This window comes from Neoarius graeffei, chromosome 8, assembly GCF_027579695.1.
Source record: "Neoarius graeffei isolate fNeoGra1 chromosome 8, fNeoGra1.pri, whole genome shotgun sequence".
Lineage (NCBI taxonomy): Eukaryota > Metazoa > Chordata > Actinopteri > Siluriformes > Ariidae > Neoarius > Neoarius graeffei.
Genome location: NC_083576.1, coordinates 67080825 through 67183870, shown reverse-complemented (window position 1 = coordinate 67183870; position 103046 = coordinate 67080825). Strand labels below are relative to the sequence as shown.

At 41.5% G+C, this 103046-nt stretch overlaps 2 protein-coding genes across 8 annotated transcripts; both read right to left on the bottom strand.

Moving 5' to 3' along the window:
* Positions 1–4524: 4524 nt before the first annotated feature.
* fam13b (family with sequence similarity 13 member B) lies at positions 4525–83557 on the bottom strand. 7 transcript variants are annotated; one of them, XM_060928049.1, is made up of 24 exons: positions 83322–83557; positions 73499–73661; positions 72891–73071; positions 70170–70382; positions 67930–68107; positions 67624–67765; positions 53850–53965; positions 37376–37417; positions 35398–35517; positions 35141–35252; positions 34461–34570; positions 30702–30756; positions 30489–30603; positions 29824–29889; positions 25990–26200; positions 25751–25889; positions 24359–24440; positions 23930–24076; positions 22996–23222; positions 21143–21226; positions 20926–21021; positions 20128–20405; positions 12249–12350; positions 4525–6909 (listed from the first exon to the last, which is right to left on the bottom strand). In XM_060928049.1, the coding sequence occupies exons 3-24, from the start codon at positions 73039–73041 to the stop codon at positions 6786–6788; spliced, it is 2910 nt and encodes a 969-aa protein (XP_060784032.1). In that variant the 5' UTR covers positions 73042–73071; positions 73499–73661; positions 83322–83557; the 3' UTR covers positions 4525–6785. The 7 variants fall into 7 exon arrangements, with proteins under 7 accessions (XP_060784032.1, XP_060784033.1, XP_060784035.1 ...); XM_060928050.1 differs by having other exon boundaries at positions 23930–24073; XM_060928052.1 differs by lacking the exon at positions 20926–21021.
* An 11664-nt stretch (positions 83558–95221) lies between these two features.
* On the bottom strand, positions 95222–101897 carry cxcl14 (chemokine (C-X-C motif) ligand 14). The gene is made up of 4 exons (XM_060926999.1): positions 101662–101897; positions 99841–99946; positions 97855–97968; positions 95222–96601 (listed from the first exon to the last, which is right to left on the bottom strand). The coding sequence occupies exons 1-4, from the start codon at positions 101723–101725 to the stop codon at positions 96586–96588; spliced, it is 300 nt and encodes a 99-aa protein (XP_060782982.1). The 5' UTR covers positions 101726–101897; the 3' UTR covers positions 95222–96585.
* Between the last annotated feature and the right edge of the window lie 1149 nt (positions 101898–103046).

The following is a 103046-nucleotide window of genomic DNA, read 5'->3' as shown; positions in this document are numbered from 1 at the left end:
GTGTGTAATCTGATCTTTGGTCATGTTTCCACAACTGGCTTTACTATCTTTCTAAAACGGTGTGTCATTACATGAACATGCTCCTTTCCCAAAGAATCACTTAATCAATTAACAAAGTGAAATATACAACCCCGATTCCAAAAAAGTCGGGACAAAGTACAAATTGTAAATAAAAACGGAATGCAATAATTTACAAATCTCAAAAACTGATATTGTATTCACAATAGAACATAGACAACATATCAAATGTCGAAAGTGAGACATTTTGAAATTTCATGCCAAATATTGGCTCATTTGAAATTTCATGACAGCAACACATCTCAAAAAAGTTGGGACAGGGGCAATAAGAGGCTGGAAAAGTTAAAGGTACAAAAAAGGAACAGCTGGAGGACCAAACTGCAACTCATTAGGTCAATTGGCAATAGGTCATTAACATGACTGGGTATAAAAAGAGCATCTTGGAGTGGCAGCGGCTCTCAGAAGTAAAGATGGGAAGAGGATCACCAATCCCCCTAATTCTGTGCCGACAAATAGTGGAGCAATATCAGAAAGGAGTTCGACAGTGTAAAATTGCAAAGAGTTTGAACATACCATCATCTACAGTGCATAATATCATCAAAAGATTCAGAGAATCTGGAAGAATCTCTGTGCGTAAGGGTCAAGGCCGGAAAACCATACCGGGTGCCCGTGATCTTCGGGCCCTTAGATGACACTGCATCACATACAGGCATGCTTCTGCATTGGAAATCACAAAATGGGCTCAGGAATATTTCCAGAGAACATTATCTGTGAACACAATTCACCGTGCCATCCGCCGTTGCCAGCTAAAACTCTATAGTTCAAAGAAGAAGCCGTATCTAAACATGATCCAGAAGCGCAGACGTCTTCTCTGGGCCAAGGCTCATTTAAAATGGACTGTGGCAAAGTGGAAAACTGTTCTGTGGTCAGACGAATCAAAATTTGAAGTTCTTTATGGAAATCAGGGACGCTGTGTCATTCGGACTAAAGAGGAGAAGGACGACCCGAGTTGTTATCAGCGCTCAGTTCAGAAGCCTGCATCTCTGATGGTATGGGGTTGCATTAGTGCGTGTGGCATGGGCAGCTTACACATCTGGAAAGACACCATCAATGCTGAAAGGTATATCCAGGTTCTAGAGCAACATATGCTCCCATCCAGACGACGTCTCTTTCAGGGAAGACCTTGCATTTTCCAACATGACAATGCCAAACCACATACTGCATCAATTACAGCATCATGGCTGCGTAGAAGAAGGGTCCGGGTACTGAACTGGCCAGCCTGCAGTCCAGATCTTTCACCCATAGAAAACATTTGGTGCATCATAAAACGGAAGATACGACAAAAAAGACCTAAGACAGTTGAGCAACTAGAATCCTACGTTAGACAAGAATGGGTTAACATTCCTATCCCTAAACTTGAGCAACTTGTCTCCTCAGTTTCTAGACGTTTACAGACTGTTGTAAAGAGAAAAGGGGATGTCTTACAGTGGTAAACATGGCCTTGTCCCAACTTTTTTGAGATGTGGTGTTGTCATGAAATTTAAAATCACCTAATTTTTCTCTTTAAATGATACATTTTCTCAGTTTAAACATTTGATATGTCATCTATGTTCTATTCTGAATAAAATATGGAATTTTGAAACTTCCACATCATTGCATTCCATTTTTATTTACAATTTGTACTTTGTCCCAACTTTTTTGGAATTGAGGTTGTACAGTACCAGTCAAAAGTATGTGGACACATGCTCGCTCGCTCGCTCACTGTTGTTCTGTATTTTGACCATTTCCAATGTTGTAGAACAATACTGAAGACATCAAAACTATGAAATAACAAATGGAGCATGTATGGAATTATGTGGTAAACAAAAAACTTTTCATATTTTAGATTTTCAAAGTAGTCACCATTTACTTTGATGCTTTGCACACTATTGGCATTATCGAAACCAGCTTCATGAGGTCGTCACCTGGAATGCTTTTTAGGCTACGTCCACACGACAACGGCAACGAGATTTTTTTTTTTTTTTAAATATCGCGTCCACATGGGCAACGGATCAGTAAAATATCAGGTCCATATGGCAATGCAACGCTTGCTGAAAACGATGCAATACACATGCCACACCTCTACGTGCGCTGTAAGACGGTCCCATCAGAGACACCAGAACAATTGAAGTAGACGCATGCACATAACTGCGCATGCGCACAGTGACTATCCCTGTCACTGTCACACGCACACACTTTCTCACTCCCTATCCTATGGATATAGTCCCTTTAAATCACGTGCTCGGTTTTTGAATGGAGACGCGGAAAGAGGAATGAACGGGGGTAGATGGAAGCCGGTACGCCAACATTCTGATATCCTCCAGAATTCTTTAATGGTCCGGAATAAATTGAATGCTACACGTTGATGGATTACTTTGTTCTGCTACGCCCTTTTTGAGGAATGTATTGTCGGACTTAAACCAACATCTGAAGAGGTGAGATCGCTCCTTTTTTTTTTTTCCCTATTTTTGCTGGCGGGATTGACTCTGCCCTAAGGGCTATTCTCTCACTTTGCACCATTACACAATAAATATTCACAGTGAAAATATTTTGTAAGCACGTTTCATGAACCAAGTTATAGGATTTGTTGACAACTCGCATCGAGTTCGTTACACTTCTACCCGGCGTGAAGCACGTGGTTGTGATGTCATCGTAAACAAATCCGTTTTACTCATCCAGACGACTTCACAACGGCGCCGTTGCCAGATTTTTTCACTCTGGAACCCGTTCTCAAAAGATTTCGTTGTGGGGCACCCAAAACGCCGGTGCCGTGTGGACGCCAGGCCGAAACGATAAACAGTTTTATCAGATTCACCTGAATCCGTTGCCGTGTGGACAGGGCCTTATTAGTTAACACGTGTGCCTCATGAAAAGTTAATTAGTGGACTTTCTTGCCTTCTTAATGCGTTTATCAGACAGTAAATAATAATACAGTAAACAGCCCTATTCCACAACTGTAGTAATCTATGTTATGTCAAGAAGCGCTCAACTAAGTAAAGAGAAACGACATCCATCATTACTTTAAGACATGAACTGACTTTTAATTCATAAAAATTCATAAAAGAACAACCATTGAATTAGAAGGCAAACTTTTGACTGGTACTGTGCACATATATATAATCTCAAATAATAGGTGGCATGACAGCTGTGGCCACTGGAGGACTGCAGTCATTTCATCAGCAACACGGAGGCTTCAGTGAATTAAGAAAAAAGAAAAGCAATATTACCAGGTCTGCTCGTTTTTTTGGTGTGTTTGTTTTTCCCATTTTGAACTGCTGCTGCAGATTTTTTTTTTTTTCTTTTCTGTTTTGGGTTCGACGTTTTCCATACATTAGATTAATTATCTATTTATTCCACAACACTGTTGATTTTTTGAGTCTGACTGACTGAGGTGCCGACTGCAAAGCAAATCATAGGTTTATATTAATGCACACGTTTTAATAAATCATTTCTATACCACAGTCAATTCAATTACCACGATGACTTTTATGGTGGAGGCTCCACAAAACCAAATGTGTATTTAGCAGTTTAGGAAAGAGTCTACAGTGGAACAGTCTGTAACAGGCAACACTGAAGTTTTCAGATGGAGGATTTATTTTTTATTTTATTATTAACTTGAAAAAGGACAAAAGAGAGGCGGTTAATAGCCGTTATCACATAAATGATGTATGTAACAGGATCTAACTTGTTCTGCAGGAATTCCCTGACATGAAATGGATAAAGTGTTCTTTAATATTTTTTAGCAATTTGGAATGGTATAAAAGGACTGGTAACACCATCACACCACCTGGTCATTGATTTTTCCAATAACAGCAGGTTTTATTTCTTGTGTAATAGAACGATATTAAAAATTCACATTCAAGTGACTCTAAAATCTGAACAATACACATTGCCATGGAAACAACCCACCCATTATAAACATTTTGGCCTTAACCAGCATGTGAGATTTGCTTTTGTGTGCACTTTTTTTTTTTTAAACCAACATGAGCCTTGTACATTACTGCATCAGTGAACCATCACAGCTGTTCTGTTTACAGTACTGTATATGCAATAATAAATAGATTATAGGACTTTGGTTGGATAAAAAATAAACTCTTTAGGTAAATGGTGTGTTCGTTATGCTGCTTGGTTAAAAATGAACTGTGTTGCTTTCTAATCTTTACATTTACCAGTGATGTATGGAATTTACAAGAGGCATATATTGGGTTTTGTTGTTTTTGACCTGGTAACTAAGGACTGTCAGTTGACTTTACCAAGTCATTGTTAATTACAATTTAAAAGTTTGTCAAAAAAACAAATCTGTTGTGCCAAAATCTATTCATTACGCAAGCATGCCAAGTAAGGATGTGAAAATCTGGAAGGGGGGAAGAAAAAAAAAAAAAGTCTGTGAAACATTTGTACATGGTTCAGTTTGTGATGAAAGGCATCTCTCGCTGCTGATGCCTTTTTCATTGAAAGAATTGAAAATGTTTTCACTACAATTTTATTAAATATACACATTTAGTACAATAAACTTATTATGGAACACTTTTGCAAAATTAATTGCTAGGGCTGAATTGCTCCACTATATTACAGAGGTGAAGAGTTAGTGGTTTGCAGCAGAAGACTAACCAACCCCACACACACACACTCCAAAGAAGCAGAGAGAAAGAGCTTCGATATACCTTTTCACCGGCTTGTGTGTTGCTACATTTTTACTTACTTATACAAACCTTATTCCTGGAAGACTGGCAGAGATGATTAAAAAAAAAAATCTCTTACAAGCACTATAGATCTTAAAAAAAAAAAAAGCAACTTGGAAAAGCAAGTCCCCTTTTTAGGCATGAAATGTCTCACGAGCCGTTTATTCGAACTGCACACACTTGATACAGACGTCCTCTCACTCCACTGATAAAAGACCTCGATCGATGCCTCATTATTGCTTCTTTTTCATGGCACAAAAATAGAAATACAAACATTTGCCATGCAAACTCACTACTGACACTTTTGTTAAAATACAAAACAAGCAGACATTTAATCAATCCATAGAACTGCACTGTAAAGATGGATTGTTGAAAGTGAAAGTTAAAAAAAAGTACAAAATAATGCTCATTTAAAAAAAAAAAAAAAAAAAGAGAGATAATCTGCATGTAACCATTGCAAAGTGACCAAGGGGTTTAACATGCATAAAAAAGTAACAGATACAATTCGTGTTTAAATGTACAAGCAGATCTGAACAAATAGTGGGCTGCATTCTCCGAATGCTGTGCAAATAACATTCGCTAGCTCCTACACCCTTCCGAAAAACATCCCATTTTTACTGACTTTCACCAACCTGGAGTGACTCGGGGAGAAAAAGCCGAGTGCGTCAACTGACCCCTGTTTATCATCTAGTGCTTCTTTAGAGCGAGTTCGCTCCCTACAACTGTACACACTAAAACATCATCATGCCTCCCTTTGACTTGGACTCGTTGCCATTACAAGTGTCCATTGTTCCTGCACTTAATGCCCAGAGCTGAATGAAAACACATCAGCAGTGCCTTCCACTTTCGAGCTGCTTGATCAAGCATGGAAAGCAAAATATCAATGAGTTTAAATGATATACAAGTGATGTCATGGTTTCCGGTCACGGAGCTACAGTGTCCTCGAGGAGGAACAGCGAACATCATCAAGTCCATCATGATGAGGAAGTGAATCCAACAGAAAGTTAAAGCAAGTGTCCATGACAATATGTCTTTCTTCGAGCAAATAAAGCTGAAGGAATGTAGGTTTTAAAATGAGTGGTGATTAGTTCCACTTCCTGTTAAAGCTCCATGAGGTTCATCAGGATTTCAGTAAAGCTGCACTGCCTGAGAGGACACGCGCCACTGCTTCATGGCATGACCTTCCACCAGCCAGGCTGATTAACTAACCGTGGGTTTAACAATAACATCCTGAGCGTGCGGCGTGAGTGAGCACAAAATGACCTCTTGACCGCGGAACTAATCTTTCCCAACATCAGCTTAGATATTTAGCACGCTCACCGAATCCACCGTTATTCAGACACGAATCCAAGAGAAATTTGAGTGAAGAAATGCTATAAATAAATACACATCTGGTTACATTGTCCTCAAACACGGAGCCAAACGAGAAGGAATACTATACAATAGTCGAGCTTAAATTCAATGTCAAATTCTCTGGTCAGTCTGATTAACTCTCCGCTCACTGAGAAGTCATGTATGTTTTTAGAAACAAAAGCAAAAAAAGGAGCACCAACATGTTCTCGTTTAGAGAGTAGCAAAGAAAAGAACACACTAAACATTCAGAGGATAATATCAGTCACTTCTTTTCGATGAAAATGTGGACATAAGCATTGTGCATACACGGAGTATGATTTTTACACAGAATTCTGTCCAGAACACACACACACACACACACACACACCAATAGTGTATCATGTCCCCAGGGTTTGGTGACAAAATGACAAAAAGTCTGAGAAAGATGCTGACTGTGGATGTGGTTGGAAGTTCTGTTCTTGCTGTCCCCACACACACTTCTGATGAATCGGCTCAACGGCCGAGCGGGTCCCTCTTCATGCTGAGGATTTCTCACTATGATCAAACAAAATCAAGCAGGCAAAACTAAATATTTAAAAAAAAAAAAAAAATAGAATGAAATGTCCTCCTGTTGAATCGTTGAACGTGAAAGCAGTTGGTTGCTAGGTGATGGGATGTAGACGTGATGTCGTTGCTGATCCTGCGTGCTGGACTCTAGATGGACTTGGAGGAGTCCTGCTTGCTGATGAGGACCTCGAGCAGGCGCAGTTTGGCTTTGATGCGTTTATATTCCTTGTACTCGTCCAACATGGGCACACGGTCCTCCTTCTGTACATTCCTATTGGAAGAGCAGAAGGGAGGGGGGGAAAAAAAAAGAGCGGAAGAAAGGAAGGGAAGGGGGAGATAAACAGTGACTACTTTGAAAAATCTAAAATATATATATTATTAACACTTTTTGTATGTCACATAGTTCAGTGTGTGTTCCATATGTAGTTTCAGGAGTTTTGGTGTCTTCAGTATTGTTGAAAAGGATAATACAGAACAAAATCAGCTGTGAGCTACTGCTCGCTCACGTATCCCCCCGCTCTCGCTTCTATCAGAATACAAGCAATGGAGCACTTGCATGTGACGTCACAGCCGATCCAGATTGTGACAGACGCCATCTTGTCGGTCAAACGCCATATTTCCGCCTTCTACTTCTACCTTTTCTTCTGGAAAACCCTACTATATACAATTCTACTACAACGGCTGCGGCTACAAGCTCTCCCTACCTGTGCACGTTTATGTTTTTTGTGTGTATTTTTGCGTGTTGTTCGTCTGTACCGGACTTCAATATCCACTACAACTGTATGGACTTACTGGACATTGGTTTCCAGCAGAAAATGACGGTTTGTAGCGATTTCCATCGCATGCACAACATTCCGGACGAGATCACGGAGACCCCGCTGGTCTCGCTGATTGTTATCGGAAGCAAAGCGAAGGAGGCGGCGTCGGGAGCGGAAGCAAAAGCGAGGCTGCAGAGCCGGCCTGTTGACTAAGCTCAGAAAACAGCTACTCAAATCTCCACTGCCAAGCCTCTACCTCTCCAACGCCAGATCCATGGTAAACAAGACGGACAATTTGGAATTACAGCTGGAATTACCTTATTCTATTCTATAATCGGCTGGTCAGTGCTATACTACTTAAGTGACTTACCCGTCCAATGAGGATTATTTTCTTGTTTACAAGATGCCACATCTGAGTCGCTGACAAATCCTGAATTTCTGTAAAGATAACTGTCCAGAGATTTATAAGCACGCAGTGCTTCACCACTGAACAGCGAGGCAAAGTTAATGAGGTAATTATACACATCTGGGTATTCCGCTGGCAGTTCAACATCCACTGACACGGTCGTGAAAACTACGTCCGGTAAGCCATAAGGGTCAATAATCTGTAGATCGTTTATTTTAGACATATAGCTAGTTATCTGTTCATTAGAAAAATGAGCCGTGTAGTCTGTCAGTTGAAATTGATCCATTCTGTACACGAGTGCAGCAGTATTCAGCTGTGTTTTTTACCGACAAGATGGCGGCTGTGTACTTTCCGGTCACGTGACTGCAAGATCTCTATAGAAGGAACAGGACACTTGGGCGCTGTTTACACATACCCAGGTATTTTTAAAAACACATTTTCTAAACTCCGTTTTCCAAAATAACTTCGTGCACACAGCTGCGTTTTTTTTAAATATTACGTTTATATTGATCAGCATAAATACGCTGTCAAGAGCTGTTAAACTACGCCAGAGTGCGCAGGCAACTTTTTTGACGACATTGACAGAAGCGCGCATGTGAGTACACTCACCCTGTATGTACGGACGTACCAACTCTGCGAGTGACAGGAGTGAGGATCGCGACATTCTGAAATTTTCCTGCCATTCCTCTGGGACGACAACGCCATTCTCGAAATTCTCCCACCAGATAGCAGTCCGTCCAGGTCGAACCCAAAATCGCCGCCGCTGGCGGCGGTATGATCGGGCTCTTTTGGTCACCAGAAGCTCCGCAATTGCTGCCCTCCGAGCCCTAATGCGTCTCTGCTGGTCAATGAGCTTTATTCTCAAAAGCAAACAGGCGAATATAGCTCTTAATAACAGAAATGCTGCTACTCTGAGTGTTTCCATGCTTGTCATCTGTACAATGGTTGCTCTTTTGTGGCGTGAAGATTGCCTAAAACTCAGTTTTGGTCTCTTTACACACAAATGCAAAACAGAGTTTTCAAAAAATCTCCACTTTTGCCTGGGTTTTTAGAAAGAATTGTTTTCAGAGGAAAAAACTCCGTTTGTGTATAAACGAAAGGCACAAACGAAGGCAAAGATCTGCGTTTTTAAAAATACCCGGGTACGTGTAAACGGCGCCTTATTATGAATGTTGACTTCAACAAATAATGAACCCTGAAAGACGCAAGTAAAGAGCAGTGTCTCTCCCAGGGATTTCACATAGCATCCTGGTTAACTGTCATTTTGAAATCGCATCAAAATCCACCCTGTGTGTTTTGTAAATACATTCAGTCGATAAACAAGAAGTCGATGTGCGACAGACCTGAAAATGGTATACACGGTACAGAACCCCAAGCTGAAGCTCGGTACCAAATATCAAGCGGTTGTGATTTGTAGTTGCTGAGAAGAGTGTTACGAAAATTTTCTAAATCCACCCTATATGTTTCGTCAATACATTCAGTCGGTAAACAGGAAGTTGATGTGCGACAGACCTGAAAACTGTATACATGGTATAGAACCCCAAGCTGAAGTTTGGTACCAAGTGGCTATGATTTGTGGTTGCTGAGCAAAAGGGTGTTTAGGATGGACGGCGATACTGACGGACAGACAGAGGTAAACCACTATACCCTCCCCCACCCCCAATTCAGAGCGGGGGGTATAAAAACCTTATGAAAGAGTAGGGTGTATAAACTTTCGACTGGTACGGCGTATATACACCATCACTGATGCTGTATAAATTGCTTAAGGATTTAATTTGCACTTAAAAAAATTAAAAAAACCCTACCTCTTCCCCTGGTTCACTGCACATCTTGTATTTACTGTCTATGCAATAGTGTCTTTGTTTTGTTACAGTGGTGCTTGAAAGTTTGCGAACCCTTTAGAATTTTCTATATTTAGATTAGATTAGATAGAACTTTATCGATCCCTTTGGGAGGGTTCCCTCAGGGAAATTAACATTCCATTATCATCATCATTACAGGATAAACAGAGAATAGAAATAGAGAAAAAACTTCTAGATAAGTTAAATTAAATTAGGTATTTGCATATACAAATATAAAAAAGAATAAAGGTATGGGGAGGGGGGGGAGAGGGCCAACGGAAGAGGTATTGCACATTGTCCAGTATTGTTTATTGTCAGGCTAGGCTACTGCTCCTTCCCGTCCTCTGTCCTCCTGTTCCCCCCCAGAGAAGAGGAGTTGTACAGTCTGATGGCGTGAGGGACAAAGGAGTTTTTAAGTCTGTTCGTCCTGCACTTGGGAAGGAGCATTCTGTCACTGAACAGGCTCCTCTGGCTGCTGATGACGGTGTGCAGAGGGTGACTGGCATCGTCCATAATGTTCAGTATTTTGTCTATAGTCCTCTTCTCTGCCACCGTCACCACAGACTCCAGCTTCACGCCGACCACAGAGCCAGCCTGCCTGATCAGTTTGTCCAGCCTGGATGCGTCCTTCTTGGATGTGCCGCCCCCCCAGCACACCACGGTGTAAAACATATTTCTGCATAAATATGACCTAAAACATCATGAGATTTTCACAGAAGTCCTAAAAGTAGATAAAGAGAACCCAGTTAAACAAATGAGACAAAAATATTAAACTTGCTCATTTATTTATTGAGGAAAATGATCCAGTATTACACATCTGTGAGTGGCAAAAGTATGTGAACCTCTAGGATTAGCAGTTAATTTGAAGGTGAAATTAGAGTCAGGTGTTTTCAATCAGTGGGATGACAATCAGGTGTGAGCGGGCACCCTGTTTTATTTAAAGAACAGGGATCTATCAAAGTCTGATCTTCACAACACATGTTTGTGGAAGTGTATCATGGCACGAACAAAGGAGATTTCTGAGGACCCCAGAAAAAGCGTTGTTGATGCTCATGAGGCTGGAAAAGGTTACAAAACCATCTCTAAAGAGTTTGGACTCCACCAATCCACAGTCAGACAGATTGTGTACAAATGGAGGAAATTCAAGACCATTGTTACCCTCCCCAGGAGTGGTCGACCAACAAAGATCACTCCAAGAGCAAGGCGTGTAATAGTCGGCGAGGTCACAAAGGACCCCAGGGTAACTTCTAAGCAACTGAAGGCCTCTCTCACATTGGCTAATGTTAATGCACATGAGTCCACCATCAGGAGAACATTGAACAACAATGGTGTGCATGGCAGGGTTGCAAGAAGAAAGCCACAGCTCTCCAAAAAGAACATTGCTGCTCGTCTCCAGTTTGCTAAAGATCACGTGGACAAGCCAGAAGGCTATTGGAAAAATGTTTTGTGGACGGATGAGACCAAAATAGAACTTTTCGGTTGAAATGAGAAGCGTTAGGTTTGGAGAAAGGAAAACAGTGCATTCCAGCATAAGAACCTCATCCCATCTGTGAAACATGGTGGTGGTAGTATCATGGTTTGGGCCTGTTTTGCTGCATCTGGGCCAGGACAGCTTGCCATCATTGACGGAACAATGAATTCTGAATTATACCAGCGAATTCTAAAGGAAAATGTCAGGACATCTGTCCATGAACTGAATCTCAAGAGAAGGTGGGTCATGCAGCAAGACAACGACCCTAAGCACACAAGTCGTTCTACCAAAGAATGGTTAAAGAAGAATAAAGTTAATGTTTTGGAATGGCCAAGTCAAAGTCCTGACCTTAATCCAATGGAAATGTTGTGGAAGGACCTGAAGCGAGCAGTTCATGTGAGGAAACCCACCAACATCCCAGAGTTGAAGCTGTTCTGTACGGAGGAACGGGCTAAAATTCCTCCAAGCCGGTGTGCAGGACTGATCAACAGTTACTGCAAACGTTTAGTTGCAGTTATTGCTGCACAAGGGGGTCTCACCAGATACTGAAAACAAAGGTTCACATACTTTTGCCACTCACAGATATGTAATATTGGATCATTTTCCTCAATAAATAAATGACCAACTATAATATTTTTGTTTCATTTGTTTAACTGGGTTCTCTTTATCTACTTTTAGGACTTGTGTGAAAATCTGATGTTTTAGGTCATATTTATGCAGAAATATAGAAAATTCTAAAGGGTTCACAAACTTTCAAGCACCACTGTGTATTGTACAGCCTTTGTGTTGGCATAATTAAAATTTTTTTTTAAAGAATCAGCAACCTAGTCAGTCCAGCACCGTGTGGTTTATTTCATTCTGAGAGAATCAATTCATCCTGAAGAAACAGTGCAGCAGTACACTTTCCCAGAGCTGCATTAAGATCCAGTCTCTCCATCTCTTATTAATCTACTCCAGACACTGACCTGCACTGGAGTGCAGATCTGATTATGCTTCTCTGTGTTCATGAGCATTTTTGTGCGTGTGCATTTGTCTACAAGTTTGTTCGTGTGCAATGCTGCATCATGGCCCCTCCGTGCAGAAGCTCTGAGCAGCAGTTTAACTCGGCCCATGAAGTAAGCGTCTGCATCTTACCTTCCGTTCTGCTTGTAGAACTCCTCCTCAAACTCGCGAATGGTCTTCCTCAGCTTCTTTTTCTCTGCTCTGGCTTTCCACAGCTGCTCCAGGAGCTCAGGCCTGTAGGATGTAGGAGGAGTTTATCGTACTCATTACACAACACTTTATTTCTGGTTTAACTTGTTTGATTGGACAGGTGGCTGTTCCAAGAGTGCTGATATTTAGTAGATCAGCACTGGTACGTTTCACTGTTCGTATCACTCCGATAGTCTGTTTGTGTACATAAAATTCCAGTTCTAGTTTATTATACTTGAACAGTTACGACAGGTTGTCAGTCAGTCAGTCCGTATGTTGCAGGGTAACATGCTATGCTGCCCAGCTGTGGCTTCTTTGGGAACAGTTTTCATTGAATGAGTAAAAAACTATTTGGCCAAATCATGTCTAAAATGTCATTTAATAGAGAATTATTTCAGTTTATAAAGCAAATGTCACACTGGAGTAGTTGAGTCACTAAATCTCGAGTCCAGTCTCGAGTCCCCAGGGTTCAAGTCTAAGTCACTAAAGAAAATTTCGAGTTGAGTCCACTACTGATCTGTAGTTGAGTCCGACGCAAATGGCATAGCTGTCGCACACTCACTCTCAAAAAACACTTTGGAAGCTTTGAGTAGTGTGAAGATGCAGGTCCCATACATATTAGTTCTTCTACATATGGAACACATAACTGCATTTTTCCCCACTGCACGAGAAGTCTGTATAAGCAAAGTAGACGATCCTAGGGACGTTCTCTCCAGGCATTTTATGGCCCTTTTCCACTACCCTTTTTCAGCTCACTTCAGCCCGACACGGCTCGCGTTTCGACTACCAAAAACCAGCACGACTCAGCTCGCTTCAGCCCTGCTTAGCCCCTAAAACTCGCACTGTTTTGGAGTGGGGCTGAAGCGAGCCAAAGCGAGCCGAGTGAGGCTGGGGGCGTGAGCAGACACTCCCCTGTGCACTGATTGGTGAGGAGGAGTGTCCTCACATGCCCACACACGCCCCGCGAGCGCGCTGGGATCTGTAAACACCGTAAACCCGGAAGGAGAAGAATTACGAATTACGAGAATTTCTGAAGCCTTATGCGCCTCGCCTCATCTATACGCTCTTGCCAGTATCTGTCCGCGTTGTCGGTGACAACAAGCCACAGCACCAAGACCAGCAACACTAACGACTCCATGTCCTCCATGTTTATTGTTTACTATCCGGGTCGTGAGACTACCGCTTAAAAGATCACTGATGTCACTGTTTGCGCTGCTTAACGACATCACCTGACGTCCACCCACTTTCGCTAACTCCACCCAATGTGTCCACCCACTTCCAGCCAGCACGGTTGTAGTCGAAATGCAACTCCAACAGCCCCGCTCAGCCCGACTCAGCACGGCACGGCTCAGCCCAACTCAGCCGCGTTTGTAGTGGAAAAGCGGCATTAGTGCCATTAACGTTAGTTTATTCCTGAACATGACGTATGAACAGGTGACTGTTCATTCTCTTACACAAAATTAGTATAAAAATGAATGTAGATATAAATATCTTATGCCAAATTATTAGGGCATGTTACCAAAAAAAAAAAAAAAAGAGTCCTCGTCTCCAATTTACGAGTCCGAATGCAGTTAACGCACGAGTCCAAATCATCAGTGCTCAAGTCCAAGTCAAATCACGAGTCCTTAAAATTAGGGCACGAGTTGGACTCGAGTACTACAAGCCTGAGTATCACATGACCTGAAGCCTCATATACTAACAGACAAATAACCAGTGTTGGGCATGTTACTTTCAAAAAGTAATTATAGTTACAGTTACTTTTCCCAAAAAGTAACTGAGTTAGTAACGGAGTTACTTTGTCATAAAAGTAACTAATTACCAGGGAAAGTAATTATTCCGTTACATTTTGTTCCCCCCCCCCCCCAAAAAAAAAATCAAATTCAATTAGTGTAATCATAATAAAAGTGAATGTTAAATGTGTTTAATGACTGAAATTGACACTTAACAGAACCAATTAGTAATGTTATCTACACTATATTAATATTTTTGTGGGACAATGTGAGATAAGACATCTATCAAATGTAATATATTTTTGTAGTTATTAAAATTGTTACTAATTACTGGCCACTGACGAGGACAAACGCTTTGTTCCTCGACATAATGTGCATTGCACGTAGACATTTTTGCCTTTTATTTCAAGTAATGAAAAGTAATGGCTGTATTTCCAATGTGAAAGCGCAGTGCTGGGCCATCGCTGTGTCTTCTCATTGAAAGTGTGCGCAGCAGTGCAGTAGGCCTATGTATGTTGTCCAAATCTACTCTGATTGGCTTACTATGCCGTTGTCTCGCGTCTCCCCGCCCCACACTAAAGCAGAGTAAAGAAAGGCTGAACGAGCAGCGTGCCAGATGAAAACAGCTTTAATAAAGTAACGCATAGTATTTTATTGTAAGTAACGGGAACGGCGTTATAACGGTGTAAAAAGTAATTAGTTAGATTACTCGTTACTAAAAAAAGTAACGCTGTTAGTAATGCCGTTTATTTCTAACGCCGTTATTCCCATCACTGCAAATAACAGGCATGATTATATTTAAAAAGCACTCTTGCTCATGTTTAAAATGTCCACTGGCAATATATGGTACCCCCCCCATTACCATCACTGCTGCTTATAAAACATTTTTATTTATTTACCATTAAATAATTATTGTTTAATCAAACATGCTCTCCTTTCAGTCAGCACAAGCCCACATGAATACAAGTCTGAAAAAGCATGCAACTATTTTTACATATTTAAAATTACATATACATTTTAAATGAATTCTTAGGGTGATATTACACAATGTGTTATAAAGAAGTTTACAATATACACCAGGTACTTATTGGAGTCATGCTTTCTATATATAGTAAATAAGCAGCATTGAAGTGTTTTTTTTTTTTTTTAAATGCACCAGAAGCATGAGCAACAGAGTTTAACATACTGCTCATTTTCTTCAAAAAAAAGGATTGCTGCCATATCCAGTTTGAGTCTTTGAGGTTAAAGCAGATACGCAGAACCATGGCCTCACTTTTTGGTTATAAATGCCTTGAGACCTCAAGAATGGCACAGGAATAGTTTTAAGCGTTAACAATAAATCTAATATAGTAATTTTTACAATTCAAGTGATTCATATAGGCAGCGGTCTGAGTGAATGACCTTGACATCACTGCAGGAAGTCTATCGGTCTCATCGCCATTTCCGCTATACTAAAACACAGAGCTGACTGCAACTCCGATCCTCCATTTTGAGCTAATTTATCGCCATGCCACGTAGATGTGTTGCTGGCGGGTGCAGCAACACAACAGAAGGTGGATTTATGTTGCATTCATGGCCCAAGAATGTTCAAACTGCAAAGATTTGGACGCATTTTGCGAGAAGTTCACAGGCACATTGGGCATCTACGAAGTGGTCTCTCCTCTGCTCTGGACGTTTTACTGAAGACCAGGGCTCGACATTAACGCTTGTCCAGGACAAGTGATACTTAATGTCAGACAAGTTCATCGTCTCAGTTACTTGTCCAATCAGACAAGTGCCAAAATACGCCAATATTCGGGTTACATATCAAATTTATCAGTTTATTCACATGATTTCCGAAGCATCTCACTCGACATATTGTTTTGGTGAATCGCCGGATGTTTCTATTCGGAAAGAGTGATGTGTGCATGCGCAATATTCAGACCCTCCAGGATTTCGCGATGTTGCGATTTGCAACATCAGAGCAAATTCAACCAATCCCCGCGAATTCAGGGCGGTGTTGCAATTATATCCAATCACCGCAACTTTCCCGCAAATTTGACCAATCGTTGGCGTCGTCTTGAGGTGACGTCGACAAACTACCTTCCGCCTTACTTCCGTGTATACGTTCAAGAGAAGCAGCATGTGCGAGTCAGTATTTATATAGGCTTAAATTCTGTTACTGAAAGTGTGTTATGTTTACAGTGAAGGACTGTGTGCACTTTACATTATTTTTTACTTAATACAAGAAATTAATGGATGCCAACATTTTTGCCAAGATGGTATTTTATTTTCCATTGTTTAGGCAGCTTCAGCATCATACTGTGAGATTCTGTTCAAATTGTTTTTTTTTTCTTCTATGAAGCCTGAGCCATTTATTTTATTAGTTTATAATTATTGTTTAATTTAGTCTTCAGGAGAGACTGCCTGCACACAGTACTAGTATTAATAGTTTTTTTTTTCTTACATGAAAGCTGAGGCATTTATATTATATTTTAAGGTAACTTCATGTTGTGCTATGAGGTTCTATGCACTTTAACTTTTGAACCAACAGGTGCATTTGGATAAGTAAAGCCTATTTTTCTGCATTTTTGTAGTCCTGGTAATCTTTTATATTGGTTGTTTATAGGACCATTTCTCAGTGTCTTTGTTTTTTTAATCAATAGTTTTTCAGTAATAACTTAATATTTAACATATCACTCAATTTTAATCACAAAAAAAGAAAATCGCAACAATTTCTCGCAACTTTCCCTTCGTCCCGCAATGCAATCGCAACAAAAACCTAAAAACACTGCAAATTTCATCGCAATTTTTTGGAAAACCCCCCGCAACATCAGACATTTTAGCCCGCAACAATCACAAAAAAGGCCCGCAAAATCCTGGGGGGACTGAATATTCCACTTGTGAAACCATCCAATACCGCTTCTTGTATTTGAGCTGAAAAGTAAACGGTCGTTTATGATTGGTTTTAATTGTGTCATACATGTGGATTTGTTGACATTTCTGTTGGCGGGATCATTATTCAACTGTATATTTACGTTGAGTATGTGGTAATTTCCAAATCTTTGAATTGTTGTTGGTGGTGTTCATTATAAAAATTTAGACATTTAGAAAATGTCCCTCCTGAAGTTTGGCTTCACAAAGAAGTCTAGTGAATCCGAGGCATCTGGTGCTGAAAAGAAGAGGAAACAATCACAGCAGAACTATGAAAGCAAGAGAGCGCGGAAATTTCTCAATTCTTGGAAGGATGAATTTGAATGGGTCCAAGACACCAGAGATGGAATGCAATGTTCTCTGTGCATATCGCATCCTACTTATGCTGATGTCTCGAGCAGCATGTTTAAAAGGTACAGCTTCATATAGGCGAGACATTCTAGTGTCTTATGGCAAGAGTACAAGCCACAAGCGGTGCGATGCAAATGCAACAAATGCAATAAAGATTATTGGGTTACAAATAGTTTGTGTCAGCCCTGTGATGACCCGGCGACTTGTCCAGGGTGTACCCCGCCTTTCGCCCGTAGTCAGCTGGGATAGGCTCCAGCTTGCCTGCGACCCTGTAGAAGGATAAAGCGGCTAGAGATAATGAGATGAGATGAAATAGTTTGTTTTTTTTCTCAACTATTTCTTCGGACAAGTCAACTTCACATTCGGACGAGTAAATTTCCTTTCAACTTGCCCGACAGGACAAGTGGTTTCAAAAGTTAATGTAGAGCCCTGCTGAAGACTCGTCTGTTGAGGCGCGTTGGCTATAAGCCCGTATTGAAAGAGGGTGCAGTACCAACAATTAAAGGAAAACTACAAGAAAAGGAAAGCGAGTTCAGTTGCACCAGTTCTCCCTGAGCATGAGCCGAGGGTTGTTGCTAAAACCCGGGATGGAACGGGACGTCACATATCGCTCGGGCAGTGACCTCCCCACGGTTGTTGCTAAAACCGGTGATGTCCCATCCCGTCCCGGGTTTTAGTAATTGCCTGAGCTGAGCAGTAATGGCGGAGTACTCAGTATGGAGAAAATGGAGAATGAGTGGACCAGCCGTCTGATTTCTCCGCTGGATATGCTTGCCTCAGCAGCAATATCTCACCCTTAAGTGGAAGAAGCGAATGAATGGAGAACTGAACGAACAACTGAAAGTCAGATTGTTTCAAAACAATCGACCACAAGATCGGCCTTCAAGAAGCGAGAACACAGACGGGTAAGATGCGACTCTCATTTTGATACAAGACAACAAAACACACCACCACTCTTTGTTTACCTGAATTTAGATGAATACATGTAACTTGTATTGTGTATTTAAGTTACCGGTATAAGATTATTTAATTTGTTTCAGAATGAGATTGTCTCAGTTCATCTGATTATTTAATTAGCCTTTTACGTTTTATCAGTGAAAATGCATGCATGTTGCATAAGTTATAACACCTACCCCGTTTTAATGAGAGTCAACCCACAATCAATGAAGTCAAATCAGTCTTAGTTGAGCAAGTCGGTAACGGTATTTCTTACTTTCACCATAAATTTTATTTATATGACTTTGGTCTATAGCTGTCAAAGGCCTCGGCCTTAAAACCGGTTCCCGCTGTGACGTCACGCACTCAGGGCTGGCTGGCTCAGCGGGGCAGCTCAAACGCCAACTTTGCAGTCGATTTTAACTCTCAAAAATATATTTTTATTCCCATTTATGCAGCATACAAGAGTCAAGGATAGAGATACTATCCACTCAGAAATGTATTTAAAAATAAAGGCTCTGCGTATCTCCTTCAATGACTCTCAGACACTACAGGCACTTTATAGGCTGTATCATGATTCGCATGTGAGAGGGTCGTCTCAAACGGAGAATTACATCACGAGCTACGCGTGTACACAGACACACAAAGCTGAAGCTAAGCAGTTTAAAAACTACAACTGATAGGTTGCATTGCATTAAAAATAGTGCAGGGATGAGAGTTTTCTGCTTTTCGGCGGATTTCCGCTTTTTCTGAGCGAAAATCGATATTATGCCAAATCCGTTGAGATTTTTTTTTTCATTGAGGGGGGTTGGGGTATGTTCCTTCGTGATACTCAAGCGTACGACGATGTTACATGTTTACATTTTCGCCATCTCTAGTCTCGCGGTAGAATACGTGTTATCTACAATGTAATTGGCCAAAACATCGCTGGCCAATCATAACAGTTCTTACAAGAGTGTGAGAGAGAACAAAAGCCAGTCATAACAGTTCTTACAAAAGTACCTGCATCTGTTCTATTTTATCGAAACTTGCACATGTTCATCGTCGCTGCGCTTCAAAAATACGTTTCTCTTTCGTATCGGCTTTTTTACTCAAAATGCCGAATACAATTGACAAGCGAGACGAAGCAAAGGTACGTGAAATCGATGCTGGTATAAAAAACAGACAGAGGACTGACAAGCTTTTGTCTTTGGCCAAAAGGCTGAAGAAGTCAAAATGATTAAATGAAAATGAGAAGTGACTGTGAACTATAAATAATTGTATAAAGTGTACATAGACATTATCCCATAAACTTAGCATTCGTTTGATTTAATACATTGAACATGTATATGATGGTCAGTAAATCTGAATTAATGCTGACAGTTTTGAAAACTTAAATATTTCAAAAGACTTTGAAATCATATGCAACTAATGAGGACATAGGGTGACTGACCTTTTCTCCCTAAGAAATTTTATTTAATATATGAACATTGATAATTAATAAAACTTACGTTTAATGTGAATTTAGTTTGTCATTTTTGTTGATCATAAATTATAACCATACCCTTGAATGTAGAATGTGATTTTATTTTGAATTCAAACAATACTCCTATTGATTTGAAACATATTTTCATGTAAATATATAAAAAAGACAACAGATTTTTTTATCTACTACAGCTCAGATTGCAGGAAAAGTGGTTTGTAAGGCCTTATTTTTCAAAATTTTCCTGGGGGGGTATCCCTCCCAGACCCCGGCTTCGGGCGCCATCTTGTTTTCTGCTTTTTTGGTGACCACCCACTCTCATCCCTGATAGTGGTAAAGGTCAGAATGGTTAAAGCTGGAGCTTACATGTAGAGTACTGACCATGGTGTTATTGAGTAGAAAGCAGGTCAATGCAAGTAATCACACTTACATAGAGGACGCATTAGAGCTGGACAGACGCAGGTCAAGGGTCAACTTCCCCGAGCTTTCGCCCATCTTCGGCCTCAGGATGCTGTCGGGCAGAGGCTGCTGGGAGGCGGGTTGGGCTGCCGGGTCCAAAGCGATGATGACATCAGACTCCTCAGTCTGTATTTCTCCACTTTCCTCTTCCTCCTCTTCCTCCTCTTTGATCTCATCACAGAAGTGAGCAGTCTCACCCTCGATGATGGGCTGCAGGGTCTGATTGCGTCTCTTGCTGGAAGGTGAGGCCTGAAGGAAGGAAAATAGGCAAGGGGAAAGGATAAAGAGGACAGGAACATAAAGGAAAAGGGAGGAGAAAAAAAAGAAAGACGGGGAAGGAGTAGTGGTGGGTAATTGTGGTTTCAAGTTAGCTTACATAAGATTCAAATTGCACGAGTCTACTACAAGTCTACTACAAGTCGCCCGATGGAGTTTTTCCTTGCCACCGTCGCGCTCATTGGGGATAGATTAGCGATAAAATTAGCTCATATTTTAAGTCATTCAAATTCTGTAAAGCTGCTTTGCGACAATGTTAAGCGCTGTACAAATAAACTTGACTACTGTACTAAAGCAAAACTTGCACACACCTGAATTTCTATTTTTTGTCTCTCTTGTAAATTAATTTGAACTTTCACTTATTCACTGAGAACTATTTTAATGCACATATACCTGTAAATACTGTAAATCTAAATTCTAAACAATGTCACACTGTACACAAAACTCCCAGTGATTTTAATGTACGTGTTTATTCAAATAAATAAGGCCTTACAATAATGGGCGTGATGCTGACACGGGTGAGCATCTGTTTTACCAGCCGGTATCGGTCGTATAACGGTTTGGCAATCAAGCGTTCTTCACGTGTGACCTGGAATACATACACAAATCAGCACTGGCCTGGAGCGCGCACACACTACTCAAACACTATTTGCAAGTTTTATATCTGTCCATCCTGGTATGTGTACAAGTGTGATACAGTTGACACTTACAGGACGACCATGCAGTCCTTCATAATACAGTAAGTTCTTTTGCAGCACCGTCTTCTCACAAGTGAGCTGCTCCTTGGTCATTTTCTGTCCAGAGGAACAAATATCCATTAACTTTACATATTATATACCCTTTATCCTGCTATGCTCATGTCAGATTTCTTAATTAATATCCATTTTGCACAAAAGCTTTCTAAAAGATATTGTGACTATAGCTTTCAGAGTCACTGCAACATAAACCATCCAAGTGTGGAAAAGGTTGGTGCTGCTGTCTGCAGCTAGCAGAGGATCATCAATATTCCACGAATGACATCATGCTAAATCAGGCTTGTAGTACTAGAGTCCAGGACTCGAGTCCAACTTGTGCCCTAATTTTAAAGACTCGTGACTCGACTTGGACTTGAGCACTGATGACTTGGAGTTGTGCATAAACTGCATTCGGACTCGTAAATTGGAGATGAGGACTCGGTGGTTTTTTCTTTATTTTTTGTAACATGCCATAATAATTTGCCCCAAGATATTTATATCTACATTAATTTTTGTATTAATTTTGTGCAACCGTGTCACACCTGCGCGCCTTAGCGCATGCATCAGGTAAACGACTCGCACCTGCACAGGATTAAGGCGCGATCAGTGCGCCTATATAAAAACTGTGAAAACACACTTACTTTGCGAAGTATTGAGTTGCGTTGCTGACACATTACCAAGCCTTAATTCCTTATTTCTTACTTAATATCCATTTTGCACAAAAACTTTCTAAAAGATATTGTGACTATAGCTTTCAGAGTCACTGCAACATAAACCATCCAAGTGTGGAAAAGGTTGGTGCTGCTGTCTGCAGCTAGCAGAGGATCATCAATATTCCATGAATGACATCATGCTAAATCAGGCTTGTAGTACTAGAGTCCAGGACTTGAGTCCAACTTGTGCCCTAATTTTAAGGACTCGTGACTTGACTTGGACTTGAGCACTGATGACTTGGAGTTGTGCATTAACTGCATTCAGACTCGTAAATTGGAGACGAGGACTCATGGTTTTCTCTTTTTTTGTAACATGCCATTATAATTTGCTATAAGATATTTATATCTACATTAATTTTTGTATTAATTTTGTGCAACAGTGTCACACCTGCGCGCCTTAGCACATGCATCAGGTAAACGACTCGCACCTGCACAGGATTAAGGCGCAATCAGCGCGCCTATATAAAAACTGTGAAAACACACTTACTTTGCGAAGTATTGAGTTGCGTTGCTGACACATTACCAAGCCTTATTTCCTTGTTTGCTTTCCTGATCCCTGATTTCCTGTTTCTCGTCTTTGATTCTGCCGAGTCTACAATAGCCTGTTTGTGCCTCGCTCGACCTCTTGCCGGTTTCATCGTTTTACGATTTTGCCTGCCGTTCTGGATTGTTTACCTGTCTTCACTTGTATTAATAAACACACCTTCTGCACTTACACCCGTCTCCCAACCATCTCTGACAGAATACTTCGCATATTCCCTGACAAAGAGAAGCACATTCACCTGTTTAGGAACAAACTAATGTTAATGGTGCTAAAACAGCCACCGTCAAATGGTGCGGTTGGAGTCTTGTTCTCGGACTCGACTTGGATCAATAGTGGACTCGACTCAATTTTTTTTTTAAAAAATGACTTGGACTCGAACACTGGTGACTCGAGACTGGACTCAGACTCCAGGTTTAGTGACTCAATTACAACACTGTGCTAAATTAACCTCATGAGCTTTTATAAGCTCTTAGCCATACTGGTTAAAGTACAGCTAAAACTGGTAGAGGACAGAGCTGAAAGCTACTACTGGAATCAAAACATATGAGAGGAATCGCTACAGCTATACTGACTCTGATGTCCTCGGGCCAGCCGTCCTCCTCTCTCTTGGTTCTTAGATGTTGCTCAATGAGCTGAAGCGTCTCTTCGTGGGTGGGCCGGTACTCCAGTCCCTCACCCTCTCTCTCAGCAAGGCTCTCAGCAGTCGGTTGTTCCAACGTGGAACCGAAGCTCTTAGGCAGTGTGTTGCTGCGTGGGCGTGTCTGTGGGGTCAGCTCGCTCTCTGCCTTGTGTTTGGCATCTGCGCAAACACATACACACACAGACCGAAAGAGAAAGAGATGTTAGGGATATTATTAGAAAGCGTGTAGGCTGCCACAAAAAGCAAGCAATAGTATGTGTTCACAAAAAAAAAAAAAAAGTCAACTTAAGATCACCTCAGATAGATTTGATGTTCAAAGTTTGCTTCTTCTGCTTGCACTGAAGCTAATATGCTAAAAACACCGAACCTTTTTTTCATAAATACATGAAATGTAATCTAGAATGTATATTTGCACAAAGCTGAACACCAAACATGTCTTGAATGATCAACTATTTGGGGAAAAGGGGGGAAAAAAAGTGCAAATTTACTTTAACATTTAAGTCAGCATTTAATGCAACTTTTCAGTTTGTCTACACAATGAGGAATACTACATTAAACCCAGCATGTACTTTAGGCAGATATATAAAACAAAAGGTACAGAGGGAACAGGCTGCTTATAGAATATCACAGAGGTGCAGAGACCAATACAACCACCCCCTCCCTTTAAAAAGGACACAACGAAAACACAAAAACCATAAGACAAAAAGAACTCTACACTGGACTAAAAACTTGACATATGGCTGAGAGTCCACCCATGGGGGAATGGTTCTACAAGGCCGCAGTCAGACAAAACCAAGGAAAGAGGACAGGAGAAAGGACCACAAAATAGCTCTTATGTCTACTTACTGCTGCTTGAGAGTACTTACATAAGTGGGGTGTCTGTCTAGAGACAGTGAGGGGGCGTGACTGTGTAAAATAGGGTGTGTTCAGAGCGGAGGAGTAGTGGCGTCTGTGCAAGTGAAGCACTGCCTGGTGCCTCAGGGAAGCTTTGGGTAAGAGGTGCTGTCGTCCTGCTGATCAGGTCATCCAGGGGAGTTTAGTTAAAGAGAGAGAAAAACTTATTCGGCAGTGCACCTCTGAGGGGGCGTCACATGGTAATGGAGAATGAAAAGGGTGGCGGCCAATCAGAATCGACCAACATGTGAGAGTGGGTGGGGGGTACCATGTGACATGGAGCAGTGATGGGGAGACCTCTCGGTTTTGAGGGTCACACTGTCCATTAGTAAGCTAATGTTAATCACTGAGGACCAACTCAAGACCCAGGCACCCCCGCTGGTCACTCACTCAGGGCTTACCTTTAAGCTGTTTACGGATTTTGGTGAGGTCGGTCATCCACTTCAAGACTTTGGGATTAGCTGCCTTGTCAGCATGAGATGGCTGAAAATGAAAGACGTGCGTTTTAAACAATCTTTGGGCTAGCAACACTAAAAGAATACTGTGTATGATACAACTGCGACGTTTTTCCTTTATAAAAGAAAACCTGCTGACTTAAAACTCAACTGTAATGGATGTCTAGGAGCAACTGTTGGGGCAATCAACAAACATTGATGTGAAAAACCATTTTTGTAGAATGCTTTATGTAGGTGTTGACAAATCTGTATCACTCATTTTTAAATGTTATTTTTTTGACCAATAAAAAAAAAAAAAGTACACGTTTGTGTTACCAAAATAAACACCAAAGTGTCTCAGTTCCATCGGATTGTGCAGCTAAGCACAAGTAATCAGAAATTTTCAATTTATATTTTATAGCCACATTTTAAAGGAACAGTCCACCGTACTTCCATAATGAAATATGCTCTTATCTGAATTGAGACAAGCTGATCCGTACCTCTCCGAGCTTTGCGCGACCTCCCAGTCAGTCAGACGCAGTCAGACGCGCTGTCACTCCTGTTAGCAATGTAGCTAGGCTCAGCATGGCCAATGGTATTTTTTGGGGTTGTAGTTAGACGCGACCAAACTCTTCCACGTTTTTCCTGTTTACATAGGTTTATATGACCAGTGACATGAAACAAGTTCAGTTACACAAATTGAAACGTAGCGATTTTCTATGCTATGGAAAGTGCGCACTATAATGACAGGCGTACTAACACCTTCTGCGCGCTTCGGCAGCGCATTGATACGGAGCTCAGATATCAATGTGCTGCCGAAGCGCGCAGAAGGTGTTAGTACGCCTGTCATTATAGTGCGGACTTTCCATAGCATAGAAAATCACCACGTTTCAATTTGTGTAACTGAACTTGTTTCACATCACTGGTCATATAAACCTATGTAAACAGGAAAAACGCGGAAGAGTTTGGTCGCGTCTAACTACAGCCCCAAAAAATACCATTGGCCATGCTGAGCCTAGCTACATTGCTAACAGGAGTGACAGCGCGTCTGACTGCGTCTGACTGACTGGGAGGTCACGCAAAGCTCGGAGAGGTACGGAGCAGCTCGTCTCAATTCAGATAAGAGCATATTTCATTATGGAAATACGGTGGACTGTTCCTTTAAAGCTTTAATTTAACAACTGCTTTAATTTTTCCACTGTAAGTGAACACTGTTTCCTATTCCTATACTAGTACAGAAAGACTCATTATGCAGAAAGACGATATTATTTGTCCATGGTTATCTCAAACAACATATACGCCTAAACAGTTAAAAGGATTAAAAGGGAAATTGACAGTATTATAGGAAGCAATGCCAACCATGTAGTTCTTGTCTTTTTCAAACTGCTCTTCAAAATGCTTGATCTTTTTCTTGAGGTTCTGGAGTTTTTTAGTAAGCTGCTGACAGACACCGTCACCCTTTGAACTCTCCTTGGAGCTGAAGGAGGCCCGGCGAGGCCTAGAAAAGAACGGTGGAAAAGACAGATAAGCCACATTGCAACAACTCTAAACTCATGTCTTGTATCAAAATAATGAGGGTTGTCCATGAATCCCTTCACCTTCCACAGGACAGTGCTTTAGTTGAAGATGTGGCATCAGAATCCTGCTGCAGGAAGCGCTGACTGTGACCGAAATCCAGGAAGTGACGTGCCAGTAATGGCTGCGCATCTTCCCCGAGAGGCAGCGGCAACATGCGGCCTGCCAGCGGGGACAACTGCGCTTCTCCAGACTCACTCTCCTCCTGCCATGACATGAACACTGGAACGGGATCTACAACACACATGCACACATTCAGGGTCACTTAAAATAAATAGCGATTCTCAGAAGAATCACAAGAGACAAAGTTTGGCGTTGAGGACCAGCACCCAGAACCCTGAGTCAGGTGAGGTTTTAGGGATCTGCTGCAGCATTTAGTAAGGTATAGGGACCAGGGGATTTAGCTGGATAACAGACGACCCACTGACCGTACTGCGCACTGGATACCCAATGATGGGGAAAGAAACAGTCAGGGGCAGGATGGGGATTCCAGCACAGACTCACACAATCGGGGCATTTTCACACTCGGCCCAGGATTGACCGTGGACTCATTTGGGGGGGGGGAAAGAGCTTCATCGTTGCAGGTTTGTTTCTCACACACAAACCTCTTTCAAAAAAGCGCATATTGAATCGACTGTGTAAGCTCACATCACACCTGAGGTCCATGACACCTTTGCAGCATGCAAGAAAATGGGTACATTCCTTTATTGTCATCATTAAAGCTTAATGCTATACGTTTGCTCATTACTTGTCAAGCGATAATGGTAAAGACTTTCAGTGAAAGCTGTTCACTTAGTAACTCAACATTTCTATGCATAGCTGCCAACATTCCGAAATTGTAAATAGTAATACAAGGTTGGGTACTGAGTCTTGTTGGGGGGTCGGGGCCCCCCTGCCGCCAAAGCTTTCTAGCAAAACTACCCTGAAAAATCACACTAAAACAAAATAGTTTGACAAAACTTATTCTACAAACTAAACTATCATCTTACATTAATTTGCAAAGTTCTTTTCAACAATGCATGGAAATAGTCAGTGAATCAGGCAAAAACTTCAAACAATGCAATTGGCACATATAACTTTTGACAAAGTACACATTAGAGAAATAGACTAGAGCTTACTCAGTCAACAATTGATGTTATTGCACCACATAAATGTCTCACCGACATGGAGCACAAAACGCGTAGTGATCGCCCTTACTTGACTTCGAAATGAAGGGAAACTCCTCTCGGTACGAGTCCTTGAAACGCTGGCCCTTCCCCTTAGGTGGGGTTTACATTAGACCATATCAGCGGATCATCAGATTAACGTTTTTAAAACGATTAGTGTGCACACAGCAACACCAATACACGATTTGCGTGCACACAGCAACACCAATACACGGATACGCTCGGCTCCGCAGGCATCCTGCGCTCCAAATCACTCCGCCCTGAACAGCTCACAGAGCGCGCGAGTGTAGTGCACAAGCAGTGATTCGGGACTGAGCCGCTGTGTGTGTGATCTCAGCGCATATCACTTACCACTTGCAAGTGGAAGGATGGCAAGCCTAAAGACCATCATAACTACACAATGGGCAGTATTTGCATCAGTATTTGCAGTATTTTCATACTTTTATACTCTTTAATGAAAGGTGATACAAGGCGGAAGTCCGCGCCGTTTTTCAGCAGTCGCGTCACATGACCAACGCCAGCGAATCAGGAAGGTGGATGTCACAGTGACGTTGTCCAATGACGATGCCAGCTAGAGCTCAGCACAGCGTATCCGCGTATTCTGAATGTTTACACAGCACCGGAGCGGACACGATCTGGATTGAATACGTGGACCCTGGAGGATTCCCGTTTCCTGGCGTTTCCAGGCGGTTTAATGTAAACGGACAGTGCATCCGCGAAGAAAACGAGACAGATACGGTCTAATGTAAACTTGGCCTTAGCCATGCTTTCTTTAGAGATTAGTACTACGCTACATCTTCATAACAAAAGCTTGAAACGCCATGCTTTGTTCAGAAACTTCGTGAACAAAGGCCAGACGATAGCGTGCCATGGATGATCTAATAGCATCATTGATTGGCTGAGAGAACAAGCAATAGCCAATGAAATTTGGCATAGTATCTGCCGCTTGGAACGAAGCAGTGTTTTATCAAATACGAATCCCACCGGTGATAGACTTTGAAAATGACCCATGAAAATTGGCAAAATCGTATTTTATTGTAGTAAATTCGTATTTTCGTAATCAAAACGACAAATCATAATAAATACGATTTATTCGTAGTAGTTGGCAGCTATGTCTATAAGTTGTCGTCACTCGAGTTTTAAATGCTCCTATCCAGCTGCAGCACTTTTTTTTTTTTTAAGTTGGGAGAAAAGGTTACAAAGCTTAGGATTTCTGTCACTTCTTTGCCACAGTGAAATTTAAAACGGTGAAATAAGATGACAAGCGGAAGTAATACGACCATCACGTTATTCAACGCTTGCCCTCAGTAGAGGATCACATTTCACACATGGTGCAGACCACACACACACACACACAAGTTCATTACCCCAGACTATTGATTTTAAGTGGAGACTGTTATTTGAACCATGCTTAGGCACAAAAACGTTCACACTTCTCCAAAGCCTCTGTATCACAAGTCTGGAACTAGATAGAACTCGACACCAACGGTGTCGATGGGGATGCCTCCGCCTGGTAGACTACACGCCTTATTAAGTTGTGATTTGGGGATGGACATTTGACCTCACAGTAATCTTGACCTGCAACCTTTTAACCTCAAGATCTAAATCAGTTCATGTTTGTCCCAAAGTGCGCAAATGGTGAAAGTTTGACGAAATTCCTTTCATTTGCCTTGGAGATAGATATTGTGTTCACAAGGTTTTCGGACAGACATTTGACCTCACAGTGACCTTGACCTTAGACCTCTTGATCTCAAAATCTAATCATTTCCATCCTTGTCCCAAAGTGCACAAATGGTGAAAGTTTGGTGAAATTCCTTTCATTAGTCTTTGAGACATGGTGTTCACAAAGTTTGGGGATGGACAGTCGACCTCACAGTAATCTTGACCTGTGACCTTTTAACCTCAAAATCTAATCAGTTCATGTTTGTCCCCAAATGGTGAAAGTTTGACGAAATTCCTTTCATTTGCCTTGGAGATACTGTGTTCACAAGGTTTTCGGACAGACATTCGACCTCACAATGACCTTAACCTTAGACCTTTTAACCTCAAAATCTAATCAGTTCATGTTTGTCCCAAAGCGCACAAATGGTGAAAGTTTGGCGAAATTCCTTTCACTAGCCTTTGAGATATCGTATTCACAAGGTTTCGGGACGGACGGACGGACAACCCGAAAACATAATGCCTCCTGGTGGAGGCATAAAAAGAAAAAGAAGTGTGAAAATGCCCTTTAATTACACTCAAACACAAAGTCAGCAAAAGGAAAATTGTGAGGAAACTCAGTGCTACTAAATCAGTTGCAACACAGGGCTTCAACCACTGCTGTGTAGCACCGGGTGCAGCAAAGCATGCCAACACGATCACACTGGCGGGCAGGGTCTAGAAAGGGATTCCATCCCCTACAGCCAAAGAGGCCAGAGTGTCTATGAAGCAAAAGAATGTACTGGAGCGCAGCCCACTGCTATGGAAACTTAGCCATTCCACTCAACATTTTCCATGTCCGAGACAGGTGATTCATTAGGGGAAAGCTGTTGCGTTTGCAGAGTCTAGAATAAGGCCAGCGGGAGACAGCCATACTAACTGGGTGTGAGGGGGAGTGGAGGGACACAAGTTAGTCAAGATCTCAAAGGGGTGATTAGCAGAGACGCTCGTTATACAGGGTAACACAACAATGGCTATCAAGCTAATACTTACCATGCCCTTCTTTCTGCAGGTGCATACATGTGAAGTCTATGAGGGGGAAAGTGTAGGGGCATGAGGCTGACCAGACATGGGTGAAGGACAGAGGAGACAGACGGACAGAAAAGAAGAGACACAGACAGATAGCAAAGAAGATGGTGGTGAGCTTTATGTTTTGCCATCCATCACCACTGGACCATACAATGATAAGGAGGTGAAAATGAGTTATGACTAGTTAGCTTTCAAGTTTCAGTAGGCGTACACTGCCCCTGAGCCAGGCTAATACTGTAAAGAAAAAAAACCCAATGCAGGGACATGTTTGTAAGGGCAGTTAATAATTGACTCTTTAGAAGTGGGTTTCTCCTATTAACCTTTCATTAACAGTTGATTTATTAAACCTATATACCTGCTTTTACTTCATTTATCAAGGACATAAGGGGTCACCACCTTATATGCCCGTCAGACGAGCAAGCACAGAACAAGCTGATATAATTGCATGATCACATGTAAACCGAAACACGCTTTAAAGCATGTCTCTCTGTGCTGGGCATGAATTTGCAGAAGTGCAGTGCTTGCGTCAAACCCTGTTTTCCATACAAGAATTTATCATCAGTCAAAGTGATCAGGTGATGCAAAGTAGGACATTAGAAAGTACTCATGAACAACGCAAGCGGATTTACCTTCCCGCTCTCCATCATGGACGACGGAGTTGGACTGAAGTTGATGGGCCACCAGGTTGGGCTGCTCTCTGCTTTCTGTGTTGGCGTTCAGATCACACACATCTGCAGCAGACTCCTACAAATAAATAAATAAGTAAAGGAGAGCTGCATCAGGTTAACTTTTGGGCCAGGCATCAGCATTGGCGTAAACATACTCTCTGGCAGTATACTCACACAGGTGGCAACATCAATCCGCTCCATATGATCGCAATCTGGGTACATTTGTTGCCTATATAAAGAAAGAAAACGTGATTGGAAAAACAGTTCAGTTGCTGTTAATCTACATTCTGTATTGTAGTCAGAGTGAAGCCTCTAAATATGCTCACAGAGGGGTCTATTAAATAGCTGAAATATAAACAAAGCTACAGGAGATTCTCACAGTACACAATCCCAGTTATTATTATACATACGGGCCACTTTTTCCATGGAATAAAAACATGCATTCTATTCCCTTCTTGTGGGTTTATTGATGGCATGCAATATTAAATCATATCGCTTATCCTACATGTATTACGCCGCTCTCTCCAAGGGCACATGAGCGTGCAATATTGCACGTTGTCAAGACAACATGACGGCACACAGAGCTCATGCGAAGATCTAGTGACAAAACTTTCGTGCTGTGCATGCGCAGAATCATTTCTTTGTTGGTCGGGAAAGAGAGAAGATGAGGCTAATCCAGTGCTAAATTTAAGCACTAAATTAAAAAAAACCCCTGAAAACTGCAACTGAAGATGCGCTGAACACCCGAAAGGCTGGAAAAGAGATAAGTCGGAGATGTAAAACTTCTGCGCTAGCGAGTGACTGACCGTTTGTAAAGAAACATGGCCTCCAGGTTTGCTTCGTTAAAAGGGTAAGATTTTGAGAGAATTTTGGCTGCTGGGTCACTCTGTTGCGTGTAGCTGTCGAAGTTGATTTTAAAAGTAAGTAAATTACACAGGGAAAATAATTATATTTGGCTTGACTGTGCTAGCACTAGACCGCCAAGAATGTAACTGGACTGCCACGCTAACAGCACAGAGTCATGGGTAAGCTCGCACTGGCCTTAGAGAACGCTTATAAGAAGAGTGTTTGTATTAGGCATGTTAACCGATGACCGTTTGACCGAATCAACATCAACCGGTTAATTTTTTTTTGGTTGTCGGTTAAAAAAAAAAAAATCAATCGTTTTAAAGCTGCCGATTTTGGAGCGGAGAACCTGGAATTCTGTGTTGTAAACGCTTGGGGCATGCCATGCGGTGTAAGGACGACAGCTGACAAATCAGAAACACCCATTCAGTCATGTCCCGCCCTCCCACCCCAGTTGAAGACAGCTGCTACTCGGTGAAAGAAAAGTGTAGACACAGGCTTTTTAGCTTACAAATTACTACTGTTTTTTTTTTAAATTATTATTAGAAGGCACATCGAGTTTAGTCCTGCCTTAGCCAGTGCATTCTGAAAGTATGTTTCGGTCTGTAGCCAACAATGCATGTTATTGCAGATCATATCTCTCCACACAAACTAAAGGCGCAGATGCCGACTTTTGGAGGGAAGGGGAGAGGATGAAATGACGGCGGTGTCTGGAGGGGGAGTGACAAACGCAGCTTTTATGTCTGTGAGCCAAGTCGGTGACGGCTTCAGAGCAACTTCAATACCATGCAGTAATGGCGTGTTGATATAGCTAATTAATTAGATTACCTGGCGTTATAACAGCCTTTATTTTAACGCCGTTATTCCCATCACTGAATGTTATGTACTTCTTCTAGCACTTGACTATTTTCAATGCCATCATGGCCAACTGAAACTGTCTCTAAGCTGGAGCCATTTGTCCTCCGCTCCAATACAAACCCCTCGACATCAGTGCCGTGTTTGACTAAATGTTTCGCGCTGTAGAAAAGGTAATGTGAGTGGAGGGCAGCGACTGGGACTGAACGTGCGGATGCTCGCGGTTAGATTTAGAATAGATTCTAATAATTCCAATTCTAGAATTTTAAACAGGGATGCAAACGGTGCGCCTTTTGGCGGATGCCGCCTTTTTCACGGCTGAATCGCGCAGATCCGATTTTTTTTTAGGGGGGGCGTTGGAGTGTCTGAATAATTTCATCAGAGTAAATTCTGTATTAAAATTACTAAATAAGCAAATGCCGTTACAGTCCATGAAACATAGGAAGTATAAGAAGAAAACAGTAAATCAGAAAGCTGCGCACATTTGCGCAGCTTCCGCGAAAACGTGCGCAACTTTCTGATTTACTGTTTTCTTCTCATACTTCCTATGTTTCATGGACTGTAACGGCATTTGCTTATTTAGTAATTTTAATACAGAATTTACTCTGATGAAATTATTCAGACACTCCAACGCCCCCCCTCCCCCCCCAAAAATCGGATCTGTACGATTCAGCCGTGAAAAAGGCGGCATCCGCCAAAAGGTGAGCCGTTTGCATCCCTGTTTAAACTCATAGGTTAACCAGGGATGAGAGTGGGTGGTCATCAAAAAAGCAGAAAACAAGATGCCCCCCCGGAAAATTTTGAAAAATAAGGCCTTACAAACCACTTGTCCTGCAATCTGAGCTGTAGTAGATAAAAAAATATATATATCTGTTGTCTTTATATATTTATATGAAAATATGTTTCAAATCAATAGGAGTATTGTTTGAATTCAAGATAAAATCACATTCTACATTCAAGGGTATGGTTATAATTCATGATCAACAAAAACGACAAACTAAATTCACATTAAACTTAAGTTTTATTAATTATCAAAATGTTCATATATTAAATAAAATTTTAGGGTGACTGACCTTTTCTCCCTATGTCCTCATTAGTTGCATATGATTTCAAGAAGTCTTTTGAAATATTTAAGTTTTCAAAACTGTCAGCATTAATTCAGATTTACTGACTACATCATATACATGTTCAATGTACTAAATCAAACGAATGCTAAGTTTATGGGATAATGTCTATGTACACTTTATACAATTATTTATAGTTCACAGTCACTTCTCATTTTCATTTGATCATTTCGACTTCTTCAGCTTTTTGGCCAAAGACAAAAGCTTGTCAGTCCTCTCTCTGTTTTTTATACCAGCATTGATTTCACGTACCTTTGCTTCGTCTCGCTTGTCAATTGTATTCGGCATTTTGAGTAAAAAAGCCGATACGAAAGAGAAACATATTTTTGAAGAGCAGCGACGATGAACATGTGCAAGTTTCGATAAAATAGAACAGATGCGGGTACTTTTGTAAGAACTGTTATGATTGGCTTTTGTTCTCTCCCACACTCTTGTAAGAACTGTTATGATTGGCTATCATGCTCTCGCCAGCGATGTTTTGGCCAATTACATTGTAGATAACACGTATTCTACCGCGAGACTTAGCAAGACTAAAGATGGCGAAAATGTAAACATGTAACATCATCGTAGGAATGAATTACGCTTGAGTATCACGAAGGAACATACCACAACCCCCCTCAATAAATGGAAAAAAAAAATCTCAACGAATTTGGCATAATATAAAAAAGGTTGATTTTTACTCAGAAAAAGCGGAAATCCGCCGAAAAGTGGAAAACACTCATCCCTGGTTAACCGACTTTAACCGGCTAATGAGGCTCGGTGGTCGGTCAAGATTTTTTTTTTTTTAGTTTTCACCATCCCTAGTTTGTCTAATAATAATAATAATAATAATAGCTTTGAGTGGTATATCGGATATATTCCATTCAGCTAGCATGATACTGAACTCGTCTACGACTCATTCAATATCATGCTAGCTGAATGGAATATATCTGATATACCACTCAAAGCCAGCCAAATATTATTTAAATAAAGTGTATAATTCCGCATCAAATATACCAACACTGCATATTTTCTTTTAAAATTAAAGACTGTGCCCAAGTTACACCAGACTTTCTCAAAAGTCGCCAAATCTAAATCTGCGTTCCCTCTCCAACAGTTCAAAACTAACCTTGGAGTTGTCTTAATATTGTTCTCGGCATCTACGAGGGCCTCTGTGTCGAGGTCCATTCTCAGATTTTCATCTGGCACAAGGCCACTCGGCTGGGAACCTTGAAATACCTGGGGGCAAAAGAAATAGGATTCTGTTTTATGTATAAACACAACACATTACTGTGTAGTTTTCTGCAAGCTAAAGCAGGAACAGTACTGAAGTGCTTGGGTGACTATGTGAACAAAAAGTCTTGAAACCTATCAAGGTTAACTAGTGATAAGAAAAATACATGGTGTTATTTCTCTGTATACGTGTACGCCTGTGGTGCCAGAAGAAGGCCTCTGATTTGAGGTTGGCAAAGCAGACAAAAAAAAAAGGCAGTAGTGCTCATTGTGGCCTGCTAGGAACAGTATCTACTTGTTTATTCAAAAAAAAAAAAACAGCACGTTCTCTGTACTGGAGGTCAGAATGTGGAACACCACCACTGTTGTGTACTGAAACAAGTCTAAAACTTCCTGAAAACTGAAAGCACAACTTGTACTTGTGAGATCCTGTGAAAATGCAACAATGCTTTATATCTAGAGCTCTTCTTAAACAGATCTGAGTGCCCAACTATTATTTTGCTGTGAGAAAAAGCCGTGGCTTGGTGGAAGAGCAAAGACAAGGACGGACACACACACACACACAGGCTGACAAACCTCTTCATCTTCTCCACACTGGTCGGGACCTACAGGAGAAGGCGAGCCAGCATTAGTCTTCTCTTCTCCTCTGTGCTCTTCGGCACCTGCAGTCTTCTCACTTGTGCAGTCCCTGTGGAGGTCAACACGTCAGAGCCAAACACACATCAGAAACCTGATACTAGCACAGCTTCCTGCCCATATAGCTCCAAATACACTCTTACATAGAAAAAGGGTTTGCTAGAGTGTGCTATAATCGTGTGGCTGTATACACTCACCCCAGGCCAGCTTGGCAGGATGAGCCTTGGCTCTCATAGTTGCTGAGATCTTGATCAATGGAACTCTGCAGATCCATAAAGTGCTGCTCCACGGCAGCTCGGATGGTTCTCTGGAGGATACTGCAGACACACGAACACAAATTACTTAAGATGACTTGAATGTATAATACAGTGCTGCTAAATGCTCAATTCTGATTGGTCAGAAGGTTGATTAATTTTCTAGAACAGCACAGCACTAAAAGAGTACCAGCTAACAGGGTCTTATATGTGGATGCTCCACATAAACACATTATTAAAAAAAAATGTAATTATTGATATGATGCGTTTTCTCTGAGAAGACCTTTATTTAGCATTTTCAGAAGGAGTCTCCAGGGTCAGTACTTTGTAACCGTCAGAGGTAATATAATGTTTTCAGATTAAAAAAAAAAAAAAAGTCTTTGGGTCAGACAGCTTTGCATTCCCCCCCCCCAACAGACAGAAAGGTGCAACAGGACCTAACTTGTTTTACCAACGTTCCACAACAAAAACAAACTATAAGCGAATATAAAGTAAGACGTATTGTTTGCTAATTAAAAACTGTAAATCTTGGACAGATTTCTGTGGTACAAAAGACAAAACAAAAACATTTTAGGACATGCGTGTTTGTTTTCTTGAAAGAAATAAAGTATAAACCACAATAAATCGCAGAAAGAAAGTAATGACATATTAATTTAACCCTACTGACCTAACGCTGCTAACTCAAGGAAATTGTGTTTCAGTAGATTCATGGAACTGAACGCGGAACATGACCACGATTATAATATCTTTCGTCCAATGACGTGGAACAAAAAAATTTGCCATAACCTGTAAAGAGCACAGTTTTACATTTAGGCCAGTACATTCAGTTCCTGAGCGGTCTGATATTATGTGACCCATTTAGAGCTCGAACGTGGAGCGTAACAAGGTTAGAGACAATTCTCTCACTGGGAGGAAGCAGCCTTGTGAGCACTGCCTTGAGTTCTTAATAATAACCCACCATCTTAAGCACCTCAATCCACTGAGGTCTGTGGTTGAGGGTATTTTGGGCTTGAATACACTTTGACAAAATTTACAGCCAAGTGTTTGAAGGCCACACTGCCATGTAGGGCAACGGCTTGCACAGCTGTGGAACGAAGTTTGTACTGGGATGCCGAATGCTCACGGCTCCTATTTGTACAACTGGGCCACGTGCAGCTGCTGGGTCACTCTGCCACTCTGTGTGCCAAACACCACACAGCATAAATCCTAACTCGTCTGTCTGTGGAGACTTGGTTTATCGTCTGTGCTGGTGTAGCAATCGCTAAAGACATGGCCAATGAAACATTTGTGCAGGATTATATAGAACAACAGCTAATAGATCAATGCATGACAACAGAGTTTAGTGGAATCAATAATGGGCCCCGGACTATGAAGCACGTTTCCTATTAGTGCATGCTCTTTACATTATCCTATTTTGCTACTATGCACCCACAGCACAAAGTTAGCCAACAACTAAAATGCCTGGACAAACGGGGGGGGAAACACACCACCTGCTAGTCTGTGCTCGTTAACCTCACAATTTATACTCCTGCAATGGGGACACAAGTTGTTTTCTGACTTCTGATGAGCATAAATTTGGAAACGCAGAGCTTTTAGTTTCCAATGCTGATCCTACAGACTCTCTGTTCTCCCTCCTGGAGCCTGTCTGCAAGCCTGAGCCTTAACTGGGTTACGGTCTATAATCTGATTTGTTCAGCATCATCTTGCTCTTTGTCCACCTTGCAGGAATGCTCATGGCATCACTACTACAGTACATTTGGTCACGTTTACGCTCTAATGCAAAGAATATAAAAATCAAGTGTACATGGATAAAACCTGTGGTTAAAAAAAAAAAGCATGTTGAATGCTTTTTGCCTCATGTTATTGTGAAATTAAATGTACAAACACGTTTGCATGAGTGACGGAAAAGACAGGCACTTACTCTGCAGATCTTGGAAGAATGCTGATGGAAGAGATGTGCGAACTGGAAAAGAAGAAAAGAAAGATAACTTTAGGACACTGTAATGGCCTTTGACCTTATGTCGCATTACATCTTAACTAAGTATTACATAATAATCGGGCAAGATGGAACTAATAATATTGAAGTAATGAAAGCAGAGGCGTTGACTGGTAGATATTTTACATTTCTCTTCAGCTCTGTTGAGTAACATCACGGTACCCAGATTTAGTGTTACCCAAGGTTATCAAAATTAGCTAAGTGCTGAACTGATAGCATGCTTGATAATTAAGAGAGAACTATTCTGTATCTACTGCTCCATTTAATCAATCACTGATCACGCCATCAGTGACCGAGTCTTGAGAAAAATGTTTACAAATCACAGAAATTATTTAACAAATAGAGGCATAACCATTCGGTGATGTGAAGAAATATTAAATAAATACTTCTGACATTCCGCATTTTTAAAATAGCCTTGGATGTGTATAAAACGCAGGAGACTGCAGGCTTTTACATGTGGGACACGGGTCCATGAAAATGCTAGCCTGCCCATACATTATATAACTCTAAATGTATAGAATGCCATAAATTTGATGTGCATCTCTCTGGATGTAAAGCTAAGCCATATCAATGTCAATCTGTTTTATGCTTACATTTAACAAACAGTGCAGTAATGTTTCTTGAATGTATTTGGTATGAATTTTATTCATTAAAAACAGACACATGCCACAATGTTAAATCAACCATAACCCTGAAACACAGTGCACCAGACCCATCTGCAGACAGCCTGAAGCCCTTTCCACTGCCACCAGGGGCAGGATATGCAGTATATTTTGTCCTTCCTTGGAAGTGACAGGTTTATAGAGAGCAGAACAGGAAGACACTGTCTGACAGGAAGTGTGGGGGTGGGGGTTATTCAGCAGTATGCTCCGTCCTATAAACAAACTTTGGCATGGAGGGAATGCTGCTTACATGACATGCTGAGCTCTAGCTTTTGCTTAAATGTCAAATTAACAGCCCGAGTAGAAATAAACATGACACTGACACAACAGGTGCTTTAAGAACTTTGATATTGTAGGCTGTCGTGTCTCTTTACCTAACTGAGCGGTTCTTGACATGATAAGGATTATGAAAGTTGTCAAATAGAGCTATTGACAGCATTTTTATTATTTGATCTCAAATGCAATAAAAAGGTACAGCACGGTGGTGTAGTGGTTAGCACTGTCGCCTCACAGCAAGAAGGTCCAGGGTTTGAGCCCAGCGGCTGGCGAGGGCCTTTCTGTGTGGAGTTTGCATGTTCTTGCCGTGTCTGCGTGGGTTTCCTCCGGGTGCTCCGGTTTCCCCCACAGTCCAAAGACATGCAGGTTAGGTTAACTGGTGACTCTAAATTGACCGCAAGTGTGAATGCGAGTGTGAATGGTTGTCTGTGTCTATGTGTCAGCCCTGTGATGACCTGGCGACTTGTCCAGGGTGTACCCCGCCTCTCGCCCATAGTCAGCTGGGACAGACTCCAGCTTGCCTGCGATCCTGTAGAACTGGATGGATGGATGGATGGATGGATGGATGGATGGATGGATGGATGGATGGATGGATGGATGGATGGATGGATGGATGGATGGATGGATGGATGGATGGATGGATGGATGGATGGATGGATGGATGGATGGATGGATGGATGGATGGATGGATGGATGGATGGATGGATGGATGGATGGATTAAAAAGGCAAGTAATTCCACTAATTAACTTTTGATGAGACAAACCTGTTGAATGAAAAAGCATTCGAGGTGATTACCTCATAAAGCTGGTACAGATAATGCCAATAGTGTGCAAAGCGTTATCAAGGTAAATGCTGGCTACTTTGAAGAATCTAAAATATAAAACTTGGACACTTTTTGTCCATCACATAATTCCATAGTTTTGATGTCTTCAGTATTGTTCTACAATGTCAAAATACAGAAAAACCTACAAACGAGTAGGGGTGTACAAACTTTTGACTGGTACTGTATGTACACAGCAGAAATGTACAGCCCAAGTCAGCTAGCTATTCAGGCACTGTGGTGCAGTCTGGATCAATCAACAATGAACTGTGCTGCTAGGCAAACAAACACTCTCACAGATCTGTGCTGTGCTCATATTCCTAACCACAGACCAGAGAACGTGCTCTGCCTCTCTCTCTTAGAAGGAAGTGAAAGTGTGCATGATCACTAATTTTAGCATATTGAGAAAAACCACACACACACACACACACACACACACACACCATGAAACGAAAAACAGTTTTAACAAAAATCAAGTATAGTGAGACAGATCTCTTAGAACACGAGCACTGTTTGACAATTAAGTGTTTATTTTTCACAGATTAATACAATTTTACACAGCTACTCAACATCAATACTATATTGTGTATATATATATATATATATATATATATATATATATATATATATATATATATATAAATAAAAGGGCTGTAACGATACACCCAACTCACGATTCGATTCGTATCGCGATTTTTGACCCACGATTCGATACGCCCACGATTTTTTTTTAAATGTTTTTTTAAAGTAGTAAATTTGACTTAACATTTACTTACTTACATTAACTATTTAATAACAAATAATTCAGACCACTGCAGAGAATGAGTAATATGTATGCAAAAATGAACAAATGTATATCCAAAGATTGTTTTATTTCTCAAAATAATACTGTTGAGCCGGAAGCTGTTTTTTTCGGTTCTGAAAAAGTCATTTTTCCAACTCGTGTAAATCCGTTAAGATTTTTTTTGGGGGGGTGGCTCTCTCACTGTCTCACTCTCATAGGGCCAACGATTTTCTGTGATCGCGGAAAACAGATGGAAATTACGGAATTTTTATATGAAACATTGCTCGCGTGTCAAAATGTAACTGCCGCAGAAGGCTTCCACCCAAGCAGACATGCCTTCAGTGTTGCCAGATACTGCTAACGTTTTCCACCCCAAAATATGTTCAAAACCAGCCAAAAAGCACCTAAACCTGCCCAATCTGGCAACACTGCATGCCTTTCCGGTCAAGTGATTGTGATTGGCTTGTGGCACACCTAGCCAGCCAATGAGCTGCTTGTTTACAGATTCGCTCCCCGCGTCGCAACCAGAATGGCGACCGCTTAAAAGAAATGAATGCTCTGCCAGTGGCGAGTGTGGACGTTGCGTGACTCGCAGAAGATTGTCGCAGGTCGGCGAAAAAACGACTTACTAATAGATATTAAAAAATAAAAGTAATTTAAGTAAGTTTAAAATGTAATTTAAATAAAAAGTAAAGTATTCATAAATTGAAGTTTGGAAGCGCCTCTGTTTTTGGGCTGAGGAGAAGTTTGAAAAAGTGTACCGTGATTCTGCCTTCTTGTATCGCGATACGGATCGTGGCTCTGCGTATCGCGATTTCGATACGCATATCGTTACAGCCCTAATATATTATATATATATATATATATATATATATATATATATATATATATATATATATATATATATTTATTTATTTATTTTTTTTTTTATTATTTACATAAATGGTACATTTCTCTATAGAAAAGGAACTCCATGTTCTTCCTCTTCTACTTTCACCCAGGACAAAAAGTTACACAGCAACTGTATTCCAAAGCCAAACAGGAAAAGCAAACAATAACTTTAGAAATAAAATCCTTTAATACGAGTAATGGTGTGGGCAAAGCTCAAACAAAATAACCCTGAATCACTAAGTGACACGTCACCAAAACTGAAATACATCTGACAAGCACATATCCTGCTCAAACGTCACGCTTTACCTTATAGTAAAATGTTAGCATGTTGTCTCAGCCATTTATAGCAGAGACAAAATTTGCGGTAAAGGAAGAACTAAAAGAGGATCAGGACAATACCCTTCCTCTGACTTGGCATTTTAGCCTGCTGACGGCTCACGTGTACACACTGCTAACCAAGTGCGTGTAAGCATAAAGCTGTCGAATGCAGAAGCTGGTTATGGTTCAGCAGTTTCAAAATTCTACCAGGAACTAGCAATGCTTTTTTTTTTAAATCAAGAAAAAAAAAGGGGGGGGGGAGGCGGTCAGTCATTCACCACAATACTGACAGATATCCATCCTCAGCTTCTCACTCACTGCACAGAATTACATTATCCTAAGTAACTCTGCTGATATACATACAGGGAGAAAAAGAAAAGAAAAAATAAAATCAGGTTTAGTATAGCTAATGGTAAAGTAGCTCTTAATTTGATCTAAAATGTCACACGAAACCCTCTCCAGAACAGAAATAAATATCGGTAGCCCTAGCCTCGAGGTCCAGAGGGACAAACGCACTATAAACCGCATTACTCTAGAGAACAGGGCTCTGAATTAGCAGCTCACTTTCCATTTCCACAACCTTTCAAAAGTAATTCAGTCCCCATTATGAAAGACAGTATGGCCCTAGAGATTTCTGAGCGCTCCCTCTCTCTCTCTCACCTGTGTAGAAGGACTTCGCAAGCCATTTTCGGCAGCCTGGTTTGCGTGAGGGAGCCGTTTTTGCCGCGTATCCGGTTGGGGTACTTGGTTATCCGGACTGGGCGCTTTGAGGAGCTAAAGTCTGGATGAGCAGGTCAAAGAGCAGGCACAGGCTACTGGTGCTCATCATGCGGCCTCAGGTCTGTGCTGTGCGCGCAGGGCTCGGCACTCTGCTGGAAAGTGCTGCAGTAAACAAGCTGGACCCTCGCTCAAATACAGGGCTGTGACGCAGTGTAACCAGCAGCTCTCTCAACCAATAAAAAAAAAACCTACAGAGGAGGGTCTTATCCTCGGTCTGTCTCACACACCAAACACTAATACCACCGATATCAAACAGACAGGCAGACACACAGCCCAGCACCTGTCGCACTCATCTTATATAACTTTCTCATCAGCTGTGGCTTTCCTTGTCAACATGATGCAGTCATCCTTAATCCCTTCCTGGACTGTGCTTGTATAGCTGTGAGAGAACCAGACAGCACCCACTGTCTCATAGCAAGAAAGTTCTGGGTTTGAACCCAGCAGCTGACAGGGGCCTTTCTGTGTGGAGATTGCATGTTCTCCTAGTGCGTGTGGGTTTCTCCCCACAGTTCAAAGACATGCGGTTAGGTTAACATAGGGCAACCATGGCCTGAGGTTGGGCTGAAGTGCCCTTGAGCAAGGCACCTAACCCCCAAGCATGTGTGTGTTCACTGCTTCAGATGGGTTAAAGGAACAGTCCACCGTACTTCCATAATGAAATATGTTCTTCTCTGAATTGAGACGAGCTGATCCGTACCTCTCCGAGCTTTGTGCGACCTCCCAGTCAGTCAGACGCGCTGTCACTCCTGTTAGCAATGTAGCTAGGCTCAGCATGGCCAATGGTATTTTTTGGGGCTGTAGTTAGATGCGACCAAACTCTTCCACGTTTTTCCTGTTTACATAGGTTTATATGACCAATGACATGAAACAAAGTTCAGTTACACAAATTGAAACGTGGCGATTTTCTATGCTATGGAAAGTCCGCACTATAATGACAGGCGTACTAACACCTTCTGCGCGCTTCGACAGCGCATTGATACCTTCACTCCTGTTTTCCCCCTCTCCCCCGACTTCCGTCAATACACAGCCAATGTGACTGGAAACATCAGTGCTGTGGTCAGGGGGGCGGGGGAGAGGGGGAAAACAGGAGTGAAGGTATCAATGCGCTGCCGAAGCGCGCAGAAGGTGTTAGTACGCCTGTCATTATAGTGTGGACTTTCCATAGCATAGAAAATCGCCACGTTTCAATTTGTGTAACTGAACTTGTTTCATATCACTGGTCATATAAACCTATGTAAACAGGAAAAACGTGGAAGAGTTTGGTCACATCTAACTACAGCCCCAAAAAATACCATTGGCCATGCTGAGCCTAGCTACATTGCTAACAGGAGTAACAGCGCGTCTGACTGACTGGGAGGTCGCACAAAGCTCGGAGAGGTACGGAGCAGCTCGTCTCAATTCAGAGAAGAACATATTTCATTATGGAAGTACGGTGGACTGTTCCTTTAAATGCAGAAGTTAAATTTCACTATGTACTTAAGTCTGTGCTTAAGTATACATGTGACAAAGGCTTCTTGATCTGCTCTTCCAAGATAAAAACTCACAGATTCACCCACAGACAAGACCATCCATTACTTTAAGACCAGACATATCTTTCTTCATTCAGACTTTTCTAAACCTCAGCCAAACCACAGTTCCATTTGACCCGACACAAGTCCTGAGAACGGACAATTGTATCAGGGAAGTGCCTGCATGTACAAACAATTCTGCCTGAACCTGCACCAACCCATTTACCTTTGCAACAGTAGCATTGCTGAGATCAACACAATAATACAGGAAGGGTAAAATAAACAGATAAGGAAGCAGTTTGAGATTACCACTCGTCAAGCACCACATACTCTAATAGCACAAGCTGTGTTTTAAAAGTTCACACAGTATGTCTGACAGTCTGGGAAAACCTTTCAGGTGGCACTGTGGCTGTGGGAGGATTCTGTCACTCACACAAACTAAGAGGTCACTGTGTACCCAGGCATCTGCTGAAACGACTCCGAGATAAAAGATCATGTTTTGGTGATACATGCATCATGTTCCTGGTTTATAATATAATTGGACATCTCAGCTTTAAGAAGCAATAAATATTTCACCAAATTAATGTGGAAATGCTTTTTAAACTTGCCTAAACCATCTTCCTACAAAGACCACGTTGGGATAAGGAGCCAGTTTAACAAATATGGCGATGCTTCAAAGATGTCTACGAGTAGCCAAGTGTGATTTCCTCACATAGTGAATGTCATGCTTTCAAGTTGATGAACAGTTACTGTACATGCCGTAGCAAAATGGATACAAGCCAGATCAATTTGATTTGTATTCAGTTACCACTGTCAAAATGTCAGCAAGGCATTCAAAGTCTCTGGTGTTTTCACAACTACGCACAGTAAGGTTTTTTTTTAAAAAAAAAAAAAGAAAATTTGACCATGTGAAGGGATTTCACAGGCTGCCACTCATACACTATTTGCTTGCTGAACACCCCATTCGCTGTTATTATAACCTTGATTCTTCTGGGAAGGCTTTCCACTAGATTTTGGAGCATGGCTGTGGAGATTTGTTCATTCAGCTATAAGAGCATTAGCGAGGTCAGGCACTGATGTCAGGTCAGGCAAGAAGGCACGGAGTGCAGTCAGCTTTCTAATTAAATAAATTAAGGTGCTCAGTGTGGTTGAAGTTAGGGATCTGTGGTCAGTCAAGTTCTTCCACACCAACCTTAGCAAACCATGTCTTCACAGACCTTGCTTTGTGCACAGAGGCATTTTGATGCGAGAATAGGTTTGGACCTCCTGGTTCCACAGAAAGGCAACTGTAATGCTACGGCATATTAAGATCTCGTCTCATTATCTCTAGCCGCTTTATCCTGTTCTACAGGGTCGCAGGCAAACTGGAGCCTATCCCAGCTGACTACGGGCGAAAGGCGGGGTACACCCTGGACAAGTCGCCAGGTCATCACAGGGCTGACACATACAACCATTCACACTCACTTTAGAGTCACCAGTTAACCTAACCTGCATGTCTTTGGACTGTGGGGGAAACCGGAGCACCCGGAGGAAACCCACACGGACACGGGGAGAACATGCAAACTCCGCACAGAAAGGCCCTCGCCGGCCACGGGGCTCGAACCCGGACCTTCTTGCTGTGAGGCGACAGCGCTAACCACTACACCACCGTGCCGCCCTGCATATTAAGATATTCTAGACAATTCTGTGCTTCCAACTATGTGGCAACAGTTTGGGGAAGAGCCACATTTGGGTGTGATGGACAGGTGTCCAAAAACTTTTATATAGTGTAGATTATTTAACTGTGCCATGCAGCCTGACCATCAAAATTACACACAAAGATGCAGACATGTATGCACTTGACTGTTTTATGGATGTCGGCAGAGGTCAGAGATATAAATGAGCCAACAGAGCATTTGCTTTTGATTCCCTGACAAGTGATCTGGTGGCCAAACGGCAAGCAGTTAGGTACGTGTGCCAAAGAAGAGGGGAGCAGGAAGGAGCTCGGGTGACACTTCTGAGAATCTGAAGTTCAACCGACATGCTTGTCTGACTTTTTTTTTTTTTTTGTATGTACAGTGGTGCTTGAAAGTTTGTGAACCCTTTAGAATTTTCTACATTTCTGCATAAAGAAGCCTAAAAGATCAGATTTTCACAAAAGTTCTAAAAGTAAATAAAGAGAACCCAGTTAAACAAATGAGACAAAAATATTATACTTGGTCATTTATTTATTGAGGAAAATTATCCAATATTACATATCTGTGAGTGGCAAAAGTATGTGAACCTCTAGCCTGGCTAACACGACTTCAAAGCTCTCCGAGCATTTGGTCTGGCCAAGCTATTAAGCCAAACCGTTTCCCAGAGCCCGTGGTTGACCCGCCTCCCTGAAATGCCTCAGTTTGCTACTGGTCGAAGCCAGAAAAGGCTGTGACGAAGCTTAAACCAAATCACATCACTCTTTCCTCTGACGTATGTGACGCGACGGAAACTGCTTGAGTAACTGGTAGATTAAACTCTTACCGAAGCCGGTCGGGAGCAAGGCGAAAACATCCTTCCTTTCAATAAATACCTCCAGGGCTGCTCTTTGCTCCGTTTTCAATGAGAACTTTCTGTTGAATGCTTTCAATACAGCATCTACCGCTGTAAACAAACTATGGCTTCCGGTCGCAGTTCTACTACGTCAGTGCCTTGAACACGCCTCTACCTAGGGCCGTTGGAGATGCTCAAAGTTGATTGGTTCCCGATTTTTCGGGAGCTTGGAAATGCTGTAGATAGCCTGCCTGGCCAGACTAAGCTCGGAACAGGCCCTCGTGTTGCGTCACGCTTAGGATGGGTGGGCCCAGGCTAGTGAACCTCTAGGATTAGCAGTTAATTTAAAGGTGAAATTAGAGTCAGGTGTTTTCAGTCAATGGGATGGCAATCAGGTGTGAGTGGGCACCCTGTTTTATTTAAAGAACAGGGATCTATCAAAGTCTGATCTTCACAACACATTTGTGGAAGTGTATCGTGGCACGAACAAAGGAGATTTCTGAGGACCTCAGAAAAAGCGTTGTTGATGCTCATCAGGCTGGAAAAGGTTACAAAACCATCTCTAAAGAGTTTGGACTCCACCAATCCACAGTCAGACAGATTGTGTACAAATGGAGGAAATTCAAGACCATTGTTACCCTCCCCAGGAATGGTCGACCAACAAAGATCACTCCAAGAGCAAGGCGTGTAATAGTCAGCGAGGTCACAAAGGACCCCAGGGTAACTTCTAAGCAACTGAAGGCCTCTCTCACATTGGCTAATGTTAATGTTCATGAGTCCACCATCAGGAGAACACTGAACAACAATGGTGTGCATGGCAGGGTTGCAAGGAGAAAGCCACTGCTCTCCAAAAAGAACATTGCTGCTCATCTGCAGTTTGCTAAAGATCACATGGACAAGCCAGAAGGCTAGTGGAAAAATGTTTTGTGGACAGATGAGACCAAAATAGGACATTTTGGTTTAAATGAGAAGTGTTATGTTTGGAGAAAGAAAAACACTGCATTCCAGCACAAGAACCTTATTCCATCTGTGAAACATGGTGGTGGGAGTAGTATCATGGTTTGGGCTTGTTTTGCTGCATCTGGGCCAGGACAGCTTGCTATCATTGACAGAACAATGAATTCCGAATTATACCAGCAAATTCTAAAGGAAAATGTCAGGACATCTGTCCATGAACTGAATCTCAAGAGAAGGTGGGTCATGCAGCAAGACGTCGTCCCTAAGCACACACGTCGTTCTACCAAGAATGGTTAAAGAAGAATAAAGTTAATGTTTTGGAATGGCCAAGTCAAAGTCTTGACCTTAATCCAATGGAAATGTTATGGAAGGACCTGAAGTGAGCAGTTCATGTGAGGAAACCCACCAACATCCCAGAGTTGAAGCTGTTCTGTATGGAGGAATGGGCTAAAATTCCTCCAAGCCGGTGTGCAGGACTGATCAACAGTTACCGGAAACGTTTAGTTGCAGTTATTGCTTCACAAGGGGGTCACACCAGATACTGAAAGCAAAGGTTCACATACTTTTGCCACTCACAGATATGTAATATTGGATCATTTTCCTCAATAAATAAATGACCAAGTATAATATTTGTCTCATTTGTTTAACTGGGTTCTCTTTATCTACTTTTAGGACTTGTGTGAAATCTGATGATGTTTTAGGTCATCTTTATGCAGAAATATAGAAAATTCTAAAGGGTTCACAAACTTTCAAGCACCACTGTATTGTGGCTCCTTCTGTTCTCCAGCCTAGAGATGAAACTCTCCACATGAGAAAAGTTAAAAGCACAGTGCCAACAATGATTCCTTTCTGTAATCATGAAGGTAAAAACCCAAGGAACTGTAGTGTTGTTGGAGTGTGTAATGAGGGTGAAGTGAGGGTGACTTCACCTCACACTGACTGCAACCTCAAAACTTGCTGCATCACAGACACGAGTGCCTGGCCACTGGCAACACAGTAGCTCAAGAACACCAAAAGTATATCATCTATTTATTTCAGGGGCAGATGAAAAATACTTTCCATAGCTGGTGCAATGGATATATGGTGGGGTTTAAATTTAGCTTTGAAGTGTGTCGGCCTGTCAGGTTCAAACTAGGAGAGCTGCAGGACTGTAACACAAACATCTCGGACTGTCCTGCCACTTATTTGCCCTGGTATGACAGTAACTCAAAGTTGTATTTACTGCTTCATGAGCCTTTCTAGAGGCCCCTAGTAATGCAAATAAACCAGAGTACTTTGGTTTCATGCAAGCCTCTGCCAAACAAGGTCTGTTGAGTCTTCGAAATAATACGGGGGGGACACACGAAAAAAAAACCCTAACAAACAAAACGTATGCCATACACATGCCTGTAATATGCTGGAGATGTCTGGAAACTTTGGCCCGGCCTTAAAAGGATACATTCGGAAAGAAATTCTGTGAGAATCAATCAATCGATTGGTCGGTCGGTCACCATGAATAAACAGCTTAAAGAATTTACTTAAGAATGCATTGTTAGTCTTGACACCAATGCACGACCTGGATATCAAATGTTTTTGAACATTTTCCATACATCATTTACCAGTTACACAATTACACAACCAGATTCAGATGGAATGGAAACTCATCTGGCGCTTCACAAGTGCCAATTTTCAGAAATTGTACAATTCTTACTAGTGTTATTAAGCATATTCATGACAAATCTGATTATATTTCATGTCAACCACAAAATTCGATAAATGGCTAAACTCGGAGAGCTGAACATGACAAAATGAAGAAGAAGCTGTGAAAGAGTGCCTCAGAAGAGCAGAGTGCACTAGGATCTTAAGGTATTGCACCTCAGCTACCACAGGTACACACCCAGTCTGTTTAAAGGGTGCCATTTATTTATTTACGGATTTGTTTTGGCTTGCTTTTTTCAAGTCATGAACTATTTAAAAAAAAAAAAAAAAAAAAAAGGAACGTCATACAATTTTAAAATTCAATTTGTGTATGCACTTGAAATAAATAAGCGGGGGCGTCGTGGCTCAGGTGGATAAGGCGCCATACCATAAATCCGGGGACCCGGGTTCGATTCTGGCCCGAGGTCATTTCCCGATCCCTCCCTGTCTCTCTCTCACGCTCATTTCCTGTCTCTATACTGTCCTATCCAATGGATCACTTGCATGTGACGTCACAGCCGATCCAGATTGTGACAGACGCCATCTTGTCGGTCAAACGCCATATTTCCGCCTTCTACTTCTACCTTTTCTTCTGGAAAACCCTACTATATACAATTCTACTACAACGGCTGCGGCTACAAGCTCTCCCTACCTGTGCACGTTTTTTGTGTTTATTTTTGCGTGTTGTTCGTCTGTATCGGACTTCAATATCCACTACAACCGTATGGACTTACTGGACATTGGTTTCCAGCAGAAAATGACGGTTTGTAGCGATTTCCATCGCATGCACAACATTCCAGACGAGATAGCGAGACCAGCGGGGTCTCCGTGGATTGTTATCGGAAGCAAAGCGAAGGAGGCGGCGTCGGGAGAGGAAGCAAAAGCGAGGCTGCAGGCAGAGCCGGCCTGTTGACTAAGCTCAGAAAACAGCTACTCAAATCTCCACTGCTAAGCCTCTACCTCTCCAACGCCAGATCCATGGTAAACAAGACGGACGATTTGGAATTACAGCTGGAATTACCTTATTCCATTCTATAATCGGCTGGTCAGTGCTATACTCAATACTTAAGTGACTTACCCATCCAATGAGGATTATTTTCTTGTTTACAAGATGCCGCGGCTGACAAATCCTGAATTTCTGTAAGGATAACTGTCCAGAGATTTATAAGCACGCAGTGCTTCACCACTGAACAGCGAGGGAAAGTTGATGAGGTAATTATACACGTCTGGGTATTCCGCTGGCAGTTCAATATCCACTGACAGGGTCGTGAAAACTCCGTCCAGTAAGCCATAAGGGTCACTAATCTGTAGATCATTTATTTTAGACATATATCTAGTTATCTGTTCATTAGAAAAATGAGCCGTGTAGTCTGTCGGTTGAAATTGATCCATTCTGTACACGAGTGCAGCAGTATTCAGCTGTGTTTTTTACCGACAAGATGGCGGCTGTGTACTTTCCGGTCACGTGACTGCAAGATCTCTATAATAAAGGTGAAAAAAAGCCCCCCAAAAATCTAAAGAAATAAATAAGCAACTTCATCTTGCCAGCATAATTTGTATATATTTAAAAAAAAAAGGTCACAGTAACTCAAGCCTTAAAATCAAGGTTCACATTAGTGAACTTAACCTTATACTTAAATTTACGCAAAATCAGGACCTCCTGTAGGATACAAACTTTCTCAGAACTAACTGGCTTTCTTTGTGGAGGAAACTTGTTTGTACCCACCTTGATAAATGAGGCCCAATGTCTGAAGTAGTGCTTAATTACTGAGATATAAAAATATTTTGAAGCAGACTGGATCTTTTCAAGGACAAAAAATAAAAATCCAAGTGGTTATGCCAGTCTTTGTTCAGATAAGGGTTTAACGTACTTAAATCACATTAACAATATCCAACTGCTCTGGGAAGTAGTTGGAAGTTTTGTTTAGTGTCAATAAGCATTTGTTAATATTTACACAACACAGTTACTGGGATGTAAATACACTGCACCATCAACTACTATAATGGTAAATGGTACGTTTTCGTATTATAGCATGTAATGAAACTGAAAAGCAAAATACCTTATGTCTCACTGATGTTTCTACCACATGCTGATGCACAAACCACATTTTTAGTCAGAAATGAAACAACATGCTTGACGTTATTTCTGACCTATCCATGAAAATGACAATGCTCTGAAATACTCATTGCATTGCACTGCTCAAAATGACAATCAGTAATCCATCACTTTATGTCTTGCACCAGGTGATGGAAATACACCATGTGTTTATCATTTAAACTGCTCGCAGAAAGAGTACTAGGGCACAAACACTCAAATATACCGTCTGTGACTGACGTCCACTCTACAAAGCATTTTGAAAGCGTGAAGCATGTCTATAAAAACAGACATGCGTTTAAAATGCATGTCAACGTGGGCTATACTTTTTCCCTATTCAAGGGGCCCCTCATGCACCTGCCTTTAATGATTTAACAGCATCCCCCCCCCCCCCCCCCCACCACCACCAGGGCAGACACTGAGGACACGGCTACTCTAAAGCCTAGACTGCTCACCTTGTGTCGAAGCTGGAACAGATGGGGAGGATCAGAGCTCAGACTGGAGGCAATAGATCTGTTCTGGTTTTGATTTCCAGGTTCTATTCTCTTCTTCAAAAAAAGATCGTACCCTTTTCACCATCAGGAATTGTAGGAGCTTTGATGGGAGAAACGACGACCTCGCAAGCAGCAAAGCCGGAGCTCAAGTGTGGAAGCACAATAGTGCTTACACAGTTTTATAGTCTTACGTGACAAAATAAACAGAGATAGATATGTGCCATTTAAGTTTGACTGGCTGGGTTGCACATTAACAGCACGTTACGCGTGTACTTGTTTCAAAATATGCTTTACACACGACTTCTGCAAAACACAAATTCCACCAAACCGGAATAACATTCAAATTCATCTCACTAAAAAGAAACTGCAGGCTGGGTGGTGGAAAAGGTAATGCGACAAAATGTTTTCCACAATCAAATCTGAGGGTCCAAATCTGTACCACGATAGTGCTTTTCCACTAGATAGTGTGACTCAGCAAATTACCCACGATCATCCACAACTACGCCTTACTCAGAGACTCAGATTGTTGGCGCACCCGCGTCTAAGACGCACTATTTCGAATAATGAACGCATTGTCGAGAGGGGCAGGGGCCAATATGGACGCGAGCATTTTATACCCTATTTGGAACGTTTCGTGGCGTATTACTTGACTTCATGGTCTCAATATCGAAAATCTTGCACAAATATGCAACTTCCAACATAATTATCTGGATATTCAACAGATTTCAGCATCGGATGAATTTGTTTTGACCGCCGCCATACTGAATATACGTCGGACCCGTTCGTGTATTTACGCCGCCCCGTTTGTAGCGTCCCAAGCGAGTAAAACCTGATCCAAGTCTTTCGCTAGGTGGTGTCTTACGGTCTATGTATGAATGTTTGAAAGAGACAAGAAAACATGGATAAGAAAAAAAAACATCTATTTTGTCATTCTTCGGCAGAGAGTACATTCACCTGAAAAAAATGATACCCCTGATACCCAAAGTAGTCAGTCATACTAGATTTACAACAACAACTACTACTACCACCACCACTACCACTGGTGACTACTACTACTACCACCATCTGATTCTCTGAAATTAGAAGTAGAGATGATTAGAGACAAGCAGAATTAGACCGTCACAGCATGCAAAAAACAAACCCATTCTTGTGCTATAATTTACAAGGAGGAGATAATATAGATGTGATATATAGTGGCCTGTGGTTGAATTCCAAAACATTGCCACTGATTAAACAATATCAATATATTTGGTTGAAGCATTGACTTTTGTCATCTACATTGCTTCATATCGCTTCTAATACCAAAAAAAAAAAACAGCCCCTGGGCTGCCCCAGCTGTTCATTGGGCTCGCTTCACTCACTAGGTTCGCTTCAACTGAAGGATAATCACTGGGCCCCCCATTGTAGAAATGGGCCCCTGTTTTTTCCCCAGGAGAGGCCCTGTGGGCCCCTTGACCTGCAAAACAATCTGAGTCTCTGTTACTCAAGTACCCCTGCTGAATTCAGTCATAGTTCTTGCCCAGGCACCAGCCGATGTGGAGCTCAAAGTAGTGTAGCGCGAATCCCAAATGGCTTTCCATTTAATGTCCTACGTAAAGTATAGCACAATACTCCATGGCCTAACTAGAGCACTCATGCACGAAGTAGAATGACACTGTACTGCACAGATCCTTGTGTTTTTTTTTTTTTTACCCTCTGCATTTTTACCAAATATTTACACTGAAGATTACAGCATTCTTTCACTTTGACAATTTGAGCGTGCGGACATCCATTAAGTGAACGTTTCATTTCAATTTTTTTTTTAATTTCAGGAGAAACTCCTACTTTCATAGGTGATGTTCCATACCATATAGTATGGTTGTATGTATTCATACCTACTTCATAGTGAAATACAAATGTGTTAAGTAGCCATCTGTGATGCCTGTAGTGTCATTTTATTGCTTGCCAATGCAGGAAACAACCTTGCAAACTAGAGCAAAACGTTAACAAACAAGCTTGTCAGGCCGGAGAACTGGACTCGATTTCTAATTTCCATGGTAAAAGTGCTGCTTAAAGCGCTTTTGTGCCAGTATGAAAAAAACATCTGACCAGAACAGCAGACTACTCTGCTTTTTAACTGACCTCTGCCCCAAACACTCCCCCCACCTCCGATTTGATATGATGTTACATTATCATATACAATGCATTTTTTCCATGTCAGCAGAAAAATTCAGGCAGCCTTTTTTTTTTTTTAAAAAGCACTAAAACATGAACACGGCTTTGCAGATTGTTTATCTGGATAAGCTACATTCGTGATTTACATTCGTAAAATTAGGCTTTAGGCCAGAGTGATAGGAATAGAATGATGCATTCATTCCTATCATTACTCCCATTTGACCCAAAACACTTTTAGTTACTCCATGTAAATCCGTAATTGCTTTCAAGGTCAGATATAAAAAGGACGAGACAGACAGACAGGACAGTCGCACAGGAAAGTCAGGCTCATTAAATGAACTTCAAATAACTTTCAAATAATTATTAAAAAAAAAAAAAGAAAAAAAAAAACCCACCACCATCTTCTCAAAATATTTTCAAAAAGCTCGAAATAAACCGAAAAGGGCTGAAATGCTCAAAATGAGATGCCCCTACCTAGAAGAAGGAGGGACACCGGGTTGTGTGGGGGAGAGAGAAGAAGGACCGTCCTCGCCATCCTGCAGGAGCTCCTCACATGCTTCTATCTTCTCGTCTTCCAGGAGCTCAGTGATCTAAAATATGAAGTGAACATTTCAGAACCATGGCCCAGCAGCTGTCATCTTACAAACAGGTCAGGAAGGGATCAGTGTCTTACACCCACAACAAAAAGTCTCCAAAAAGGCTTTCAACATCAATATTTCAACCTTCATTTTATCATGCGTTTTTGTGTTGCAGTACATTCCGATCTCTGTCAGAAGCAGCTGACATAATTACTGCCGAGGAAACAGACTGTTCTTTGCTTATTTAGTTATTACTTAATTATTCATCAAAGGCGAAGTGAATATCAGTGAATAATAACGGAGACGAAGTCGATGTTATTATTCACCAATATTCACTGAGCCTCAGGTGGATAATTATTTGCATATAAATACACAGGTGATTATTTAAAAAAAAAATCGTATTAAAAAATTATTTATTTCAAACTTCAAAAGCAGCATGCAAATGTAACGCATGAAGATTTGCGTCACTTACTGATGCCGACTCACATAAAATACTTTGTTTTGAAATAGGTAAAATAAATCAAAATCCCACCTTAACTCTGAATAGTTTCAGACCAAACTTCATAGTGCTTTTAGGAACAGCATTTTCTTCTTCCTCACTTACGGTGGCAAAGTGCTTGGCCGCCATTTTGTTGAGTCGCTCGAGGTGATTCGCGAAAAATATTCCAAATCTCTCGACCAATCAGCATGCGTGATTTTCTATAAAAATCACCTGCGTATTTTATACTAATTCCTATTAAATCATAGGATATACAGTTGCAAATCAGAAATATTCAACCCCCTCACCTCAGAAGACATAGTGATGTGGATGAAAGATAAGGACAATAAAAAACACATTAACAAAAAAATATATTTATTGATACATATTTGAATTATTTTGACAACAGAAGTTGACTTAACTTTGAATTTCAAATGAAAATGTAAATCTTTTAAACACATGCACCATTATTCAACCCCCAGCTTCAGTACTTTGTCGAGCATCCTCTAGCTTTTATAACTTCTAACAAACGTTTTCGGTAAGTGCTGACAAGCTTCTTACACCTCTCGACTGGAATCTTTGCCCATTCTTCACATGCAAAAGCCTCTAGCTCAGTGATGTTTGATGGCTTCCGTGCTGCAACTGCCTTCTTTAAATCTCAAAGATTTTCAATCGGATTTAAATCTGGTGACCGAGACGGCCACTCTAGGACGTTCCAGGATCTTTTTCTCAACCAAGCTTCGGTTGACTTGGAAGTGTGCTTGGGATCATTGTCTTGCTGGAAAGTCCTAGCCTGGCTAACGCGACTTCAAAGCTCTGTGAGCTATTGGTCTGGCCAAGATATTAAGCCCAACCATTTCCCAGAGCCCGTGGTTGACCCGCCTCCCTGAAATGCCTCAGTTTGCTCCTGGTCGAAGCCAGAAAAGGCTGTGACGAAGCTTAAACCAAATCACATCACTCTTTCCTCTGACGTATGCGACACGACGGGGCTAACTGGTAGATTAAACTCTTACCGAAGCCGGTCGGGAGCAAGGCGAAAATGTCCTTCCTTTCAATAAATACCTCCAGGGCTGCTCTTTGCTCCGTTTTCAATGAGAACTTCCCGTTGAATGCTTTCAATACAGCATCTATGCGTAATAGATGCGGAAGCGTGAATGAAGCGCTTCCGGCATAGATTCTGTAAACAATCTATGGCTTCCGGTCGCAGTTCTACTACGTCAGTGCCTTGAACACGCCTCTACCCAGGGCCGTTGGAGATGCTCAAAGTTGATTGGTTCCCGATTTTTCGGGAGCTTGGAAGAGCTGTAGATAGCTTGCCTGGCCAGACTAAGCTCGCAACAGGCCCTCGTGTTGCGTCACGCTTAGGATGGGCGGGCCCAGGCTAGGAAAGTCCATTGATCAAGGTTTAATTGGTCAACAGAAGGCATCACATTCCTCTTTAAAATGACTTGGTATTTCTGGGAATCCATGATGCCAGGTACACGAGCAAGATTGCCAGTTCCTGCCACAGAAAAACAGCCCCACATCATCAATGACCCACCTCCATGCTCGACTGTGGGGATGGTATTCTTCTGGTCATAAGCCTGGCCTTTCGCACGCCAGACATACCACTGGTCCATATGTCCAAACAGTTCCAGTTTGGTTTCATCAATCCATAGAACTGTCTCCCAAAACTCTGTAGTCTTATCCAAATTCCTCCTGGCATATTCTAGTCAACTTTTGATGTTCCTTGTGGTCAAGAGTGGAGTGCGTCTTGGAGTCCGGCCATGAAATCCTTGTTTATTCAGTGCACATCTTATAGTTGCCACTGAAGCACTTGTACCAGCCTTCATCATGTCATCCTGTAGGTGTCTTGCACTCACACAGGGGTTTTTCATAGTTGTCCTGACTAAGTGGCTAAGGGCCCTTGATGAAATTTTGGGCTTTCTTCTACAGCCAGGCAGGTTTGCAGCTGTTCCAGAAGTTTTAAATTTCCTTACAATGCTTCCAATGGTGTCTCTTGGAATGTTAATTTTTTTTTGGAAATCATCTTATACCCAAGGCCCTTTAGGTGTGATGAAATAATCTCCTCTCAGCTTTTGTGGAAGCTCCTTTGTCTTTCCCATGATTGCAACTGACCTTGAATACTTTCATGGGTGGGGTTCATATATGCATCACAGCTGAAGCAAATTAAGGATCGTTATAGCATTCCCAAAGGCTTAATTATGTTTCAACTCCACTTTAGGCCATAAAAACTGTCAGAAAGCTTTAAAAACAACAATATTATATACGGGTTGAATAATCGTGACATGGCTATCTTAACAAAATATACTGTTACACACAAATACTACATCATGCATTTTCTGTGTCGATTTTATGCATCATTCAACTCATAAAAGAAGTCATCCAAAGCAAAATCTTGCTCTTTGAAAAAACTTTAATTGATAAATCCTTAAAATCTTTGGGCGTTTGAATATTTAGTGTGCTTGCAAAAGCACACTATTATTCTTCTTAAGTTTTATTTTTATTATTCCATTTCACCCGTTTTTTGGATCCACTACTCCTCCTAGGTCTTTCGAGATAGAGACACCGTTCCAACGCTGAAACATAGGGCCCGATCTGGAATGGCGTGCTTGTTTTCAGCTTTTGGATCGACACACCTGCTCTCTTGTTCTTGTCATTTGTCTGTCATTTTTTCCCATAGAGAATGAATGGGGCTCACGAATCGAATCATCCTGCTCGGATATACTTCATCACAGACGCACCAAACCTCATGTGATACCTCAGGCCAACTCCTCAGACACATATGCATTCGGTTCTGACCCGCACTCATTTTTTCCTTTCTTTTCATGCCCCACTTTTTCATCCATCCACTTCCATTCATTTTTGGCCCCATTGAAAATGAATGGTGTTTCGGGAAAAAAGCTTTCACTCTCCGTCAAATTTTTTTTTTTAACTGAGTGACCAAACTTCAAGAGACTTCTTATGATGCCTCAGGGCAAGTCCCCACACATATCCATCCCCTCATCTGAGATCTGCACTTGTCTTTTTCTTGGTTTTCACACATCCTTTTTTCCCTCCATAGGCTTCCATTGATATTTGGCCCCATTCAAATGAATGGAGTGTCAGTATGCTAGCTGTTAGCATGTCAGTATGCTAGCTGTTAGCATGTCAGTATGCTAGCTGTTAGCATGTCAGTATGCTAGCTGTTAGCATGTCAGTATGCTAGCTGTTAGCATGTCAGTATGCTAGCTGTTAGCATGTCAGTATGCTAGCTGTTAGCATGTCAGTATGCTAGCTGTTAGCATGTCAGTATGTTGGCATGCTAGCTGTTCTGCTACGGCTCAGCAAGCACACTTTGCATTTTCTCTGTGGAAATGCAGTCTAGTTCTGATTGCAACTGTATATGAAAGCTAAATGTAGGACACCAGACTCGATATAATACACAAATCTTTTCATGATCAATTTTGTTCAAAATTTAAAAAAAAAATTGATTAGTTTTTAAACAAATAAATAATTATACTCTTTGGCAGCGTGTGTATATTTTTCATTGGCTTTGTTAATTATATACATTTTTTTAATTTCCTCATTTTTATAACTGTTTACTGCTTTAGAGTACTATATATAAAGTGCTGTATAAATAGCCTTTTTTTTTTTTAGTTGCTTGCTGTTCTGTAATAAAGCGAGCTTCCATCACAAACTTAAGTTGAAGATGAATCAGTACAGGACATGATATACTGCAGAGTTATGTAACATCTACAAACACAGTATTACTAATGAATGTTTCAAGCTCATGTAAAACAATAAACTACTATAATAACTGCTGTTTTTATTAAATGTGAAAAGCCTGGTGTATATGTAACCTAAAGCCCCATGGCCTACATGAGCGCCTGCAGCACTGCTTTCAATCCCAAACGTCCTCTACATCTGCTGCAGTGTTACTGCCACATTGCCATGGCAACCACACCGGCAGCTTCAAAATTGGTTGTGTGCGCGGTTGCTACTTATTATGTATGCAGATATGAGTCATATGAGGCGGGAGTAATGGCTGTACTGCAGGCTCTGGGTCTTCACACATCTCTATAGGCTTAGAGCGGTTATCCCATTAACGTAATAGTTATAGTGTTTAGCACTTGCAGTGTTTATTCACTATGTGAAGGCTGGCTGTCCTAGAGATTCCTCATCTCACTATTCTCTTGCTCAATTCAGCCCAAAATAAAAATGGGTGCTTTCTTGTCTGCCCATGCGTCACACTTGCTTAACAAATTTGTGCTTCAGTGGAATAATTAGACCATTTATACTTTCCAACACACGTCCAGACAGCTATTACGTAAATGCAAATGTACAGCCCATAAATGCAAATGCATGTTTACCAGGGCTGCCACTGCTCTTTTTAGGCGCTTTTATGCAAGTAACAGATTATAGTAAGAAAGGAGCAGGCTTTTTAAACCAGATAAACACATCTGGTTTAATCCTCTATACAACAAATGATGAGCATTCCTTAGGTCATGTACAATACCAGTCAAAAGTTTTGACACACTACTCATTCATAGGTTTTTCTGTATGCTGACTATTTTCTACATTGTTGAACAATACTGAAGACATCAAAACTATAAAATAGCATATCTGGAATTGTGTGTTAAACAAAAAAGAAACAAAAAAAAGGTAAAAAACAAAATATTTCATATTTTAGATACTTCAAAGGAGCCACCATTTACCTTGACGTTTTCCAAACTATTGGCATTATCTTAACCAGTTTCATGAGGTAGTCACCTGGAATGCTTTTCAATTAACAGGTGTGCCTCAATTAAATTAATAAGTGCAATTACTTGCCTTCTTAATGTGTGCGAGATAAAACAGTAAATAACAACACAGTAAATAGCCCTATTCCACAACTGTAGCAATCCATATGGTCAAGAACTGCTCAACTGAGTAAAGAGAAACGACATCCATCATTACTCATCTCATCTCATTATCTCTAGCCGCTTTATCCTGTTCTACAGGGTCGCGGGCAAGCTGGAGCCTATCCCAGCTGACTACAGGCAAAAGGCAGGGTACACCCTGGACAAGTCGCCAGGTCATCACAGGGCTGACACATAGACACAGACAACCATTCACACTCACATTCACACCTACGGTCAATTTAGAGTCACCAGTTAACCTAACCTGCATGTCTTTGGACTGTGGGGGAAATCGGAGCACCCGGAGGAAACCCACGCGGAGAACATGCAAACTCCACACAGAAGGGCCCTCGCCGGCCACGGGGCTCGAACCTGGACCTTCTTGCTGTGAGGCGACAGCGCTAACCACGACGCCACCGTGCTGCCCCTTCCATCATTACTTTGTGTCTTAATTTAAATAAATAAATTAAAAAAAAAAAAAATAAAAAAAAAAAATTTATAGAACCCCACCCTACCATTGAACTAGGAGGTGTGTCCAAACTTTTGACAGGTACTGTACACCAGTGGTGAGCCGCAGGGTCTTGCCTAGAAATTGAGAGAAGGGTGTCTGATGGCTAAATGAAGAACTGCTAGGGGGGTCTGGGGGCATGCACCCCGGGAAAATTTGAAATACTGAAGCAAATTTGGGGCCCTCTGGTGCAATCTTGGCATTAAAAAAAAAAAGCAATTGGGAGAAGTTCTTAAAAATAAGGTGTTTTAGGTAGTGAATTTCTGAAAAAGTAATCAGTCAACTCAAATCATTTCAAGAAAATTCTTTATTTTTAACACATGTAGCCTTTGTGTCTAATTTTGCAATGCTCAGTCCTGATTAGCATGGGGTGATAAATTGGTAATGGCTGTCCCAAGCACAGAAGCTAACCTTTACATGTATATATTGTGCGTGTGTAAACATTAGACAGGGTTCTCCAGAAAATCTGAAGTAGCCAGCTTTTTAAAAAAAAAAAATTGAAATAGGCGGCTAATGCTAATGTCATGCCCCTCCCCCAAAATTTTGGAACTTTACATGCCTTCTGGAGCACTCTCAGCTTATAAATTACTAACCATTTCCCTGTAAAATACTTGCAAAATACGTATGAAATTTCCCTCCAGATTTATGCGTGCTTGTATTTCTTCATTACCCTCTGCAGTACGCTGCCTGGCTCTGTAACATAACTACATACGCAATAGCATGGTCACGTGGTCCAACTCAGCCAATCAGAGCGTGAGAATCGATCAATAAATATGCCATCACTTCCAGTCATGACCTGAATCAAAATAATTGCATTTGCAGCAAATCATGGGCAGCGGAGACAATATTTAATTAAAAAAAAAAAGCTGGCACAGACCAGCTGTTTAGCTGGAGAAAACTGACAGTCACCAGCACTTCTGGACTTCTCTGATTAGAGATTTCACACACACACACACCTCAGGTGAGGTTGCATGAAAAGTTCTGCGGCTTCCTCAGATGGGAAGTCCTCAATGGTTATCTTGGTGTAGCTTAGACGAACAAGGCGGTCCAACATACAGATGCGGAGGCCAACCTTTATTCTGTTGCTACAGCTGAACCTGGCTGTAAGTATGAAACAAGGACTATGGTTGCTTGCCGTACTGCACGCTAGCGGTTCTGAACAGCAAATCATGTCCCACTTCAGAAATAAGGGAGAACAAACATCGTACCGAAGAAAACACAAACGTGAGTTGCAGAGTTATGTTGTTTGGAGTCCCCACTCGTCCACTTTTTTTTTTTTAAATCTGCCAGTGCAACTAACGTTGCCAGTTTTTGTTTCATCATAATTTTCTCTAATAGGAATTTTGAAGCCCGTTGTTGCAGAAAATTACCCATTGATTTCTAGTACTGGCCGTCGGGTCTCTAGAGAACATGGAGGTGAGCAGAGATGTATGTGGTGCAAGGCTGGAGGATGTTAAAGCTATTTAATTTACATTATTAAATGTTAACAGTGTGCAATACGACGACTGCTAGTGACAAGGCAAAACCAGCAAACTCTCCAACCATGCCATCTGACAACAGACCAAAACTTAATGTAGTTCTGGACCACCAGCCATCATTCTCTGCTCATGTTGCTAACCTGCTTTGGTCATGCCCGTTTCTGTTTTACAACAAAAAGATGATCTGGCCTTTTCTCCCCATAAAGGTCACTTTTTTGCAATCTTTGTCATCTTCAGTTTCCAATTACAATTGGGTGGTGTAGTGGTTAGCACTGTCGCCTCACAGCAAGAAGGTTCTGGGTTCGAGCCCAGCAGCCGGTGAAGGCCTTTCTGTGTGGAGTTTGCATGTTCTCCCTGAGTCTGCGTGGGTTTCCTCCAGGTGCTCCGGTTTCCCCCACAGTCCAAAGACATGCAGGTTAGGTTAACATGGGACAGCCTTGGGCTGAGGTGCCCTTGAGCAAGGCACCTAACTCCCAGCTCCCCGGACGCTGTTAGCATGGCTGCCCACTGCTCTGGGTATATGTGTGTGTGCTCATTGCTCATGATGGGTTAAATGCAGAGAGGAATTGCACAAGCATGTGATGAATAAAGTTCTTCTTCTTCTTCACGCCTGGCGAATTGGCCGGTCTTCCCGTGTGCCATCCAATCCCACATTCCGTTCATAATCCCACTCACCCTGTATCACTCTATTGCAGGTTTACTTCAACTATCTTCCTGTGGCTGCCCACATCACATTTAAAACAGTGATGCTTACCTATAAAAGGAAAAAAAAAAAAAAAAAACGCAGAACCAGCCTGCATCTTCCTGAAGTCACGTACGTTCCCTTTGAACCACAATCATGGCTTGACTTTACCCACCTTCCCTTAAAGGAACAGTCCACCGTACTTCCATAATGAAAGTACGCTCTTATCTGCTCATATGGAGCTCAGATATCAATGCGCTGCCGAAGCGCGCAGAAGGTGTTAGTACGCCTGTCATTATAGTGCGGACTTTCCATAGCATAAAAAAATCGCTACGTTTCAATTTGTGTACCTGAACTTGTTTCATATCACTGGTCATATAAACCTATGTAAACAGGAAAAACGTGGAAGAGTTTGGTCGCATCTAACTACAGCCCCAAAAAATACTATTGGCCATACTGAGCCTAGCTACATTGCTAACAGGAGTGACAGCGCGTCTGACTGACTGGGAGGTCGCGCAAAGCTCGGACAGGTACGGAGCAGCTCGTCTCAATTCAGATAAGAGCATATTTCATTATGGAAGTACGGTGGACTGTTCCTTTAAGAATTAAGGAAGGCTAAAACCCTGTAAGGAACAGCTTGTGCAACAAACAAAACAGGTTACAAATGTGTTCTCTGAACACTGGAAAACTACCAGGGTTTGTCATTTGTAACTGCTACCAACTTAACCAACTCACAGAGGGCGTATTTCTAGGAAAGAAGTGAGACACTGCATGAAGGCATTCATGCGTCACGTTCACTTCATGACAGTCTTGACATGGTGCCCACTCAGGTGTTAAGCATCGCCCCTACCATTTACAAACAGAGATGAAAATAGAAAGGTTTTCCCTTCAAATCTTCATCCAGTATATAGAAAAGCAGAGTCTGTTTTGTATCATTATGAAAGTTAAACGCCCACTAAACCAAATGTCACCTAGATTTACACTTTAACCAAGATAAACACTCTACAGTGATATTTAGAAAAGTGTCAGGAAATGATCCAGTGCTAGTTTGGTTCCACATTGCCAGAATGTGGAACCAAAGCGTTCAACATCATTTCATTAAAGAAAGAGAAGTACTATAATAGCTGACAACACAAGCCTCCCAAAATACTCAATCCTGACCATGTGGCAACCATCAAAAGCGAACATAAAACAAGATATCCAACACCTTTAAACCTATTTTTTCAGGCAACTGAATGTTTGTGATATTGATTCACAGCCAGACTCAGACCAAACATGCTGTAAAACATCGGTAATAAGAATACACCTTGACAACAAAGCCACAACCAACACAAACAGGTTTAACACACATTTAATTACAGTCGCTTGAGTCACTTCATTCGGCTGTCAGCCAAATCACTTCGCTAATCATTAAGAGACTCTAATCGGGTACTGTTTCAGTCTCGTTGCTACAGACTTCATACAGTAAACATTCTTTAAGTTTCCTGTCTCGCTGCTTGATATCAGAATGGTTATAGAGGATGGTGAGGCACTGAAGTTTGATCATTTGATCTAATACGCACTGAATGATATCACTGAGATCATTTAGCTAAAAAAAAAAAAGAAGGCAATTGGTTACTTATCATATCAAATAATGTCCCTAAATAAAATTTAGGTTCGAGACCCCATTTTGCTTACATGCGATATAGCACAGCACTACACCACATCACAGATGATCATCTAAATTTAGTTAGTGTCCATCTCTGTAATCGGGTGTTGTTTCATTCCAGCGTCTCAAGTATGCCCAGATCGCACTTTTGTTTTGTCCCGAGAGGCGTTGTTAATATGCGAAGCATTCTGATTATTCAACATATGCATTAAAAAGTGCAGAGAGCAGCCCAGATGCTCCCTAATTAGCAGTTACAATGATTAATTAATGGCTATTAAAGTGTACACATGCAGACAGACACACACACACGGTAAGTGTGTACTCTCGTCTCTCTAAGGAACAGATAAGCGTACACACTGCTGTCTGTGCACATAGGTGGAAAGTTTTAGCTGCACTGACAAATGAGCTCTGTGTTGGCACAATTCAGTTACCCACACAAGACGAGTGGGAAGCATTAAGAATGTGAGGAACAAAACAACTTGGCCTTTGGCAATTCTTTCATCTTGAAAGAGAACTTGGACAAGAAAAACATCGTGTCAGAATACTAGAGCAGGGATGGTTATCCTTAGAATCACCCAATACATCCGTCCAAGTATCCGTCCAGACGTGAGATTAGTGCCTCAAAGAGGACGAGGCACAACAGAGTGATCCCTCCATCATTATAAGAAGAGCCTTCAGAACTTGAAAGTCTTTTTTTTCCAACAGAGTGATGAGCTGAATGTTTTAATCAAGTAAATGCTTTTGAACCATCAAATACATGCTAGGCAATATCCAAAGCAGCAATACAACCAATCACCTACTCGGTTTTATTTACACAACAAACTAAACTCGGATCCACCCTGAACCACCATCAACACTAGAGCCCTAAAATAGTGACAGTTCAACACAACTGTTTTTGTTGTCCCAAAAGACAACTGGGGCTGAACTGGTGAGACTGTCCCCCCCCATATTCTGCCCCTCCTCCAGAAAACAGATGCAGGACGTCAATCGGCTGTAGTTTCTAGCGTTTCAGGCTAAGGCCATTAATTCATGCAAGCAATAATACCATGGACTTGAAACATGAGGCTTATAAACACCTTTGAAAAACAAGTTTTCATAAAATGTGGTAACGAGGCAACAGGAAGGGGCAAAACTAAATCCTACAAATGGAGCTGGATCTCCCGAAACAGGAACAACAACAGCCCGGTGATTCATATCCATTTTAAATTTTCATTTAAAAACTGATGCAGCTCTGGCATCAAGCCTGAATGCTCAACCCATGCTGTGTCTACACATCTCATCTCATTATCTCTAGCCGCTTTATCCTGTTCTACAGGGTCGCAGGCAAGCTGGAGCCTATCCCAGCTGACTACGGGCGAAAGGCGGGGTACACCCTGGACAAGTCGCCAGGTCATCACAGGGCTGACACATATACACAGACAACCATTCACACTCACACCTACGGTCAATTTAGAGTCACCAGTTAACCTAACCTGCATGTCTTTGGACTGTGGGGGAAACCGGAGCACCCGGAGGAAACCCACGGGGAGAACATGCAAACTCCACACAGAAAGGCCCTCCCCGGCCACGGGGCTCGAACCTGGACCTTCTTGCTGTGAGGCGACAGCGCTAACCACTACACCACCGTGCCGCCCGTGTCTACGCATGTCTTCTCTTTATAATAAATGTCAGCAAGAAACAATGTTAAGCTAATCCATCCCAGAATGGTGTTCAGAAGGCCTGTGCAAGCCGTGCTCTGTGCATGAGGAGAAATCCCAGCTCATAAACTCATTCAAGCTTTTGGCTTCTCATGTGCAGAGCAGCGAGACGATCGACGGAAGTTCCTATTTGTCTCGATCAGGCTCCCAGAGTGTTCAAGACAATAGTAAAACCATCGATGTTGTATGGTTTGGAGACAGTAGCACTGACAAAAAGACAGGAGCCTGAACTGAAGGTCGTGGAGTTGAAGATGCTGAGATTTTCATTGGGAGTGACAGGATTAGAAACAAGAATATTAGAGGGGACAGCACATGGAGACAAAGTGAGAGGGGCGAGATTGAGATGGTTTGGACATGTATAGAAGAGAGATCCAGACTATATGGGGAAAAAGAAGAGGCGATAGAGCTGCCAGGTAGAAGGAAAAAAGGAAGACCAAAAGATGAGATTATGGATATGGTGAAAGAGGACACGAGGATGGTTGGTACAACACAAAAAGATTTACAAGAGGGACATTATCTGCTGTGGCAACCCCTCACGGGAACAAATGAAAGAAGGAGGAGGCTCCCAGAGTGTCACAAGCTGTTTGCATGGTGTAGCCAATTCACTCAAATTAGGGTTCTTTATGAAAAGACAGGTTTGCATGTTTCAATTTCAGTGTCCAATAAGGTAAACGTCAGACTTTCACAAGCATCATTCTACATGTGAAAGAAAGAATGTGCGGACTGCAGGATTTAGGTATTTAATAAACAAATATTTCGTTTCCTTTCCGAAGGAAGCAAAAAGAAGCCAAACTTATGTTTAGAGGCATGGTAACACTGGGCCATTGAACCATGAGCCTCAATATAAACTTTGAAACCATTTAAACAAACACCAACCGTAACTGCTTTTCGGCCACAGTGGTGCTCTTGTAAATCTGCAGTGAAATCAGCATAATCAAGCAATCAAATATACTCTTAAGCCCTGTCTGGATGAGATTATTGTCTCTGGAGGAAGTCCAAGTCTGTAATGCCACTTTTACATATGTCAGGGATGAGAATGAAAAATATTTAAAAAGTCTGAAAAAAACCAGGGCGGGGCCCATGGCCCAGGGGGGCGGGGCCCAGGGGTTCCAGGGGCTAATGATTTTTGGCTATTTATTTATTTATTTATTTATTTATTTTCTTTATTATTAGACAGGGAGATTATTATTAGACAGGGAGATCATTATTAGACAGGGAGATTATCATTATTAGACAGGGAGATTATTATTAGACAGGGAGATTCTTTTGTGTAATCTGAGCTGAAGTGGGTTCTGTACTTTGGTTTTTTGGGGCGAACGCGTGCTCTCTCTGCCATGCCGATCCTGTAGGCTGCACTGACTCAGCTGAAAACTCCGGTCCTCGAGAAAAGAGATAAAAGCCCGCCCACACCGAAAGCTGATTGGCTTATTTTGCTGAGTAACCCAATCAGGATGCTCTTTGTCTGGCATGCGCTACATGAACAAGCACACAGGCAGTGTTGCCACACTGGGCGGTTTTAAGTGCATTTTGGCGGGTTTGGAACACATTTTGGGATGGAAAACGTTAGCAGTATCTGGCAACACTGCACACAGTCTCCCTCACGCGTGCACATTCTAAGATGCGTGAGGCAGACCTTAATGTTGCGCGCGCACGCTCAAAAACGATCATTTTGGTCTGAAAAAGTCGGAAATCCGCCGATCGGCGGAAAATTCTCATCCCTGATATGTTCTCGGTGATAGAGCTTGTGTTCGCACAGCAATTAAATTAGTGCAGGAAAAACAAGTTTCTCTGGGATTATTACACAGTTTCATATGCATTAGGGGTTTGAATAAGGACTGTTTTTGGATTATTCCCAATTATATTTTTGTATATTTGCAGTGTCTAAAACAAGATTATAGTTCCGACAGCAATACAGTTCCTCTATTTATAGAAAAATAAAATACATTACCTGATATTGCAGGATAAGTGTGTGTATGTATAAATGGACTTTTTATACCTATAGCTGCCACGAATCAGCTTGCTGAACTGCGCATCTCTGATTTCTCTTTCACAAACAGTAACAAAATATTATAAGGGCAATTCCATGAGTTCAACTACAGACTATCATTACAATACACATTACATGTACAATCTTGGTGTGAATAAAGATAAGAGAAAAGTTATATTGCTGTAGATAAGGGTGTAATTAGCATGAGTCTGTCATAAATGACCATGCTTGGCTTCTTTTCGTATAATTTGCAGATAGACCGTGAATATAAATTAATTTGTTGGCACGATGACGGTGACCATGTATGTGTACCTGTTCATTAATGGAGCTGTAGTCATTAGAAGTGGAAAGCTCATCCTCAGTATCAAAGAAGTCTTCCCAGTTCTCGAGCAGTTCAGCCAGGATGCGACTCACGGACTCCTGCTCCCTCAGCTCCTCCACGTCTGTATCTAAGCTGCAGAGCACAGAAAAAAGTGTTCAGAACTCAGTGAACACAAAAAATAGATCAAGTCAAAATAGCAAGACAATAGAAGAATTTCCATAAATCCTGAACGTAAGCATTTATGATACAAAAAAAATCAGTCATCACCACACCATCATAACCATGTAGTATCTTACTGAAAGATGTCGGGTCCAAAGACAGCAGCAAGGGCGCTGATGCTCCAGCTCTCCTCCTGAAGAGAAGCCACATTTGAGAGGAAGCGGCACAGAAAGCGCAGCAAGCTATAGTTGACCTGGGGAAGCTGCTGCAAGATGTATTTCATGTTTCTCGACAACTCGTCCTCGCCGTTATATTCTAAAACGGGTGAAAACACAGGTCAGGTGACTGAGGATGAAGAATGCAAATTCAAAGAGATCCCAGATGTCCAGTGTGTACAAGATAAACAAGACTGCAGACGTGAGCATATGAAGGAAAGGGTGTTACTGCTGCATGAAAGATTGGCGTGCAGATAGATACACTAGCACGCACACAGATGCACAGATAGAATGATTCAAAGACTGGAGTTTATCAAAGCTGGCTTTTCATATATGGAAAGACGACCACGTGAACATCTAGAAGGTGTAATGCTTGAAGTATGGGTGGCGGTGCCAGCCATGTTTTACATCTGACAAAATATTTGTCGTTTTTTTTCCCTTCCTTTCTGATCGTTTTTGTAGCTGTAGTCAAAAAGTGAAGTCAGTCAGCCATACAAAGGAACCGTATTCTTCAGTCAAAAACACAAGACCTTCATACGGCCCCTTTCTTTTCCGTGTAAGGAACCATATCACCATATTGTTTAAATTGAAATCAAAGACAACAACTCCTTTCTTAAAGCACTTGCTTCACTGAGGAAAGAAAGCCAAAACATTTCATTCATAAACCCTGACGTCTTTGAAAGTAATTTTCCACCCACTTTCTCCGTCATATTCCCTGTCCTCGATAGTCGCACCATCATCCGCTCACTCCCGGATTAATTTGCCTCGACTGTCAAATGAGTTTCAGATGGTTGTAATAAAACTAATCTGTTCTGAATCATCCATGGACAGACCCAAGTGAACAGAAGTGGAATACGCAACATTAGTTCACTGAACATTCCAGCACACCAGCCACATCAACAGGCATCGCGTATTGTGCATTTCCACTCCAAAAGTGAAGTGTTTATCAGAAACAAGGCAGCAACTTAAAGTGCCATTCCACCATTGGATGTATTCTTTGGCATAAAATACAATATATTTTGACAACATATATAAATGGTATCACTAGATAGAGAAATCTTTTAGCTTCAAAATGATATCTCATCTCATCTCATTATCTCTAGCCGCTTTATCCTTCTACAGGGTCGCAGGCAAGCTGGAGCCTATCCCAGCTGACTACGGGCGAAAGGCGGGGTACACCCTGGACAAGTCGCCAGGTCATCACAGGGCTGACACATAGACACAGACAACCATTCACACTCACACCTACGGTCAATTTAGAGTCACCAGTTAACCTAACCTGCATGTCTTTGGACTGTGGGGGAAACCGGAGCACCCGGAGGAAACCCACGCGGACACGGGGAGAACATGCAAACTCCACACAGAAAGGCCCTCGCCGGCCCCGGGGCTCGAACCCAGGACCTTCTTGCTGTGAGGCGACAGCGCTAACCATTACACCACCGTGCCGCCCTCAAAATGATATATCAAACATAATTTTTTGACAACGACAAGTATATTAATTTTGCGACCAAAGATACCTACCCTTTTAATTTCCACGCGTGATGTCATCGGCAGGTTCCCCTTCTTGTGTACCACGTGACGTGTGACGTGGCACATATTATCAGCAATGGCGGATAGAACGTGATAAAAATAATACCAATAAATCTAGCTAATACCAATAAATCTAGCTAACTGAAAGATTAACTCAAAATTTTTCGCAATTTTTTTGGCCCCCATATACGAGGAGAAATGACTCTCACTTTGGGGGTTTCCTGGTCTAAAAATAGACCGACACGTGGTACACAAGAAGGGGAACCTGCCGATGACATCACGCGCGGAAATTAAAAGGGTAGGTGACTTTGGTCGCAAAATTAATATACTTGTCGTTGTCAAAAAATTATGTTTGATATATCATTTTGAAGCTAAAAGATTTCTCTGTCTAGTCATGTTGTCATAAAACATATTGTATTTTATGCCAAAGAATACATCCAATGGTGGAATGGCACTTTAAAGGGGAATGACATCATGCCAGCAGATATAATAATAATAATAATAATGATGTCGGAGTTCATGTAATATACGATTATCACTTAATAATCCAAGAACAGGAGTAATGGTCGGGTTAGAAGTCAATACTGGAGAAAAAAGTTAAATGAGAAAAATGCACGAGAACACGCATTCACCTTGATAAAGGTGCAGTATGTGCGTTTGCAGTTCTGCAGGGATGATGGGCTCTGGGAGCTCCTGCAGGAAGAGGCGCAGCAGGCTGACGGCTGAGGCCAGATCTGCCTCCTTCTCCAAATTCACCTCCTCACCACTGTCATAGCGCTGCCGCAGCCATTCGACACGCTCGGCGTTTCCGTTCACCAGGAACAGACCTTCAAGGCCCAGTCCCCCTGTGAACACACACACACATTTTCCAAGACTGAGGCCTGTTTAGCACTTCATGCTATGCTGCAATGCTTGGAATTTTTAAAGATAGAATCTAAAACAAGAGTCACACCTGGTCACATGGCACATCATGTGAAATTCTATGCTGGAATTTAGACAATGGCATTGGATTACAATCTACACACAGTCTGTTTTATTATAAGCCTGACAGGGGAAAAATTCTCATGAACTGAATGCTATTCTCTACATTAAATCTAAGTTGTTTATCAGCGTAATTAGATATTAATTAACTCAGCCATGATTTTTTTTTTTTAATTGCTTCTCAAAAGACAGGATTGTCATACCACTCGTAACCATCTAGGAGTAAACTTCATAACTTAATGAGCTGCTCTTAGTTGGTAAAGGTCACAGAAAGTTTGTGGCCAAGCATAGACAGTGTTCACATGCCCCGGTTCATATCCCACCGAGACCCTAAAATAACTTGTGGTCCAAGACTAACACCTTACAACACACCTAACTGTGGCACTAAATACCTAGCAGCTTTAATACATGTTAAAAACAAAACTTGTTCTGCTTGTTGTCCTCGAACTAAAATCAAACCCGCCTCCATTTTCAGAATTAGCCTTTGGCGTGCACACTTGGCCGTCGTAGAAGCCTACTACGTTTTGGATGCAAGTGCTGAACAAATTTACAATTCTATCTCCAGAAATGTTGTTGGAAAACCAACAAAAGCTGCTTTCACTGCTGCGTCCCTGGAGGTCTGGGTTGTACTGATTAATACATCACTAGAACTATAATCAGCATACAGAAAGCAGTTTGCCTGGGCAGAGGCTGCTTCTTTAAATCCTAGATGCCGCCAGACGATAACCACTTGACGGGTGGTCTCGCTAACTTCCTCAGAGAAAAATAACTGAGCCATTGTTGCCTGTTATATTTAATTACGCTTCCTCCAACACCATGTTCTAATGAACTGAAGTGAGATGCCACTGGGATGAAATTACAGGGGTGGACTGCTAAATGGAAATAACTGCACAGGTAACAACCTAAGCCACAGTCTAGGACTTTTAAAAAGAAGCAAGTCAATTAAAAAAAAAAAAAACCTCAAGGCCTTTACATACCAGGGGAGTTTCTTCGCCGCAATAGGATTTTTTGAACTGTTCTTTTTGTCATGAGCACTTTCACACAGAACGTAAATATTACAGTGGAAAAACTTTTTTTTTTTGCAATAAGGTCATTTTTCCGAGTTTCACGCTGCAATTAAGAGCCAATCACTCTGTACAGAACACACGTTACATGGTAATGCAGGTGACAGCCAGGAAAACAGTTTTGAACATAGTGGAGAGCCTCTGATACACTCTGGCGTCACGTTTGGGAGCTGAGCGGCTACATTTCACCCATGAACACGCGTCATCACAAGTGTTGCTTACTTTCATGTTGCCGAACATCCTGTCTCTCGCCCTGTTGTCTCTGCTCCAACAATGGCTGTTCTCAAAGCTCTCTCTTTCTTGAGAACATGTCTATAATTGACATCACCACTACTAGAGGACTCCATAATTCACTCAGGACATTATCAACAGTTGAGATGCAAAAGACGCATGAAACATTTATTAAAAAAAAAAAAATTATATAGCATCGGATTTGGTGCGCATACTTAGAGTGAAAATTTCACAATGCAATTTTGTGTCATTTCTGGTGTTTAAAGGTCTTAATAATCTGAACTATAGTACAATTCTGCCAGGAAAGCCAGGATGTCTACATGTCGACATTCATGTCAGTGAATCTTAGTGCGGGTTAAAATGTATCGCTTAAAAATACTTTTTAAAATGTTACTTTAAAATGTTATTTAAGACCACGTCTGCAGCAAAAAGACACCAAATATTAAAAAAAAAAAAAAACTGACAGTGAGAGGTATTTGCAATGAGTAAATAACTGCATCCTCAAAAATGTACCAATAACGGATCCCTGACAGCTGCTGAATGTTGTTGCCCCAAGCTACCCTAACACCTCATCTTAACAGCAAGCGCAGTGAGCAAGCAGCAATAACAGGGACTCTACCTTTCGTTGATGGATGCCTTGTGCTGTACTATTACACCTCAAAAACTGATGACATACCCATCCGTTACATGGAGAACAGAAGGGAGCTAAACGGCACTTCTTCTCAATTTAAGGACATTAATAGAAAGGAAGCAAATAGTCCTATACACAAATCTCTGCAAAAATTCTACAAATATCATGCAATCTATCATATGAAATCCTTAAACATGATGTGGAACTACTACAGTAACTGCAATAACTCCGGTATATTATTATTTCCTAATCACGTTCCGTCACGCTCCAATTTGCAAATGAAGATCATGCAGTTTACCAGTGGAAGGGACGGGGCATATAGGGCTGGGGATGTTTCCTATTTGCAAACTTACTGAACCTGGGTTTGGTCTGTAGCCTTCTTGTAGAACCACCATGTCAATGATACATTTTATGGCATTTAAACCAAGCTGCTAGACTCTGCTCACCATGCTCCTCAATGTACTCCACAATGGTCCTGACCAACAGGGGGACCTCGTGGCCTGGTTGGCCGCTCTGCTGCACCTCCTCCAGAGGGATACCGAACACCCTGGCTGTGCTGAGAGACTCGCTCAGGGTACGAGAGAGGCTCTTCCTCATCGCTTCCACAGCCGCACCACTTCACTTGCTCTGCATGGCCGACACAAAAACACAGTTACGTACACGTTACAAATACAACAACGGCAAGAACAAAGCAGGATGAAGCAGAAAGGGGCCGTTCCCAACCCAGGAGCCGTTCTTATCTCGCTCAGATTTTGGGATGAGGAGCGTGGTTAAAACAAGCGAGGTGACAAAAGTTGTGTAAAATGAGCTGACAAACTGCAAACATAGTGCACAGACCCAAGGCTACTCATTACATCATATCCTTATCAATCCATATACAGTACATAACATGAAATATAATATAAAGCACTGACCAGAATACTTAAACAGTCTAGTTTTCTTTTTGGTTTGTGTACCATTTCAAGGTATATTCATTTAAAAAAAAGAAAAAAAAAGCAGTAGCAATAATAAACAGATTCTTTAACATGGAAATGAAAAACAGAATATTACTCACCGGGTTTTTACTTTAAAAATCCAGATGTTTACTGAATCCCCTGCTCTACTCACTAGCAGTAAATTTAAAGACCACCTATGGCTGCTTCAGGTTATGGCAAAAGATGAGCCTGTAGTTCCTCATTGACGGACCGCAAATCCTGTTCAGGACGTCAGTAGTTAAACTGAAGAGAGAGAGAGAGAGAGAGAGAGAGAGAGAGAGAGAGAGAGAGAGAGAGAGAGAGAGGACAGCAAACAGGCATAATGAAGAAAACTAATGATCTCTCTCGGCCATATTTAAAGTGATTAAAACATTGAGTACCAGTCATAACCTGTGTTAAGACTAAAAAAACATTCCATCTAAACAGAAATGCTTAAAAAGAATTTTAATCCAAAACATTCAGTCCAAAGCGCCAATCAATGCATTTAAATGTTTTATTTTATGGGGAAAAATGGTTTAAGAAAGACACCTGAAATTTTTGCTAATATATGCACCAGGAAACGGAGAACATTACTGTTATTTAAAAACAGTAGCTCTGATAAATATTTTGTTCCATTGTTTGAACTTTTTTTGTGTAATGTTTATTTCATAAATTCATTTTTGCTCATCTTTATGATTCACAAGGGCACTGTATATATGCAGCTCTGCATCAAAACCCAATGACCAAATGGAAATAAGTAAGCTACAAACAACTTCACAAACAGGTCTACGAACTTAAGCTTAACTTCTTTAATAATCCTCTCGGTCACTTTTTAAACATATCAGTTTATTAGTTACTAAATTACCTCAATCACCATTCACACAAAGCTCTTGAGATGGGCGAAGCAGCCCGTTTCAGATGCCTTCCAACTGTGTAATGACACACCACTGCAAACTTTGTGAATGATTTTATAAAATTATAAATCTTTTAGCTGCCTAGTATCACCTGCATAAAATGGGGACAAACTGCTTCTAAAAGATATGGAAAGATGTGGAGTGACTCGAGTGCAACCATCTTGGCTTTTGTGAAATAGAGAGGCACTTTGCTATTAATCCCACACATTGAAAGCAATGACCTTTTAGCTCACAAAGTCTGCCATTGTTGGAGAAGTTCATGAGGCAGACAGATTGCCAGCGGACTCAGGTGCGTTGCACGCCCCCCCACTCCCACTCGTCTTGCGTACCATACGATCCTCGTCATTTAATTTTTCCATTGCTCTACAACACAATAACAGACAGGTTCTTCCCATTCAAGTATTCGTATTACATCAAAGACAAGCCTGAATCATCTAAATCCACTAACTTGTGCGCATGCCAGTTATAGAGGCTAGATCTCACATGCAGGCATATAATTAATTAGTAATGATAGATCCATTTAGGAGACAGCTGATGTTAATGACACGGGAGCAGGTCATAGAGAGCGCAGCTCCGAGTGCGTGGAATTGAGTTGAGACTAAACATACACATGCTTCTACTTTCTCCAGCTCTGCTCAGGTTCAACTAGATTTTGACCAGAAAATAATCTCCAACAAACACATAAGAACTTATGAATGTGCTTGCATTTTATAAACAAGAGTTCCACAGAGATTTCAAAAATATCATTCCCGTACAATCCTGCGTCATGTTTCGCCCACCAAACCCAAGCACTATGGCTACAGCAAAACAACGAATCTGTTGTGATTACACGAATCTCAGTGCATCTACAGGATGAAAAGAGAGCTTTCTTTGTGGCAAATGGAAATTTCCACTCTGATGCACTAACCTCCCAAACACTTTGCAAAGAGGCAACACAGAATTAAGTGCTAACGATGAGCATGCAGGCAAGAGAAGCCGACAAAGCGTCTACAACGTTCAGAAGGAACCACAGAGCAGAGAGAACAGGTTAGCAGCAAACTACGCATGTTCTCTGGAGAATTTTACAATTTCATTTTTTTGAAGGGTACCGTGGCGCAACTTCTTAGGAAACATGACCACAATCAAAATTCCCCAACTACAAAAAAAAAAAAAAAAATACATTTTTATATATATATATAAAATACATTTATTTATATATATATATATATATATATATATATATATATATATATATATATTAGACCTCCAATAAATATTTGACCTCAAAATGTATAGCCTAGCTTTAAGTAAACATGTGGGGGTTTGATTTAAGTTCTGCAATTTGTTTACCATGAAAAAAAACAATAAATAAATAAATCAATAAATAAAACTGTTTTTCCCCCCATGGTAACAGATGCCAAAGGGACTTTACATTTGCAAACTGATACCAAATGGAAATTGAACACGTTTCCTGGAAATTACAGTACCAGTCAAAAGTTTAGACAAAACATGGCGTCGCTTCCAGTCATGACCAGTATTGAAGACAATTTCATGGTGAAATAATTGGATTTGCAGCAAATTATGGGTGACGGAGACAATATAAGTCACTTGAACACTGAAAGGCAAGCTTTTTTTTTTCTGGGATCAAGTAGCCGACACAGACCGTCTGTGTACGCAGAGAAAACCGCCGGTCACCTGTGCTTGTGGACATCTCTGAAATATTATTACCTCTGCCAAGGAGGTTATGTTTTCGGTAGCATTGGTTTGTTTGTCTGTGGGCGGCACGGTGGTGTAGTGGTTAGCGCTGTCGCCTCACAGCAAGAAGGTCCTGGGTTCGAGCCCCGGGGCTGGCGAGGGCCTTTCTGTGTGGAGTTTGCATGTTCTCCCCGTGTCCGCGTGGGTTTCCTCCGGGTGCTCCGGTTTCCCCCACAGTCCAAAGACATGCAGGTTAGGTTAACTGGTGACTCTAAATTGACTGTAGGTGTGAGTGTGAATGGTTGTCTGTGTCTATGTGTCAGCCCTGTGATGACCTGGCGACTTGTCCAGGGTGTACCCCGCCTTTCGCCCGTAGTCAGCTGGGATAGGCTCCAGCTTGCTTGCGACCCTGTAGAAGGATAAAGCGGCTAGAGATAATGAGAGAATGAATGGTTTGTCTGTTAGCAACATTACGGAAGAAGTTATGAACGGATTGCTCTGAAATTTTTTCCAGGTGTGAGACTGGGCACAAGTAACAATCCATTAAATTTTGGCCGTGATCCAGATCACCTTCTGGATCCCGGAATTTTTTAAAGGATTCTTGGCGGAGGTCTGCGCTCTCCGAGTGCTTTTCTAGTTGTTTATCATTATCAATAGCAGTAGTCTACAGTCCTTCCCACGCCACGGGTGCAGCCGATCTCCATTTCTGTAGCCCTCAGCCTCTCGCCTATTACATAACCAGGGTTACAGTGGGGGTCCTCTAGTAACCACAAGCGTTTGACCCCCCCCAACTCACATCTGTATTGCAGTGTACCTTACCAGACGGCAGTAGGTACTATGTTTATGATGGTCTTTGGTATGACCTGACCACGAGTAGAACTCACGATCTCCCTATTGAGAGGCAGACACGCTAACCACTAGGCCAACTTGCGGTAGTAGTACTAGTAGTATTAAGTAAATATAATCTCATACAATTATTTGATTAACTTCATATTCTGTATCATCAAGAAACTAAATCTCTATCACCTTTTCGGGTCAAAAATGATTTTCAGGCTGGAGTTAGATATTTGTATCTGTTATCTCAAAGTAATGATTTTAATCCAGCCACTGGGGGTGCATAAGCATACCCTTGGTGCCGGTCCCAAGCCCGGATAAATGGAGAAGGTTGCGTCAGGAAGGGCATCCGGCATAAAACCGTGCCAAATCTAACATGCGGATTGAAAGGATCCACTGTGGCGAACCCTAACTGGGAGCAGCCAAAAGAAGATGATCTCAAAGTAATGACTTTGGTTTTTGTGCTGCTTTATTCTGATCTGTTTTCCTGCCTGTGCCTCTATGTTACTCCTTGAGATAATAAACCGCACTCTCCCCCACACACAACAGGAAGTATGCTCATATTTCAGTTTCGTTACTCAAAAAAAGAAAAGAAAAAAAAAATCCCTCAACCAAGTTTCATGTGATGTTTAACACCCTATGGCAATAAAAACATGTTTTATTGTGTTGGCACTAACTGACCAGGAATTCAGTCACAATTTGAATAGCATTATCCCATATAACTGCTAATGCTTATCTAGTGCACACACACCCACCCATATGGTACTCCAACTGTTTCCATAGCTCACTGCAGGAGGAGTCTGAAAAGAAGCTGTCGCTTGGCATAGAGACCTTCATCTGAGCCAAGTAAGAGAGAGAAATCTCCTCGAGGACAGCTGGCTTTAGCTGTAATCTGTATGACACACATTCAGCATGTTTTAAAGGGCAGGACACCTTTGTGCAGCATCACGCAGGACAGCAACCAGAGGCCGCAAGAAGTTATTCTAGCATCCGTTTTTCTGTTTTGGGAAACGAGTTGGTTTCACGCTGATGCAAATGCATGGGTCTGTCTCGTCTTTCAGACATTCTGTCCTTGCCTCATTAGGGGATCTTGGTTTTGTTTGGCCACAGAGAGTTAGAAAACAAATGATGATCTCTGTGTGCACAAAAAAAAAGGCACAAAATGTCGCAATGGTGTTTAACTATCACATGCCCTTGACTAATGTGTCAAAAGACCTTGAAGGAGATGAAATCAATCAAACGTGGAAATATTATCAACAACACATGATTAACTGCCACATGTCACTTACTCTACCCACTGTCAAGAGATATGTGAATGGGGTGGGTGATAAGGCCAAAAATATCACGTTACAATAGGATACATGAAGGCATTTTCCATGATGCACAATATGTATTATGGTATTTCGGCTAACACGGCATCACCTCCTAAATAGCTGTGCTGCATTACAGAAATAAGGTTAATGATATGTAATATTTGGAAAATTAAAATTTGGAAAAAGAAACGAAACATTCGGCACAAAGACAGTGTTTTAATCAGGTACTTGTCACAAGGAACAGAATTGATCAGTGTGGTCACTGCTGATGTGTGTGATATCTTTATATATTTAAAAAAAAAACCACATACTGTGATCGAGGGCTGCGCGATATGGCGATACATAGATCACAGGACGACAGAAAAATGTCAACTCATATATTCAACATCATCTATATCGCTAATGCGTAGAAGCCACTTTTCAGTAGTCGATTTACGTCACTAAGGTCTGAGTTAGGAGAGACTAGCAGCGTGCTATAATAAAAACAACATCAAGCATGGAGGAGCGTGACACAGAGCGAAACTCCCCACATCACTCCAACACAGTACAGACACCAGGCCAGCTAAAAGATGAACCTGTGCCTAAAAAGGGAAGTAGTTTGATCATTTGAAAGTGGCTTGGATTAAACAAAATAGGAAAATGATCATTTGTAAGGCATGTTGCAAATCATTCCCTGCTTCAGAATTAAACACAACAAACCTCTTCTGTCTTGGAGATTCCTGAAACTTTTCAATATTTACATTTTGTATTCATATTGCTCCCATTTCAAGAGGTGTTGTCTTTTTCTCATTCTCATTTGTGACCATTCTGTTCGACGTCACTGCCAAATAAAAGGTGAAAAGTGCCCTACACTGGCATTTCATTTGCAGAATTATCAAAAAGCAGTCACAAATGTACGCAGTTATTTTGTGTGTGTATATATGTCGCAACATCCATATAGACAAAATCTTGTATCATGATATCACTGAGCCATGCGTGTTTGCAAAGGGTGTGAAGCAACATGTAGTCTGGACAACTGATAAGAATTCAGTTGATTAGATCAGTATGAGGCAAATTCAACAGGCCATTTAGCAAATGGCTTTGTTAAAACAATACATCATTTCAACTGGGACAATTTAACACTGACCCACTTCACGGACACTCACAGTAACTCTCAGCTGATATAATAATTCATTTTGAAAACGTTAAATAAAAACAAGCATCAAGATCGTTTTTCTTCAGCTTTTTTTTTTACTGTGCCATTGCAATTATCTTGGCATTTGGTTATCTAACGTCATGATTTTTTTTTTTGCCGTAATCATCACCTAGATTGGAATCCATAAAGTACACAATGTCATGCTGGGAGTTTTTCTGTTTCATTGTCTCTCAGTCATTTGGAAAAGGCAGATGGTGATTTAAGATTCAGATTTAAGCAGGGGACAAGCATTCGATCTCTGTCCTTATTGGCTGAATCGCATATGACCTTTTATACCTCTGGCAACATGCAGGAAATGGTTTCGCAAGTGTGGTTTGCAAACAGGGGTCTGTAGTAACAGAGATAAAGGAGGGGTTCACCATTTTGCTGTTGGAAATCACAACGTGCCATTATCAAAGTAATTATATTTATGATTCTTTTCAATTCTACGATTCTTAAAGTTCTTGTCTTGTTGCCTAGTCACAGGAATTGACTGGGAAACTCAATTCATAAAACATGTCTTATAAATAGACCAATTAGACTAACGCAGCGATCACACTACGCAAAATCGGGCTGATTTTGACAAGATTTCGTCATGGCCGGCAAATTTCCAGCATCGGGAACGACGAATGCAGCAGCAATGCAGCATCTGCACTGGAACGCCCCATGACACCCTGCCGAAAGGTCTAGTATGTCAGAATTTTGGGATTTTCTTGCCTAGTTTGACAAATCCTATGACGTGTTTCTTGATACCCAAGTCATGACTGACAATTTCTCAAGCATCCTTCCTGTCATCACGTGTGGATACAAACGATGATTGGTTAGGTCAAACTTGTAGTGTTGCCAGTCTCTCAGATTTTATGGCACTGTGATCACATAATCCGACATAGTGACCATCATGAAAGAAATATATTGCGTAATCTGGTCCCAGCATTAGTGTGCGTTCTCAAGGTGGAAAGTTCAGACAGGAATTTAAAAAATTTGACACTGAGTAACGTTAGAGAGCTTCATGTGTAAACAAATGGGTTGGATGGGTCTGACGAGTTTAAAGTGCATATTCTGGACCAATTTCGTGTTTTTTTTTTTTATATGAAGGTATGTCCCTTTACACACTCATCCAGAAGGGTAATTTTGCACAAGGCCATCTGTCTACAACAGAAAAAAATAAAATAACAAAACACGTCTGGAAAAATCCCAAGGGAGTCTGGAGCCAGATTCTTGACGTTATCTGCGGAAGCGCCAGCAGGCTGCGCGAGCTTTGCACGGTTTCAGTGCACAGCCTGTGTAGACCAAGTGCTCCCATTTCTCTCTCATTGTCCGGTCTTTTGGAAAACGATGAGTACTAATCCCATCAAGATTGGTGTTGCTACACCCTCCTATGACACATCTGTTAACCATTTTAATAATTACGTGATAACGTTGAAAAAATTTGCAGAAAACCACCAGGTCGTTTTCTCATAAACAAAGCAGTGCTGACGTAGGATTCAGAAGGAGGCGTCCCGCACGTGACGTCACAAAAATCAAATGTTTGCCAGGAAATTCAAATGCCAAGTTTTTTTCAGAGGCGGACCAATTCGCCTCAAATGCCTTGATTTCAACTGAATTTTTCTGGTATTGCACAAGGTAAAAAAATTGCAGAGAATGCAGAATGTTAATACTACGGCAGAGCGATAGGGCCAGGGTTTTATATTTTATTTGGAAACTTCTGAGAAAAAAAAACTCAGAATTTGAGATTAAAGTCAAAATTTTCGAGAAAAAAGTCGAAATTTTCGAGAAAAAAAAGTCAGAAATCTGTAGAAGGCAGGCTTCCATACGGAAGTGACACTCACTCACGGCCGGTAGACATGAATGGCTGAGACCAGAGCCATGGAATTCAGAGTTGTGACAACCGGGGTACAGGAAGTCGGTTGGTGATGTGATTCACGTAGATTCAAATACTTCTAGGCAGCGGCTTTCTGTTTGCTAGAGACTAACACAGAATCACTACATAAGTTCACGACACCGCCTCTTCAAAGTCCGGATAGAAATCACAATATTGTGATTCTGTGCCAAGACTGCAAGGATCTCTTTGTTATTAAACCCAATCCCGAAATAACATTTGATTAAGTCGTCCATTTCAGCAGCACTAAACACAGTAGTAGCAGACTAAGTCTCCGTCAGCTCTGAATGACCTGGTACTTCCTGGTAGCCTAAATTTGTGACTTTTTTCACGAAAATTTTGAATTTATTTAAAACTTTTAACGAAAATTGTGACTTTTTTTCTTGAAATTTTCGATTTTTTTCTCAAAATTTTTAACTTTTTTCCGCGCAAATTTCGACTTTTTTTCTCAAAAGTTGAGATTGTTTCTCGAAATTTCTGACTTTAATCTCGAAAATTCTGAGTTTTTTTCTCAGAAATTTAAAAATATATATGTATTTCTTAGTGGAACTATCATTCTTCCATATAATACAGACCAAAGTTTAATATAAAATAGGAGAACTACATTGATCTTGGCCCTGAATTTACCCGTGATATGCACTAAATTACAGTTTACAGGACAAAAGAAGGTTCGAGAGACTGGTTTAAGGGTCAGGATGAGGAATATTAAATATGTAACCAAAAGTCTCGAGTGGTTAGGTCAAACTTGTAGTGTTGCCAGTCTCCCAGATTTTATGGCACTGTGATCACATAATCCGACATAGTGACCATCATGAAAGAAACATATCGTGTAATCTGGTCCCAGCATTAGTGTGCGTTCTCAAGGTGGAAAGTTCAGACAGGAATTTTAAAAAATTCTCGACACTGAGTAACGTTAGAGAGCTTCATGTGTAAACAAATGGGTTGGATGGGTCTGACGAGTTTAAGTTACAGTTTACAGGACAAAAGAAGGTTTGAGAAACTGGTTTAAGGGTCAGGATGAGGAGTATTAAATATGTAGCCGAAAGTCTCGAGTGGATACAGTGTGAGAGAGAAACACACACACACACTTGTCTCACTAGCCTTGTAAGGACCTTCCATTGACAATTATTATTGCAGTTAATCAACACTGTGCCTGCACCTAACCTCAGTAATGAAAAGGAAGCTTTTTAGCTCCTTTATTTATTTTTTTTGTTTAAAACCCCCCCAGCAATTTCCTTGTGGGAACCATCCAAATTCACAAGGACATTTGGTCCTCAGTAGGACACACACACACCTTGACTAAAATGAAACCAAGCTTAATGAAAATTATGAAGAAAAGCGTTTAGCTGAAAACAAAACATCTCTCTCTCTCACACACAAGCAAATCAAACCGATAATCCTTTAATATCGAGATCATATTAGCCGAATAAAACGGAAGCAGCCCTGACATCCAACCATAACAAAATTACAATCATGAATAATAATAGCTCATGTTTGTTAGTAACTTAGCCAGCTCTCTGAATGTGACAGGTCAGGATGAGTTAGCAAGTAACACAACCCGCTTATAAGCAGATACACTAAAACGTTTCACATAAAGAAAGCATTTCTAGCACAGTTTAACATCTTTAGCTAGCTAGCTAACTGAGGTAAAATGTCAAACTGAGGTAAACTCATTCAGAGCTAACGCTATTTTTAACGAACCAGAATTCCTGTTCGCATTAATTAATAATTCAGATACACGTCCCACCTAGCTGGCAAGATAAACGGACAATAATTTGGATGTAAAATAAATAATTAACAGAGTATAACGATATTTTTTCGTTTTCCTGAAGGAGCTGTGTGACTAGCTGCCTGTGATGAGCGCTGGAATGTGGTGCAGACAGGAGAAACAAAGAAAACAAACATTTATATATTCTATTACTGTAATAATAACAACAAGACGACAATAGTTTAAGACTATACGTTTAAGGGAAAATTATTAGTGTACTAAAGTATAAGAATGCAAGCAAAAACAACCCAGGCGAGCTGCTGTATTCTACATGAATTGGTCATTGAGGTCGGAAGCTAGCAAGCAGCTAGCGATAGATAGCTCGAAGCTAAGCCACTCTAACGGCATCGAGAAAGCTGAGCACTTACCAGGTCAAACCCGACGACAATCGAGAGCAACAAATTGCTTTTTTTGCAATTTGTCGTCCCGCAGCTCTCCTTTATATAACTCAGAGGAAAACAGAACTAGCTAAGACACGCAAATGGCATACTCAGCTCTTCGAGCTCATTCCTTATTCGATTAAAATGGAGTTTAAAAAATCGCTTCAGAACCGTCGCGAATAGGTTTACAGTACTGCCCAAAACCAACACAACACACCCACAACGGACAGAGACATGCCAAATCCTAGCCCCGCCTCTCACTCTGCGCATGCGCACTCAGCTCGATATCTTCCAGCATCCCCTTCACTGATAACTTCACAGACTCGGCGTTGTTTCTAGAAATTTCGGTTTCGACTATTTTTCGGTTTTCAGAAAGTCTGACTCTTACACAGGCAGCCTAAGAATAATTATAAATCAGGGCAATGGAAACGTTTCAGGTTTAGTGAGGCAAGAGGACGAGTATGACGTTTCAAGTTTAACTAACAAATACATTACTTTCCATTTCAGCTGGACATGAGTGAAATTTAAGCTGGACTTTTCACACCTAAAAGGCAAAAACAATCCACCCTGAACAACTTGCATACTCATCTTTATAATAAATATGTGATCATCAGTGGTGCCCAAAATGTATTTTGTATTGAAATTTGAGGGCGGCGGGCGGCACGGTGGTGTAGTGGTTAGCGCTGTCGCCTCACAGCAAGAAGGTCCGGGTTCGAGCCCCGTGGCCGGCGAGGGCCTTTCTGTGTGGAGTTTGCATGTTCTCCCCGTGTCCGCGTGGGTTTCCTCCGGGTGCTCCGGTTTCCCCCACAGTCCAAAGACATGCAGGTTAGGTTAACTGGTGACTCTAAATTGACCGTAGGTGTGAATGTGAGTGTGAATGGTTGTCTGTGTCTATTTGTCAGCCCTGTGATGACCTGTCAACTTGTCCAGGGTGTACCCCGCCTTTCGCCCGTAGTCAGCTGGGATAGGCTCCAGCTTGCCTGCGACCCTGTAGAAGGATAAAGCTGCTAGAGATAATGAGATGAGATGAGATGAATTTGAGGGCGGCATGGTGGTTAGCACTGTTGCCTCACAGCAAGAAGGTCCTGGGTTCAAGCCCAGTGGCTGATGAGGGCTTTTCTGTATGGAGTTTGGACGCTCTCTTCATGTTCGTGTAGGTTTGCTCCGGTTTCTCCCACAGTCCAAAGACATGCAGGTTAGGCTAATTGGTGGCTCTAAATTGACTGAGTATGAATGGTTGTCTGTGTCTATGACCTGGCGATTTGTCCAGGGTGTACCCCGCCTCTCACCCATAGTCAGCTGGGATAGGCTCCAGCTTGCTTGCAACCCTGTAGTACAGGATAAGCAGCTACAGATAATGGATAGATTGAACTTTTGAGGGCGGCATGGTGGTTAGCACTGTTGCCTCACAGCAAGAAGGTCCTGGGTTCAAGCCCAGTGGCTGATGAGGGCTTTTCTGTATGGAGTTTGGACGCTCTCTTCATGTTCGTGTAGGTTTGCTCTGGTTTCTCCCACAGTCCAAAGACATGCAGGTTAGGCTAATTGGTGGCTCTAAATTGACTGAGTATGAATGGTTGTCTGTGTCTATGACCTGGCGATTTGTCCAGGGTGTACCCCGCCTCTCACCCATAGTCAGCTGGGATAGGCTCCAGCTTGCCTGTGACCCTGTAGGACAGGATAAGTGGCTACAGATAATGGATGGATTGAACTTTTGAGGATGGCACGGTGGTTAGCACTGTTGCCTCACAGCAAGAAGGTCCTGGGTTCAAGCCCAGTGGCTGACGAGGGCCTTTCTGTATGGAGTTTGCACGCTCTCTTCGTGTTCATGTAGGTTTCCTCCGGGTGCTCCGGTTTCCCCCAGTCCAAAGACATGCAGGTTAGGCTAATTGGTGGCTCTAAATTGACTGAGTATGAATGGTTGTCTGTGTCTATGACCTGGCGACTTGTTCAGGGTGTACCCCGCCTCTCACCCATAGTCAGCTGGGATAGGCTCCAGCTTGCTTGCGACCCTGTAGGACAGGATAAGCGCTACAGATAAAGGACGGATTGAACTTTTGAGGGTGGCACGGTGGTTAGCACTGTCGCCTCACAGCAAGAAGGTCCTGGGTTCAAACCCAGTGGCTGACGAGGGCCTTTCTGTATGGAGTTTGGACGCTCTCTTCGTGTTTGTGTAGGTTTGCTCTGGTTTCTCCCACAGTCCAAAGACATGCAGGTTAGGCTAATTGGTGGCTCTAAATTGACTGACTATGAATGGTTGTCTGTGTCTATGACCTGGCGACTTGTCCAGGGTGTACCCCGCCTCTCACCCATAGTCAGCTGGGATAGGCTCCAGCTTGCTTGCGACCCTGTAGGACAGGATAAGCGCTACAGATAATGGACGGATTGAATTTTTGAGGGTGGCACGGTGGTTAGCACTGTCGCCTCACAGCAAGAAGGTCCTGGGTTCAAGCCCAGTGCCTGACGAGGGCCTTTCTGTATGGAGTTTGCAAGCTCTCTTCGTGTTCATGTAGGTTTCCTCCGGGTGCTCCGGTTTCCCCCAGTCCAAAGACATGCAGGTTAGGCTAATTGGTGGCTCTAAATTGACTGAGTATGAATGGTTGTTTGTCTCTATGTGTCAGCCCTTGTCCAGGATGTACCCCGCCTTTCACCCATAGTCAGCTGGGATAGGCTCCAGCTTGCCTGTGACCCTGTAGGACAGGATAAGCGCTACAGATAATGGATGGATTGAGCTTTTGAAGGCGGCACAGTGGTTAGCACTGTTAACTCACAGCAAGAAGGTCCGGGTTCAAGCCCAGTGGCTGACGAGGGCCTTTCTGTGTGGAGTTTGCATGTTCTCCCTGTGCCTGCGTGGGTTTCCGCCACAGTCCAAAGACATGCAGGTTAGGCTAATTGGTGGATCTAAAATGACCGTAGGTGTGAATGTGTGTGAATGGTTGTCTGTGTCTATGTGTCAGCCCTGTGATGACCTGGCGATTTGTCCAGGGTGTGCCCCACCTCTTGCCCATAGTCAGCTGGGATAGGCTCCAGCTTGCCTGCGACCCTATAGGACAGGATAAGCAGCTACAGCTAATGGGTGTATGGATTGAACTTTTGAGGGCGGCACGGTGGTTAGCACTGTTAACTCACAGCGAGAAGGTCCTGGGTTCAAATCCAGCAGCTGATAAGGGTCTTTCTGTGTGGAGTTTGCATGTTCTTCCTGTGTCTGCACGGGTTTCCACCACAGTCCAAAGACATGCAGTTTAGGCTAATTGGTGGCTCTAAATTGACCGTAGCTGTGTCTATGTGTCAGCCCTGCGATGACCTGGCGACTTGTCCAGGGTGTGCCCCGCCTCTCGCCCATAGTCAGCTGGGATAGGCCCCAGCTTGCCTGCGACCCTGTAGGACAGGATAAGTGGCTACAGATAATGGATGGATTGAACTTTTGAGGGCGGCACAGTGGTTAGCACTGTTAACTCACAGCAAGAAGGTCCTGGGTTCAAACCCAGCAGCCGATGAGGGCCTTTCTGTGTGGAGTTTGCATGTTCTCCCTGTGTCTGCACGGGTTTCCACCACAGTCCAAAGACATGCAGGTTAGGCTAATTGGTGGCTCTAAATTGACCGTAGCTGTGTCTATGTGTCAGCCCTGCGATGACCTGGCGACTTGTCCAGGGTGTGCCCCGCCTCTCGCCCATAGTCAGCTGGGATAGGCCCCAGCTTGCCTGCGACCCTGTAGGACAGGATAAGCGGCTACAGATAATGGATGGATTGAACTTTTTAGGGCGGCACAGTGGCTAGCACTGTTAACTCACAGCAAGAAGGTCCTGGGTTCAAACCCAGCAGCCGATGAGGGCCTTTCTGTGTGGAGTTTGCATGTTCTCCCTGTGTCTGCATGGGTTTCCACCACAGCCTAAAGACATGCAGGTTAGGCTAACTGGTGGCTCTAAATTGAGTGTGAATGGTTGTTTGTGTCAGCCCTGCAATGACCTGCTGACTTGTCCAGCCCGGCCTCTTGCCCATAGTCAACTGGGATAGTCTCCTGCGACCCTGTATGGGATAAGCGACTACAGGTGAATGTATGAAATTTTGAGACTTTTTAAAAAGTCATCAACATGGCAACGTTACACACAATGCTATGCACTACTTGCTGATAGTTGTGCAGTGGGATTTATGATTAAACCTTTGCAGTGACTGATGCAGCAACACTTTAGTCATTTATTCAATCTCAGCTCCTTGTCTGTACACACTGCTCAAACATATTAGCTTCAGATTTCAACTTCAAAATCAACTAGGTTCGAACCCAGAACCTGCTTGCTCTGAGGTGATGATATTAATTACACTATCAGAAATAAGGGTACAGGAGGAATCCATTTCTATCCCCAAAGATACAATCTACACTGATGCACCCCCTAGGGCTCATTATTGGACTTCAAGCTAACTATGTGTACCTTTTTAGGGTCAAAAAGGTACATACGTGTTCCCAATCAGTCTATAAATGGTACAAATAAGTACCTTAGAGGGTACTGCCCCAGTGACAAGCCATTGTACCCCTAAAGCTACAATAATGTACTTTGTTTTCTGAGAGTATACTGCACCACCATACTGCCCATCCCTTATGTTTGAGACTTTAATTTTTTTCTCCTATTAATCACCATTGTACCTACTCTAGCAATCTTCCTCTGAGACATCATCAACATGGTAGATAGTCATAACTTCTCACAGGAATAACAAGAATACCATACCAACCAATAAATCAGCACCGGAACCTCTAAATACATGACAAATATCTCAATATAGATATATTTAATGTGTTTCAGAGTGGAGTTTTCCTTAAATGTTTCTTTCGTCTCTCTACCAACAAAAGCAGGAGCTAAAAATTTCAGTGTAAAGGCAACTTGGATATTTGTTAAAATTGTTGTCCTGTCAGGAGCAGTTGTAAAGCTTATTTGTGACACTGCAAATAAGACTTTAACTCAGTTTCTAGTTTACTAACTAGTTTCTCGTTTCTCTAACTAGTTTCTGCTCTAGTGTAATACCTAGAGTTAAATGGAGCTATTCAAACATTCATTTTATAATCTCCTGATCTGTTCAGCAGTCACATGTTTCTTTTGAAATCAATCACTTGTGTAAGATCCCTTTATTTTCTTTTAAAGAAATAGGAATGAACACGTAAAAACACCATTATTGTAGCTGTTAATTAATTTTCTTTTAAAATGGCAAGAAAAAGTAAGTGAACCCTTTGGATTGCCTGTATTTATCTGAAAACATGGTCTGGTTTTCATCTAAGTTACAACAATGAGCAAACAGAATCTGTTCTAACTAATAACACACTAATTATTGCTTTGTTCTTGTTCACATTGAATACATCATTCAAACATACAGAGTGTTTGTTGGAAAAAAGTAAAGAACTCCTAATAACTTCAACAACAGCTACTTGGAGTCAGGAAACTCCAGGAGAACCTGGAGTCCTATCAGTGAAACAAGTTTGGAGCTGTGGGTTAGAACTACTTTGACACTCAAACATTTTGAGTTTGTTATTCACAAGAAGCATCTGCTGATGTGAACCATACCTTACAAAAAAAAAAAGGTCTCAGAAGACCTAAAATCAAGAATTGTTGACTTGCATCAAGCTGGAAGGGGTTACAAAGCAATCTCAATGGGTTTAGATATTCATCAGTCAGAATCATCTCATCTCATCTCATCTCATCTCATCTCATCTCATCTCATCTCATCTCATCTCATCTCATTATCTCTAGCCGCTTTATCCTGTTCCACAGGGTCGCAGGCAAGCTGGAGCCTATCCCAGCTGACTACGGGCGAAAGGCGGGGTACACCCTGGACAAGTCACCAGGTCATCACAGGGCTGACACATAGACACAGACAACCATTCACACTCACATTCACACCTACGGTCAATTTAGAGTCACCAGCTAACCTAACCTGCATGTCTTTGGACTGTGGGGGAAACCGGAGCACCCGGAGGAAACCCACGCGGACACGGGGAGAACATGCAAACTCCACACAGAAAGGCCCTCGCCGGCCACGGGACTCGAACCCGGACCTTCTTGCTGTGAGGTGACAGTGCTAACCACTACACCACCGTGCCGCCCTAAAAAAGAATCTAAAATATACAAATTTGAAAAGGGGACATATTTAAGGGGTATGTGTTTGAGCTGTTTTGAAGTCCAAGCTGTACAGTATTTCCTGGAATGAGCAAAAATAGGTCACATGATGAAGATGAAGCAAAAGTAGGTCACATGATGAAGACCCAAGACAAATGAGACGAATTCGTATTGTGCCTCTAGAAGTGGGTGTCCAGCCAAGATTACTCCAAAAGCCCAATGCAGAATCCTCAATGAGGTAAAAAAAAAGAAAAGAAAAAAAAGAAAAGAAAAAAGAACCTTGGAGTAACAGCTAAAGGCTTGAAGGAATCATTAGAACGAGCTTATATCTCTGTTCATGAGTCTACTATATGCAAAACATTGGACAGTCAGGGTGACCATGGCAGAACACCATTGAGGAAATGGCTGCTCTCTCAAAAAACATTGCAGAGTGCCTGACGTCTCCCAAAGAGCACCTTGACGCTCCAAAAGACTACTGGGAAAATGTTTTGTGATTGAGTGAGTGAGTTTAACACTCCTCATGAAGTACATTTATAGACTTTATTTTCCAAATCTCCATACAGCACTCATGATTAATTATGAAGAATTTAATGTAAGGTAACTTACCAGTTTTTAACAATAGCATATAGAATTAATCGCCATCATGACCTTGGCCTAGGCTGATCAAGAGCACCACCCTATGTTGAACAGTAGTCAGTGCATAGAAACTACCTTTGTCCTTCCCCTTTCCTTCACCTCAAATGAAGCCTGGGAATCTTAATATATTTGGTTTAAAGACACGTGAGAGATTCTTTGACATCTGGAGTCCAAGGGTGACATTAAAAGCCATTTTTTAAAAAAAAACAGTCTTAGCCTTTCAAATCAAACTGCACATGAATAAAAGATCTTTTCCAGAGCAGAATCTGGGAAACATCAGAAATTCATAACATGAATTCAGTTAACACATACACATATGTGCATACACTGCACTACTGCCACCTGCTGTTGATATGCAAGTGTAACGCCACAGTTTGATAACAAATGTACATTCATTCATCTTCAGTAAGAGCTTTATCTTGGTACAGTAAGTGGTTGGAATGCAGTATCTTGGTCAGTGGGCAAAAGAAGGGAATAGACACTGGATAAGATGAAAGTCAATCACAGGGATCCATACACACAAATACTTTTTCACAACTGGGGCAAATTAAAGGGTACCTGTACAGTATTTTGGCACGGTGGTGTAGTGGTTCGCACTGTCACCTTACCGCAAGAAGGTTCTGGGTTCAAGCCCAGCAGTTGGTGAGGACCTTTCTGTGTGGAGTTTGCATGTTCTCCCCGTGTCTGTGTGGGTTTCCTCCGGGTGCTCCGGTTTCCCCCACAGTCCAAAGACATGCAGGTTAGGCTAACTGGTGGCTCTAAATTGTCCATAGGTGTGAATGTGAGTGTGAATAGTTGAGAGGAGAAAACCTCTATAATAATCCAGTAGTAGAAGGCAACGGGAAACCACTACTGTAATGTTCCCTAGAGACCTTGATGAGCGGCCACATCACTGTAGTGATATGCCAAAATGGATGGATGGTACAGCATTTAAACATGATCAATATAGATAGTACAAGCCCTAATTATAATGATGCACACAAGTGCAGCCATCTGATTAGCTATCATAAGAACTTTAAGTGCTTAAAAGTCCAAAAGCATGTCAAGCTTTATTGCACATGGACAACCAATACAGCGTCCAGGATGTGACATCAAGTCACTGATAGCCAGATACCAGAAGTTAAGTGTAGCTGATGGAAACTTACTTGTTAGCCTGGATTTAGTATGATGAGAAAGAGCTACCTTCAAGTCAGGATGGATAGCGGAGAAACTGGATATCTGTATGAACCTCGGAAAAAGGACTATCCGCATCTGGGAAATGATTTCAGCAGCGAATCATCAGATGATCCTAAATGATGAAATTGGTGGTGCTTTGCAAGTTTAAAGTTGGGAAGACAGGTCAGATAGTTTGCCAGCTATCTGGTGCTGATGTGGAAAGTGTGCCAAGCAGAAAACGGACACTGAATGTTTGTGTTGTCAAGAGCACAAACTTTTATGCAATATAATACAGGCACAGTCATTGAATTGTTTCAAGGATAAACCCAGTTTGGAAATGTATGTTGAACACAAGCCTGCGTTGGAAATGGACTGTATACAGCCCATGATAGCCTGTGATAGCATGGTAGCCTGATGTGAGAGGGCCAGCACCAGATGGAAAACTCGCAAATCGGTAAGCAGCCTACTACATATAGAAACTCAGTGTGTGTACATGTTTATGTATATATGTATGTCCATACCAGCTATAAAGCTAATTTATTTATTATGTGTGTGAATACAGGTATAGACATGCAATGGGCCACAATGGTTTATATGGTCTAAATCAGTCTTTCTCAACTGGGGTGCTGCGGCACCCTGGGGTGCCATCTGGCTTCGTTAGGGGTGCCGTCAAAAAATTATATATTCTAACATTGAAATAAATAAAATGAATTAAAATTCCAAAAAATGATAATTACACTAATGCAGATCATCGCCACCTCATGCATCATCAAAATTTGTCTCACGGCCCCCTTTCCCATGTCACAACGTCACTGCCGGGGTCAGCGTATGGTCAGCGTGACTGCGTATATTTTATATGGGGGTGCCTTGAGAATTTGCATACTTCTGAAGGGTGCCGTGACTGAAAAAAGGTTGAGAAACGCTGGTCTAAATATAGGCTTGTGACAGCACGAAGCCGAGTGTGAACTGATAGTGGAGCAGAGCGAAGCTCCATATTAAGAGAATATGGCAATGCATCAACCTGAGTTTTGCTGGCTTTTGCAATCACAAGGAACCCGGTCGTAAGTGCAAGGCAACGCATCTCAAACACGACCATTGGACAACAAAATTAGCATCTTTATTTACATAAGAGAGATGGGTTTTTATCCAGCACTTATTTTTAATTTGCTTTATAAAAAAATAACATGGGATTATTTACTAACACATTTTACACTCATCAGGGGCTCTGCATTTGCCTGAATCCCTTTTCTGTGGATGGTGTTGGGATATTGGTGGCACAGCATCAGGTTTGAGTCTAATGTGACCTGTGTAGCCCAAGAGTTCAGCTTGTAGATTCCTTTCAAAGCAACCAGGCTCAAAATGGTCCTTCCAAACAACAGAATTTCTGCCACAAGAGAGCGTTTCAAAAGTGTGACCTGTTCCCAAGTTGTGTAGCCACTGTTTAGTAAGTCGTTTACACTGCTCGGTTGTTGACAATGGAACACACACACACACACACACACACACACACACACTTTCCCTTATTATTATGTTTATTATTTATAGCCTTTGCACTCTGCCATTTCTCAACAATGTTTGGTACATCCGGCTACATTACGGTGTTAGGAGCAGTGGGCCAATGAAGATACAGGAACCCTATCAATGACATGACGTCATGCTGACCTTTGATTCTACCCACAAAATGACAATATGGCTGCGCCCTTGAGTGCAACTTAAGTGATCGGGAATACAAAATTATTTTAAAGCACTACTTTATGCTACACAGTGTGGCAACACAGGCTAGTCAACACGCATTTGTGCAAAAATATGTACAACCCCGATTCCAAAAAAGTTGGGACAAAGTACAAATTGTAAATAAAAATGGAATGCAATAATTTACAAATCTCAAAAACTGATATTGTATTCACAATAGAACATAGACAACATATCAAATGTCGAAAGTGAGACATTTTGAAATTTCATGCCAAATATTGGCTCATTTGAAATTTCATGACCGCAACACATCTCAAAAAAGTTGGGACGGGGCAATAAGAGGCTGGAAAAGTTAAAGGTACAAAAAAGGAACAGCTGGAGGACCAAATTGCAACTCATTATGTCAATTGGCAATAGGTCATTAACATGACTGGGTATAAAAAGAGCATCTTGGAGTGGCAGCGGCTCTCAGAAGTAAAGATGGGAAGAGGATCACCAATCCCCCTAATTCTGCGCCGACAAATAGTGGAGCAATATCAGAAAGGAGTTCGACAGTGTAAAATTGCAAAGAGTTTGAACATACCATCATCTACAGTGCAGAATATCATCAAAAGATTCAGAGAATCTGGAAGAATCTCTGTGCGTAAGGGTCAAGGCTAGAAAACCATACTGGGTGCCCGTGATCTTCGGGCCCTTAGACGGCACTGCATCATATACAGGCATGCTTCTGTATTGGAAATCACAAAATGGGCTCAGGAATATTTCCAGAGAACATTATCTGTGAACACAATTCACCGTGCCATCCGCCGTTGCCAGCTAAAACTCAGTTCAAAGAAGAAGCCGTATCTAAACATGATCCAGAAGCGCAGACGTCTTCTCTGGGCCAAGGCTCATTTAAAATGGACTGTGGCAAAGTGGAAAACTGTTCTGTGGTCAGACGAATCAAAATTTGAAGTTCTTTATGGAAATCAGGGACGCCGTGTCATTCGGACTAAAGAGGAGAAGGACGACCCAAGTTGTTATCAGCGCTCAGTTCAGAAGCCTGCATCTCTGATGGTACGGGGTTGCATTAGTGCGTGTGGCATGGGCAGCTTACACATCTGGAAAGACACCATCAATGCTGAAAGGTATATCCAGGTTCTAGAGCAACATATGCTCCCATCCAGACGACGTCTCTTTCAGGGAAGACCTTGCATTTTCCAACATGACAATGCCAAACCACATACTGCATCAATTACAGCATCATGGCTGCGTAGAATAAGGGTCCGGGTACTGAACTGGCCAGCCTGCAGTCCAGATCTTTCACCCATAGAAAACATTTGGCGCATCATAAAACGGAAGATACGACAAAAAAGACCTAAGACAGTTGAGCAACTAGAATCCTACATTAGACAAGAATGGGTTAACATTCCTATCCCTAAACTTGAGCAACTTGTCTCCTCAGTCCCCAGACGTTTACAGACTGTTGTAAAGAGAAAAGGGGATGTCTCACAGTGGTAAACATGGCCTTGTCCCAACTTTTTTGAGATGTGTTATTGTCATGAAATTTAAAATCACCTAATTTTTCTCTTTAAATGATACATTTTCTCAGTTTAAACATTTGATATGTCATCTATGTTCTATTCTGAATAAAATATGGAATTTTGAAACTTCCACATCATTGCATTCCATTTTTATTTACAATTTGTACTTTGTCCCAACATTTTTGGAATTGGGGTTGTAATATATTTCTAGCCTATGTTTATTTTTGGCGGCACGGTGGTGTAGTGGTTAGCGCTGTCGCCTCACAGCAAGAAGGTCCTGGGTTCGAGCCCCGTGGCCGGCGAGGGCCTTTCTGTGCGGAGTTTGCATGTTCTCCCCGTGTCCGCGTGGGTTTCCTCTGGGTGCTCCGGTTTCCCTCACAGTCCAAAGACATGCAGGTTAGGTTAACTGGTGACTCTAAATTGACAGTAGGTGTGAATGTGAGTGTGAATGGTTGTCTGTGTCTATGTGTCAGCCCTGTGATGACCTGGCGACTTGTCCAGGGTGTACCCCGCCTTTTGCCTGTAGTCAGCTGGGATAGGCTCCAGCTTGCCTGCGACCCTGTGGAACAGGATAAAGCAGCTAGAGGAGATGTTTATTTTTCATTGTGGGTACCCTTTAAAGTTGCCAGGTCACCTACAGGCATGTTATTTTGGAAATGGTAGGAACTCCAGAGAACCTAAGGCTATTGGTTGCATGATCGTGTCACCCTGATATCAAATATATACTTATTATAATGTAACAAAATAAGCAGGACTAAAATAAACAGTTAACACAGAGTCAGAATCAGAGCCATTTAAATAGTTTTATTGCTGTCTTTGTACATTACACTCCTTGGAATGCAACTGAAGCAGTGTTTGGTGGGTAAACCCAAACATGAAGGCTGAAATATTTCTGTTATCGTATATTTAAATAGTAATACAGCTTTATAATACAACATACATGTTTACTGTATAATTCTACTCTGAAATTCTAAATGAATCACCTAGGCCAAACGTTCCAGAGTTATAAGATTCACACTTCTCATACATATGATTTATATGATGTTCCATTCAGTGGAAATAAACTACCAGACTTGTCATACCAAATAAGCCTGAGTAATAATAATAACAACCTTATAGAAGAAGCCCATGTAGACCATAGAACAGTGGTGGTGGAAAGGTTATGATGGGCTAGGATTGAATACAAAGGTTTAGGTAAACAAACTGACTTATTATAAGCCTCAAATTTCACATGCTCAGATTTCAGAAATGTTTGCATGGAGATGATAAACCTCAACAGTGTTTGGAGGAAAAAATGGAGTGGCATGAGCACATGATGCCTCAGATATTGTAGGTAAACTATACGAGGTTGTTGATGAATATAAATGAAAGGTTTAGCAAATTTGCCAAGATGAGCACCCTCTTGGCGGTCCGAACAGAAAATATTTGCTTTGCTCACAATTCATTTTTTGACTCATTTTACCTGTTGTACGGTGGTATGGCACACAGTAAACAGTTAAAATATATTTATTTACAGACATACTCTCTTTTTAAATATGGTTGTGCTCTATATCACCACATATGAAACTAGCTTTACTGGCATATCAAAATAGCATATGGGCTGTATTCAGGTATAGACAACAACTTGGAAAGTGAAAACCCCCTTTAGATCTCTATGTTGTTAAAACCCATCTGAACAGTACAAGACTGTACACTATTGTATGGCTTCTCTCAGGTAGTTAAATAATATTTGTGGCAGAACCCTTTTATATACCACAACACAATGAATCAGACCAAAAAATAAATGTGAAGCCTACATGAGGAGATCATAAACAGTCCACCGAAAAAGGTAGTGATCACTTGCATCTAAATCTGATTCACACAGACTTTCTTAGTCTTTTTTTTTTGCAAGTCTAACACTTAGAATGAATATGCATTGCTTGTTTTGAACCACAATTATGTTTGAAAGGTGAGTAATATTATTATTTTTTGTACAAGTGTCTTCCTAGACATTGTTCCTGAAGAAAAGGTCTTGTGCTTGGTAAGCTTGTCTGAGCAAATGCCTCATGATTCTTGGAAAACTGATCATCTACTGATCCACAGATGCACTGGCAGTTTTGTACATTCCACGGAAATTTCCGCCTCTGTCGCTCTTCACACTGCGGCATTTTAGGCTTCGTACACTCTGTAAAACAAATGGCATGAAAATGATTGATTTCAATAGAAATTGCAGACACCAGAGAAAATTCACTCCACTGTCTAGTCAGCCAACATACAATGAGAAAATCATTAGTTATTAATTAGGGGCGGCACAGTGGTGTAGTGGTTAGCACTGTCACCTCACAGCAAGAAGGGTCTGGGTTCGAGCCCAGTGGCCGACGGGGGCCTTTTTGTGTGGAGTTTGCATGTTCTCCCTGTGTCCGCGTGGATTTCCTCCGGGTGCTCCGGTTTCCCCCACAGTCCAAAGACATGCAGGTTAGGCTAATTGGTGGCTTTTAATTGACTGTAGGTGCGAATGTGAGTGCGAATGGTTATTTGTCTCTATGTGTCAGCCCTGTGATAACCTGGCGACTTGTCCAGGGTGTACCCCGCCTCTCACCCATAGTCAGCTGGGATAGGCTCCAGCTTGCCTGGGACCCTGTACAGGATAAGCAGTTACAGATAATGGATGGATGGATGAATAGATAGTTATTAATTAATAGAAATGAAATATAAATACATATGGGGACGTTGTGTGATAACACATGCTTCTGCTCAGACACATGAAGCCAGTCAATCACCGTACATGATAACACACTTAGAGGAAAGGGCTATCTATTCATCTTACATCAGCTCACAGATGCTTATGATTGGCTAGTGTCTGTGTGATTGACAGGAGAGACAGAGTATGCTATCCGCCCACTAAGACAGCACGGTCAATTTTGCTCCCTTGGCTCCTGGCCGTGAAGGAACCTGTGCCTTGTTATTACTCAGTCACACTGTGTATATACTGTATTTCTGGTTTATATTCTTGGTCATGGAGTGTTCTTGTTTTATATTTCTTTTTTCATGCTTTTTGCCTGTCTAGATTCCTTGTATGTGTTTTCCCAGATCTGTATTGCAATTACATTTTCTTTCATTAAAATCTCACTGTATTGGTTCTTAATACCTTGCTACAAAAAATCTTAACTTATTACATTTGAGTTTTACCACACACTGATTCAGTCAAAATCTAGGACTGTACAGGAATGTGTTACTGCAATTTAATAATAATAAGCTGGGATAGGCTCCAGCTTGCCTGTGACCCTGTAGAAGGATAAAGCGGCTAGAGATAATGAGATAATAATAATAATAATAATAATAATAATAATAATAATAATAATAATAAGCTATCCATTGCAATCAAAGGCAAGTGCATTTTGTATTTGATATTGTTCTGTTGTTGTTGTTGCCATTTACTTGTGCTTGTCCTTCATGATCTTAAACCATTTGACCAGGTTCTTGGTGCTCTGCAGTCTTGGATGCAGGCAGTATTCCTGACCCTTGAAACGGGACACATTCTCCATGGTGACGCTGAGCAATGGCGAGAGCAAGACAAGAAAACAAAAGAAAGGAGCATGGGGATGGGTAAAAAGAGAAGGAAAGGGGAAAAACAGACATGAATTGAGTCACAATTTGCAAACAGAAGACTATTTATACATTGTTTGGTTATTATGTTCTTATATGGCCTGTGGCCAGCCCTGTCCTGTTATTATGAAGCGTGAGATTATTATGACGTGCACTAATAACATTCTAATAACGTTGTAAATTTGCTAAAGTGTAGTTAAATCTACCTTTGTCCTCAGATTGACCCGCTTAACATTTGCTCGGTAACAGGATGAAATCCAAGTCATAATAATCCTGCTAACTGATTAATAGTTACAGAAACCAATGAAATATGCTGACTAAGACTTTGCTCAGTAGTATCCTTTTCATTTGCTACTTAATCATTCAGCACTGTAGCCAGCAGGGCCTTCTCCTGACACCTAACTCTTGACTACATTTGGAGAACAGAGAGTGAGAACTAATATGGGGCTTTGGAGGCTTCCAGAATGCTAAACTGTGAGAGCGAGTCTGCTGCCAGACACAGAGAGAGAGAGAGAGAGAGAGAGAGAGAGAGAGAGGTGGGAGTCTTTTTGCAGTCGGCAAGATTGTTTTTCACTCAGACTAGGACCCACAAGTTCATACAAAGATATTTTTGTGCAGGGTTACACTGAGCTCCACTGGCAATGTGATCAGAAAGAGAATGTGTATGTAATGTATATGTTTGTCAGATTAAACTTCAAAACACAGATACCTCATACGAAAAAGCTCATAATTATGAAAGAATGAGAGATACTACCAACTGTATAATCCTTTAACAGGTTCACAAAGTGCTTTTCTTAGTTTCGTGAATGCTTTGCGTTGAAACCCGGCTCAGTATGAAACTTAAAATGCTGTGAAATGTCTCTATTTAAGATGCTTGTTTTCATGGATTCATTTTTAAGTATCGTGTACATAATTCACGTCTCCACATATCCCTGAAACTACTGACAGGCGGTGGGTTTCTTAAAAGCCTCTTAACACTAAGAGCATCTTAACTCGGAGAGAGAGAGCATTCATTGTGCTGCTCACTCTACCATTTAACGATGATCTTTATGCTGCGATGCTTTTTGGAAACTCGGCAAGGCTTTGCTTTTCCTCTTGAATATGCTAGCATTCAAAATGCCTCATAAGAACAGCAGGTGGCAGTAGTGTATACATTTTTGAAAGAGGAGTTTTCCACAGCTGATATCCTACGAGGTATGGCACATCCAGGCTTTCGACTTGAATACAGCAAAAAACACGAGTATAAACAGGCCGAGCAGCATACTGGTCTGTGTACACAAGGTGAATATTGATATCTGTTACTTCACAGAACTGCAATCAGTCAATCTAATAATACACAGTAATATTTGGCCAAATTGCATTACAGCCTCTAATAGTCTGGAATTTAGTTTCTTTTGTGTTTCACATTTTACAGTTGATGTAAACTCTTACTAAAATCTTCAGAATTATACTATTTACTTAAAACAAATAAGAGCACAATATGTTTTTCAACTGCAATGAGGAAAAAGGCAAAATAAGATAACAGTCACACTGATAATGGGAATTAAATAAGACATGAGATGCCATTTGGAGTCTCATTGATTCTAATGTAACATGAGGTCAATAATAAATGAGCAGTAAGCAACTCCCCTGCAGAGCTTCCCAGCTCTCAGTGATGGACACGACCAGTAGGTTACCATCTACAGCAAATATCTTTCTCTTTACGCAGTGGTTATTTCCTTACTTTTAGTATTTTCCCATTCTCATGGCTTATCCTTTCTGTAAGAAAATGACAAAGGATGCCGAGTCAGAGAGAAAGACAGAGGATTAAAAACTTACAATATCATCTTCTCCTGGCAGAAAGGATGTTTCGGCTTGATTTCAAGTTTTTGCACGTCCTTGTATCGTATCTTGGGGCCTTTCCTGGTGCATCTGCATTTGTATGCTGTGAGGAAAAAAAACTAAGCTGTTTGAATGCAGAAAGGTTACAGAAATACTTTCAAAATAAGTGTTTCTGAAGACAAAAAAAACCAAAATAATGAAATCAGAGCACAGCTGCAGCGTCCAATGAGGTATTAATAACCGACCCTACATTCTCAGAAATAAAGGTACCAAACTGTATTGCTAGACTGGTACCATTAAAGGCACATGTTTGTACCTTTAGTATGTATATTGTACTTGGATACTTTTAACAAGAATTTATGGTACATAATTAAGGATCATTACTCTAATTTGTTCATTACACATGAACGTTCCTAGGAAAAAGGTACTAAAGGTGCAAAATACGCATTCTTGATGGTACCAATCTAACAAGGTATATTTATTCCTTGCCCTAAGAGTAACCATCCTTCCAAATTTGCTCACAACTGTCATTTGGTTGTTTCCACCTTGCCGAGTCAGTAGAAGGTTTACGTCTGTTTAGATTGCTGGCTTTAAAGGAGCGCGTGACCTACATCTTCTGCTCCATCAATCTTCTCCTGTTCCACTCAGCAGCCTCCCAGGCCAGTGGCCAAAACTAACTCATCCAACACAAAGAGCCACTATACACCACTGCTGTGCCAACTTTGCTTCGAACAATTGTTTTTACTCAGAACAAGAAAAAAAAATCAAAGTTTAATAGGTATGCTGCTCTAAGCAGGGATAACTTAATAATAAGCTGGACTACATTCCTATAAAACACACTCAGGCACGTGTATGGATCCACACAGAAGGCAAGAATGAAAGCAAGTCATCTTGACTCATGATATCCACAAGTAGCTTGTAGACCTGCTGTGATGCATTGTCAGGACCTCATGAGTACATCTTTCTATTCTTTTGGACCTTTTTAGCCTTTTAAAATGTATTTTTATTTATTTTTTTTACCCGCAAAAGTGCAGGAAGTATACCTTTCCGGCAAATACAAATTGGTGGACCAAGTTCATTACTTTCTAGGAGTGTTCTATTTTAGTTAACAAGATCAGTGCTGTTCCTGAGTGTCCAGAGAACTTTAAAACACAAAATTCTCCAAACCGTTGTAGGCTCCCGCAAGGTTCCTGAGATGTTAAAGTTATTCAAATGTTGCAATAAGATCAAAGAAAGGATCAAATTATTTAAAAGTGACCAGAACATTACGGCAACATTCTCTGGGGTTTACCACCAGGTTTCTGAGCACTTTTGTAACCTTTAAATAACTTAAAACTCTCGGAAACCTTGCAGTTGGACCTGAGAACATTCTCTTAATGTTCTAGGAGCTTGACAACACAAAGCAAGGTTCCTGAGAGAGCTGAACCACCACAGGTTATTTAAAAGTTATGAGAACGTTAGAGGAATGTTCTGTGAATAATAATGCACAACAAACAAACAAACAAACAAACAAACAAACAAACAAACAAACAAACAAAACAAAGACCCCTCCCCTCAAAACAAAAAACAAAACCCCCACAAATATTAAGATATATTTCAGTAAAGAAGACTTTCCTGGAATTGTTTCTCAGAACATTGTGGGAATGAAAAAGCAAACGTTTTCAGAACATTCTGTAAAACAGAAGTGAGGTTTAAATTCTTTACAACACAACACTGGCGTTGCCAAGGGAAAAAAAAACTAAAAACACCACAAATCCTCCAGTGACAGGAAAGATAAGTTTTTTTTTTTCAGAAATAACAGAAAATGACAGCGTTTACCTTCTGTGTTGAGCGAATAAAGTGCAATGACCAGCAGAAGTAACGCAGCTGTGCAGCGACTCATCCCAGTGCAGGTCCCTTATTTCTCTTCACCAAACTCACTCACACGCTCTAAATGTTAATGTCTTGTTTCTCAGAAGTCAAAGACTTGTGACATGAACGTGTAAAACAGGTCTACTCTAGCCTTGTGTATGTCTCAGGAGCTGACAGAAGGTTGAAGCGACTCGACCACACACTCTTCTGGATCTGACTGAGCGCCTGAGCGGCAGCTTTTAACAAGACTCCACTCGCGCCTCATTAATATGCAAAGCTCAATAGACGATTTGGGTTGGGTGGTTTTTTTTTTTTTTTCATCAGAGAGAAAGAAAACAACCAAATCTAATTTTAAAGGTTTGTTGAAATGAGATTTTACGCCTTTTTTGGGACTTATTTCATTCAAGAGTATTTTCAACACTTGTACATGTTTGTGGTTTGCAGTTGGAACGACTGAATGGTTCAAGGTGAAGGTGGGACTCCATCAAGGATCTGCTTTGAGTCCTTTCTTGTTTGCCAGAGTGATGGATAGCTTGACGGACGAAGTGAGGCAAGAGTCACCATGGAACATGATGTTTGCGGATGATATATCTCATCTCATCTCATTATCTCTAGCCGCTTTATCCTGTTCTACAGGGTCGCAGGCAAGCTGGAGCCTATCCCAGCTGACTACGGGCGAAAGGCAGGGTACACCCTGGACAAGTCGCCAGGTCATCACAGGGCTAACACATAGACACAGACAACCATTCACACTCACATTCACACCTACGGTCAATTTAGAGTCACCAGTTAACCTAACCTGCATGTCTTTGTACTGTGGGGGAAACCGGAGCACCCGGAGGAAACCCACGCGGACACGGGGAGAACATGCAAACTCCGCACAGAAAGGCCCTCACCGGCCACGGGGCTCGAACCCGGACCTTCTTGCTGTGAGGCGACAGCGCTAACCACTACACCACCGTGCCGCCCCTTCCTTAAACTCAGAGTTCCAATTTCAAAGTAACACAATAATGCATTTAAAAAAACAGCCACATATCAAACATACTTATGGAACCAAACTTCACAATAGATAACATAGAAAGACATAGACATCATAACCCAATATTCACAATAAGTAACAGACTTACACTACCGTTCAAAAGTTTGGGGTCACTTTGAAATTTGCTTATTTTTGAAAGAAAAGCACAGTTCTTTTCAATGAAGATCACTTTAAACTAATCAGAAATCCACTCTATACATTGCTAATGTGGTAAATGACTATTCTAGCTGCAAATGTCTGGTTTTTGGTGCAATATCTACATAGGTGTATAGAGGCCCATTTCCAGCAACTATCACTCCAGTGTTCTAATGGT

Bases quoted from the DNA above. Each gene is read 5' to 3' on its own strand.
- fam13b (XM_060928049.1), bottom strand. From the start codon at position 73,041: ATGAGGAAGAGCCTCTCTCGTACCCTGAGCGAGTCTCTCAGCACAGCC. The intron at 35,518-37,375 runs GTAAGTGCCTGT...GTGTGTCTGCAG, and splicing joins ATTCTTCCAAGATCTGCAGA to TATCCTCCAGAGAACCATCC. The intron at 26,201-29,823 runs GTAAGTATTAGC...TGTGTGTTGTAG, and splicing joins CCTGCAGAAAGAAGGGCATG to ATCCCGTTCCAGTGTTCATG.
- cxcl14 (XM_060926999.1), bottom strand. From the start codon at position 101,725: ATGAGTCGCTGCACAGCTGCGTTACTTCTGCTGGTCATTGCACTTTAT. The intron at 99,947-101,661 runs GTAAACGCTGTC...TTTTCCTCACAG, and splicing joins TTATTCGCTCAACACAGAAG to CATACAAATGCAGATGCACC. The intron at 97,969-99,840 runs GTAAGTTTTTAA...GCCATTGCTCAG, and splicing joins TGCCAGGAGAAGATGATATT to CGTCACCATGGAGAATGTGT.